The sequence below is a fragment of the Drosophila innubila genome, chromosome X (assembly GCF_004354385.1).
Source record: "Drosophila innubila isolate TH190305 chromosome X, UK_Dinn_1.0, whole genome shotgun sequence".
NCBI lineage: Eukaryota > Metazoa > Arthropoda > Insecta > Diptera > Drosophilidae > Drosophila > Drosophila innubila.
In genome coordinates, this window is record NC_047626.1 from 33,056,559 (window position 1) to 33,200,737 (window position 144,179).

The 144,179-nt window shown below is 35.5% G+C and overlaps 4 protein-coding genes across 5 annotated transcripts in view; 3 read left to right on the forward strand and 1 right to left on the reverse strand.

Annotated features, from left to right (window-relative positions):
- Positions 1 to 38,565: 38,565 nt before the first annotated feature.
- Positions 38,566 to 88,679, forward strand: LOC117793014 (serine-rich adhesin for platelets). The gene is made up of 12 exons (XM_034633384.1): positions 38,566 to 38,649; positions 38,774 to 39,288; positions 39,353 to 39,538; positions 39,597 to 39,862; positions 39,987 to 40,448; positions 40,511 to 41,506; positions 41,581 to 41,710; positions 48,325 to 50,966; positions 51,432 to 51,508; positions 66,575 to 67,072; positions 86,311 to 86,598; positions 86,887 to 88,679. The coding sequence occupies exons 1-12, from the start codon at positions 38,613 to 38,615 to the stop codon at positions 87,432 to 87,434; spliced, it is 6,645 nt and encodes a 2,214-aa protein (XP_034489275.1). The 5' UTR covers positions 38,566 to 38,612; the 3' UTR covers positions 87,435 to 88,679.
- Positions 88,680 to 93,265: 4,586 nt separating this feature from the next.
- On the reverse strand, positions 93,266 to 94,809 carry LOC117782740 (vitellogenin-2). The gene is made up of 2 exons (XM_034619774.1): positions 94,551 to 94,809; positions 93,266 to 94,467 (listed from the first exon to the last, which is right to left on the reverse strand). The coding sequence occupies exons 1-2, from the start codon at positions 94,777 to 94,779 to the stop codon at positions 93,386 to 93,388; spliced, it is 1,311 nt and encodes a 436-aa protein (XP_034475665.1). The 5' UTR covers positions 94,780 to 94,809; the 3' UTR covers positions 93,266 to 93,385.
- Positions 94,810 to 97,877: 3,068 nt separating this feature from the next.
- On the forward strand, positions 97,878 to 99,476 carry LOC117786032 (vitellogenin-1). Its single transcript, XM_034624304.1, has 3 exons — positions 97,878 to 98,131; positions 98,199 to 98,581; positions 98,646 to 99,476. The coding sequence occupies exons 1-3, from the start codon at positions 97,909 to 97,911 to the stop codon at positions 99,336 to 99,338; spliced, it is 1,299 nt and encodes a 432-aa protein (XP_034480195.1). The 5' UTR covers positions 97,878 to 97,908; the 3' UTR covers positions 99,339 to 99,476.
- A 31,457-nt stretch (positions 99,477 to 130,933) lies between these two features.
- LOC117793870 overlaps positions 130,934 to 144,179 on the forward strand; it is an 18,895-nt gene continuing 5,649 nt past the window's right edge. The window contains exons 1-4 of one of the 2 annotated variants that reach the window (XM_034634303.1): positions 130,934 to 131,023; positions 131,265 to 131,732; positions 135,700 to 135,857; positions 137,585 to 137,777. In XM_034634303.1, coding sequence (XP_034490194.1) covers positions 131,658 to 131,732; positions 135,700 to 135,857; positions 137,585 to 137,777 — 426 coding nt within the window. In that variant the 5' untranslated portion in view covers positions 130,934 to 131,023; positions 131,265 to 131,657. Of the gene's footprint in view, positions 131,024 to 131,212; positions 131,733 to 135,699; positions 135,858 to 137,584; positions 137,778 to 144,179 lie in introns of those variants that run through there. The other variant, XM_034634301.1, reaches the window with a different exon arrangement.

Sequence of the window (144,179 nt, forward strand, 5' to 3'; positions counted from 1 at the left end):
GCGGTAGGCTAGCATTTACATATATTTGTCAGGATATCACCACTCCTCAGAGCTAATCCCAATGAGGAAAGAGCTAAAGCACTGCATTATGGTAGGATGCAGAAGCTATTTATAGAAATCAGTTGCCTCCAAATATATGAGGAAAATTTTCTACTCAAGCTTTACGATCGTAGAGCAGCTAAAGCAAGCTGAGTTCCTTACAAAAATAGCAAAAAGACTTGTTTCCTTCAAGGAAATGGCATGAAATGACTAAGCCGGCTTAGCAATCACTGAAAGCGAGCTGTTCATTTGATACCAGATAAAGATATAAAAATGCAAATCATTTTCCAATTTGGTTGAACAAAAAGGAAAAAGATGCACATATTCAGTATTTTGGTAGAAGTGAATGCTTAATTTATACAAATCAGTCTCACAAAATTCTTTTTTGGGACTACCATCTAACTTAAAAAAAATACCTGTGAAAAGGATTTTCCACATATTACATAGTAACGTTCAACTCAATCAATTGTTCATTTAAAACTGCTTATAAATTGATATCTATCTATATAAAGTTGTTTGTCCTACTGACTGATTTAGCACTGTACAGGCCAAACGGTTTGACGTACGACCTTGAAACTTGGACACAATATTCTTAAGATAATTTCATCGGGAGATGAGGCTGCATTTTTTCAAAATTCCAAGTGCAAGTGCCTTAAATTAAAGTTCAAAGTTCCCATGTATTTTCTGTTTACATGTGTTTGGTCAGGCGGTGGTGTAGGGTATGGTGTGTTAGACTCAGAAGCAGGAGCTACGAGCTCGAATTTCGCTTAATCATGGTTTTTTTTTAAATCAATTTGACAAATAAAATACATACAATTTTTTTAGTTAACATATAGCAGTGTTTGGTCAGCTGGCGAGTTCAGTACCTAAGTAAGTAGTGCAGAGGATGGTGTGTTAGTAGACCCTGGTGCAGGGAGGCGCGGGTTCGTGTTCCACTCCAGGCAGGATTTTTATTTAATTTCTTTCTTTAAATTTAATTAAATTGAATCACATTTTTGCCGGGTTACTATATTATATAGCTGAATAATCGGGTTCATATTCAACTTTAGTATGGAGAACTTTTTTGTTTTTCAAGTTATCTTAACCAAACTCACAGATTATGTTTTTTTTTTTACAATATTTTACACCCTGACTAACTTTTGTCAAAATCGGATGACTTTATTAGATGACCATATCAAGCTCAAATTAACCTTTAGTATAAAAAATTTTTTTGTTTCTTAAGGCATGTCAACCAAACTCACAGATTGTGTTTTTAAAACTGCCTGTTACACCCTGCCTGTTGCAAATAACTGTTAGCTGATAATAATTGCATCGTACGAACGGTGAAAAACGTAGTAGTCTGATTTGTATATAAAAGGTATCAAGTCATTTAGCAGGTACTAACTACTGATCTATCAGAAGTAAAAAAATAGTAATAAACTGATAAAAACGACCCTTTGCTCTTAAATGGCAGAAACTGCAGTTTAAATGCCTTCATTTGCACATATTTTTGTAACTTATATTATTTTCTTACATACAAACACGGTAATGTTATTGGAATTCAGAATAAACAAATTTGTGTGGTGCCCGGTTACAGAATATTTTATAGATAAAAATTAAGTTTCCGAAATATTAGGTTTTCCGAATTAACAAGTGTCCGATTTATTGAAATAGTAAAGTAATTTAGTTTTGCGCTAAAGAAGTTTATTCAAGAAAATCTAAGAAGTGCTCCTCTTTTTCACGCATCCATTACGCGAGCGAAGCGAGCAGGCCAGCAGCCCCCTAGTATTTTATAAAAGTCGCTTTAATTTTAGTCAATTGCATATTATTATAGTTATATAAGTCATTATCAACTCAAAAAAACACTTTAGAAGCAAAATATATCAAAAGTCTAAGACGGTCTTCAGTATTTTGCACCTGACGGTCGTTCCAACCAACGGAGCATTATGAAATTTAAAACTTAAGCTTATTAAACCTATATCTACTTATAAAATAAATATCAACTTGATTAAATGTCTATTTCTATTTTTCTTTTTAGAGAGTTAAGAAAACCTGTACCCTGTTGGTACTAGCGTTACCATATGGTAACAGCCGAAAAGGTGGTGCTGTCTGTTATCCTGCAAGGACGAGCCAAAATAATGTTTTTTTGGGATTCAGCGACCTCAAATTTATCAGTCCCGAAAGTATCATGAAGAAACTCGAAAAAAAAGTTGCTCAGGGCTATACGGTTAAAATTGATTAGGTGTCATCTCGCTTGCTCGGGACAGTTTTATAATTAACAAGTGAATGACGTAATGCACTAGAGAATTTATAAAAATTTTGTATCCCACAAAAAAAACCTCTACACGAGGTAAAAGTCTAGTGACGAAAGATATTCCAGCCGCAAAATTTCTGATATTCAATTTTGTGACAAAAAATATAGTTTAATATAAAAATTTAAATAAAAATATAAATTAATAAAAAAAAAAAACACGAAAATAGGAATTTTGAGCTGTGGGCAAAAAGGGTAAGCTACCAAGAATTTCTTTTTGCGCAGTGCCGAATGTCAATTTTCGTGTTTTTTTTTTTATTAGACTTTTACCTCGTGTAGAGGTTTTTTTTGTAGGACATCAGAAATATTTGCAATAGCTTTTTTTTGACATTATGTTATCATTAATGCAGAAAGATAATAAAATATGTACATTTATTTGTTGAATTTCTTTCATATTTAAAAGTTGTTTTTTTTTTAAATAATAAAGAGAACAAGGAGGTTCTGCCCTGCTCGCTTTGCTCGCGGTGAGATGCGGCTACAGTCAGGCACGCTAATGGGACCGATTTAAATAAATTTCGGTCAGGATGTACAAACCTTAGTTATTCTATCAGTTTGGTGAAAATATCTCAAAGAACAAAAACTTTTTACACTAAGACTTAATTTTCGATTGAGTGTCTCTTTGCAGCTATACGAAATAGTTAACCGATTTGATCCTAATTTGGTCAGGATGTATAATACCAGCCCAGATGCATATTCTATAAGTTTAGTTCTGACATCCCAACAAACAAAAAAACTTGTTCATACTAAAACTTAAATTTCGATGTATCGTTCCTATGGCAGCTATATGATATAGTGGTCCGATTTAAAAATAAAAACAAAACTTGATCTGCCTTTGGTATCCAGGAAACTTCATAGCAAGTTTAAAGTCTCCAGCTCTTATGGCCTCTGAAGTCGATGCGTTCAAACAGACGGACGGACGGACGGACAGACAGACCGACATGACTCAATCGACTCGGCTGTTGATCCTGAAGAAGAATATATTTACTTTGGGGGGATCTACCACGCTCCCTTCTGCCTGGTACATACATTCTGCCAAACACATTATACCCTTTTTTGCCCATCTTCATGGGCTCAGGGTATAAAAAGAATAAATAATTTTCATATGCGTTGCAGAAAGAGAGAACAAGTTTAGGTCAATTAAACTAGTTTAAGCCCGAATTGTCAAAGAACAAAACTTAACTATCTAGCAACACTGGTTTTTTCTGCAACACAAAACAAAATTTTCTGGCAACACTGGTAATTTTTGTCGCGCAAAAGCTGTCTGCTACTTAGGTTTGCTGATATGCCACCTTATTGCTGCTGTCATTTTTGAACTCTTAGTTATATGTTTATTCCACAACAAAACCCCTATACGAGATAAAAGTCAAGTGACGAAAGCAATTTCTAGCCCCAAAATTTCTGATATCCAATTTTGTGACGATCAAAATTCAGTTTAATCTAAAAAAAAAGCGAAAATTAGAATTTTTAAAATATAAAAAATTTTACCAAAAGACCGCAACGGCTCCATTAGCTGCGGTCGTTTAAATTTTGTCATGACCCAGGTAAGCTAGAAAAAGTTTCAGTGTGCCATTTTGTAAGTTAGGACCAAACCTTTCGATCGGTACAAAACTCGATCTGATCGGACAGTTCTAGCAAATTTTCATATTAGGTGTATATATTGCTAGTTGCCTTTCGCACCCTTCGTGCTGCTTTCGTCACTAGCGCGAACTGCCGTCCTCAGTGATAATTAAAAATCATGAATTTAAACCTTTGTAATATTGAAATGTGTTAATACAGATAGTTATGAAATTGAATGAGTATTTGGCGTATTTTTTATTGTCTTTAGAACTATGGGTCTCGATTTGTAGAATTGGGGTCACTCGGGAGGTTTTTTAATCAGTAATTACTTCTGTACTCGTGATGTATCAGAACTCAGCAATCTGCTCATTGACATGATACCTTATCATCCAAATCAGCCTACTACGTTTTGAAGCATTCGCACGAAACAAATATTATCAGTCTTATACTATTTGATCAAAATTTGGAATTTTTTGTTGTTAGAAATTTCCTGCTGAATTCAAGAAAAAGTAACTAATTAATATGATATAACATTTTATGCCTGCGACTAACATAATGTGTTAACAGCAGCTTTAGCATCTATTGAACAAATTTTATGATGTAGCTCTGCTTTTAGCTTTCTTTGTAGCGATAAAATTAATAAAAGAAAATAAACAAAAAACACGAAGCATAACAAACAGAAACAAAATGCAGAATGCATCCAATTTTAATTTTGGATTTTAAAAAAAGGAGAAATAAAAAAATAAATAAACAACAATCAAAAACATGGCCAAATGTAATTTTCAGATTAAGCAAGTAGGTATGTGTCTTTGTTTTGTCAAAATGATTTAAAACTAGTTGGACGGAGCTACAGTAGAGCATTCTCGACTGTCGAAGACCCCGTACTTACTATGGAAAAAGCTAAGACTGCTAAAAATTCAAAAATATTCTGCTCACTTGACGCCCTTCCAAGCGCTGTATTACATTTTCGACTACTTGTTATAATGGCAGCTATATGGTATAGTAAACCGATTTGAACTGGTAAGGATGTATAAAACAAACTTTAAAGCATATTCTATTAGTTTGTTTACGATATCTCATAAAAGAAAAAGTTTTTCATACTAAGACTTGATTTTCGGCTGATCGGTCCTATGACAGCTATATGATATAGTGGTCCGATCGAAAAAAGAAACAAACTCGATCTGCCTGCAAATATAGAGGAATCTACATACAAAGTTTGGTGTCACTAGCTTTTAAATTGCTCTTATAATTTGGATATGAAATTGATCTGCTTGCAATATAGAGGAACCGACATACCAAGTTTGGTGTCTCTAGCTCTTATAGTCTCTGAGATCTAGGTGTTCATACAGACGGACGGACAGACGGACATTACAATATCGACTTGGCTATTGATGCTGATCAAGAATATATATATACTTTGTAGGGTCGGCTTATCTCACGATAAAATTATCTTATCGTGGCCAAGTGTTAAGGTCGCACGTCAAACCGTTTGGGCTGTACAATGCTTAGCCAGTCAGTCAGTTGGACAAACAACTTTATATGTATAATATATACATAATATATCATTTTGCGTAAAAAAGCAAAAATACGAAATTCACGCTGACCGCTGTTGTAAATGCTTCCCTGAAATTTGGAAAAAAAAACATCGATGCATCGCACATCGAATTTTATTTAACGATGTTTCGCGATGTTTTACGATGTAATATAGGAATCCGTTTTCAAACAAATTTAGTCAGGCTGTAACATATGATAAAAAAGATATACTTTGTGAGTTTGGTTGAGATAGCTTAAAAAACAAAAAAGTATGTATAACACATGGTTAATTTGCATCCGATTGTTCCTACGTCAGATATATGATATAGCTATCCGACTTTGACCAAGTTTGGCCAGGAAGACCCAAACACACAATCTGTGAGTTTGGTTGAGATATCTTAAGAAATAAAAAAGTTATTCATACTAAAGGTTGATTTGATCCCGATTGTTCCTATGGCATCTATATGATATAGTCATCCGATTGCAACTTATTTTGATCAGGGTGTTACAGGCAGTCCCATATACACCATTTGTGAGTTTGGTTGAAAAACCTCAACCCGAATCGTCCTGAGCAACTGTTTTTCGAGTTTCTTAATGAAACTTTCAGGACTGATAAATTTGAGGTCGCTGATTCCGAAAATGACATTCTTTTTATTCGTCCTTGTCAGGATAATCGACAGGACCATTTTTTCGGGTGTTTCCATATGGTAATGCTGGGAATAACAGGGTATAGGTTTTTTTAATACTACAAAATACGAATATTTGCGAAAAAGTCTAATAAGCACAGCTTTATCCAACAGGGGGGCTCCTGCTTGATATATATACATAAATTTGGTTAAAATTGGTGCACCATATCATAAGATATAGTGAACTGTCATAGGAACAATCGGGGTCAAATTCACCTTTAGTATAAAAAACTTGTTTGTTTTCTGCGATATCTCAACCAAACTCACAGAATATGAATTTAAGTTGGTTTTATACATCCTGACCAAATTTGGTTCAAATCGGCTTACTATATCATATAGCTTCCATAGGAACAATCATATTTTATGAACAAAACAGTACCGAAATGCGATTAAAATGTATGGAAAAAACCTGTACCCTATACTTCCCTTTTGACAAACTTACTATACCCCTTGTATTTTTTAAGTACAGTGACCAAAATTCAAAGTAAATCAAGTTTTAACGTCGATACCCAACATGAAAACACTTTTGTTTGTAAAAGATGCAACACCTATTTCTATTGCTAATATTTAACCATGCCATTTCCAGCCACGAAGTCATATACACAGTGGTGTCATTTCCGCTTTTTTCCCGTCAGATTTGGCTTTTTTTAAAGTGTGATTGAGGGTAAAATTTGAAAACAGCAGGCAGCGGGAATTCTAGTTTTTTTCTTTTTAGCAAATTTAGCAGCTTTTTTTTTATTTCACTTTTACTCAATTTTGAGAGTTGTTTTAATTGAGTTTGACGGTTGAAATGTTAAAAATGTATATCTATCGGCAAAGTATCGATATTTATTTTAATTTCCCTCAAAAGTTCGCCCCTAAATTGGCGCGACTTCCATCGCTAGCATTGTGTCCCAGCGTTTTGTGATATTCGTTTGCGAAAAAAGCAAACAAATTGTCCGAGATGTCTGGATGCAGAGCAAGGAGTTTAAGGGGTGGGTTAGGGAGGATCCCACAGATTTAACACGGGTGTTTTGCAGTTATTGTAAGTGCAGCAAAACTGCAAAATTGAGTAATTTGCGTACACATGGTGCTACAAAAAAGCACACCAGTGCAATAGAGGGCTTTGTTCAAAAAAATAAAATAAATTTTGTTCAATTGCCAACAAAAACAATTGAGCAGGAGACAGCGCTTTGCCTATTTGTTGCTCAGCATAGTGCAATCGCCCCTGTCAATCATTTAAGTGGCCTTTGTCAAAAGAAGATTGATGACATCCACACCGTGCCGAAAATTAAGATCCACCTCACAAAATGCACATATATAACAAAGAGCTACATAAGGACATTGAACAAACAAACAACACATTATTTTATAAAAATAAGCTTTTTCCTTAACTTTTTTTCGCTGGGATTCCGGTTTTTTAGCTTTTTTTTCGTTGATCCAGCTTGTTTTGCTCAGAGAAAAATGACATTACTGAATATACATATGTATGTACGTTTAACAGCGTCCCAACACAACGCATTTAGCTAACAGTGAAGCATTCGAGTTATGTCTTGTACTGATGTTATTAACAGCGCGTTAGCATCGTCGACACTGCTGTGCGGCTGCGCAATGAAAAGAAAACTTGAATTTGTTTTATTTGTCGTGCCCCTCTCAGCGACTGGACAACAACGGCTGTTAATGACTGGGCAACGGTTTTTGGCTGTAGATCGAATTCAGTGCAACGGCAACTCTCGAACGGTACTGTTAGTTTAACGAGATCGTTTCGCTTTCATGGTAGTTGATATTTTTTCGCCAAACCCAATCGAAAATAAATATGTTGTTTCATTATATATTTTTTTTAAATTTAAATTACATTTAATTTAATTTCTTGAATGATTTTTTTGATTGTTGAGTGAAATTAAAACTACAAAAACAAAAGCGAAAAATGTATTTGGAAAATTCAACGTGAAAAAAAGTGGTTAAAGCGCCACCTGCTAAAAGTGAAAAACTAAATGCGCAGACGTGTGAAACAGTTTTTATTTTCGATCTGGTTTTGGTAGTTGCTATTTCAGTTGTTGTTGCTGTATGCCGATCAGCAGAGCATAAAGCAACGAAGATTTGCCCAGGCATCGCAGATTGCATAAATTTTTTAAGCGGCCTCAAGTTATACACAACAACAACTACAAGTAAAATAGCAATATCAACAATGTGTGTGGTTCACTTTAAACATCCATTTTTATATTTTTTTTTTGTTACAAATTAAAAAAAAAATTGCTTTGTAGACCCCAAATACGATTGAAACCCGTTAGCTACGTTTAAAAGAATTACCAACACCATCAATAATAACTTCACCAACAACGAGACCGAAAATAAGCAACTTTATTTTCACATTTCGTATCTCGAAAAATCTTTGCCGCCAAAATGCTTCCGGTAAGTTTGCAAAGTGTTTGCCATTTGTAAATTTTATATATATTGTGTTATTTTTTTGAGCAATTTTTACCAAAAATTTTTTTGGGCTTAATTCCTGTAGTTGCATTTCTCACCTTTCGTGACTAGCGTGGACTGTCGTCCATAGCTATACCGATTTCAATATATATTAATTGTATCTAAAATCTTTAAGCAGCCTTTACTAACATTATATGTATCCGATCTTTATGCGACTAAGTGCAATAATTAACTATAATGAAAGGAAATATTTGCCAGCAAATTGAGTTTTTAATCCCAAAAACTATGGGTGTGGAGGGGCTTTACCCGGTGGAGGTGAAAATGGTCGGGTCGAATATTGGAAACAATTTTGATCTGTGTGGGGCAGGAATTAAATTTGTTACCCGAACCGTTACCTTTAACCGATACTACCCGATTGAAATTTATGGCCGTAACGGAAACAATACCTTTTAAAAATACCTAAGCCGAATAGCCGAAAGTATTTAAATGGGTAAAGTAACTGAATCCTATATTTGTTTGATACCCCGCTGGGGAGTTCAGAGGCGTCCGTATACCAAATTTTGTTACTATATCTGTTATAGTCTTCGAAATCCAGATATTTATACATACGGACGAAGGCACTGATTTGGCTATATCGTCTCATCTTTGTTATATATATTGCAACCAAAACAACATACGCTTGTACCCTTCGAGTAATGGGAATAAAAACCTTGAAGATGCGTGCGACGAAAGCTGTCGCGGCGACACATCAACCGGTCTAGAGTTAATCTCAAGGGCACTGCTGAAAATACTAATACCAACGACAGCCTCTAAGATTGAGCAGTTCAAGGAAGTAGTCGGCATTACCACTTGATATAATAGTCGGATACTTTCACATTTTGCAAAAAATAAAATCATTAAATTTAAAAGTCTTACAACAGGTTTTCTTTAGACCACATACTCATATGTGGTTAAATAGGTCTTTTGAATTTTTTTAAATATACTCAATACTTAAAAGGTAATGCAGCAGGAAGGGTGCGAAAGACGACTAGCAATATATACAGCTAATATGGAAAATTTGCTACGACTGTCCGATCGAGTTATATGCCGATCGAAAGGCTTAGTCTCAACTAACAAAATGGCATACTAAAACTTTTGCTATCTCACCTAGTTCATGAGATGTAAGTGGAAAGCCGTTGGGGCCTATTGATAAAATTTTTTAATTTTAAAAAATTCTTATCAAAAATACGCGTCGATTGATACCTCGATCCGACAACTAGTTCAAAAGATAGTCAAATTTGAAATTTTTAGTAAACTTCTCAAAATGAAATGAAAAGTCAGTTTGTCCATTTGTTTGCCTCTTTGCATGAAAGTGCTAAAGAAGTTTAAATTTAATGATGGGGACTTATTCCTTTTCGAAAATCTAGAAATGTTTGTTCTACGACTATAAAAAACTGCTAGCTTAACGGGAAAACGCTAAATCCCGCTAAAATTAAAGCCCCAACAGTTTCCAGACCATAGAAGCTACAAAATTTTAATATAAAAATCTTGAAAAAAAAATATAAATTAATAAAAGAAAACAAGAAAATTGGCGTTCGGCCCTGCGCAAAAAGAAATTTTTATGTTCGTTTGTTCGTATGTTTGCGCACAGTGCAGAATGCCAATTTTCGTGTTTATTTTGTATTAATTTATATTTTTATTAAAAATTTTTATATTAAAATTTATTTTGTTCGTCACAAAATTTGAAACAAGATATTTTGGGGCTGGAATATGCTTTCGTCACTTGTTTTGTTATGTTTAGCGAATATCATTAATCACAGATTAAATGACAAATATATATTTTATGCATTATTGTCAATCATCTCAGTTAATCCCATAAATATTGTACAAATATAATGATAATTATGGCTCTGTTAACCCAAAATATCAGCCGTTAATTATCTGATTTTCTGTTTAATTTCTCGTCAGTTTGAAGGGCTATAAAGATATCTAGTTCCGAGTCCAAAATAAATTTCAATACATGGTTTTTAACATTTAATATGAGCTATGAAAAATAATTTCGAAGGCTTAAGTCATCGCGCATTATAAGAATAGCATTAAATTTGTGCAGCTAAATAATTTTATACGTTCAGTTCATAATCCGGTTGAAGTAGTCCAAAACCCGGTTCTGCAAGGTTCGGGTAAGAACCGGTTTGCGGCCTTGATACAAGCTAGCATTTCAGTTATTGAGCTTCCTTTATAAAACTTCTCATTGGACCTGTCGGAAGTTATTTTTTTGTACAAATAACTTTTTCGTGATATCTTATCCCAAAAACCGTTTCATATTTTAACATTAGTTGCATTGGTTTAGGAATATCGAAAAATGCTATGGTATTGCTTTTGGGTATAAAGAGATTTGTAAAACCTACCAGTATACAAAATATATCTCAAGTTTATAATTTATTTTGGAAATAGATGGAAATAAATTTATGGTCGTTCACTTTTGTACGAAATAATGAAATCTCTGACATTTAAAAAGCACCCACGTTTTGAATGGTTATACTCAATAGGAGTTCGATTTTTAAAATTCTACAGATTATTAGAACATACCTGTATTAAGCCTTTTTTAAAATGTTGTAGAGTTAATACAGTGGTATATTCACATAAAATCGTATTTATATTTTACACATTTGTTTTTTAATTATTAAAAAATGTATGGATAAATATCGATTCGGCTGTGGATGCAAAACCAGAATATATGTACCTTATGCCACCCAGCTTCTGTATGTCACAAACTTTACTCAAGCTTAATATGCCCTCGACTAGGGTTTTTAATGTAAATGGCGCAGAAACAAAGAAAATTGAGAACTGCAAACAAAGATAAAGCTGTATTCAATTTTATAGAAGTTTTGAACCGTTGTGAAGATTATGTAACAATAATTAATTGGGAATTCAAACGAAAGTATTAAGCATCATGTTGTCACGAAATGCTATTGGGGAAATCATAAAAGGTGATAAATATTAACAGTAAATGTATACAATTGATTATATAACAAAAATACACTAACAAAAATGACGACACCGATGATGTTTATGATTATGATGGTGGTGATGACGACGAAGATGACGGTGACATATTTGAGGCTAATACAATATACACGTAGCATGTCCGAGTTGTGGGATTGAGATAGCCATAGACACAGCTGTCACTGCATTAAACACATATGGTATTACACAATTTAAGTCTAATATACACGTAGTTCAAGCAAGCAAGCATTTTTGCTAGCTACTTTTGTTATTTTCAAAGTCCAAGTTCTACAATATTTTATGTAAATTATCATCAATCAACTTCCGAGATTATTTGTGATGAAATTATAGGGAGATTGCTTTAAAATTACTCTTGCAATTTATTTTTTGATTTCAATTCTATAATAAACTTGATCTGCTTAGGATACAGAGGAATCTTAATGCTTTATAGTCTTTGATATTAAACACAACACACTATGCACTACAGCTCGTTTGGTAAAAGTAAAATTGCTTAAGCTTAATTCGTAAAAAACACAAGGGGTGCAGCTACAGTCGAGCACGCTTGACAGTACCCTGTGCCCAGCCACTCTGTACTAAAAGTTGATATTCGACAAATTGTTTCTATGGCAGCTATTTGATATGGTGAACCGATTTGAACCAAATTTGATTAGGGTGTACAAAACCAAATTATATGCATATTCTGTTAGATTGGTTGAGAATCAACTTGAGATATCTCAAAAACCAAAAAAACTACTAAAACTTGTTTTTCGACTTAGCGTCTCTATGGCAGCTATATGATATATGACCGATTTGAACCAAATATTGTCAGAACGTATATAACCAGCCCAGATACTTGTGTCATATTGGTTGAGATATCTCAAAAAACTAAGAAGTTTATCATACTTAAACTTCATTTTCGACCTATCATTCCTATGATAGCTCTCCGATATCCAGTCTCTAGCTCTTATAGTCTCGACACGTTCAAGCAGACGGACGGACAGACAGACGGACATGGCTAAATCGACTCGACTGTTGATACTGATGAATTATATATATACTTTATGGGGTCTGCACATCTATTTCTGCCTGTTACATACATTCTGCCAAACACATTATACCCTTTTTTGTCCATTTTTAATGGGCACAGGGTATAAGATTATAATTATTTAAATATAATATGAACCTCAAATTTTAAGTACTTTTTCAATTAAGACTTCAAAACAAAAGTAAGCGTGGCATGAGAAAGGGTTTAAATTAACGGCTACTCGCATAACAAAACAAAATTGGAAAAATAAAATTTTATTTTTTACATGTTGTTTACATGTTACAAATGTTGAACAACACAAAATAATGCCACGCCTTCTTTTAATTTGTTATCTAATTTGCCTTTAAAGTGCTTAGAATATACATATCAACCTCTTTTTGCGAAGTATCGTATGTTACAAAAAGTAAATTGTTTAGGAGACGTTTTTCTTAGATTTCTCTGGAAAGGGTGACACATTGCTTCCAAATTTGAAGTGCAAAATTAAGGTAAATTTCTCTAATGGATAAACTAAATTTTTTTTATATATATAATAAATAATTTTGTGCACTATGTTTTAATAACAATTCTACGATTAAAAAAAAATTACGCACTTATTTCAAGTAGTTTATGTTAGTATATTTTTTTTAAGTACAATGCGTAACTGAACTTCGACCGTTTTGGCCAAGTCACTTTAGATTTTGAAAACAATATTTCATCAAAATATATTTAAATTTTTAAGCCGCTATCTCATCGAGTTGAAAAATTATAGATTTTTGCCACCTAATTTTCTAAAATGAGCCACTGTGCAGTGCTTTGGACAAACTTAATAGACCCCTTGTACTTTTTTAGTACAGGGTCTAAATATAAGCTCACTTTTACTTTTGCTGTTCAAGTTCAGTGCCTTACTTTGAGATTAATTTCGTTTTCGTTGAAGACACGGGGATTATTTTTTATTTTTTTTTAGTTTATTTCACATTCGGATTTTGCCAATCGACTGTTCGTAAAATCCGGGCAGATGATATTGATGGTCTGCTCACCATTCACGCAATTTAACTGTCATGCTAATTTTTGGTTAATCATACACAATAAAAATTACAGCAACAACAATGTGTATGCTGACGTTGCGTAAGGGAACGAAAAACTTGTTTGCCTCATGCATATTTTTTTGGTAAAGACTTTTTAGGTCTCTTTTCGATAGTGTGCGCTGGCTCAAAAAAATATTTTGGACAGCATTCCAGCTATAGGGGCGGGGTCGAAACAAGTTTAGTGTGACAAGTGTAAAATACTTTTGATGTTAGCTCTTAAATATGCGATGTTACGTGTACACCGCCGCATGGTTATCTCACTAACGTTTCAATTGAGCAGGAAAGCCGTATGCGTGTGTGTGTGTGTGCGTACGCATCAAGCATATTCAAAAGGTAAGCGGAAGTGATGCACCCTCAACGCCTTTCCTAAGCGGCTAAATCTCTTTTACCTGCGGGCGTACTTAAAATTGCATGAACACCAAACTTGGCAACAACGCCAACATCGAAATTCAGCATTGTTTAATTCATAGCATGCCATCTGATATAACCCGGCATTGTGTTGGAAGATTAAATACATATATTGTTGAAAGTCTTGAAAATTTATTCCACTAAGAGAGGTACAAATAATTTTGGATTGATAACACTAGGCAAAAAATTTTGACTTTTTTCTTCTGAACTGAACCAATTCCACTTTTTTGGATCACTGCGGACGGCGGTTCGCGCTAGTGACGAAAGCAGCACGAAGGGTGAAAAAGGCGACTAGCAACATATACAGTTAATATGGAAAATTTGCTACGACTGTCCGATCAGATCGAGTTAAATACCGATCGAAAGGTTTGGTCCAAACTTACAAAATGGCATACTAAAACTTCTTCTAACTCACCTGGGTCATGAGATACACCCCCGTAGTGGGAGGGGAAAATTTTTAATGATTGCAGCTAATGGGGCCGTTGAGGCCTTTTGGTAAAATTTTTTATTTTCTAAAAATTCTTATCAAAAGTACGCGTCGATTGATACTCGATCACCCAAATCCGACCACTAGTTCAAAAGATAATTAAATTTGAAACTTTTAGTGGACTTCTCAAAATGAAAGTGAAAGTCAGTTTGTTTGTTTGTTTGTCTGTTTGCATCAAGGCGCTTAAATACCTTAGATATAATGATGGGAATTTATTTATTTTCGAAAATCTAGAAATGTTTGTTCTACGACTTTTTGAAAAAACCGCTAGTTTAGCGGGAAAATGCTAGAAGCTACAGACATGTCCTATATATCATTGGAAAGGTGAGTTTGATGGCTTTTAGGCGTACCTTTTACCCTCTAACAGGCAAAATCGAAATAGACATTCAATCAAGTTGATATTTATTTTAAAAGTAGACATAGGCTAACTATAATAATATGCAATTGACTTAAATTAAAGTGACTTTTAAAAAATATATCAATTTATAAGCAGTTTTAAATTAACAATTGCTTGAGTTGACTGTTATTTATATATTTTTGTATTTTTTTTTTGTAATGGTAGTCCCAAAAAGAAGTTGGGGATTTGTATAAATTGAGCATTCTCTTACCAAAATACTGACTATATGCATCTTTTTCCTTTTTTTACAACCAAATTGGAAAATTATTTTCATTTTCATATCTTGAGCTGATGTCAGATTTCAAGTTCAAGTATGGGCAACGAAGATCGAATGCTTTGGAAAGACTTGAAGCATGCAGTTGTTGATGAGGATAGTTCTTCTATATCGATGGATATAGTATGGGTCACTTTAGGTGAAACTGTTGCCTGAGTGTCTTGGGAAGAACTGAATGAGAGGCTTAAATCTTGAAGAAATGCATCGGAATTATCAGTAATTTTCTAATGGTTTTGGAATAGTATGGATTTCCAGATGCATGGGTCAAATGTTGTCGACAACATAATCGGAGTCCCGTCACTTTTATCACTGCTAAACTTATCATCGCTTCCACCGAATTCATCAACTCAAGCAATTGTTCATTTAAAATTGCTTATAAATTAATATTTTTTATAAATAATAATAGCTTTAATTTAAGAAAATTGTATTTTAATAGTTATATTAGTGATTATCAACTCAAAAAAAACTTTATTTATTTCGCTTTTTAAGAATACTTGCAGGTGAATTTTTGTATTTGTTTTTTTACAAAACAAGACAATAATATTACCTACCAGCAGTCTGATTCACAAATCGATAGACTTAGTCAATATATTTTTTTTGGCGATTGAAATTGCAATTTATTTGGTCATCATTAAATTTGGTATTTTTCACAATTTAAATGTTTATCAAACTCTGTAAAAAAACGGTTCATCGGAAATTAATCACATAAATTTTAAAACGTCAGAAAATCACATTATAAATAAACTCGAAAAGAAAAATTTATTAGTTTTCCATTTATAATCTTAAAACGGACGGTCTTATCTGTTAGAGGGTTAAACTTTTTATCGAAAGTACTCAGGTAACATTTTACAGGTAAAATAAAGTTTTTTAGCTTACCTTTGAGAGATTGTTGAAAAATTGACATATGACATCTTTATCAGCATGTTATAGTCAATAAAATTCCACGTTTTTTGGTATATCACACATATCTGTAAAAAATCTTTTTGGCAAGATATTACCAATTAAATAAAAAAAAAACACGCAAATTGACAGTCGGCACTTCACTTTATTTAGAATTTTTATATTTAGCTTTATTCTTTTCGTCACAAAATTATATATCAGAAATTTTGGGGCTGGAATATGCAGGATAGATATGAATATGTGGGATAGATATGACGCCCCATACGACAAACATTTTTTGAAATGTGGTTTGAACCTCTTATTGCATAGCTGCATTAATTGCGCGTCGCGACGCGTCGTTAAGATATGGATAGTAAAAATCTATGGAGAAACGGACCTCTATATCTATGGCAGCTCCATAGGAACGATAGATCGAAATGAAGTTTTAGTATGAAAACTTCTTGGTTTTGTGAGATATCTCGACCAATCTGACACAATATACATCTGGACTGGTATTATACATCCAGACCAAATTTGGTTCGAATGGGACCACTATATCATATAGCTGCCATAAAGACGTGCAGCTGAGATATCTTAACCAAACTGATAGAATATGCATTTAAGTTGGTGTTATTTATCCTGACCAAATTTGGTACAGATCGGTTTCCTATATCAAATAGCTGCTATAGGAACAATCTGTCGTACAGAGTACAGAGTACCTACAGGGTATCCTGTGTATGTACAAGAGTTTTACTTCTGAAAATCATCAAAAACTAAAAATTAACACATATGTAAATTAAGGTGGAGTGAATTTCACGTTTTTTTTTATACCCTGAGTCCATTGAAAATGGGCAAAAAAGGGTATGATGTGTTTGGCAGAATGTATGTATCAGGCAGAAGGAGGCGTGGCAGACCCCATAAAGTCTATATATTCTTGATCAGGATCAACAGCCGCGTTGAACGCGTCGATCTCAGAGACGATAAGAGCTGGAAGCTTCAAATTTCTTATGTAGGTTCCTGGAAACCATACGCAGGTCAAGTTTGTTTCCAATTTTAGATGCCACGCCGCTTTCACCCACAAATCACACAAAGTGATTTACAGGCTCAATTTTTAAGATATCACTCCTTAACTGAACAATCAGGTAGGAAGTAAGTCTATTAAACGACCCTGAAAATTTCAAAGCGATTGACCGATTTTGGGTATCGAATAAGAATCGAGCGATAAGCAAAAGTTTAATCGATATCATGTAATGAAATTGTTGATGTATAATTCATGTATATACAAATATACAATTCGATTAAAATATAATTGAGTTTATAATAAATATGTATTTTTGCATGGCAAAAGTCCTTATGACGTCACAATTTTCAATATAGTCGGGCAGAAGCTGATTGCTATGCATGAAATTGCATGAGAGGAAAAGCGATCATTTTGCAGCACTACTTTTGCATCTTTGCCGAGCACTGAAAGCTGCAAAATAATAATGTTAATTACTTATATTTCCGATTTCTCACACATATATATAATAAGTATCTGCCTGTTAACATTGAAATAAAAAAACTCAACGTTTTCCGCTTTAAAAACGCGTTTTTAACGCGCCGATTTCAGAGATCATAAGAGCTAGAGACTTCAAACTTGGTATGTAGGTTCCTGGATACCATAGGCAGATCAACTTTGTTTTTATACCCTGTGCCCATTAAAAATGGGCACAAAAAAGGGTATAAGGATTATTTGTGGATCGGACCAACATATCATATAGCTGCCATAGAAACAATACATCGAAAATGAAGTTTTTAGTGTGAAAAAGTTTTTTGTTTGTTAAGATATCAAAACTAAATTAATAGAATATGCATCTGGGCTGGTATTATACATTCTGACCAAATTTGGTTAAAATCGGTCTACTATATCATATAGCTGAAATAGGAGCGTTACATCGAAAATGAAGTTTTGGTATAGAAAAGTTTTTTATTTGTTGAGTTATCAGAACCAAACTAATAGAATATGCATCTGGGCTGGTATTATACATCCTGACCAAGTTTGGTTAAAATCCATCCACTACATTATATAGCTGCAATAGAAACGCTCAATCAAAAATGAAGTCTTAGTATGAGATATCTTAAACAAACTGATAGAATATGCATTTATCTTGGATTTGTCCATTCTGGTCGAAGTTCGTTAAAATCGGGCGACTATATCATATAGCTGTCATAGTACCGATCGGTCAAAAATCAACTCTTAGTATGAAAAAGTTTTTTGTTTTTTGAGATATTTTATGTAAACTGTTAGAATATGCATTTAAGTTGTGTTTTTACATTCTGAACAAATTTTGTTTAATTTGGTTCCATATATCATAAAATTGCCATAGGAACAATTGGTCCTACTGTCGAGCGTGCTCGACTGTAGCCGCACCTCACCGCGAGCGAAGCGAGCAGGGGCTGGAGCCCCCTTGTTTATTTTCGAAAACGCTGTATCATCAATAGATGATACAATATAAAAACAATATCTGTATAAAAAAATCAATTTTTTTGGAGGTCATTCTGAGGTGGCGCATCGACGATCAATTTTGAGAAATCAGTAAAAAACTCAAAATATACGACATAACTGTGATTTAACCCAAAAAGATAATGATTAAAAAATTAAATATTGTTTTTCTTAGTGAGCCCCAACTGTTTGCTTTCTAAGCATTGATGATACAGAGTTTTCGAAAATAAAAATTACGTGAAATTCACTCCACCTTAATGTACTTATAATATGTATAAGTAGGTATATGCTTTACAATCGGCTTTAAGAGTAATTAATATTCAGGCATAAGTAGGACTATTTGTTGGTTACTTAGATTTTTAAAGAGGCATGATAAACTGAGTACAGCTTCAAGTTTAGTTTCATTTGTTGCCCCATTTGAGTATTAGAGAGCAAAGCAGATAAATTTTTTTTGAATTCCGACTAGTTATTGAACTCCGACTAGTTATTGATGAAACACTTGGTCTTGAAGTTAATGTGGAACGAGACTGTTCTTTTTTGGACGCATCGTTGAAGGCTGTTATTGCTGACCCAATCCCCCAGGCAAAAGTTGTCTATAACACTAGGCAACAGTCAAAAAATTACTAGAACCAAACCCACTTTTTTTTGGATAGATTTGGGGCCCCATATGACGATAAACATTTTTTTTTTTTTTTAGAATTTAACTTTTTCTAAAAGCTCATGAATATATCTATATATCATACATTACAATACACAGTCTTAGATTTAAAAAAGTTGTTTTAGAGCTATCAATTTTTGAGTTTTTTTTTTCAGCTTTTCTTACTTTAAAATTCAAGGAAAACTCGAGAGAAATGTATAACATTTTCTTTCTTTATTTACGCGTTGTTTAAGATATGATTCATAAAAATCTATGGCGAAACGGCGATAAATTATTAGTTTATCTGTATGGATGTTTTTTTTTTCGATTTTTACGACTTCCATGTGGAGCAGCATGACCTTTAGTATGAAAATATTTGGTGATTTTTGAAATACCTTAACCAATCTCACAGAATATCATTCTGTTGTTGTCTTTCATATTGTGACCATATTTGGTTTAAATCGGATTGATATTTTATATAGCTGCCATAGGAGGGATTGATTCAGAATCAGCCTATGGTTTGAAAAACTTTTTTGTGTTTTGAGTTATGTTAACTTAACTGATAGACTTGTTTGAAATCGGACCAATATATCATATAGCTGCCATATATTTTTAACATAGGTGCATTACTTACGCGTCGTTTGAAATATGATTCATTTAAGTTTATGGAGAGACGGCTAAGTTATTAGCATATAAACAAAAAAACAAGTTTCACGCAAATGTTGATTTTTAATTGATTGGTCCCATGGCAGCTATATGTTATAGTGGTCCGATTCCAACAAAATTTGGACAGGTTGTATAAGATGATACTATTTGTAAGGTTTACTATTTGTAAGTTTGGTACAGGTAACTTAAAAAATAAAAAAGTTTTTAGTATTAAAGGTTGCTAATCGACCGTTCGTATCGTATGGTAGCTATATTATATAGTGGTCCGATTTCTACCAAATTTGTTTAGGATGTAATAGGCAATTAAAGATACCCAATTTATGAGTTTGATTGAGATATCTCTAAAAAAGTTTTTCATACTAAAACTTATTTTTCTACCGATCGGCCCTATGGTAGCTATATGATATAGTGGACCGATTTGAACCAACTTCGGTAAGGATGCATAAGGCCGACTTATATATTTTCACTTTAGTTAAGATATCTAAAAAAAAATAAAAAAGTTTTTCGTATTAAAACTTGATTTTAGGCCGATCGGTCCTATGGTAGCTATATGATATAGTGAACAGTTTTGAACCAAAATTAGTGAAGATGTGAAGGACAATATAGAATACACAGTTTGTAATTTTTTTGAAATACCTAAAAAAAATAAAAAATTTTTTAAAACTAAAGTGGGATTGTCGACTGATTGTTCCTATGGCAGCTATATTGAGAAGGCAACCGATTTGAACCAAATTCGATGGGGATAGATAAGACATTACCATATACACAGCCTGCGAGATTGGATGATATATCTTAAGATTCTGAACCGATCTCTCCTATGGCAGCTATATGATATAGCAGACCGATTTGAACTTAATATGTTCAAAATGTGTAAGACAACAATAGATTAATATTGTGTGAGATTGGTTAAGATATCTCAAAAATCAAAAAAGAATTTCATACTAATGGTTATGCCGCTTCACAATAAAGTCATCATAGTCGACAAATACATGCCTATACACAAAATAATATTATATTATAAATTTAAATGCAAATAAAATGGAAAAGAAAATGTAAATTTTTTTCGACTTTTCCTCGAATTTTAAAGTTAAAAATATATAAAAATAAACCTTTAAGAAAACCATAATTTTCTTGATTTAAAAATTTATTTCTCTTCTGCTACCGGTTTAAATCTTTAACTTTGTATTAATGAATTATAGATTTATTCATTAGCTTTCAGAAAAAGTAAAACTTTTGAAAATCGGCACCTTTGAAAAAAAGTATTAAAAAAAGCCTAATTTTAAAAAATTCAAAAAAAAAAATCTCACCATAGAAAAAAAAAATTGTTTTTCGTCGTTTGGGGCCCCATGTCTATCAAAAATAGTGGGTTTGGTTCTTGTAATAGCCAAAATGTTTAAATTTGTTGCCTAGTGTAATTTAACCTTGATCTAAACTGTGCAAGATTGTCGTTGTTCATAAATTTTGTAGACGGTATTAGCTTTTGCTGCTTTTGGCGAGCTGACACGCCAAAATGCGATTAAGAAAGTCAATGAGAGTAAAACTGGTTGCATCAAGTCAATTTCAATGACTGCACGCAACTGACATTAGCTCGGGTGCTTCTTTTTTGTTTTTGTATTTGTTGCCATCTGCAGTTGTTGCTAGCTTTTAATTGGCAGTTGAGCTGTCGCAGCTGTTTCCATTTGGTGAGCGTCTATAGAAGATAAGATGAACAGCATTTCACCAACAACCGATATAGCAAACCGGTGGCAAAGATTGTGATGAAAGTTCGTGTTCAGGATCCCAGGCGCGACAACTAACAGCTCGACAGTGGTCATAACTTGGCAAAGTCGGAGTCAATGACGTTATATCTCAGATATCTTGAAACTTTTCTCCATGCACTGATCATAATTCAGCTCATTGAGAAAGGGCAATGTATGTAGGAGACATAAGGAAGAATCTCCAACCTTCTAAGCAGGTTCTTGAGTCAACAACTGAGTCGCTATAGCTATTATTTGTTCATTATTAACTCAAAAAAAAAGCAGTCTTTAAAAATTATGTTGTTTATTAGCAATTAAATTAAATAACATAAAATTGTAAAAAAATTGTTATTTGAATTGTTAAAAACGAAACAAGTATTGTATCAATTTTTAGCTTTGCAACTGAATAAGTGCTGTTCATTTCGTTGATCTAGTAAACTCAAAAAAAAAAAACAATACTGCTAATGACCTCGAGTTTGGTTACAGATTTTTAATATGAGCGTCTCTATAGAAATCTTAAATAAAAAAAAATTGGTTCCAGAATAGTCTGTTTTTTTTATACATGAATTCATATATATTACCCACTGCACAAACGCAGTTTTTCTATATTATTACCTGGTTTTTCGTAATATTATCATCTTGTAAAAAATCTTCACTCGAGAGTGCTCGACAACGAGACACCCTGGATCAGTCCTATAGGCCGTGCTTAAAAACTTTCAATAAATTTTATATCATTTCCATTTTCTTTGACTTCCATAAAGCTTAAAGTCGAAAAAATCAAAAAGTTTTTGAGCAGTTTTTAGAAACTTAATACATACATAAACCTATCATTAGTTTTGCTTTCGCTTCGTCTGCTCCAATTCGAAGTCGTCTTCTGTATGTAAAATAAAAATGCTGGGATCGTTGCGATTATAATTTTTTTTACAAAAGAATTTGAAAATATATTATATCATCTTTTTTTATTAAAAAAAAAACTTTTTTAATTATTAAAATTAATTTAAATGAGAAAAATAAAAAATAATAATTGTATTTCAATTCAAAAACTAAACCATAACTTTTATTTTCAATTTTTGTTTTAAAAATTAATAGTATGAATAACTTGTTAAATTTTATAATAAAATTGAATTACAAAAATCTTTTGAGCATATTGAGCCCTATTTGCAAAAAAGTCGAAAGCGACAAAAATCGAATTGTACAGGAGTTTTTCTTTAATTATCGCGTGTCGTGTTTCGTATGCCTTCTCTCACTTACGTTATAATTGAAAGGCCCATATCTCCGCAAACATATAAACTAAAATTTAATATTTTGGGTGCAGATGCTTATTTGTTTTTTCTTATGCAAATGTGTTTAACAGCATCTGCACCCAAAATATTAAGTTATAATTGTTTAGATTTACGGAGACATTCGAAGCACGACAGCTCAAAAAATTCTCTTCAGTAATATTAGCTTTTTGTCGCTTGCGTCATTTTTGCAAATAGAGCTTGCTGAACAAGAAAAATTTAATAATTTGGGTGCAGAAGCTGTTGGTATTAATAAACGCATTTGCATAAAAAAAAAACAAATTTTGGAAAAATGTCGCTTGCGTAAGATATACCTGAGCTTTAAAGATATTTTAATTTAATTCACTTTTATAAAAGTTGATTTTCGACCAATTGTTCCTATGGCAATTATATGATATATGGAACCAAATTAAACCAAATTTGTTCAGAATGTCAAAACCCAACTTAAATGCATATTCTAACAGTTTACAAAAGATATCTCAAAAAACAAAAAACATATTCTATTAGTTTCGTTGAGATATCTCATACTAAGACTTAATTTTTGATTGAGCGTCTCTATTGCAGCTATATGACTTAGTGGATCGATTTTAACCAAACTTGGTTAGAATGTATAATACCAGCCCAGATGCATATTCTATTAGTTTATTTCTGATATCTCAACAAATAAAAAACTTTTCTACACTAAAACTTCATTTTCGATGTAACGCTCCTATGGCAGCTATATGATATAGTGGACCGATGTTAACCAAATTTAATCAGGATGTATAATACCAGCCCAGATGCATTTTTAATGGGCACAGGGTATAAAAACAAAGTTGATCTGCCTATGGTATCTAGGAACCTACATATCAAGTTTGAAGTCTCTAGCTCTTATTGTCTCTGAAATCGACGCGTTCAAACAGGCGAACAGACAGACGGACATGACTCAATCGACTCGGCTGTTGATCCTGATAAAGAATATATATACTTTGGGGGGTCTGCCACGCCCCCTTCTGCCTGTTACATACATTCTGCCAAACACATTATACCCTTTTTTGCCCATTTTCAATGGGCTCAGGGTATAAAAATTACACACGCGAAACTATGAACAACTTTCGGCTTTCTTAAGTCACTGTGTTTATCACTGCACGTTATTATTGCACCACTGAACTAATATATCACTCGGTATTATATTAAACGTATTTAAAATTAATTAGAAATTGATAAATTGATAAATCGCAAATCGAAATCGTAATCGCTCGGAATCGATGTAGAGTGTGTCAAGAGTAGCCACAAACTACAACTTTGCTCAGCCTACATTCTGGCAACACCCATTTTTCTCTCTCACGCAACAAATTCGAGCCTGCCAAAGGCTGCTGCAGTGCGCGCGAAATTTGAATTAAAAGACAATGTCTAATTTTATGAGATTTTAAAAGCGGAAAACGTTAAGTTTTTTTATTTCAATGTTAATAAGCAGATACTTATATATATGTGTGAGAAAACGGAAATATAAGTAATTAACATTATTATTTTGCAGCTTTCAGTGCTCGGCAAAGATGCAAAAATAGTGCTGCAAAATGATCGCTTTTCCTCTCATGCAATTTCATGCATAGCAATCAGCTTCTGCCCGACTATATTGAAAATTGTGACGTCATAAGGACTTTTGCCATGCAAAAATACATATTTATATACAAACTCAATTATATTTTAATCTAATTGTATATTTGTATATACATAAATTATACATCAACATTTTCATTACATGACATCGATATTATTTTTGCTTATCGCTTGATTCTTATTTGGTACCAAAAAAAAAATGGGTACTATTTCGTTATGTCTTTGTGCGCGCCTTGCATACAAACGTATGCTGTCTCGCTCGCACGCTCGATTTGCCATGCAAGTGTTATTATTGAATTAAATGTAATTCCGAAGTAACTTCTCTATTTATGGGTCAATCGCTTTGAAATTTTCAGAGTCGTTTAATAGACTTACTTCCCACCTGATTGTTCAGTTAAGGAGTGATATCTTAAAAATTGTGCGATTTGTGGGCGAAGGGGGCGTGGCATCCAAAATTGGAAACAAACTTGACCTGCGTATGGTATCCAGGAACCTACATAAAAAATTTGAAGTCTCTAGCTCTTCAAGTCTCTGAGATCTGTTACATACATTCTGCCAAACACATTATACCCTTTTTTGCCCATTTTCAATGGGCTCAGGGTATAAAAATAAAATAAAAAAATAAAAAATCTATTTAAAAAAGTGGGTTTCGTTCGTTTAATTTTTGGACTGTGGCCTAGTGTTATTGCCCACTCTTTTTGGAATCTTTTTGTGCTTATATTGTTTGCGGTCCCTGCTATATATCTTCAATGCTTTTATCCGATCTGCATACATCATAAAAATGTTAACCTATATGTATGCTGAATTTGAAGTCTGTACCTATTTAATGTATATTGGATGTTTAAGTTACATAGAAGCATTGTCACCAAATATAGAAGCTCTAACTCGTATACCAAAACAATCTCTTTACGCGGTAAAAGTGTAAAAGCAAAAAAAAAAAGCTTTAAAAATATCATAATTTTCTTAATTCAAAAATTGATAGCTCTAAAGCTACTAGTTTAAATCTCAGACTGTGTACAGATAAATCACAGATATATATATTAGCTTTCAGGAAAAGTAAAGCTTTTTAATATCGGTTTTAGCCTTCTCAAGTAATGGTGACAAAAGTGGGCGCACCTCTAAAAAACGGCAAGAAAAATAGCCAAATTTATAAAAAATGATACCTGAGTATTTTAGAAGAAAAGTTCAGAGGTAAGTTTCAAAGCCGTTCAAAATACCTTTCTAACGATATATAGGATATGTAGCTTCTATGGTTTGGAAACTGTTGGGGTTTCAATTTTAGCGTGATTTAGCGTTTTCACACTAAGCTAGCGGTTTTTTCAAAAAGACGTTGAACAAACATTTCTAGATTTTCGAAGAGGAATAAGTCTCCACCATTAAATTTAATGACTTTTAGCGCTTTGATACAAACACACAAACCGACAAACAAACAAACTGCCTTTTCATTTCATTTTGAGGAGTTCACTACAAATTTCAAATTTATTTATCTTTTGAACCAGTTGTCGGATTTTGATAATCGAGGTATCAATCGGCCAACCAACGTCCCCCCATGCAATCATTTTAATTTGGCCCCTTCCACTTAAACCCCCTTATCTTATGACCTAGGTGAGCAAGAAAAAGTTTAAGTATGCCATTTGTAAGTTAGGACTAAACCTTTCGATTGGTATATAACTCGAACTGATCGGATTGTCGTATCAAATTTTTAATATTAGCTGTATATATTGCTAGTCGCCTTTGCACCCTTCGTGCTGCTTTCGTCACAATATATCTCATTAAATATCTTCACTGTTTATAAACCGATCTTCAGCACACGTCAGGACTCATCTTCCCCGTAATTACAATTTCACGGCTGTAGCTTTAAATTCTTTTTTCATTTACGTGGGCGGACTTGGGCGTGGCTGATTTCTAAAACAAACTATATATGAGTCAACATCCTAGAAGTATTGTCACTAAAGTTGGTTACTCTAACTCTTATAGTCTCGGAGATAATGGTGTTCAAGGTGTTGACCTTGAATTGTCTCGAATCGAATAGCCCTTGAACCAATTTTTGGGTACCGAGCTAAAAGTAGAAAAAGTTAATTACCATATAAAAGAAAGTCTAATATCCGAATAACTGGGTGTGGTGATTTTTCGCGATGTCCGGACGGGGGGTGGCGAGGAAGTTGAAATTTACTTTATTTGCATGGGGTTAATAGGAGTCTGCGTAACAAATTTGCTCTAGTTCTTATTGTCTCTGAGATCTGTTCCTTTAAGTCCTTGCATGGAACTATGGTATCTTGGTGAAAACGTCTTAGAATTGACCGTCGATTTCTAATTTACCATTTTTTGTTTAAATCGATGCACCCTAATATATGTATATTAGAGTGGGTCAATTTTTTTTCGCGACAAAGCGGTTATCAAAATCGTAATCTACGATTAATTCTAAGAAGGCTAACCCAAGAAACCATGGGTCTAAATTCAAATTCGAGCTTCCCAATTTTAAGGTAATTGTCTGTTAGCGCAGGCCTACCTATAAAAAAAAAAAAAAACAAATAGAGGTCGATTTATGAAGAATTAAGAGATAAGAACTAGTTGGCGGTCTCTTTTTAATTGAATTATAAAATTAATACATAGCGAACTTTCTTATTGAATTTTTGAAAAAACTTGATAAAAGTAAAGATAAAGACCTATATCTAGTTTTGAATAGTCGGAAAGGCTATAGTCGTGATCCCGACGATACCCGTTACTTATTTCAAAATATTTAAAAGTACTTTAAAGAAATTACTTGTATTTCTTTGAAAACATTAGTTCGACATTACTGCCGTTCTAATTGTCCGATCTTGCTGCGATTTTGTGGGATAATAGATAATAATAACAGATTACGTTTATTACCACAAAAAACTAATCTTAAATACAGTGAGTGTGGTGTTTTTTCCTGATTGTCGGGGGCGGAAGTGGACGTGTTAATATTTTGAAACAAATATAATATGTGTTGGGACGAAATCTGTGTGCCAAATTTTATTGCTTTATATCACTTTTTAATTAGTTGTTGAGTTGTTGAGTTGAAAAGTTGTGCTAGTGAAAATTTTTTAATTAGTAATGAAATAACAATCAGTTAATTTTATTTTTGTTTTTGGCATTGCATATTTTAAATGAAATCGGATGTTAATAAGCATTAGCTTTGAATATTTTGAAGAATAAAATTTAAAAATTTGGCTCTTTAAAAAATTGTTATTAAATGTTAAAAAAAAATTTAAGACTTTAAAAAAAAGTTAAAAAAATTTTAACTATTAAAAAAAAAGTTTAAAAAATGCTCAAATTTTGGGATAATGTTAAAAATTTTAAAAAAATTTATTAAATTAAAATTATTTTTTAACATTATTCTAAAATTTTAGTAATTTTTTTAACATTTTTTTTTTAAATCTTTAACATATTTTTAATTTTAAAAAGTTTTTTGAACATTGTTTTTAAAACTGTAACATTTTTTTGACATTTATTAAAATTTTTTTAAATTTAATTAAAGATATTGTTAATTAGGCCGAACTCTGCTCTATATCTTATTGTCTCGGACATCTAGGCGCTCACAAGGACGTACATACCGACAGACGAAAAGGCGGACATGTCTATATTGACTCGGCTGTTGATGCTAATCAAGAATTTATATATACTTTACAGGGTCGGAGATGCCTCCTTCTCCCTGTTACATACATACCAACGAACACAATATTCCCTTTTACTAGTTTTTTAAGTAACGGGTATAAAAACATAAAACAAAGGCAATTTAATAGCTAAAGCCTTGGCACGCAAGATAAGAAGTAATCACGATGTGTTCTGAAAATTTCATTACGATCGGATAAGCAACAAAGAAAAAGAATAGGAGAATACTGATGCTTGCGGCGCACAGTGGAACATTCTCTGATTTTGCTGTACAAAACTCATGTCTTTTGAACCAATAAATTTATTTCAAAAATTTAAAAAGCACTTGATAAAAAACTTCTTGAGCTTTAAAATAAGTGCTTGCACTGATAGGCCCACTAGTTGATTCAGGGCTTTCGGTCAAAAAAAAAAAATATTGAAAAATATTTTCAGTGCATATTTTACATGTAAAATTAAAAAAAAAAAATCAATTTTTGTTTGCCTAAAATATACATTTCATTCTTTTTTCATCTTTTTAACAACATTTATCAGTATTTAAAATAGTATTCTAACTAAAAAAATAAAGAAAAAAATTTTTGTTTTAAATCTCTTATAATGCCTTGCATAGCGCGAACGTATGTAATTGCACTGCGTTCTTCCCCTTCTACTAGTATCACCATTTTTTTTAAGAGGTTGCATCAGTTTTTGCTCTATAACTTCCTTAGACGCAGCTGGACGCAAGAAAGACCGGGGTAATTAAGTTAGAGAATTGATTACCGAAGACTCCTGTAGTAGTGGGATGGAGTCCAAAGGAGTCCATCAAAAGTTCTATTCCATTAAAGTCAAAAAATAGCCTTATTTTAGTGCTTTTTTTTTAAACATTGCTGGGATAAAAAGTCAACAAGTGAAGAAACAAAATTCTACGGCATTTATTTAAAAATGAATAAGCTTTTCAGATGAAATCAAAAACATAAAGATCGGTCTTATAACTTGACAACAAAACAGTTTTAAAGTTCGCATTTTTAGTAAAATTTGCACATTTTTGCGCGCACTGAAATGCGGGTCAACTTTGAGAGGCTGTCACGTTCCCAATTTTAACCTGATTTCCAAAGTCTTTTGTATTTGTAATCTTTGAAGATTTCTCTATCGAATGCATTTATTACCTTTGAAATCGCTTCCATCGAAAAAATGATTTAAATACAGTCCCCACCCCTTTCTGTCCCACTGTGCGGGGTGATTGTTCGCTTGTGCACTTTTGTAAATATGTAAGTATGTATGATAGGTCTGCATGTATGCATGAAAAACAGAAAATGAGACATTAACTATATTGAGTGAATTTGATTTCGTCTTCTAATGAATTGAGTGAATGTTTGTGCGGTCCGAATACTTAAAACTACTCATTCAAACGAAGGGAGAGCGAATTCAATGAAAAAAAAATAGTTAGAATGGATATAGTCGAGATCCCACTATAGGATACCCTTTACTTACTTTAAAGATTTTAAATAGCTTTAAAAATGTAAAAAGCTATTTCAAGATACATAAAATTTAATATTTGCGATGTGCAGAATGACAATTAGGTACGCCTAAAAGCTTTAAAAAGAACGCACGCCCACGCAAAAAACCGAGACTATTAATAAAACTTGGTGGCGATATGTGAATACTGGCAAGTGTCTTCCTATGTCTTATACATCCTAAATAAATTTTAATAAAATCGGCCCACTATATCATATAGCTGCATATAGCTGTGTTCGCCTGGGTTCAACTACATCACCGCGATAGAATCGAGAAGGGGGCGGAGTTCCCTAATCAATAAAAAAAACTTCCCATATTTGCATTCTATAATAGTATTATTTAACTGTCAAAATTTAATATACCTTTCCAAGTGAGGGCATGTTTTAAATCACTTAAAATAAAATTCACAAAACATCACTCAAACTGCAGTGGTTTTATTATGGCTTATAGCAAGATGCATTTTGCCGCCCTCGAAATATGTTTGAATTTTGAATGAAGCCTTAGTAAAATAATTCCAAACAAACCCCTCAATTCACGTTGGGCAGGTTTGCAGATATACCAAGCCGATTATCCACCATAGATTTCAATGTATAATATATTATCGGAAGCTTAATTAATCCAATTATGTATTTATTTTCTATTTTAAAAATTTGTATTAGTATGTGAAAGTAAATTGCTCTCTTAGATCGGCTGAGTGACTTTTAAGTAATGTTGGTTGTAAAACGGGTCCCTCAATGTTGAATGAGTGATAGTTTAATTTTGTAAGATCTCTAGTCAGCTTAAATTCTCTTCATGACATTTAATCTATAGTTGCTAAAGAGATTGTGAGTAATCCACGGTCTTGATGGTATGTGTGTGGTAATTATTTTTTTGTGACTGTAAAATCAACACTGTGCTTATAGAGACCGCCAGACACAAACATGTTTAAAATTCTCAGAGCAATCACAACTCTATTGTCAACATTTTTCAACAACAAAAGCGACTACACGTAGAGCAAAAATTCTTGAATTTAAAGCACAACAAAGGCAACCGTCATACGATTATCTACAATCTCGAAATTAGTATTTTATTTTAGACCCTGTTCTTAAAAACGTACACCGACATTATGGACAACTAAACCTTAAAATCGAATTGGTATAACGAAGGATATTATAATTAATATTCACTGAGCTACTTAATTATTTAGGGGTGTACCAGAAGTCAAAAACAGCCGAAAACCAACCAACAAGCATACATTGATGAAGATAGAAAATATATACATAGTTGACACTTTTTATTAATTTGCAAATCTCTTTTCGATAATGTTTACATCAGCAATCCCAACAATACAAGCGTTAACTTTGTCTTTGTTAATAAAACTTATTTTTCAACTTTTCTATCCAGTTCTCTCTGTAAATGATCAATTGGATAGTGATCTGGTAATTTCGGCGGATGTGGCAAAATAGTTTTGGCATTCGAAATGCCGCAAAGTGTTATTTTCAATTCACAATTGAGTTGACCCGACTGTAGTTTCTATATCCAGTTCCATTTTCAAGGCTAATCTGGCGTATATATATGTAAAGCTAAGAACTCAAACAACAAAAGTGAAAACTTTAGATGAGAGATTGCCAACATGTAAATATGCAGGTATATATGTAAGTTTTAAGCATGTACAATGTACCTATGAATACAAAAGTATTATATACGCATTTTATTTGGAGGAGTACCGCAAACATGTGGCCGTCGTAGTTGTCGCTTACATAAGCAACGGGCTCCCAGCGGCAGTTGCAGTTGCCGCTTTGCGTAAAACTGGAAACAAACATAAAAAAAATGCCATAGTTGTTCGTCAGACCGTTTGTCAGTTTGCCCCAGTGTTGCAACTTGTCGACATCATCAGCAAACTTGCTGGTCATAAATTGGCTAGGCAACATTGGTAGCAGCAACTCAAGTACCGCAACAAGACTGCGACGAATCCAATCGTTTACTTTTGCAATCTCCGCAATTTAGACAAAATTCCTCATTTTAGTGATTCGCAAATTTGGTTGCAGCACTGTGGAAAATCAGGACAGTAGCAAAAATAGCATCAGTTAGTTATTACGAATTTTTCCAGCATTAGCTATTTCTTTGTAAATGAATTGTTTTTTTTTTTTTATAAAAGAAAATATATAAAAAAAACTGAAATGATAAAATTTTTTGGCCCAATCAAGAACCCTTAAAAGCAGTTAGAAATCGAAACGACATAATTTAAAACGCAACTGTGTGGATTTGCGATACCCTACACTGAAAAAAAAGACCAACTTCTTAAATCAAGAACATTCATCTTAAATCTTTTGTTCTTAAAATAAGATTATTTTAAGACCAAATTACTAAAACTAAGTTTATTAATCTAAAAAATCTTAATATAAGAATAAATATCTTAAATTGTTAGGAAAGTATAAATAGGTACTAATTCTAATCAAACAAATGGTGGCCCTGAGGCACTCTGGTAAGAGAAGCCGCTTCAGTTGAGAAGCAGTAGGTGGCGGTTCGAATTCCACTCGTAACAAATTAAAATAACATTTATAAAATTACTAAAATAGAATAAAATGTAAATAAATTAAAATTAAAATTTAAAAATTATATGTATGAAAAATAATTTTTATTTATTTTTTTCGATTTTAATTTTAAGAACATTTATTCTTAAAATAAGAACAAAGACCAAGTAGGAGTTGGTCTTTTTTTCAGTGTTTATTTTATTATGACTAAACTATTTGTCGGCAATATGGCCAGAGCAATAGAGAGTTATTTTTCTTAGCTTTTTCTGCTAACTTTTCGAAACAATTTTTGCAAATCCTAAAGTGGCTACAGGGCATAAATAACAAATCGCGTGGCATATCAGAACATATTATGAATGAAAAAACGTTCACCATTTGGCTAAATTCGAATTAAGGATCATAATTCTCTTCATCATCTTGACCAGACTCGGAATATCAAAAAAAATTTTTTTTTTTGATGAGACACTGTTTTGATCTAAAATTTCGTCGAAGATAAGTCCGTTTTTTAAAAGTTTTTGGAACTCATGGGCGTCATTGCACATCCAAAAGTGTAATAACGCTCACGGGTCTTAATTCAAACTTGTCGCTGGCGTTATTGCAATTTAAAAAGTGAAATAATGCCCGTGAGCATTATTCCATGCACCCATTTAGAATACTATACGTATCAGAGAAAAACGTTTATGCTTTACGTAATTGGTCTACTGGGTCACTTAAAAAGTTTTGAAAACGACATGTTTCTAGCACTTTAAGAACCAAATACTGTATGTCATTTGAAAGCTACATTCTTACAGTAAATATGCAGGAGCTTTCAAGTCGGTCTATCAAAAAACTTTTTTTAATCAGCTGTTTAAAGAGCACATGTTTTGGTATTATGTCAACCATGGAGAAATCTGAAATTTGTGCAGTGATAAAATTCTTTGTTTTGGATATTTTATCTGCAAGCGAAATTCATACCAAGTTAGTAAAAGTATTAAAGGACTCAATTAATAATCTTTTTTCATTTCCGCTTTCAAAACTTTTCAAGTGACCTAGTATATGCTTATTTGGTTTTGGGAAATTATGTTTTTTTTCGTATACTGTCTGCAAAATACTATGGGCTCATGGAGCCCATATCATAGCCTCGTCGTCAGCTCCAATTGGCTGCCTCAGCGAAAATGCTTCTAAAGGCCCCAAAAACACTAAATAAAAAACTGAACCACAATAATCAGGTGTGTTTCAGAAATGTTAAAATGTAGTTCTGGAACACCGCTGAATAAATGATATTATAATTTTGTTATTTTCCGAAGATAATAAACTATATAGGCGTTTCCATGCCGGACAAAACAGTTGACTTAATAATATGAATGATGTGTTGTGTAGAGTGCTGGATTCTTCAGAACCTCTTGCTTGCAGCATTTATATATGTATATATATATATATTTTTTTTTTCTTTGATAAAATAATAAGTTTATTTATTGGGTGAACACGACCGTGCTAATCAAAGAACTATCGCATCTTGAGCATGGTTAAAAACAAAGCAGGAAAAAATACCTTTATTACCATGTTTATACATTGCCTTAAGCTGCTTTAATTGAAAGCGAGTTACCTTAAACCGCCTTTATAAACACTTTTTAAATGCGCTTTAATGTTAACAGTGATTTCGCGAAGCTCGCTTTTAAGCCCGTCGCTAATATTTTACGCCGCTTTAAATATTCGTATAAACACCTTTCACTTTAAAAATGTACTACAAGACCAACTGTTTCTCATATACAACTACTAAGTGCCATTGAAAATGCAACGATATGCAAAATCACTGCGGACGGCAGCTCGCGCTTGTGACAAAAGCAGCACGAAAAGTGCGAAAGGCGACTAGCAATTTTGACTTATCAAAATTACGAGTCGATTGATACCTCGATCTTCCAAATCCGACAACTAGTTCAAAAGATTATTAAATTTGCAATTTTTAGTGGACTTCTTAAAATGAGATGAATAGTCAGTTTGTTTTTTGTCTGTTTGTATCAAGGCGCTAAAAAAAGCTTAGATGTAATGATGGGGACTTATTCCATTTTGAAAATCTAGAAATGTTTGCTCTACGACTTTTGGAATAAACCGCTTGTTTAGCGGGAAAACGCTAAGTCCCGCTACAGATATGTTCTATATATCATTGTAGCTGTTTTCCCACTGTACAGAAACAGTTGTTGTCGCAACCGATGTTGTTGTCTGTCAATCCGGTAAAAGGGCAACCCGTTGTGTCCAGAGATCCATCTTTCTTTAAGTCATGATTTTAATTTCAAACGAAAGCACACGAGACTATTGCTTTAACAAATGTTGCATTTGCTTTTTCGTACATGAGATTTTTTTCTCTTTTTTTGCGTTATGCATTTGGCGTCAAATGGACAAATTTGTCAACAGTCAGACCAATCAAATAGTCCAATCCAAATAGTTGGCATTTTGTTCAGATATTTTTGTTGCTTTTTGTGATTTGTTTTAGTACGCAATTTCTTGATATGTAAGCAATACTTGTTTGGTTTGTAGTGAACAAATGTTATGTAATGCGTCTGAAAACATGGCTATATACATATGTATATATGTATATGAATGACAAAGCAGAACTGGACCTCAAAGAAATATTGAATAAAAGTTGAGGAACATTTCCTGATCATTAAGGAAACACCGATCCGTTTGTATGAAAATAATTGAGGAATTTAACATTGGGAGTTCCTAGGAACGAGGAGTGAGAAAGTTTCCTTAAACATTTCTCAGCGTTTCCCTATCAAGAAACGTTGGTGACTCCTCGTGGAACACTGCCGAGAATCACCAGGCACTAAACCAAAAAAATAATTGTTTTAAACGTGCTGTTTTTAATTTTGAGTTTTTGGTAAAGGTGTATTTTGCTGGGCCAACTCCAAATCAAATAAAAAACCCCAAATAGAGGTCAATTTATCACGAATTTATCCACAAAACAACAACATAAATAGGCACTTTTGTATGGAAACTTCAAAGATTGAAAAAAAAAAAAAACAGTTCAGTCACCAATCAAATTTTTTTTTTTTTTTTGGCTAAATTCATGATAAATTGCCCTCTTTTTTTTTTTTTTTTGATTTGGAGTTGGCCCAGCAAAATAGACTATTTCCAGCTGCCATAGGAACGTTACATCGATAATGAAGTTGTAGTATGGAAAAGTTTTATATTTGTTGAGATATCAGAACCAAACTGATAGAAGTTGCATCTGTGCTGGTAATATACATCCTGAGCAAGTTTGGTTAAAATCGCTCCCATATATCATATAGCTGCAATAGAGACGCTCAATCAAAAATTATGTCTTAGTATGAAAAAGTTTTTTGTTTTTTAAATATTTTAAACAAACTGATAGAATATGCATTTAACTTGGTTTTGTCCATCCTGTCCGAGGTTCGTTTAAATCTGGCGAATATATCATACAGCTGTCATAGGATCGATCGGTCAAAAATCAACTTTTAGTATGAACAAGTTTTTTGTTTTATAAGATATCGTAACCAAACTGATGCAATATGTATCAAACTTGGTTTTATATCTCCTGACCAAAGTTGGTTCAAATCGGACCCCTATATCTTAACCAAACTGTTAGAATATGTCTTGAAGTTGGTTTTGTACATTCTAACCAAAGTTGGTTTAATTCGGTTCCATTTATCATATAGCTGACGTAGCAACAATCGGTCGAGAATCAACTTTCAGTACAGAGTACCTGGGCACAGGGTATCCTACTGTCGAGAGTGCTCGACTGTAACCGCCCACTAGTTTTTTCTCACATTCTCATTAAAAAAATTTTTTTTTAGCAATTCCTCAACTTTAAAAGCTTCACACGCCACAAAATGTTTACAAAGCATAAAAACCTTCTTAATACATTGCTAGAACCAATTCTTGATTAAACACATTAAAATCATTTTCAAACGGAACAACGCAAAAATTGATTTTTGCCACGTAGTTTTGCCAAATGAACCATTTCTTGTATGCCCATTTAGTTTTATGTCCGATAGGCTTTGTAATAATTTTCAAGGCTCTACATGACACTGTAAATAAACATTTTTAGACCATGTACTTAAAAAAAATACAGGGGTCTATGGGGTTTGTTTTAAGGAATATGTGCGTAGCAGGCAAAAGGAGGCGTGACAGACCCTATAAAGTATATATACTCTTGATCATCAATAGCCAAGTCGATATAGCAGTGTCCGTCTGTCTGTCTGACTGTCCGTCCGTCTGTATGAACACCTAGATCTCAGAGACTATAAGATCTAGAGACACAAAACTTGGTATGTAAGTTCCTCTATATTGCAAGCAGATCAAGTTTGTTTCAGAATTTGGCCACGCCCCCTTTACCGCCTAAAAATCGACATAGAAAGTTTCGCATCCAAATTATAAGAGCAATTTAAAAGCTAGTGACACCAAACTTTGTTTGTAGATTCATCTATATTGCAGGCAGATCAAGCTTGTTTCTTTTTTCGATTGGACCACTATATCATATAGCGCCCATTGGAATAATCGGTCGAAAATCAAGTTTTAGTATGAAAAACTTTTTTGTTTAATGAGATATCGTAAACAAACTGGCAGAATATGCATTTAGGCTGGTTTCATACATCCTTACCGAAGTTGGTTCTAATCGGACCACTATATCATATAGCTGTCATGGGACCGATCAGGCGAAAATCAAGTCTTAGTATGAAAAACTTTTTTGTTTTATGAGATATCATAAACAAACTGACAGAATATGCATTTAGGTTAGTCTTATACATTTCTACCAGCTAAATCGGTTTACTATGTCATATAGCTGCCAACATGTAGTCGAAAATGTAATACAGCGCTCTGTAAGGGCGTCAAGTGAGCAGAATATTTTTTAATTTTTAGCAGTCTTAGCTTTATCTATAGTAAGTACGGGGTCTCCGACAGTCGAAAATGCTCGACTGTACGTCCGTCCAACTAGTTTGTTTTTAATTAGATAAAACTTAAACAGATTTTCAGTGATCTGTGCAATATTCAATTTCAATCTAAAAATCTTTCTACAAAACTTGAAAACATAGCAAGACACGGGCAACGTTGGGTTTCACTAGGTAGTCTTTAGATTTTTTGGGAAACGTGCAAAACTATTTTGATTTCGATGAATAGAAGTCGAATATGTAAATGTGTATGTGGGAGCTTAAAACCTGCATGAATTTCAAATACAACTTTTTGTAGCTACGCTTTGGCTGTGTAACTCTTTTGTTAGCTGATGACCAAAGTCCGAGTATGTGTAAAGGAAATAATAATAGTGTGGGTCACTTACATACGCTGTTATTAGGGTCGGTTGATGATTCATTGTTCTAAGTAGAAAAACGTAACTTGTATACCCTGTGCGGGTATTTTAAGTTTTGTGCAAAGTATGTAATAGGTAGAAGGAGGCGTCGCAGACGCCAGCATCAACAGCCGAGTCAATATAGCCATGTGCGTCTGTATTAACAACTAGATCTCAGAGATGAATAGAGATAGGAGCTCCATATTTAGATTGTACACTCTTTATAAATTCAGACAGATCGAGCTTGATTTAAAATTTTGCATTCCCCTGTGAGGCGCGTAAGTCGATATGACCTACAACACCTTTTAGTCTTATAACGATAAAATCTGAAAACTTAATATTTTTTATTTAGGTTCCTGTATAGCATACGCAAATCAAGTTTGTTTTTGATTTGGTATCAAACTTATCATATGGCTGCCAAATGAACGATTGGTCTCCAGTTTTAAAACGAAAAACGTTTTTGAGTTTTAAAACGAGAAAAGTTTTTGAAATATCGTAAGCAAACTGACAGCTTATGGATCTGAGTTGATCGTTTATATCCTGACCAAGTTTTGGTCAAATCGTACTTAAGCTGATAGAATATGCCTTTAGCTTAATCTTATGCATCCTGACCAAAGTTGGTCCAAATCGGTCCACTATTTTACATAGCTGTTATAGGATTGATCGGGTGAAAATCAAGTTTCAGTATGAAAGTTTTTTATGTTTTATGAGATATCGTAACCAATCTGATAGAATATGCTTTTAAGTTGGTCTTATACAGCTAGAAAACCACCCTGTTTAACGTTTTTTAGCATCTCGCGAACCTAAAGTGTGTAGCGGGTCTCCTAAAGCCTATGTTGCATATCCCGATTGTTCTTTGCGTTAGTAAATAAAATTAAAATATTGGGGCATTTAATATCAAATAAATATGTTGTATTATTTCTAACTCACTTCTATAAATGGAATCTTATTTTTTTCAGTTTTGGCGTGGAGCCGCTTGGCTAGCGCTCTATTTACTCTGTGTAATCGCCTATTGTACAAATGGTAAGCTGATTGACCTATTCATTTGTGTCCTTAATCCTAAAGAGTTATACTTTTGATTTGATTTAGCTGTGAGCGGTGAAGGCCGGGTTGTTTGTTACTATACAAATTGGAGTGTCTATCGTCCGGGAACTGCCAAATTTAATCCGCAAAATATAAATCCATATTTGTGTACTCACTTGATCTATGCATTCGGTGGATTCACCAAGGACAATCAAATGAAGCCTTTCGACAAATATCAGGACATAGAGCAGGGTAAGCCAGACACGCCCATTCAATTAAAGAATAATAAAATCAACTCAACTCTATTACAATTTCCGCATTTTCGTTGCTTTCATTTCTCTTTCCGTCTCTGTCATCCTCATGTCGACTTTCTTAGGGGGCTATGCAAAGTTCACTGGACTCAAAACATACAACAAGCAATTGAAAACAATGATTGCCATTGGCGGCTGGAACGAGGGTTCTTTACGATTCTCTCCCCTGGTGGCAAGTGCCGAACGGCGTCAACAATTTATTAAGAACATATTGAAATTCTTGCGCCAGAATCATTTTGATGGCCTAGATCTGGATTGGGAATATCCAGCACATCGGGAAGGCGGCAAGTCGCGCGATCGTGATAATTATGCACAATTTGTGCAGGATTTAAGGGCGGAATTTGAGCGCGAGGCTGAAAAGACTGGACGTACAAGGTTGTTGCTGACAATGGCTGTGCCAGCCGGCATTGAGTACATTGACAAGGGATATGATGTGCCGAAACTGAATAAGTATCTTGATTGGTTTAACGTGTTGACATATGATTTCCATTCGTCACATGAACCGTCGGTTAATCATCATGCGCCACTTTACTCCATGGAAGATGATTCCGAATATAACTATGATGCTGAGTTAAACATTGTCAGTTTTTCATACTACATTTTAGTCACTTAATTATGAATAATGTTATGATTTCGACTTACAGGATTATTCCATAAAGTATTATTTAAAGGCTGGAGCTGACCGAGATAAGTTGGTTTTGGGCATTCCTACCTATGGACGATCTTACACACTTATAAACGAGGAAAGCACTGAACTCGGTGCACCTTCTGAGGGACCTGGTGAACAGGGAGATGCGACCAGAGAGAAGGGCTATTTGGCATACTATGAGGTATAGTGTCCACAGAGAACCCAACATGATTACTTATGACTAAAATGTTTTTCTTTAGATTTGTCAGTCCCTTAAAGAAGATTCAGAGTGGACTGTGGTACAGCCTAATGCCGATGTTATGGGCCCGTATGCTTATAGACGCAATCTGTGGGTCGGCTACGATGATGAAGCCATTGTTCGCAAAAAGGCAGAATATGTAGTAGCACATGGACTGGGTGGTATTATGTTCTGGGCAATAGACAACGATGATTTCCGTGGTACATGCAGCGGTAAACCGTATCCCTTAATTGAGGCTGCTAAAGAGGCAATGATTGAGGCGTTTGGGTGAGTATATCAGAGATGATCTACATAAAATTAATGTTGAGCAACTGCATATTACTAACGTTATCAATGATTATGGTTTCCAACTAAAATACCCAACTCAACACATATTAACACTCTGTTGTAGTCTGGGTATTAATGAGGTCGCAAAACCAAGCAGCCCACAGAAGCCGACGCGTTCAAGAAGTCGCGACAATGGCAGCAAAAAAAATCAAATAGCCTCCAAGTTAGAGGTAAGCACAAGACGGTCCGCCACTACACGGCGACCAGCCAGTACCACCACAATCGCGACGCCCAGCACTACAATTAGACTAACTGAAGCCAAAGGTTCATCGCTATATATTGGTGGATACGTTTCAACGACGCCAGCACCACCAACAACACCTGATCCCGGTTCTGACTTTAAATGCGAAGAGGAAGGCTTTTTTCAGCATCCTCGAGACTGCAAGAAATATTACTGGTGCTTGGACAGCGGTCCGTCTGGATTAGGTATTGTGGCACATCAATTCACTTGTCCTTCTGGATTGTACTTTAATCCTGCTGCCGATTCCTGCGACTTTGCGCGAAATGTACCTTGCAAAACAAAGAAGTAAGTAATTGCAGCACACTGCTATCAAACAGAGTATTCATTCATCAATTGTATTCTTACAGATCAACAACTTCGGCCCCAATGACAGCTCGTCCCACTAGCAGCAGTAATCGCGTTACTGCAGCGCCAGTTGCACGACCGGCATACCCACGTATCACCAGCACAACTAGTACTACCACAACGACTACTACCACCACTTCAGCTCCAGTGACAGTAGAAGAGGTGATTGAATATGATGAAGACAACAATGATGATCAATCACCTATCAAGTTTAGTGATGCTGAAGAGGATCCGCAGGTTATTAAGGAACTTATCGATCTTATACGAAAAGTTGGTGGTGTAGAACAATTAGAGAAGCATTTGTTGCAAAATAAGGATGGTTCGATAACACTGAAGGAGAACGCTTCTAGTGGTACACCTACAACACCCTCTACTATTAGCAAATCTCTATATGATCGCGTTTTGAATCGCCCTTTAACATTAAATTCCTTCACACGTAATCGCCCTAATGTGGCGAATTTAAGAACTACAGAAAGTACAGAGGCAACCAATGTTGCGGTCGTCGGTGATAATAATTCGCAAAACAACTTTTCAAAATACTCATCCGTTTTGCGAGGCAACAGCCGCCAAGGCCCACAAAACGAGGGCATTGAGAAGATTTCTGAATTTGATGGATTCTTAAAAGAGCGCAAACAATATGTGACCATCAATCGCAATCGCGGTAGCACACTTGGGGAACAGGCGACCGAAGTTGACTCGGAAAATGAGACCGATGAGGGTGTTGAGCCAGAGTCAAATCTAAAACAAGTTGATACTACTAAACGTCCTGAAAACGCTGCTACACAATCCTACACAAGCCCTCGACGTTCGCGGCCAAACACAACGACGCCACCGTCTATCGAGTACGAAGAGAAAGTGGCACAACCCGTTGCAATTAAGAAGCAGACTCAGACTAAGCAGTATGCCACACTGAGTCGAACTCGTGGACGCACTACGGAACGTTCGGAGATCTCATCTTCTGAAGAAGCTGGTGTATCAGTTAGCTCGACAACCAATCGGTAAATAAAAGCACATTAATATATTGCATTGGTACTTCTTACACGCTTTAAACTTACTTCATCCCTATACATAGCTATAAATACTTTGAACGGACGCGTCCCACGACGCGCAGAGGTTCGACTAATGTAAGTGTCGATGGAATTGACGATGATAATATCGATGAGGACGAGGAGGACTACGAAGATGATTCACAACTCAAAAATGTAAAGTTACAAAGAAATCAAAGCATGACAACTACAATACAAAATTCACGTAATTACGCGAGCATTGGCCGCAAAACCACAACCACTACAACAGCTACAACAACACCAGAAACATCAACAGACACAGTCACCGGCACTGAGACTGCCAAGGCCAGCACCGACACCGACACCAGCTCCAACAACAACAAAAAAATCAGCAGCAGCAATAATGTGAAAACTAACATCGTCGACTTTACTACACCAGCACCAATCTTTACACAACCTGAAACAACCACTATCAATAACGAAACCACTGAACCAATTGAAAGCACTATCATACCGCTCACAACGAGCTCTACTAATCCTCAATCCACAACCTCACCCATACCTGCACCTACTATAATATCCATTATTCAAGCACCAACCACAATCAATGACTCATTAGACCTGGCTGATGACGTTAACAATTTATTAGAGTCACAATTGACCACACTATCGCCAGTCAATGAGTCAAATGATGTATCAAATCCTCCTAACCTTGATATAACAACTAATAACCAAGTACAAGTTGCTTATACAACGACAACAACCACACTTACGTCGACAGAGTCGGAACAGGCAAGGACAAAAACTACAGCCAAAACTGAACACAGCAACAAGATTGACAGTAACGATGGCGACAACATTAATAAGAATTATACAAACAATGTTGATGGCAAGGTAACAACTAAGACACAAAATAGATATACATCCGTACGAAGACGCATAAATTTACAAAACAGCAACCAAATAAACATCAATGCAGATGTAGTCAACGATGCTAGTTCCAATGTTGATAATTCTAAGGGTTTGAGCAGCGTTAGTCCTAATGTAAATAGCATAAGAAACACCTACTTTGGTAGAAGGCAACCACAAAGAACACAACATAATGAACTTGAACTGACAACAACAACCGAGCTACCTGTTAGTATACCTAGACCCTTTGGTTATCCCAGACTTCGTGCACGTCCCGTAAGCATTAAAACTCAATCAACCACAACAACAACTGTTACCGCAAACGATAACAACAGTAATGTTGATGATGTTACAAACATAGCTAAATCTCGAATATCACAAGTGGATAGACCCAAGGTGAGTGCCAATAATATTCAAGAGTTGGAGTTGTTGAACCCTAGCACAAACGTCCAACAACCCACGTCACTGAAATCTAAAACAACAGTAGAAACACGCACCCACAACGAAGAAAATTTAAACGTAGCTGGTAATGGTAACAATATTTTAAGGCATGACTTAGTTATCCCCTCTAATTTAAGTACTAAAGATGACGATGCACACTTATCAAGGAAAAGTTCAAAGGGTACGGTCAAGCTGCACAATGCTCTCGACAACATCGTCAAAGACTCGCGTAGAAACGCTGGTAAGCGTTTGGAGGATACTGTTAACGAAACGCTTAATTCCAGTTATATGCAGTTCAATTCAACAGAGAACGAAAGTGACACATCTAATAATAAAATCCAAGGGAAAACATTAAATGTTACAACTTCCAGGAAAATAGCAAATATTAGCAATCAATTCATAGGTCGTGATTCCAGTCAGTTTGACGAGAAAATAAACACTAAAACTAATACTTCTGGTAACAAGAGTCAAAATTCTGGTGATGCTAAATCAAATGTTATTAAAAAGAAAAAAGTGGCAGATGTAGAAAATATTGAACGAACATCCAGTCAAACCGACAAAATAAACGACGATGATGTTAACACAGCTGGAAATCGTAATTACAAAATTATTAATCGAAATGTCAGCAGCAATAGTGTTGACGAACAGATACACTACAAAGCTGTTATTCACGATAGCAGCGGCACCCATCTGGGCGAGGGCGACAGCTCTAGCTTTGTGCGTAATTTGGACAAAGCAAACAAGCCGGACCACAACAATGCAAGGGGAGGTCATATTACTGACTCGATTATCGAGGATGACACTCTGGCGGCAGAGTTAATTGAAGATGAACAACCGATTTCAGTTTATGGCAGGACTATGGCACTTCCTTTAAATATTTCCATTAAAGATGCTAACAAAGTAACCACAGGAAAATTAATGAATGTCAGGGAAATCGTACGTCGAACAAATGACTTAGAAGCCTTAGAAGTCACGACGTTTCCAACAGTTGTTGACGTTGAAACTGATAATAATACTTATATTAAAAGTACCAGCGATGTACCAAGCATTGGACTCGAAGCTGAATCAAAGGTTCGTGAGACTTCTGGGAAAGAGACAGTTTTTGAGAGCACTACCAGAAAAATTAGTATCACTGAACATTCAACAACTACGGACAAAATCAGTGCATCCCCACCCAATACTGAGAAGGCCAAAACAGATTTGGGAGTTGATTATATGGAAAGTTTTATTGGTAAATCATCAAGTAGTACGGACCCAACGTCAACATTTACCGAAAAAATAACTACTACAAATACAATAACTACCAATATTCCTAAAACAACTAGCGAAAAGATAAATCATGAACTCAACAAAACCACACCGCTTCCTAAGCGACGCGTCATTGTTAGAGGAAGCTATCGACCACGCAAAGAGGGCGATTTATCTTCTCTTCTAGCAGCGGATGCAAATAAGCGTGGTAGGTCTAATAACCAGACAGGGTTCCAGCTATCGATGAAAATAGACCCCACGTCAACAGTACCACAGACTGAAAAAGTCAATAGAATAAAAGAAATAAAAGAAGATGATAAATCAACACGTGAGAATTTAAGTAGTCGATTCCCACTAGGAACTGTGCGAAATCGTACCTCCATACAGACCAAATCTTTGGGAAATGGGATTACACGCACTCGCAATACCTTCGTGAGCAAAGTTGATTCTGGAAATATCTTCAATCGGGTACTCACCAAGACCGTGCAAGAAAAGCCAACAGAGTATGAACATATTTACGACGAAGACAGCGAGACTGAGGTTACAACCACGCCACGAACTATATCTCGCAATCGGGGCTCCTTAAAGTTTGAGAGCAACGATCTTTCCTCATTATTGGCCCTAGATTTTTATTCTCGCGGTGAGCGCACTAAACAATCTCAGACAACTGTGAAAAAGTCTCAAAAACATGTATTGAAAAAGCCTAAAGAAACTATCGAGCACGAAGGGGTGGAGGAATTTGTGTATAAAAGTACTTACGAAGGGAATGGTGCAAATATTGAAACTACAAGACCGACTATAAGCAAATTGACTTCACAAGCTCCTATTCGTCGACGGTCAAGACCTACTACAACTACAACAACCGAAAAATCAATTAAACTTGATATCGAAGCAACCACTGTGCATGCAGGATTCATTAAACACCAACAAGCAATTGCTACCACAGCAACAACCGCAGAGCCATCTGAGACGAATACAGCCAACGGTAGAGAAGCAATCAGACGTGTCATCAGACGGAAGCGACCTTTAACAACAACTTATACAAGTACTACTCCAACTAAAATAGCCTCTGACGAGCCTTCCACTAACGCTAAATTAAAATCTTCAGAAAACTTTTTGTCCTATAGGAGTGGCAGTACTATAAGAACAACATTAAAGCCCGAAACCGCAGAAGCCAATGCTGACTTAACGCTAACTGCAATAGCTTCTAATGAACCTTTTACAACCGATAAGTTGAAATCTTCTAACAACTTTGTGAAACATAGGACCGGCAGTATTACGATAACAACATTAAAGCCCAAAACCACTGTAACCAGTGATGACTTGACGCTAACTACAATAGCTTCTGATAAACCATCTACTATCAATCAGTTAAAATCATCGAATTACATTTTGAAATATAGGACCGGCAGTACTACAACAACAACATTAAAGCCCGAAACCACTGAGACCAATGATGACTTAACGACAACTACAATATCTTCTGACGGATCATCTACGATCGATCAATTAAACTCATCCAAAAACATTTTGAAATATAGGACCGGAAGTACTAAAGCAACAACAACATTGACGCCTGAAGCCACTGTGCCCAATGATGACTCGACGCTAACTACAATATCCTCTGACGAATCATCCACGAGCGATCAGTTAAAATCTTCCAAAAACATTTTGACATATAAGACCGGAAGAACTACAACAACAAAATTAAAGTCCGAAGCCACAATATCCAATGATGACTTGACGAATCTTCAACGCAAGTTTACAAGTGCATTAAACAACCCTCATTCCTTAGAAGAAAGCAAGGTGAGCTATGACCTTAATGAGGAATCTAATAGTGACGTTAAGTTGTCGCTGCCAATCTATCATCGTCGCAAATACTATGAATACGTTAAAGACTCGCCCATAACATATATTTATAAAACGCCTGCGTCACCAGAGGGTGAAAGCGATACGGTCAACATACGCCAAAAGATCCATGATGTTTTTAATGTAAGTGATAACGCGACACCAAACAATTCAGTGGAAGAAGGCCAAGCTGAAAACACAGATCGTTTGATCATGGAGCAGGCTCAGGAAATCAATTCTGAATTGAGTCATTTTTTATTGAATTCCCCCGGGTCAGTGTAGGTCACTCGGGGGCTAAAGATTTTGTATCTAATGAAAAAAAAATAGAAAGCAAATTAAATCAACCAAGAAATGAAAACCAAAATACTACCGATTTTGATAGTAAGGTAACCTCGCAACGCCACGGTAAATCATTTAGAAAAAAACTGACAAATAATAATTCACTTGTAGATCAAATATCCACATCACCTAAAGCACAGCCAGCTGAAGAAAACTTGCGTGCTTTGCGAAATCATACTCAGTTAAATCACAACCCTGTAAGACAGAAAACTTATTCAAAGAATCAGAAACAAGAAAAGAAGCAACAATCAAGTCCAACCGCAAATGGTTACGACAGTATAGTCCAGTCTTTGCGTAGCAGAGTTATCACGACGGCAACTACATTAGACCCAGAGAACATAAATGATGATGGTGTGGAGAAAAATGACGAGCTTGAAGCTCAAATTGACAGTGAAAATCACATTCTTAACAACGAAGATGTCAGTATGGAATTCAAGCTTTACTCCACAAAAACAACTGCATTACCTACTGTCGATCAATCGACCCATCGTCAAATTGCATTGCGACGGATTTTCAAAGCATCAACTGATGAGGATAAGAAAACTGAAAAGAACGTAGGCATCTCAAGCACCAGTAACAGCTCTACTACTCAAGATTTTACTGCTACAACAAGAACATCAGCCACGGAGTCTTCTGACCTAAAAATAAGTTCTGAAATCACCAGGTCTACTACTTCAGCCACAAAGGACAATATCATGCGTACACCAACTCGACAGGCACTCATACGTCATCGCAACAATGCAACAACATTCCTTCCGACAACTAAACCAAGCGGTAACAACAAAATCGAAGAAGGAAATAATAGCTCAGGCGTAGAAAGTAGTCCCGAAGATATGGAGCTTATAGCTATCACCCAAGAAAAAGTGTCTGGTATAGACAAGGAAATCGAGGGGCAAGAGAATATCGTAGAACAAGCTTATGAGATTAAAACTTCAGCCACAGAAAGTAAGAGTAAACAACCTTTGGAGCGGCGTAAGATTTTGATTCGTCGTCCCTACAATGGTACAGCATCCTTTGAAACAACAACCCAACACAAAATCAATGAAATGAATGACGATGAGGAAAGCTCAAGCTCAAGCTCAAGTGGTAGTACCGAAAAAAGCGAGTCTACAAGTAAAGCAATGGACAGTGAGGCAAATGAATCTCACAATAGTTCTGGCAAAGATATTGAATCAACAACTTTAGCCACAAAAACTTTCACTGAGTCACGAACATTCAGACGGGGTTTCATTCACTATAATACTAATACAACTAGACAAAGCAAGGTAAAATATGGTAAAGCTAGCTCAGAAGTGAAAAGTAGTTCTCAAATTGACGATCTCACAACGCCGGCATCAACTAACGCTGATGAGATAAGCACACGTCGTTCGTATGCGGCCTTAAACCGCTCAAGTAATCGTGTCCCCTTACGAAAGGTTCCAACAAAAACAACCACAGAATCAGCGAATGTCAATATTGACAACGATGACGAGGAAAAGGACGAAGAAGAGTATGGCAAGGCGGATTCCTCAAACAGCATTAAGCCCGACTCGATTCTCAGTCAGCTATTTCGAACACCGACCCAGGTCGAAAGTTTATCTATCGACAATAACGATGATTACGACACTAAAGACTTTGTGAATGAGGACACTGTAGTAGAGGTATCCAAAAATAAGATAACAAAATCTAACATTAACAACATTACTAATCAGATCACTACTAATACCGTAGCTAGTCGTAATTTTGGCACACAACGTAGTAACCGCACCATAGCCAATTATTTAAATAATCGTTTTAAGTTTTCGAATTCTAACAAAAACAACAGCAATGATACCAGAAACTTTTACTCAGAAAACAACAACAAAGTCACAGTCAGAGTTAATTATAATTATAACAATACAAATAGAGATGATGATAGTCTAGAGTCAGAAGATGATATTGAGGAGTTGGATAAGAATAATAGTGATAATGAGAGTGGTAAACTGGAGCGTATGATTGCATTAAATAACTTAGGTAATGACGTTAATTCTAAACGACGTTTTCAGAATCGGTATCAATTGAACCGCACTAGAAGCAGCACGACAACATCGATTACAACAACAGCCAGCACACATACAACAGCGGCAACACCAATACGCCATTTTTTGCGAAGCCGTGCACCCGTAACCAAACTATCCATAGTCGATGAAAAGTCAACTACAGATTCAGAAGAGAGTGATGAAGATGAGGACGAATATGAAGATAACGATGACACTAAGATGACAGACGATAAAACAACAACCCCCCCTGCAGAAATAACAACAGCAAAACCAACACTGAAGCGCATACGGGTAATCAAATATCGACGACCACTTCACACTATTGATGGCAATACCACTAATAGCGTCACTACCACCGATACTGATAAAAACAACAATAATCAGACAAAATTAACAGCAACATCAACAGCAATCAAACCCACAAATCGCACCAGCGACACGAAAAAACTTTTGCGCAAAATTGTGCGCAAACTTAGGCCTGTTGACACAACAACTACGGAGTCCAACCAGGCATTTAATAATGATGATCAGCAAGCTATAACAAATGACACAACTTCAACCACCCGGAAGCCATTCCAGCCTAGTCGAGCACGTTTTGAAACTACTACACGAAATGAGCAGGATAATGATTTGGAAGCAGTTAATGTTCAACGACGACCGATTGACCTGCAAAGCCTGCGTAATCGACTCAAAGATCAGCAGGCGCACGACGACCCCGTAGATGGTGTCATCAACGACCGATTAAAAAATCTTCTAGTCGAGAAGGGCACCTCCAGTACTACTGCTCGAGCTACAGTCAGCGATTTTGTGAATGAGCCCCCAAGCACATCAGCTACAATTCCTGCATCTTCACCGCGTCCATTTTTCCGTCGCAAGCTAGTGGCCAAGCGACCCTATTCTCCTCTGACAGCCATTTCACCCACTAAATCGGCACTGGTCCTAAGCAGCACCCGACCCACAGTAAAGTTTGTTCGTCGCAAGAACGGACGCTTCGATCCATTCAACTCCAATGTGCGCAACAAAGGTGAGGGCTTTGTGCGTAGCGATCCTAGAGAACCACGACTGCAGAATACCAATCGCTTTAAGCAACAGCGGCAACATAAAGATGAAGATTATTACGACGATGAATACGAAGAGCAGCAAGAACATCCACAAGCACAACTAAACGCTCAAAAAGTGAGCATTCAAAATACTGTAAGAAGCCATTTTGTTCCTAAAAATAAACTACCTCAACAAATTCAGGAGCAGGAAAATAGCGAAGAAGTAGATGACTATGAAGAAGACGAAGACGAAGACGATAACGATAAACAGGATGAAAATGAAGAAGATAATCGCGCTAAGCAACTAACTCAAGCGCCGGAGTCAAGTCAGGAGGGTCAATTCGACAACAGCACCCCTCAACCTAAATTGAATGTACCACCCGCCTATCGATCCAAGGAAAATCGAGTGCTGCCTGGAAGTCGACCTAATTTTGTACCCACTGCAAGTGGTGCAACCGCAAGTAGTAGCAATGTGCCCTTCAATCAACGTAATCGGCAGGCGAATGCTTACATTAGCGGCAGCAATCGTCCCCGTGTAGTTAACCGTCCACTTGGCGTGGCGACGTCCACTTTGACGTTACGCCCTGTGTCTAACAACTATGAGCGCACTACACCATTGACACCCCTAAAACCAGCTCCATTTATTTCGAACAATACACGTAGCTATGAGCGTAAATACACAGGTCCATCAACAGGAGCACCAGAGACCGTCAGTGAAAATTCATTGATCGAAGATTTAAATATTGATGCACTTAATGCGCGCAACAAGAAGATCTTTGACACTCACAGCAAGAAGCATACAACGCTTAAACCAAAGGTAGCTATTAAGGCTGAGACAGAGTTAGAGACGGATACGGTCGACGTCCTGCTGCGACAGAGTGAGGGCTATGTGACTACCACACCAAGTACACCAACAACAAACCCAACAGTAACACAGTCAACAGACACTATAAACACTGTAACTGAAATCGAAACAGCCACCGCACAGCCACAAATCGTATTCAATGCTAATGCTAATGAAGCTACAAAAATCTCTTCACTCCCACAGGATAGAACATTGGCAACAGTTTCATCGACAACATCACCACCCCCACCAGCAACGACGTTACTACATGTGTTCACTCTACTTGATGGGGTGACCGATGAAGACCAGGGCACCACAGGACGACCTATGGGCAGTAAAATCACCGCTATGGAGCCCAAGCATAAGCTTATCGAAATCAATCGCATTGTAGAGATAAACTCAAAGCAAGCTAAGGCCGCTCAACGCAAGTCCAAGGCCAATCAGGACTTTGGTACCTTGCGCGTCGAGTCGCTGCCCCATGTGGAGCAGCTTGGCGAGATTAGTGTAGTCAAGTATGTGCATTTGGTAGATGGTAGCCATATTCAAATCAACGATGGCCACAGTACCGTAGCAGACTACACACCCACTGAACCCATAATTTCCAAGGGCTCAGCACCAGTTCGAAATAGTCTACCAGAGACTGTAGGTGATACCAATGTAGAGCGCGACGGAAAATCGCTTTTACCGGAGGTTATACGTGGTGCCTTCGAAACATCAACTATCTCGTTGGAGGGTTTGTTTGACTCGTCGCGCACGGTCAAGATGTTAAATGTGCAAAGCAACAGCAATAAAGATATAGAGACCGAATCCAGGCAGATGATCCAGCTAAAACAGGATACAATTAACACTGACTCGCCTGCCATGCCAGTCACACATGTAAGACCCATTGTACCCCTTCTTCGTCCCGAATCCAATGAATCCTCACCCCTGATCATCTCAATAGCTTATCTCGACAAGGTCATACTAAGCAAGGTGCCTGTGTCGCAGTCGGGCGAGTCAGCCGCCGATACCGATGCCGATGCCTATGAAGCAAACGACAATACACTATTACCCCCCGTCAAAACGAACCACTCCGACTCAAGTTCGGACTACTCTGTGCGCCATGCATCCGTGTTACAGGCGCCTAGCAATCAGCTGTTCAGCACCGACAATAATCTAACAAAATCAACATTAGATGGCGCTATTAGTGGCAAAGCTACCAAAAACGATAACAATAGTGACACAATGAGTGAAAACAACTACATCAATACCAACATTCAAGAAACACAAACAACAACCACACTTAATAGCAACAGTAGCAGCGTAAGTGAGAAAATGAGCTACAGCACCGAAACGCATGTTGTCCGACTCAAAAACAAGCGCCGAGGCCGGAGATTGCGTCAACGTCAGCGCAAAACCAATATCAATACACCAGATATCACAACCACAACATCAACATTTACAACAGTGGTGCCTTAAAATGAGACACCCCTCAGTGTAGTTAGATATTTCTAGTCTTATTTTATAAACAGAGACAAAAGCATTAAGTTATTGTGTAAATAATTGGCTGCGTTGCTTTGTCCATAAAAAAATTAGTTTTTTTAACATTAATATTTTTTTTATTTACATTTTCAAAATTTGACTCCATAAATATTAATCAAAAGGTCTACTGCCTATTGTCCAACTTTTTAAACTTATATTGTGTGTACATTTTCTTAAAATTCGTATTCTTCGAGCTGCCATACATAATTACAATATACAAACACACTCACGTAAACTACGACATTAACTATTCACACCGACTTTCATACGTACAAACATACATACATATTATACATACAATGCAAAAACTTCCAATTGGTTCACTCGAAACGGAAGAAATGTACAAATAATTTTTGTTTTATTCAAATCCCTTTAATTACAACTATTTCAATTTTCCAATTATAGCTTTTTATAATTCGCAGTTATAAATTTTGTATCTTATTTCAATTATATATCATTTAGTTTTAGTTGTAAAATATTTATGCACACAAATAAACCTAATAAAAAAATACATAATTATTTTGTATATATAAAAAAAAGCAACAAACATTTTTTGTAGATCACCACAGTCATAAATATCCAATACTTACATTACTTACATGCATTAGATTTCAGCTCCTCGTAGATTCCCGTAATCACCAATGAACACTAGGTTACCTCGAATGAATAAGGAAAATACATTAACTATGTACATATCGCTAATAGTACCTATACCTAAAGTCTGTAATTCTTTAGAAAATAAGACTTTGCACAAACACTCTTGAAGTTTGCCATTTAGCTCCACCTTGCGTTACGTTATAACGTTACGTTCTTACAATGTGACCCTATACTTAAAAATGTGAACAGTTGCTTCACGAATTACTTAAGAGTTTATTATTCGATGGTAATAAAATTTTCTGGACTGATCCGAATTCTCATAAAGCTTGATCAAGCAAATAATTATGCATCATAAGCTTAAAACTTTCCGATATTAAAGTGAATAAGCGATATGTGCAATAGATCTGCAAGTAATTAGCCCCTACGCATATGCTAGAATTTATTTTTACACTTTAATGTTTTAAACGAGTGTGCGAAAATGATAATATAACAATATAAGCGGGACTGCTACCAATTCCGAAAACGAGTGGAGTTGCCGCAAATCAAGTTGATTGCTGTTTCGATTTCCGCAAATCGACAAGAATTGTCGTTTTCAAAACGTGTGCTGTTGAGCGAGCGGAATCAAAAGTAAATGCTACATAAAGCATTAAAATAATTCCCTAAAACAATAAACTGAGAATTGAACATTTTCAGAATTATCTGTAATTATCTATAATACGGTCCTTATCTCAAAAAAAATATTTCTTTTTAAAATATATCATCTGCAGCTTCTGCGTCATCAGCGTCAAAATCGTCATCATCGTCTTCCCATGAGAATGTGAAATATATGGGCCGTAAGCAAAAATTAAAAAAAAAAATCGCGTGTTTTTTTTTTTTTAATTTTTCCCTGCGGCGTTTTTTCTCACCTTAACAACTCACCTCATCTAAATGGACGTATTCATTTATGACCAGCTCTTTGAAAGGGTTGTAAAGCCTTCCAATGGCCATAAACCCCTCATGGATCCTATCCGTGACATCTTTAAACTTCAACTTTTCACTGAGTATTACGTTGTGACTCCGCAAGGAGTCTAGCAACTCACTTCCACTGAGTCTAAGAAACTCTCTCACAGTAACATCGCAACCTGTGCACGACATTTAATAAAAATTAAAGCTTTCTGCACGATTCCGCTATATATAGTGTTGGAAAAGGACTAGAAATCGGGCGCGTCAAAATTAGGTACTTACCCAAATTCGCTTACAAAAGTAGTGTTGGTAAACGGGCAAAGTAGTGACAAATTGCACAATACAACCATGCAAACTTTAATTTTGTATGAAAATTTCAAAGATTTTTTAAAAATAAACCAAGTGAGTCCCCAATCTAATTATTACTGATAAATTCATCATAAATCACCCCCTATTTGTGTTTTTTTTTTTTTTTTTTTGAGATAAGAACCGTATTATAGATATTTACCAAAAAAATCGAGCGGCAATGACTAAGCCGAGCTGCTCTGAATTCCACTTTACTTTTTGTTATCGATACTAGCTCTTGCAATCGAAAGTTGCTAGAGTTACTTCAATTGATAAATAACATTCAAAAACGAAATTTTAGGCTAATTTAGCTTCTATGTGCTATATATAACATGAAATATTTAAAATTCATTTTCAAAAATAGTTTCAAGTAATTCTAATCAGATTTAAGAGAAAAATTGAAAATCGAATGTTTTTATTATGCAATTCATGGCAACTCTGCCTCATGTCGATATGCACAAGCCAGGCAATCAGCTGGTCACAAAAAAATTTAGTGCAAAAATGAAAGCAACCAATGTCCATAATTGCCGGCATTTTGCAGAATTAAATTAGCAATTTATATTATTATAGCAATTTCTACTTCTTCAATGGCTAAAACAGCTGATACGGTCGATGACTAACTGCTATCGAAACGTTTTCGAAACCGAGTTCGAAAAGTAAAAACCAAGTCCATTTCGGTCGGAATTGGGAACAGCAAATAATAAAACGTTCGTTTTTGTATCGTTTTTACTTTCTGAAAACGTTCGGAATTCGGAACAGGCCTGATTATACCCTTTTTTGCCCATTTTTATTGGGCACACGGTACAATACTATGTTACTATACTATGTATGTACAATAAATGAAAATGGCCAGTTTATATAGTTATAGAAGTTTTATTGTCTAGCGAAAGGCAATAAAGTTACAGTCAGTTTTTACGTACTACAACATACCTAATAAAAATATTTAATAAAAATCGTTAGAGCCGTTTTGTCAGAAATCGCCAAAATGTAAGCTAAAAAACCTTATTTCACCTGTAATATGTTACCTGAATACTTTAGCATATGGAAGTGTGCACAAGAAGCACATTATTAAGCTTCCAGTGCACATTGACAAATTACACTTACAATTTTTGACTTTTCGTTTTCCGTCCCTTTCGTTCCTTTTAAACTAAAAACAATTTTAAGAATTCGGTCTCATTCTTTTTATTTTCTGTCATGCCGATGAGCTCAGCAACAACAATTCGAATGTAATTTGTTGTTGCCTTACCGTTTCGTGAACACTGAAACACGATATATTTACATAAGTCCACTTATAATTTCATTTAAAATTTATTTATTCTTAAACCAGCTATCGGTTTTGGGTGATCGAGTTATTAATCGACTCGTATTTCTGATAAGAATTAAAAAATATAAAAAATTGATCCAAAAGGCCACAACGGCCTCATTAGCTGCAATCATTAAAATTTGTTCCCTCCCACTTACACCCCCTTGTCTCGTGAACCAGGTGAGTTTGCAAGTTTTAGTCCGCCATTTTGATAGTTAGGACTAAATCTTTCGATCGGTATATAACTCGATCTGATCGGACAGTCCAATTTTCCAAATTTGCTGTATATATTGCTAGTTGCCTTTCGCACCTTTCGTCTAGCGCGAACTGCCGTTCGCAGTGATTTGCAGACGTCAAGCATGTGACGTTTGCTGCTGACTCATTTTGCCTGGCATCAACAGCGACATTACAGCGTAACAGCCATATAACAGCTCCACGACATCGACTTAACAGCAAAATCTCGTTGCAGCGACCCCACAAGAGTCGCTGCGGCAGAGAAAATCCCTATACGGTGCACAGTGGGACAATCTCTGATTTTGCTGTACAAAAATAATATCTTTTGAACCAATAAAGATATTTTTAAAATGTAATAAGCATTTGATAGAAAACTTTATAAGCTTTAAAATGACGCATTACGCAGGGTGATGCACCGACTGGATGATTCAGGTTTGAAAAGTCAAGGTTGGTCAAAGTTTAAAATTTTTTGTGCATATTTTACATGTAAAATTAAAAATAATCTATTTTGTTTAGTCTGAAATATACATTTTAATCTCTTTCATCCTTAAAAATCATTGTTTAATATTTAAAAAAGTCTTATTACGCTAATTACAAAAAAAAAATATAATTTTTTTTTTTAAATCTCGAATGATGCCTGGCATAGCGAAATCGTATGAAATTGCACAGCGCTCTTCTTCTTTGACCATTTTTATGCGAGGTTGCGTCAGTTTTTGCACTTTAAAAAAAAATGGCACAAATTGGCACAATCAAAACTGGGATATATAGTTAGAGAATTGATTGAATTGAATAAGTAGTGGGATGCGGTCCAAAAGTGTCAAATTTTTGTAATCTTCCATCTAAGTAAGCTAAATTTTAGTGCTTTTCTTGAACATTGCTGGGATAAAAAGTAAACAAGTGAAGGGACTAATTTATCCGGCGTTTTAATAATAAATAATAAAAACATAAAGATCGGTCGTATAACTTGCCAAAAAAAACAATTTGCAGTTTAAGTAAAATTTGCACATTTGTGCGCGCACTAAATATTGGGTCAACTTTGCCCAACGCCCACAATTTTTACCTGATTTCAAAATTTTTTTTGGATTTGTAAGAGTTCTCTATGGAATGCATTTATTACTTATTCAATGGCTTTCATCGAAAACATTATTTTTGTGCCTCCTTCCCGCCCTAATGTCCCACTGTGCGACGTTTGCCGACCACTGATTTTAATTTTTTGGATATCCTTAATAGTTTACGCAGCTACCCGATCTTAAAGATATAATTAACCCTTGCAAGAAGTAAGTTGTGAGCAACTTTACATATGTAAAAAAAATGCCACAATCGATTTACTTTTAGAGTCAGCATTTTCTTCTTCTTCCTTGAATAACATCCCAGTCATATTACACTAGACAACAGCCCAATTCTGAATTTTACCAAACCGACTTTTTTGGATAGATATGGGGCCCCAAACGACGAAAAACATTATTATTTTTCTATGGCAGGGTTTTTTTTCAGAATTTTGGTTAAATTCAGAAGAAAAAAGTCAAAATTTGTTGCCTAGATATGTACACAGCTAAAAAAAATCATTCTGAAATACAAGCTTAAAAATCTTGATTTTAGCACGTATTTTTTAACTACTTATTCATAATATTATTCGTAGTTAAAATAGTTAAAATTAAAAATTCAACATTAAACGTCTATCGGAAAGCAAATCACTGCGGACGGCCGTTCGCGTTAGTGACGAAAGCAGCACGAAGGGTGCGAAAGGCGACTAACAATATATACAGCTAATTTGGAAAATTTGCTACGACTGTCCGATCAGATCCAGTTATATACCGATCGACAGGTTTAGTCCTAACTTACAAAATGGCATACTAAAACTTTTTCTTATTCACCTGGGTCTTGAGATACGGGGGTGTAAGTGGGAGGGGACCAATATATATGATCGCAGATTTTGGAGCCGTTGGGGCTTTTTGGTAATATTTTTTATTTTTCAAATTCAAATTCTTATCAAAAATACGCGTCGATTGATACCTTGGTGACCCAAATCCTACAACTGGTTCAAAGGATAACTAAATTTTAAATTTTTAGTGGACTTCTCAAAATGAAATGAAAAGTCAGTTTGTTTGTTTGTCTGTTTGTATCAAAGCGCTAAAAAAGATTAGATGTAGTGATGGGGATTTATTCCTTTTCGAAAAGCTAGAAATGTTTGTTCTACGACTTTTTAAAAAAACTGCTAGTTTACCGGGAAAACGCAAAGTCCCGATAAAACCTCAACAGTTTCCAAACCATTGGAGCTACAGATATGTTTTATATATAATTGGAGTTTGAGGGCTTTTATGCGGGCTTTTTTCTAAAGTACTTAGGTAACATTTTACAGGTGATGTTATTTTTTTTAAGCTTACATTTTGGCGATTTCTGACAAAACGGCTCTAACGATTTCTGTTAAATTTTAATATGTTGTAATACGTACAATTTGGAGGGATTTGGAAGATATTACCTGTTAAGTGAATAAATACATTTTTCTATCGGTCGAAAATCATGTTTTAGTACGAAAAACTTTTTGGTTTTATGAGATTTAACTTGGTTTTATATATCCTGACCAAAGTTGGTTCAAATCGGACTACTATATCATAAGCTGCCATAGTACCGATCGGTTCAAAATTAGGTTTTAGTATGAAAAACTTTCTTGTTTAGTGAGATATTTTAACCAAATTGATGGAATATGCATTTTAGTTTTAAAAATCCTGACCGAAGTTTGTTCTTATGAGACCACTATATCATATAGCTGTCATACGACCGATCGGTCCAATTTTAAGTCTGAGTATGAAAAACATTTTTGTTTTTTGAAATATCTTAATCAAACTGATATAATATGCATTCAGGTTAGACTTACCAAAGCTGGTTCTAATCGAACCACTATATCATATAGCTGTCATAGGACCGATCGGGCGAAATCCGAGTCTTAGTATGAAAAACTTTTTTTTTCCCATAGTAAGTACGGGGTCTCCGACAATAGAGTATGCTCGGCTGTAGCAACGCGAGCAAAGCGAGCAGGAGGCGGAGCACCCTTGTTTTTCTTTATAATTAAAGAAAAAATTTGTTTAAAAAGTAATTTTTATGTACAAAGAAGCTCACCCTTTTTGCTTACAGTGCACAATGCCAATTTTCGCTTTTTTTTTTTATTAATTTATATTTTTATTTAAAATTTGTAGATTAAATTGAATTTTGTTCGTCAAAAATTGGATAAAAGAAATTTTGGGGTTGAAATTGCTTTCGTCACTAGACTTTTACCTCGTGTAGAGGTCTTTTTTGTGGGATCTTATAAAACCCCGAAAAAAAATATTGTAAAAAAAAAATTTGCTTGATTAAGGTATTTTCTACTTGGCTTAAGAGAATTCGGGATTACTTCTGACACAGAATTTGATTAATTTTAGCGCGAAATCCGAGATTTTTATCTGTGCACCTTCTCCGTTATTGAGTGTTCTATTATAACCGTAGAACCGGTTCGGTTCGGGTACCCGGACCGGATAATGTACCGGACCTTTGAAATTATTTTCGTCACGAACCCACAAAAACACTTTTTCAAATTAAAAACAAGTGGGAAAGGCTATAGTCGAGATCCCGAAAATAGGATACCCGTTACTTAATTTAAATATATGTAAAAGTATTGTAAGCAAATTTTTTTTAGATAAAATGTTTTTGAGAACTAATTATTATTATTTAAATTTATTATTATAGGCCCTGAATCCCCAATTGGGGGGCATGGCTTGTTGCTCACTTTGCCTCCTCCTCCTAAATATGAGAGTCGGAAAGGAAGGCTTTTGTCCAAATTTGAAATTTAGCAGCTTCTTAAGGTTAAAAACTGATTTTGGCTATCAACTGTTTCATGTTCACAATTGTTTCAACATCCTCAGCTTATCAACTGCTATATATTAGCAACTGCTTCAGGTTTAATTAAAGTAGCAACTGCTTCAGGTCTAAGAAAAAAATTCTGCATAGTTTTAAATCAATTCAAACTTTTATGGTTTACAAAATATTGTATGAGATAAATAAGGCAAAAACAAAAAATTGTGTCTTTTGTTGGTTTGCTGTTAATATGACATCTTCAGCAAGCAACAACAACACTTGCATAACAGCAAGGAGCATGATTTCAAGAGATTTTAATTTTCCATCCTCAGTACCGTTTCTGCTAGTGGACCAGCAATTCAAACTTAATGCCATCTTTGAGAACCAGTTGACAATTCTAAGACGCAAGAATGATTAAAAGGTTTGAATGCCATATTGTGTTGCTGTTGTGACTTAGTTGAAACCTAATACATAAGATTTTAGGCCAACTTTTTAATCTCTTTGGTCACCGACCCCTCAACTGAGTAACAGACCACATGATACAACCAACAACACACAACACTTGCATAAAAGCCAATACCTATCATCAGTACCATTTGGGTGGCCTCGATTATCGATTCAAGCCGAATGTCATATTTGCTTTGTCAGAACCACTTGAGAATTATTTGATGCATTTTTGTTGTCTAATAATATTAAAACTATTGCATACTCTAAGGAGATTATTTGGCTTCAAAAACTTTGGCACGTTAATACTGCTGTTCTACTTGTCACATCTTGCTGCGATTTTATAGGATAATAGATAATAGCAACTTGCAGCTCTAATACCCACAAAAACGTATTATCTTAAAAACTGTGGGTGTGGTGGTTTTTCGCGATTTGCGAGGGCGGAGGGGAGGCGTGACAGAAATTTAAAACAAACTTGACCTGCGTGGGGTACATAGAAATCTGCGTGCCAAATTTGGTAACTTTATCTCTATTAGTCTCTGAGATCCTTTTGTTTGAAGAAATTACTTGTTTCACTTTGAAAGCATTAAATCGCCATAGCTGCCGTTCTACTTATCCGATCGTTTATTATCACAAAAAACGTATTATCTTAAAAACTGTGGGTGTGGTAGTTTTTCCCGATTTGTGGGGGCGGAAGGGGGCGTGGCTTAAATTTGAAACAAACTTGATTTGCGTGGGGTTTATAGAAATCTGTGTGTCAAATTTGGTTACTCTATCTCTTATAGTCTCTGAGATACTGTTGTTTATACAGACGAACGAACGGTTTTTCGCAAATTGCGATTATACTTTATAGGGTCGGAGATGCCTCCTTCTCCCTGCTATATACATTCCAACGAACACAATATACCCTTTTACTTATTTTTTAAGTAACGGGTATAATAAGCTGGAGTTTAAAATCTCAAGGAAAAATATGATGAAGTTTTATATCCCAAAAAATTAAATAGTGGATATTAATATCCCAATTGAAAATGTGCTGGTAGAAAAATCCCAAGTTAATTTTTAATGCTGTGAAAAAATGTCAAGTAAAATTGTACTGGTAGGGAAATAAATAAATAAAAATTTGGTTGGTGATGAAACATAAACCAGTGCCAGTAATAATTTACTGTAAGCTTGAATTTTCAAGCATTTTAAATGTCAACTGGAAAATTTCAACTAAAAGTACAATTTATACAAAAAGTAGTTGAGACAGAATTGAAGCATTTTCAAAGTAATTTACTGTAGACTTGAATACTCAACTAAATTTGTAAAAATAATTATTTTTCGCTTAAAAAACTCAAATATTTAAAAATTTATTTATTTATTAGTTAACACGTGCTGATTAAAATTTTTAATCAGTATTTCCAGCCCTGATTTCAATATATATAAAAGTACTTTAAAGAAATTACTTGTATTACTTTGAAAACATTAAATCGCCCTAACTGCCGTTCTACTTGTCCGATCTTGATGCGAGTCAGTTTCAGGGCCCGGGGCAGAAAAAATTTGGGGACCCTTTTTTCGAAATTTTTTTATTCCCTTTCTTAAGTTAATTACAAAACTTATCCTAGACCTTAATATATTTTTTATTTTTATAAATCTAATTTTCTGAAAGCCCTTTCTCTAAAAGCCACAGATAGAGACAGAACTTGCAAAAGTCTTAAGGTGATTCGTATCTGAGGTAACATAATGAATTCGCTTCAGAAGCTACAAGGTGTTGGTGTTCCATTTCTTTAATTGTTTATTTTCTTTAACAATCCAATTTTCTCGCATATTGAACTAAATTGTCTGTGTACGTTGTTTTTAAATCACGGGCTGCAGCTTTAATAGTGTTTCTTTCTCATTTGGTGGCATGAAAATTGACATAAACAGCTTTGATAGAGATAGTGAAGGTGGCATGACATTACGCCAAGACTTGTTTACAGGGACCGTAATCATTATAAGTTTTATTTTAAAAAATCACGCTTTAATGATTTTATAATGATTTTTACTATTTTCTTTACCGATAATCATTTTTTTCGATAAAAAACATTAAACTCAAATATAATGATTAAAAATGATTTTTATTTTTTTCGCTCAAAATAAAACTCAACAATAGTTTATGACTGTGTCATGTATCATATGAAAGGTATTAAATCATAGATCAAGAATATGTAATCATATCGACAGAAGCCATAAACTATTGTTGAGTTTTATTTTAAGCAAAAAAAATATTTTTTTTTTTAAATTCAGGAAATTGAAAGCACAAGAATTTACATACAAATCGATATTTTCTCTTTTAAAGTTCTTCCCATCGACTGCAACGCACTATGCCAGCGCTTGATCCAATCCTTGAAACATTTACTATATTGATTTTTTTCTTTGATTTTTTTCATTATCTTATCTCGGGAGGTAAGGCGCGTTTTTCGGAGTTTTTTTTTAGTTTCGTTTGAGTATGAACGGTATTCGTTTCGTTTTTGGCCAAATGTTCACGAATAACGATGGTATTGTGACGGTGCGTTGTTGTGATGCAAGATACAAAATCGAGACAGGCACAAAAGCAAATGTACTCAATACGGCGTAACTTTCTATCACACTGAAAACTATCACATTGAAAATTTTATGGAGTGTCCATAACAGATGTGACAACCTAAGAACAAAAAAATTAAATCTAGATGGTTGACTATGAGCGCCACACGGTGCTGATTTCGGGAACTTTTTGATCAAGGTAGTATGTCCGAAATGAAATAATATGACAATATGCAAGGCAAAAATTAAATAATTCTGGTGAGTTTTATGCCTTAACCCTCTAACAGGCAAAATCGAAATAGACATTCAATTAAGTTGATATTTAATTTATAAGTAGATATAGGTTAAATAAGCTTATGCTTTTAATTTCATAATTTTCAGTTGCTGGGAACGACCGTCAGTTGCAAAATACTGAAGAACGTCTGTAGATGGTTTTGTCGGTTTGAGCGGAAAAAAAATAGCCGTTCGCTTGCATCACAAGGGAATATCTCACGCGACTTTTAGCGATAACTTTTGCTATATTTTGCTTCTAAAGTGTTTTTTGAGTTGGTTATCACTTATATAACTATGATAATATTCAATTAATTTTAATTTGAGTGACTATTAAAAAATATATCAATTTACGAGCAGTTTTGAATGTACAATTGCTTAAGTTAACCGTTACTATGTAATATGTGGAAAATCCTTTTCACAGGTATTTTTTTTAACTAAGATGTCTTAAAATGTATTTATTTTTGTAATGGTAGTCCCAAAAAGAAGTTTGGGAGACTGATTTGTATATATTAAGCATTCACTTCTACCAAAATACTGACTTTATTCATCTTTTTCCTTTTTATCCAACCAAATTGGAAAATGATTTGCATTTTCATATCCTTACCTGATGTCAGACAAACAGATCGTTTCCAATGATTGCTAAGCCGGCTAAGTCATTTCATGTCATTTCCTTGAAAGACACAAGTCCTATTGCTGTTTTTGTAAGGAACTCAGCTTGCTTTAGCTGCTCTATGATCGTAAAGCTTGAGTAGAAAATTTTCGATGCAAGAACCCACATGTATAAAATATTTGCATTAGTGTCATTCATGTTCACGAAATTATAGAAAAGTCACTCGTCATATAGGAGAATAGCTTAATTAATCTTAAAAAAACAAAAAACTTTTTCATACTAAAACTTGATTTTCTACCAATCGGTTCTATGAAAGCTATATGGTATAGTCGACCGATTTGAACCAACTTCGGCCAGGATGGACAAACCAAAGTTAAATGCATATTCTATCAGTTGGATATACTTAATTTTCGATGTATCGTTCCTATGACAGCTGTATGATATAGTTAACCGATTTTACCCAAATTTGGTCGGGATGTATAATACCAGCCCAGATGCATATTCTATCAGTTTGATTTTGATATTTCAACAAACAAAAAACTTTTCCATACTAAAACTTCATTTTCGATGTATCGATCCCATGGCAGCTAACATATATGTTATAGTGATTCGATCCAAAAATAAAAACAAACTTGATCTGCGCCCGATATTCAGGAACCTACATATCAAGTTTGAAGTCTCTAGCTCTTATGGTTTCTGAGATCGACGCGTTCAAACAGACGAACGGACGGACGGACAGACAGACGGGCATGGCTCAATCGACATGGCTGTTGATCCTGATCAAGTATATATATACTTTGGGGGGTCTGCCACGCCCCCTTCTGCCTGTTACATACATTCTGCCAAACACATTATACCCTTTTTTGTCCATTTCTAACGGACTCAGGGTATAAAAAGTGTACATAAAATGCATTAAACTACTAAGAAAGCGTTTTTGAAAATGTAAGCTTTTGACATTTTTTTTTTATTTAAAGACGTACAAATGTGTCATCTTGGAAATACCCATATTACATTTTTATTTTTTGCTGTTCTTAGTTAATAAACTCACAACTTACATTAAATAGTGGTAGTGGGTGTATAGGCCACATCCTATTTTCATGTCGCTTTATAATCTAGAGACATTACGACCACTTTGAAGTTTATCTTTTAAATTCAAATTTTTGGAACGGAACCGTTGAAACCGAAACTGAACATTATTTGCCGAGACAGAATAATAGCCAAGGCCACAAACCTCCAATATTTTGTTAAAGGTTTCGTTTAAGGATTGGACCCATAGAGGAAGATTTCCGTTCGATTCGTGTAACCATTTAGGAAGTTTCTAATAGAAACCCTTGAACCAAAGTATTAGTATTAGTTAAGTTTAATACAAAAAAAATTATTCAGTTTTTCGTTGTTTTCCATATTTCTCGACTTTTAAAAAAAAACAAATTAACAAAAAAAGGTATTCAATTTAACTAGTATTTTTTGATTTTTAAAATAAAAATATTTTCATTCATTACTGTTTGTACATGGTATACTACCTCAAAAAAGTAATGTTTATTCTGAACAGTCTTCAAAATTTGCGAGTCACATTCCATCACTAAACCTTGGCCTCTGAAATGTGTCCCCATTTCCCATTCTTGACAGGGTTTCGCTCGAGCAACTGCCAGCAATTGGTATAGCCAATATATACTTATGTATACTCCTCATTTTTATTTATATTGAATTCTAAGTAATATATATTTTCGTTACGCTGCAGCTTTATGTACACATGCATTGCAGCTGGCGCAGATTTGTATGTCATGACACTTATTTTGCGCACGCGCAACAAGTTTCCCGTCTGCTGCAGATTACACACTTGCACACTATGCACGCTGTTGCAGGAGAATAACTGAAGACTCTTTTTCTCAATTGATTTCAAGTTTGACCTAACTAGTCTGACCGGATGGCAGTAACAGTAACTTCATCTCTTAAAAGCAACCAAGCTTTGGGCTTATGCAATCACATTAGCATGCAATCGGTACTTAATTCCATTTAAAGTCTTGACAGTATTCAAGTAAATGAGCGATTTGTACAATAATATTTACCCTTCTCTTGTTGGCACACATTCGTTGATCTAGCTCAAGGGCATTTAATGTAATCTCCTTTCCTCATAACTGTTTTTATTCATGTCTGAGTTAATGTTTATAAAACTACTCAAATAGATTCTGTTTACTATATTTTAAATCCAAGCTGCAAACTTAAAACAAAAATTAAATTTTCTACAGACAATTTTTTAAGATTATGGGTATTATTCTTTAACATATAAGAAAATCATGCTGAAATGAAATTATATAATACAAATAAATTATAATGTCTTCAACCTGTTGTAATTTAATTTCGCCAACATTTTTCGAATTAACTTTGATTGTAAATCCAAAAATCTTAAATTTCGAATAAGCTTTATATGTGTATGGTATACAGAAAAATTGGTGTCTCAAGCTCTTTAAACTGCTTAAGCCGACGCCGACAATCCGACATGGATCAAGAATATATTAAATTAAATATCTATATCTCTGGAACAGGGTAAAAAATTCATTTTAAAAATTTAAAAAAAAACCCCTGCCCAAAAAATTTGTTGATATTTATTTAACAAAGCATTGTTATTATTAAAAATAAAACTAGAATTAAAGATTTTAGATAAACAATTAATTGATTTAACACTTTAAATTTAATGCTGAAATATAAAAACAATGGTAGAAATCAGATCAATATTTAGATGTAATTGCAGCATATTACTCGAAAAAGAAAAAAAACTATCTAGTTGTCCTGAACGGAACATTTAAGGTTGAAACATCCTTAAACTAAAATAGAGCTGATATAACCGATGATCAGTTTATGGAGGAAAATAATTTAAAGAACTGTTGTACAGTGGGTAATCGACAGAAGTTTGAGAAGCCAAAATCTGTTAGAGTATGTTAGCAAACGGAGATTGGTACTCAAATTACTTCTTCCATTTTTCTGACCATTCTTGAAGATTTTTGTGCTGAGGATTCCAGACACATGTCTGTTTTTATCTGGTTTGTTATCTGGTAAAATCAATGGATTCTCTGGAGCAACGCTTAATGAATTCAAGAACGCCCTTAGGTCAGGTCAGGACAGGTATTAGCAATGGGCAAACATATTAACTATTAAAAAATATTTGAAAAATTAAAAAAAAAATTGCAAATGTTCATCTATTCAAATTTACTTATTACGTAAGAAGTTTATATTTAATTTGATTTCTCGTTTTGCTTAAACACATTTTAGTTAGAAAGTTTTGTTTTTACTTACTACTCAGTAGTAAAATAAGATAAAAATTAAATTTATAAAACTGCATTCCAATTACATTTTTTTTTTATTTTATGTAAATTATCTATCCACACATATACGTATTTCCCCGAGGTATAAAAAGTGTAGCTTTATTTATTATGTTAAACTATCATTACCAATGCTAATTATTGTATAATTTATAAATTTTAAAATCGTTGTTGACTACAACTGCAAGTCGTGGATCACAAAAACAGAATTTTTATCGCACAAAACACTTAAAAATCACACATAAGCAAGTTGAGAATCGATCAATGAAAGTTCAAGAGAAATTGTTTACAAGTTTGAATAATCATACAAATTAATTATTATATGCTTGCTTTATTTCATGTACCACCACAAAAATGTCTTACAACTGCGACTTGAACTATGGTCTTTCGACTGACAGATACGGTCACAAACAGCAGCAGCTTTGACTTCAACGTCAACGTCAACTCCAACTATCTCAGCCACAATCCCGGCAGCCAATGTGTCGCGTCGTCCGGTGTTAAGCGTTCGTAGGCGCAAAATAAATGCGCCAACGACAGTGTCTGATCCAACCACGCAAACAACAACAGAATTTACGTCGACAACCTTGAAATATAATCGATTGCGTAGTAAGTCAACCACAGCAGCAGCAACCAAATCAATTATGACAACAGCAGCAACAGCGACAAGCAGAAACAGCAACAACCAAATTTACCATAACAAATTGAAGTCGAAAAGCTCTTCGCCATCCGTAGAAACAGTCACTTTAACGCCAGCAACATTATCGACAGCAACAAGCAACAGTAATCTAAGCAACATCCCTGTTAATAACACACACGCGCATCATAAATTCCAAGCAGCCAGCTATGCGTTGCGTCGCCAGTTTCAAACGCGACGCTTGACAACAACAGAATCGATATCCAGCAGCGATGAACATTGTAAGTACGAAATGTTGTTAACAGCAATGAATGTGTGAATGTGTCTTTTGTTTCTAGATTATAAATGGAAAGCTAAGAAATTTTTCTATTCGATTTTATTTATTGTGTTTGGAATTGATTTTCTGACGTTTTAAGATTTTTATGATTTTTTTCCGATGAACCGTTTTTTTTTTTCAGAATTTTGTTAAGCATTGAAATTGTGAAAAATATCAAATTTAATTATGACCAAATTGCAATTCCAATTTCAATCGCCAAAAAAAAAAATATATATACTAAGTCTATCGACTTGTGAATTAGACTGCTAGTAGGTAATTTAATTCTCTTAAGTTTTGTAAAAAAATAAATACAAAAATGCAACTTGAAGTATTCTTAAAAAGCGAAAAACTGAAGACCGTCTATGGACGGTCTTGTCGCTTTGAGCGAAAAAATATGGCCGATCGCTTGCATCACAAGGGAATATCGAACGCGACTTTCGGCGATAACTTTTGCTTTTTTTTGCTTCTTAAGTTTTTTTTGTGTTGGTAATTATTAAAATAACTATTAATATGCCAATTTCTTAAATTTAAGTGTCTATTATTTATAAAATATATTAATTTATAAGCTATTTTAAATGAACAATTGCTTGAGTTGATAGATTCTGAAGAAGCGATGATAAGTTAAGCAGTTATCATAGTAATGGGACCCCGATTCTGTTGTCGACAACGTTCAATCTAGAAACCCAGACTATTCCGAAACCATTAGAAAATTGGAAAATTTTTGAAAATGATAATTTTGATGTATTTCTTCAAGATTTAAATCTCCTCTCCGCCTCTCATTCATGCATCCCAAGACACTCAGGCAACAGTTTTACCTAAAGTGCTGGTCCTATACCCATCGATATAGAAGAACTATCCTCATTAACAACAGCATGCTTCAAGCCATTCTGAAGCATTCGATCTTCATTGCCCATACTAGAACCAACTAGTCCTCAAATCCAGTTTACTTTCCGCCGAGTTCCGCTCCAAGATTCAAGGAGGATATCATAAATTCGCTATTGTGGAAAGATAACAAGTGCGGTAGGCTATAATCTATATATGTTAGGATATCACCACTCCTCTGATCCAATCCCAATGAGGAAAGAGCTAAAGCACTGCATTATGGCAGGATGCAGAACCTATATAGAAATCAGTTGCCTCCAAATAAATGAGGAATACAATAATCACATTGGAAGGAGTCCATTTGATGGACGGCCTTATGGGCAGTTACAATCCAAGGACGAAGAGCAGAAACATTAAGAATGCTATTCTTCTATATGATGAGTGACTTTTCTATAATTTCATACAATACAAGTGGGTTATATTACAAGTGGGTTCTTGCATAGAAAATTTCCAACTCAAGCTTTACGATCGCAGAGCAGCTGAAGCAAGCTGAGATCCCTACAAAAACAGGCAAAAGAACTTGTTTCCTTCAAGGAAATGGCATGAAATGACTTAGTCGGCTTAGCAATCACTGGAAACGAGCTGTTTATCTGACATCAGATAAGGATATGAAAATGCAAATCATTTTGCAATTTGGTTGAATTAAAAGGAAAAAGCTGCATATAGTCAGTATTTTGGTAAGTGAATGCTCAATTTATACAAATCAGTCTCCCAAACTTCTTTTTGGGACTACATTACAAAAATAAATATATTTTAAGACATTTAACTTAAAAAAAATACCTGTGAAAAGTATTTTCCACATATTTTATAGTAACGGCCAACGCAAGCAATTGTTCATAGACACTTAAATTTAAGAAAATTGCATATTAATTTATATATAAGTGGTTACCAACTCAATAAAATACTTTAGAAACAAAAAATAGTAAAAGTTATCGCCAAAAGTCGCGTGCGATATTCCCTTGTAATGCAAGCGAGCTGCCAAATTTTTTCACGCTAAAGCCGACAAGACCGTCTACAGACGGTCTTCAGTATTTTGCACCTGACGGTCGTTCCAACCAACGGAAAATTATGAAAATTAGAACTTAAGCTTATTTAACCTATATCTACTTATAAAATAAATATCAACCTGATTGAATGTCTATTTCGATTTTGCCTGTTAGAGGGTTAATTGATAATACTAGGCAACAGCCAAAATATTATATTATAATATTACTCTAACAAAAACCACTTTTTTTGATAGATCTGGGCAAGGGTGTACGCAGGCGTACGTATTTTAATACCCTGTGCGATACATATATATACGAGATATTCTTCATCAGCACCAATAGCCGAGTCGATATCACTGCGGACGGCAGCTCGCGTTAGTGACGAAAGCATCACGAAGGGTGCGAAAGGCGACTAACAATATATACAGCTAATTTCGAAAATTTGATACGACTGTGCGATCATATCGAGTTATATACCGATCGAAACATTTAGTCCTAACTTACAAAATGGCATACTTTTTCTTATTTTCTAATTCACCTGGGTCATGAGATACGGGGGTGTAAGTGGGAGGGGAAAAATAGATATGATCGCAGCTTATGGAGCCGTTGGGGCTTTTTGGTAAAATTTTTTATTTTTTAAAAATTTTAATCAAAAATACGCGTCGATTTATACCTCGATGACCCAAATCCGACAACTAGTTCAAAAGATAAGTAAATTTGAAATTTTTAGTGGACTTCTCAAAATGAGATGAATAGTCAGTTTGTTTTTTGTCTGCTTGTATTAAAGCGCTAAAAAAGCTCAGATGTAATGATGGGGATTTATTCCTTTTAGAAAATCTAGAAATGTTTGTTCAACGACTTTTTGAAAAACACGCTAGTTTAGCAGGAAAACGCTAAATCCCGGTAAAAAACCATAAAAGCTACAGATATGTTCTATATATCATTAGAAAGGTGTGTTTGAGGGCTTTTATGCGAACCCTAAATTACTCTAAATTACTCAGGTAACATTTTACAGGTGATGTAATGTTTTTAAGCTTACATTTCGGCGATTTCTGACAAAACGGCTCTAACGATTTATTAAATTTAAGTATGTTGTAGTACGTAAAATTTCTCGTTTTTGTGGTATATGAAACATAAACTTTGGCTGAGGGGTTTGGAAGATATTACCTGTTAAATGAATATATACATTTTTCTATCGGTCGAAATCACGTTTTAGTACGAAAAACTTTTTGGTTTTATGAGATATCTCAATTAAACTGATACAATATGGTTTTAACTTGGTTTTATATATCCTGTCCAAAGTTGGTTCAAATCTTACGACTATATCATATAGCTGTCATAGGACCGATCGGGCGAAATCCAAGTCTTAGTATGAACAACTTTTTTTTTCATAGTAAGTACGTGGTCTCCGACAGTAGGGTATGCTCGGCTGAAGCATCGCGAGCAAAGCGAGCAGGGGCGGAGCCCCCTGGTTTTTCCTTATAATTAAAGAAAAATTTTTTTTATGAAATACGTTCAATTTCTAAATTTATATATTTTTCTATTTTCCTGCATTAATGATAAAGTTACAATGTCAAAAGCAAAAGCAATTGCAAAACTCTTTGATATCCTACAAAAAAAACCTCTACACGAGGTAAAAGTCTAGTGACGAAAGCAATTTCTAGCCCCAAAATTTCTGATATCCAATTTTGTGAATAACAAAATTCAGTTTAATCAAAAAATTTTAAATAAAAATATAAATTAATTTAAAAAAAGCTAGACTTTTACCTCGTCTAGAGGTTTTTTTTGTACTTATGTACGTCAGTTCGTATGAACTAAAAGATCTTAAATCTTAGATCTTACATTTGGAATGTAGCCTTCCTATAATTTCAGGCAGATCCAGTAAATATTATATTTTTTTCACGCCCACTGTGGGGGCTTCCTTTGCAATAAACCGAGACTAATAATAAAACTTGGTGGTGATATGTGAATACTGGCAAGTTTCTGCCTATGGCTTTTACATCCTAAACAAATTTCATTCAAATCTGCCCACCATATCATATAGCTGCCATACGTAAAAAAAACTTATTTGTTCACGTGGTCTCAACTACATCACCGCGATCGAATCGGGCAGTGGGCTGAATTTCCTACTGGAAAAAACATCCCATATTTGCATTCTAATATAGTATTATTTAGCTGGCAAAATTTAATTTTGTTTTCCAAGTGAAGTCATGTCTTTAAATCACTTAAAATAAAATTCACAAAACATTACTCAAATTGTAGTGGTCTTATTATGGCTTATAGCAAGATGCATTTTGCCGTCCTAGAAATATTTTTGAATTTTAAATGAAGCCTTAGTAAAATAATTCCAAAAAAAACACCCAATTCACGTTGGAAAAGTTTTTAAATATGCCCAGCCGATTCTCCACCATAGATTTTAATGTCTAATATCTTATCGGAAGCTTATTATTTTAAAAATTTATATAAGTCTGCTGCCCATACCTGCGTGCGCGTACGAAAAATATATATATTTTTTTTAATTTGTAAAATTTTCCCTTTTTTCATAGAGGTTTTCAAAATGTGCGCCCACATTTGTCATTATTGCTGAAAAATGCCAAAACCAATTTTCAAAAGCTTTAATTTTTTTTGAAAGCTATTGAATATATTTGCAATTCAGTCATACACCGCTAGTATTGAAACCTGTAGTTTTAGAGCCTTCAAGATTTTAATAAAGAAAATTATTGCTTCTTAGCTTTTTTTTTTAATTTTTTTTATTTTAAAATTCTAGGAAAACTAGAAAAAAATAATTACGAGATGTTTAAACTGCTATTTGCTTGGCTGCAATATTTAGACGTCGTTTAAGATATGATATAAAAAATGTATGAAGGAATGGCTAAGTTATTAGCAGATAAGCAAACAACCTGCATTATATAGTGGTCCAATTTCAGGCAAACTTGGTTAGGATGTAAAGGGAAATTTAGACTACACAATTTATGAGTTAAATTGAGATATCTTAAAAAGCAACAAAAGTTTTAATACCAAACCCTGATTTTCTACCTTTGGCAGCCATACAATCCGGTGGTCCGATTTCAACCAACTTCAGTTAGGACGTATAAGACCAACTTAAATGAATTAGTTAGGATAAGATATCTTAAAAATTATATGAGTTTCTATAATTTATTTATTAAAACAAACAAGCACTATGGCTTCATACAACTGGAAGGCGCGGCACCTTATGAATGGGCCTCTTGAAAATTCCTCCATTGGACGTCCTAACGTCGAAGACTCGCACGACGCCGTCTTCTCCTCTGTAAACCGCCGTTTCTATGCCGACCAGCCAATTCTGGGGCGGCAGATTGTCCTCGGCGACGACCACCAGCTCTCCAAGTGCGGCGTTTCGCAGGTGGTGATGCCGAAGACTCCCGAAGTGCGGAGCTCTTGGCGGTATGAACGCAAATTCGCATTCGCTTTTTGATGCGAATTCGCGAATTGCGTCCGCCTCCTCCTCGACTCGAGTCCGCAAATCCTGAAAATGGCTACTTTTTCCGACGAAGCTCGTCGCGTTGTCGAATCGGACGGTCTTTGGGGTTTCTTGATGGCCGACGAACCTTTGGAAAGCCATTAAAAATATGTTAGTGGAAAAGTCGGAAACTAGCTCTAAGTGCACCGCTTTGGAGGCTAAGCAAACAAAAAGTGTGATATACGACTTATACGTGGGCTTTCCACGCGTTCGAAAGGTCGTACTAATTGGGCCGCAAAATTCAACACCACATATAGAGAATACGCGGAGTGTTCGGAGTCGGTCTGCTGACATATTATCCATTTTTTGGGGTAGCAGACGAGGCTTGCATTTACGCAAGGGAGACACCCCTCTTGAGCGTTAACGAGCCAAATTCGCTCTCGAAGAATACTCACGAGCGCTCTAGGGCCAGCATGACAATTCGTTAAATGCAGGTATCTAATATAGCATTTAGCAAATTGCGAGCTTTTAGGAAGTAGAATCGGAAACTTAGCATCATATGAAAGAGAAGCATTTGCAAGACGTCCCCCCACTCGCATCAACGTAAAGGAGCACCAAGATCCATTATACTCATGTATAAATGGATTAAGACGCTGCAGGCTGTGGCCCACACGCGTGCCCTTTCGATGGATGACTTCAACTATTTTATCAAAAGCTTCTTTTCTCTTAAATACATTAGGGATATATCTCTCGTTGACAAGTATTGAGAAATACTCGATCGAGGCCGCTCCTAATGTTCCCTGAGAGCTAGGCCGGAATTACCAGAGGTCGGGTTCAAGCACTGGCAATGAGTAATGAAAGAATTGCCGAGGGTCGGGCTCAGTTCAAGACTAGTTTCTTTAATGACTCACATCTGCTTATATAGCCGATATGAGAATCGTATTATTTTGTGACAACATTTTCAATACTTTAGTTGTCCTTTTTTATCTTAATGCTAAACAATGTTTTTGATTCTAGTGCAATATTATCCTCAGTTTTTGAGTAAAAATATTTGGGTTTTTTACAGTATGTTTTGTGTATTCGTTACCTACTCGAGTTATAGTTAAAAAAGGGCTAGCAACAAGACGTTCCCGACAATCGTATGTGTTGGCGTAGGATTCGCATCTCTTTTTACTTTTGTGGCTGACTCTTTTCTATATTTAGCTTATGTGTTATATGACCACATGCAAAGAATATTCTACTCATTTCTTAGTGAGGGTTGTTTCTCATATTCTGAGACCACTCGCAAGATAAGATTATATGTTTTTTTATAAACACTCGTTATATGAAACGGAAGACATAAGCAAACACCGAACACTCTAAGCAGTCGGGCATGCGGTAAGTAACTTTCGGTAGAGTCCAAGAGATCGGGTCGGTCTACCATAGCAGTCAGTCCAACAGCTGTTTTACGTACCTCCAAGGTACGCATCTCGTCTGGAATCAGATGGTGGCTTACCGTCCAGGAGTCTCTACACAACTCGACACAAATGTTGCCAAAGACGAAGGATTTGAATCAATTTGAAATCTTATGAGATGTCTGATTCGGTGGCATAGATCTGCGAGATGGTCAGCCGCGCACAACTCAAGTCTAGGAAGAGTCATTGTCTTGAGGGGGCTACTTTGGACTTAGATGTCAACGAGAAATAACCTTTGCAACATAAATGTGTATATAAACGCATGCGCAAATCGCTCGCATTGATGCGTCGGCAAAACCATGTATCTCAATCGGTGGAGTTGACTCTTTAATGCATATCGTGGTATATTAATTATTTGCAACTGAATCAAAATTGATTTCAGCTGCTGCCGCGAGTTTTTCTAGATCATAGAGACATATTCATCCCAATATAACCTTGTCAGCCAGAGTTCTTGGTGCAGCATCTTTGCCTTGATAATCAGATGGCTGTTAAGCGGATCAAATAACCGCGATGACACCGAGAAAATGTTCCGCTCTGTCGCTCGCAGACACATCAATGAATCTTATATCTTAAATTGAAAGACATCTTCATTTGGCAACCACAACATGACTAGTGTTTTGATTGTGTGAGATTCGTGATTACGAGACAAACGTCTTTTAAGCGACATAAAATGACGCTTAGCAACTTAGAAAGAGTTGCCAAGCGGTTTTGGAACCGACTTAAATGGTAGTCGTACTTCAAATCGGCCTGATGGTAATATTTTCAAGTGATCTAGAAAGTGGCTCTTACATAACTGGTGTTTAAGTGTTGAACTTTTTTAGGTGACGGCAATTCTTCCAATGACAAAAACTTCTGCAATGTTGTGTCTGTTGTGATTTCCTGACAAGTTAGGTGTACTACCTGAGCCGTCTTGGGACGTGTCGGCTTATAACGCCCTAAGACAATCCAACCACCAAGAGTTTTTTGCAGAATCGGACAATTTGGATCTTGTTTAATTTGACCGACTGAGAGAATTTCAAAGAAAGTCTCAGCTCCGATGAGCATGTCGATCTTCTGTGGCTTGTGGAAATTTGGATCAGCTAATTGCAGGTTTTCGGGGATATTCCATTCACTCACATTGACCGTGTGGTCAAGCTGATAGCCCGAAATGATTTTCAAGACCTACAGATCTAATGAGAACTCACTGCAATTGACTCGCGACTTCACCACTGTATGTATCTTGCTCTTTACTTGCGTATTGCATTGAGCAATTCCAAGTAAACTGATACTAGCCTCGTCTCGACGCAGTTGCAATCGTTGAGCTAGCTCGTCTGTTACGCAATTAATTTGCGATCCAGAATCAAGCAGAGCCCTGGCCAAAGCGAAGTCTCCACTTTTCGTTTTGACACTAACGATTGCTGTGGCTAGGATTACACTATCTGACACATTTACATGCATAGACGCATGTGAAGCCGATGGTTGATCCTGGGAGGAGTCAGAAGGTGATGGTAACGCTCGACTGTTAGAAGCAGCAGAGTATCTATGCAACAGTGTATTATGGGAACGACTGCATACTCTGCACCAAAGGCAATTGATGCATAGGTGAGCCGCCTTGTTGCCTTGACTGTTTCGCATAATTTCACAATGGAATGATTGCATAATCGAGTTGATCCTTTAATTTTTGTTTGGTCATTGGGTCAACTTTATTCATAACTAGGTGAATGAGAATTGCGTTGCAAATCTTTTTATCAGCACCTATCGAGAGCAGTGAGCCATATATGGCAGACACAGTGTCTATCATCGAACACAAAGCTACAGCAGAAGGCTGCTCAATCTTTGGCAAGTCAAAGAGAGCTAAACTGTTCTCATTGAATATAAGACATTCATTGTCATAAACCTTCTTTGGGCTTCGCAATGCCTTTATATAATTATCCTCGATGACTTGGAACGCTTTAATAGTGAACAGAGCTGCACCAGAGAGACTCGATATAAAATTATTATACTTTTTTTTCGTTTCAATCGTAAAGGGTGTTTTTTTTTAGAGGTATTGAACTTCCAGCTGAAATAAAACACAAGAAAATAGTTTTAATGTCCATCAATTTGTCTTTATTGGAAAGATAATTTTATGCCATTAATGCTTAAATATGATTTCCGGCATGTAGCCGCCGCGGCTGGCTCTAATATAGCCAAGTCTAGATGTCCGATTTTTTAGCACTTTCTTGAGCATTTGGGGCTTTAAGTTGGCAATAACGCGACGAATATTGGCTTCCAAGTCCCGAGCGACTTCACATATCCCCAAAGAAAATAATCCAATGGTGTCAAATCACACGATCTTGGTGGCCAATTCACAGGTCCATTCCGCGAAATTATTCGCTCATCGAATGTGTCCTTCAATAAATCGATTGTGACGTGCGCTGTGTGGCATGTAGCGCCGTCTTGTTGGAACCATATCTCATCCACATTCATACCATCCAATTCGGAAAAAAAATAGTCCGTTATCATGGCTCTATATCGGTTTCCATTAACGGAAACTGACTCTCCAGCAGCATTTCGGAAGAAGTATGGCCCAATGACTCCACCAGCCAATAGAGCACACCAAACAGTTAGTTTTTGTGGGTGTAATGGCGTCTCAAGGGTCTCATGTGGATTATCTTCACTCCAAATGCGGCAATTTGTTGCTTGTTGACGTAGCCATTCAACCAAAAATAAGCCTCACCACTGAACAAAATTTTGCGATGAAAATCAGCATCGAGATCGATCTCATTTTCGGCCCATCCACCAAAATCACCACGCGTTGAACAAGCTGGATCTTTTAAGGTCGTAAACCAAGATCTGTGCGCAAAATCTTCCATTAAGTTAATGGTCAAAGCTTCAATTGCTGTGCACGGTGGCGAATCGATTCATTCGGGTCCTCTCCAACACTTTGCTCTACAGCGGCAATTGTTTCTTCGGTGCGCACTGTTCGACGTCTCGGCGGATGCGTACTATCACAAAGAGTAAATGTAGTGCGAAAACGATCCATCAATAACAGAATTAACTGCTCTGATGGACGATTATGTCGACCATAAAATGGACGGAGCTTGTGGTAAACTTCGCGAACTGAACCATTATTTTCGAAATAAATTTGCACAGGTTTCAAGCGTTGTTCTTTTGTCAACCTGTTCATGATAAAATGGCAAACCAAACTGAACGTAAATGACAAATGAGCTGCCAGATTTAACAAAAAAGTGTCAGCTTCATCTCTACTCGAAAAACCAACCTCTAAAAAAAACACCCTTTATTATCATTATGAACCAGTATTTCAAATAAGCCTATAAAATTCTTAAACTGTTTTCCACTAAACTTGGGAAGTGCCAGATGCCGAAGACGTGTGCGTTGAGCCGCAACAGGAATGACCAAAGAGCGCCTGCGTTTCAGAACTGTGCCTCTTTATAACGGACCTGAAATGAGCTTTCGTCGTTATACAGAGCTCTTTTAACTCGCTCCTATTGCATCGTCTAGATCAAATGTTTCTCCTCGAGTTAGATATTCTAACGCGCTATCTACAGGGTGACCAGAAAAAACGAAGACAAACATTAATATGTCCCAAAACTAAAGTTTGGTACTAGATTTCATTACATGTAATTTAATCGTATTCCTTATCCTTTTTTATACTAGTGACAAAATTTTTGAGTTATTTTTCTCTAATTTTGATGTGGTTTTATAATTTCAAGTAATCGTGGTGCAATTTAAGAGCTTTTTCATGTAGAAAAACGTGAATATGAAATTGTTTGCTTGCTTATTGTGCCTAGGCAGACTGTTTCCCAGGCCATCCGCCGTTTCAATAAGCATATCCAAGAAGGCGATCGTCCGGGAACATGAAAAAAAAGTACCGTCAACACTTCTGCAAATCGTAAGATCATTGGAAAGCGGGTGAAGCGAAATTCGAGGATCTCCATGAGGAAAATCGCCCGTGAGACTGGAATGAAACGTGAATATTCGGAAAATAGCGAAGAAGAACCTTGGATTCAAGCCGTACAAGCAAAAAGTTCATCTTCTCAGGGACGAAAACAAGCGCGACGCGATGGGACCGCATCCTTTTTACGAATGCGAAGCTGTTCACCGTTCAGCTGGACCAAAACCATCAAAACGACTGGACCTGACTCCCGACACTTTTGCCATTGTCGAACATCGCCAAAATTTGAAGTCCGTCATGGTCTGTGGCGAAACTTGAGCCAGCGGCAAGACACCACTGGTTTTGGTGAGTCAAAGGGTTTAAATGTACCAAGAAGTCTACCACCACGACATTCACAGCGCCATGGTACTTCCTGGGCTCAATACTACTTCGGCGATGCGGACTGGACTTTCAACAGGACTCTGGCCCCTCCCACATAGCAAAAATGGTGCAAGACCCAATTTTCAGACTTTATCTCGACTGCTGAATGGTCGCCCTACTCGCCGGATCTCAACCCTATGGGACATTAAAAATCTTTCGCAATTCAGTTTGGGGGTTAGAGCGGGGTAATCTAGTAGAACAGAGGTGATTTTTGCGATTTCCAAACTTTAACTAGGAATGCAGCCTGCGGGGGGCTCTTTTACATACTCTACTAGCACTCACAACATTACAATTAAATTTATACATTAGTCGGGAAATCCATAAAGATGGAATAACAGCACGTCGCGTCACAACCCACCCTTCCTATGAGTCCTTATTGCGCGATAAATTTAATTAGACTCCCAAAAGTTCGGTTTACCTTATCATCGCCTTACAGAAAAATCGTGAAATTACTCCATGATACTAAAGAGAAGACACAATAGGAAAAATAAGGTTTCGGACATTTATTTCTAATTAGGATTTGCTCCTTCATCAACAACTCTATTAAAAATCCTCACTTCAGGACATAATATTCATATACGATCGTATGCAATATGAAAAAAAACATATAAGGTTTTACGAAATGACTTATATTTAACAATTTAAATCAGCGGTGGGCAAGCCCTTGCTCTCGCTGCTCCCAGTGCTCCGACTACAACAACAACTTTTGACGCTGCGCGCAAATCATTTATGACCCCCAATAAAACTAAACAACAAACACACAGCAAATGCTCGAGTTTCGGCTGCGACGCGTACGGTCATAAAAGTGATAATTTTGCTATGATTTACGACTTCAGCAGCGTCTTGTACACTGTGTGAAAAAGTAATGTTGGTTTTGATGCGTTTTGATGCGTTTTAATTTTTACCATATAATAAGCGTTCGACTTGCAAATAAATAAAATTGATAATTTTGCTATGATTTATGACTTCAGCAGCGTCTTGTACACTGTGTGAAAAAGTAATGTTGGTTTTGATGCGTTTTGATGCGTTTTAATTTTTACCATATAATAAGCGTTCGACTTGCAAATAAAATTAATTAGAACTTCTTTTAGCGTATAATTGTTTTGGTTTGTCAAAACCAACAACAACCACACAGATTTTTTGGCGCGACGCACAGAGTCATAAATGTGTTCATTTTGCTTTAATTTATGACTTCAGAAGTTTTGTTTGTTGTAGATGTTGTTGTAGTGCTCCCGAATCCCAATTTCGTGCCCACCGCTGATTTAAATGAACAATTTTCTTTACTTTCACCATTTTTAATCAAGTCGATTAGCCTGTTTCGATTTCATTTATAATTCTTCATTTGAATTGGATTTTTAGTTTTATGCACAATTTGAGTTCATTTTCTATGTTTCAATTAATGAAAAAATTTTTTTTTTGTTTGTTACTTCAAATAAATTTCATAATTTTTTTTATACAATTCTAAATTTTTATTATTAGTTTTCTTTTTTTAGGCGTTCTGCTTTTCTTTAATTTAAATTCATTTATTTGTTTGTGTGTGTTTTATTTGTACAAAATTGTTCTTTCTATTTCTGTTTAGTGTGTTTGTGCATTATTCTTTTTAATAACAATATTTATTCGGGCATTTTTTAATAATTATTTCTTGCAGTGTAAGAGGGAAAAAAACGTATGTATGCATATAAAATTTTCTTTTGTTTTTGTATCAGCTGTTAGCTGTATTTATATTTTGTCGATTATATTTAGAAAAATGTCAATCAAAATATTTACGTTACTTTATGCCGGCAAACTGATCATAAAGAATAGCTACACTTACGGACTCCTGATTTTTCTTCTTTACAATTCTCTTTTATTTTTTATTGGCCAACACTTATAGATATTCTCACTCACCCTTTAGAATTCCCGATGAAGCGCTACATAGGTATCCAGATGATGTTGACATGTGTTTGCTATTGCTGTTTTTTTTTTTCAGTGTTGACAGAAATGGGCAAATTAATTGAAATTTTATAGAAATATATTCGACTATAAAAAAATAATTATTTTTTTATTTTACCGTTTACGTTATTCACCGTTTTGTTTCCTCTTTTGTTTTAAAATCTTAAATTTTTCATGCTTTCATTTCCGAGATTTTCTTTATTGCATGTTTTCTTTAAATTTTCGCCCAGTTCGTACCTGCCCAACTGGCAGTAAGCTACAAAATCCTTGGCAGGCTACTTCGGCCTCGCCACTAAGACAACCGAGCAGAGTTTGGAGGAGGGGGGAACAAACACCTGTTAGAAAGAAATTCCTATAAATTACTGCCAACTATTGCAAAGAACATTTAGCTTAAGCAGCGTCGAAATCTGGACAAGAGAATATCCAGCGATGCAATGGGGGAGGGCTTCAATTGCCTCTTACAGATCAAAAATCTTTTTGCAGGTTAAAAAACTCTGCTTTATTTTATATATATATATCTGCCGCTTATCGGTCTTACATTTTGTAAGACGGTCTAAAAATTTTGTGCAAGGAATGACGTGCCATTTTCCTCTCTCTTTTATGCCCTTCTCACAGAGCTGCCAGATCTTTAAAACCCAAGGAAGATGTGCAGCTCCTTCAAATGTTATCTCACACACCCTGGAATGCTTTGACAGAATTAAGGTGACCATCCTTTTCTGTTATCTGATTTCGATAACAATCGTTTAATTTTATAGCAACTTTATAATTTAATTTAAATTCGCCCAAAGACCTGCTGCCCATCAGAGAACTGCAACGGGTATGAAATGTTCGATCATACTCGAACATTGACTCGAACCCGTTATGATTTTTTCGCTTTGGTTAAGCGACAGGAGCGGACCGTTCGAGCTGAGCGCTCGGATCGTACGCTCAGCTCGAACACATTGCCAGTTTGTGTTCATGACCGGTGTGTTCGTTGGTTTTTGTTCCGTCACGAGCATTGATCGAACCGGCAGGCTGACTTGATTTGATGCTTACTCATTTTGTTCAAGCGATCAGGTATGGGTATGGGTATGAGCATGGGTATCGGTTTTGGGTATCTAAATGGGTATGGGTATGCAATCAGGTATGGGTATGGGTACGAGCATGGGTATCGGTTTTGGGTATCTAAATGGGTATGGGTATGAGCTTGAGTGCCTGTGTTTAACAAAAGTGCGACAGAGCATACCCAAACCAAAACGTGGTTTTGATATCGTCACAAACAAACCTCAATCGAGTTTGAGTAGTAGATCGAACACGTTGCCTCCGAGCCGCTGAGTTGAATTGGTTGAACTTTTTGCACACATGACCGATCATACTCAAACATACCCAATGCAGCTCTCTGCTCCCCATCACCGGAAATTTTGTATCACGTGAAGACCTGTGCATCGTCGCTGGAGGGGGCCATTTTGAAACCGACTTAGAGTGTTATTACTAGTGGTCCATGTTATCGTTACTAATTGTTGTTTTACCTTATTCCTTTCGTTTAGTAAAATAATGATTAAAAATGTTTGTCTCCGTTATTTCTGGTAACCCTGTATATGTAGGGCCAACATTCTGTAGAATCAAGGTTTAATTTACCTTCATTAATTATCATGTCATATAAATGCAGTATGCTTTTAACGCGCACATTTCGTTTCTTTTTTGAACCATCAAAGGTCTCTTTAGTGTTTGCCATGTCGACAATTAGATTCGATTATTTTTTATTAAAATAGAACTAAAATCGAATTTAGTATTTGAGAAGCGAACACTATCACTTGAAATTGCACACGACACCAACTGCACAGCTGGCGCTAAGCAAAGAACGATAACGAAAATGTAGCGGGCTGCAGCTAGCTTCCCGGTAAAAATTTGCTCCTATCGAAAGCTACATCAAACTACATCGCAAGTAACGTGAGAGCAGTTGCTAAGCCTGACGTCTTCCATTCGCAATTATACAGGGGTGATACGCTGAAAGAAGGGGTGATACGCCCATTTTCAAGAGCAACTTTACAAAGGCCTTCTTGTAGAAGGCAGTAGAGCGAGCCTGCGGCGTTCGAAAAAAAAAATAACACATCCAGAAGACTTTGCCTTGCATTGAATTTGGAACGTACATTAATTTTTTTAACAAATGTGGTACATAAATAACACTAGGCAACAGCCCAAAAATTAAACGAACGAAACCCACTTTATTTTGACCGATTTGGGGCCACAAACGACGAAAAACAATTTTTTTTTTTTTAATTGCAGAGTTTTTTTTAGAATTTTTACAAAATCTGGCTTTTTTTCTTACTTTTTTTTTAGAGGTGCGCCCACTTTTGTCATCATTACTTGTGAATTCAAAAAATTTTCTTAAAGTTATTGAATATATCCATATTTCATTTATACACAGTCTTAGATTTAAACCAGTAGTTTTAGAACTATAAATTTTTGAATTAAGACAATTATGATTTTTTGCTTTTTATAAATTTTTTTTATTTAAAATTCTAGGATTAGTCGAAGAAAAATTTATTACATTTTATTTTCTATTTTATTGACATAGCTGCATTAAATAACGCGTCGTTTAAGATATGATTATTAAAAATCTATTGAGAGACTGCTAGGGAATTAGCATATAAGCAATGCAACAAGTTTTACGCAAAGGTTGATTTTCGACTGATCGGTCCCATGGAAGCTATATGTTATAGTGGTCCGATTCCAACCAAATTTGGACAGGTTGTAAAGGACAATAAGAGGTTTATAATATGGAACAGATAACTCAAAAAACAAACAAGTTTTTCATACTAAAACTTGATTTTAGACCGATCGGTCCTATGACAGCTAAATGATATAGTGGACAGATTTGAACCAAAATTGGTTAAGATGTAAGGACAATATAGAATACACAGTTTGTGAGTTTGGTTTAAATATCTTAAAAAAAATAAATGAAATGTCATACTAAAGTTGGATTTTCGACTGATCGTTCCTACGGCAACTATATTGAAAAGTCAACCAATTTAAACCAAATTCGGTAGGGATATATAACACATTACCAGATATACAACCTGTTAGATTGGATGATATATGTTAAGAAACAGCATAAGTTTTCATACTAAAGGCTGATTCTGAACCGATCTCACCTGTGGTAGCTGTATGATATTGTAGACCAATTTGAACCAAATATGGTCAATATGTTGAAAATAACAACAAATTGATATTGTGTGAGATTGGTTAAGATACCTCCAAAGTCACAAAAAATGTTCATACTAAAGTTCATGCCGCTCCACAAGGAAGTCATCAAAGTCGACAAAAACATGCCTAGACACAAAAAAATATTATATCGTCGTTTCTCTATAGATTTTAATGAATCTTATCCTAAACGACGTGTAATTAATGCAGCTATGCAAGTAAAATATAAAGGAAAATGTAATAAACTTATTTTCGATTTTTCCTCAAATTTTAAATTAAAAAAAAAAACAAAAAAATTAGCTTACAAAAATCATAATTTTCTTAAATCAAAAATTGACCTCTTAAACTACTGGTTAACACCTTTAACTTTCTATTAATGAATTATAGAAAAAGTTTAGCTTTTGTAAGTCGGTTTTGGCATTCTCGAGTAATGATGACAAATGAGGGCGCACCTCTGAAAAAAAGTAATAAAAACAAGTGCGGCTACAGTAGGATACCCTGAGCCCAGGTACTTTTTTATCAGCAGCTATATAATATTCGGAACCGATTTGAACCAAATCTGGTTAGAATGTACAAAACCAACATTAATGCATCTTCTATCAGTTTGGTTAGGATGTCTTAAAAAAATACCAGCCCAGATGCATATTCTATTAGTTTAGTTCTGATATCTCAGCAAACAAAAACTTTTTTCATACTAAAAACTCATTTTCGAAGTATTGTTTCTATGGCAGCTTATGATTTAAAGGTCCGATCCAAAAATAAACCTTATACCCTTTTTTTGGTATAAAGACAAAGTTGATCTGGCTATGGTATCCAGGAACCTACATACCAAGTTTGAAGTCTCTAGTTCTTATTGTCTCTGAAATCGACGCGTTCAAACAGGCGAACAGACAGATCCTGATAAAGAATATATATACTTTGGGGGGTCTGCCACGCACCCTTCTGCCTGTTACATACATTCTGCCAAATACATTATACCCTTTTTTTCCCATTTTCAATAGGCCCAGGGTATAAAAGTTACACACGCGAAACTATGAACAACTTTCGGCTTTCTTAAGTCACTGTGTTTATCACTGCAGACTACGTTATTAATGCACCACTGAACTAATGTATCACTCGGTATTATATTAAACGCATTTAAAATTAATGAGAAATTGATAAATTGATACATCGCAAATCGTAATCGCTTGGAATCGATGTAGAGTGTGTCAAGAGTAGCCACAAACCACAACTTTGCTCAGCCTGCATTCTGGCAGCCCCCATTTTCCTCTCCCACTCTCTCCCTCTCGCGCAACAAATTCGAGCCTGCCAAATGCTACTGCAGTGCGCTCGAAATTTTATGATATTTTAAAGCGGAAAATGTTAAGTTTTTTTTTTACAATGATAATAAGCAGGTACTTATTATATATATGTGTGAGGAATCGGAAATATAAATAATTAAAATTATTATTTTGCAGCTTTCAGTGCTCGGCAAAGATGCAAAAGTAGTGCTGCAAAATGATCGCTTTTCCTCTCATGCAATTTCATTCATAGCAATCAGCTTCTGCCCGACTATATTGAAAATTGTGACGTCATAAGGACTTTTGCCATGCAAAAATACATATTTATATATTAACACAATTATATTTTAATCTAATTGTATATTTGTATATACATAAATTATACATCAACAATTTCATTACTCGGTACCCAAAAAAAATGGGTACTATTTCGTACTGTCTTTGTATGCGCCTTGCATATAAACGCATCATGCTGTCTCGCTCGCACGTTCAACTTGCCATGCAAATGTAATTATTGAATTTAATGTAATTGTGAAATATCTTCTCTATTTATGGGTCAATCGCTTTGAAATTTTCAGGGTCGTTTAATAGACTTACTTCCCACCTGATTGTTCAGTTAAGGAGTGATATCTTAAAAATTGAGCATGTAAATCACTTTGTGCGATTTGTGGGCGAAGAGGGCGTGGCATCCAAAATCGGAAACAAACTTGACCTGCGTATGGTATCCAGGAACCTACATAAGTCTCTAGCTCTTAAAGTCTCTGAGATCGAAGAGTTCAAACAAACGGACAGACAGACGGACAGATGGACAGGGCTAGATCGACTCGGCTGTTGATCCTGATCAAGAATATATATACTTTATGGGGTCTGCAAAGCCTCTTTCTGCCTGCCAAACACATTATACCAACGGTGGGCACGGAATTTGCAATCGTGAGCACTACAACAACATCTACAACAAACACAACTTTTGCAGTCATAAATTAAAGCAAAATGAACACATTTATGACTCTGTGCGTCGCGGCGAAAAATCAGTGTGGTTGTTGTTGGTTTTGACAAACCAAAACAATTATACACTAAAAGAAGTTCTAATTAATTTTTTTTGCAAGTCGAACGCTTATTATGTGGTAAAAATCAAAACGCATCATAAACCAACTCTACTTTTTCACACAGTGTGCAAGACGCTGCTGAAGTCATAAATCATAGCAAAATGAACACTTTTATGACCGTACGCGTCGCAGCCGAAACTCGAGCATTTGCTGTGTGTTTGTTGTTTATTTTTATTGGGGGTCATAAATGAGTTGCGCGCGGCGTCAAAAGTTGTTGTTGTTGTCTGAGTGTTCTGAGTAGCGCGAGCAAGGGCTTGCCCATCGCTGCATTATACCCTTTTTTGACCATTTTTAATAGGCTTAGGGTATAAAAAAGGGACAATATACTCTAAAAGGGTGCAAAAATTTCATACCAAATCATCACTTTCAAAAGAGCGTTTCTATGGCAGCTATATGATAGTGGTTCGATTCAAAAATAAAACAAACTTGATCTGCGTACGGTATCCAGGAACCTTTGCACCCAGTTTGAAGTCTCTAGCTCTTATATTCTCTGAGATCGATTCGTTCAAACAGACGGACGGACGGACAAAGAGACGGCCATGACGGTCATGGCAGACCAAAAAAAATTCCAAAATTTCTTAATTTTATTGGCACTACCTTATCATATCTTATTCGATAATTTTTTGTTATATATTTTCATCAAATAGATACGGATGTACCGAGTACCCAAAACCCGCTCTTCAAGCGCCGACTAACGCTTATCTCAACGGCACCACAACCGCGCTCTAAAACCACCACCTCATTCTCTGAAACAACGACTACTTATTTTGGTATTGAGGACGATGGCGATCAGGTGGCCAAATCGAGTATGCACTCTAGTCACTTTAACCAAATTCCGGAACAGGTGCGTCCACAAGTAAGCTATGAGACACTTGTAAGCAGCAGCATCGCTACCACCAAGTCTACACCCCCACCTTTCATGGTCAAAACCACGCGTAAGTCCTATTTGTTTTTACAGGCATGCTCAAAAAATTGTTAACAGCAAAAATGCAATTAATGAATGAATTGAATAATTATTAATAATACCTAATGCATAAAATGGCTTGTAATTGAAAATATGGGTAAAGGTTCGAAAAATTCAATTCTTGACATTTAAGGAACACCGACATTTTGAACGGTTGTTTTCAATATCAATTCTTATCAAAATCTCTCTCTAGAGATTTATGGAACATGCCTGATATTCGTTGATTTGAAAAAGGAATTAACTATTAATCATTCAGCAGGTCGTCAGTTGATACCACGTCCACGTCGACCACAATCTGGCACACCTATTCACGATGCAACAACTGCTTCAGTGACATCAGCATTTTCGCCGCCTGCATCCCGTCGTCAGCAGAGCCGTCGACGACCGCACAAATATATCGAAGTATACAAACGGCCGCCAAGCCAGTCGGAACTTGCCACTGCCAGTCGTCGGTTAAGTTCCGTTGCCCATGATCACCATAATAAGGACGAAACGAGCGTTACTCCACAATTGCATGGCCTTAATGGAAGGCCTTATCTTAAGCATCAGTCACAGTCTCAGGCTCGGTCAAAGTCTCAGACGCAGCCCGCAGTGATTGTTCATGATCAAGGCGTTATCGAATGCTTGGAGTTAGGCAATTTTCCGCATCCGCTTAGTTATCGCAAGTTCATATCCTGTGCCAAGCTCGTAGAGACCGGAGGCATTGTTGGCTGGGAGTACACCTGTCCCAAAGAACATGAATATGATAGCGTGAGTGGTATATGCACCCGTACGGCATCCATTGCTGCTAAGGTCTTTCGTGATTAATGCATCTGGTAGGGGTCAATGACTGAATACATGACTTTGCGGCCCAAATGTACAGTCCAGGTCCCGGGAAGTTATTTTGCATTTTGCATCTTCGTAAAACAATATTGATATTGTTATAGTTTTATTTTAGCTTATCGATCATTTCTGTCATGGCTACTCCAAAACCCCTACAAGATTTTCTAAATGCATTTAGCCACTTATTTGATTTTAAAACTTAATACTTTTTTGAAACCGCAGAAAACTTTTCTTTAGAACTATGGAGAGCAGTGCGATGAAAAGAAACATAATTGTTATATTCCAGCAAAAGTACTCTAACCCCAAAATACGAATTTATCTTTTTTGTACTGGCAGATATTAATATATCACTCATTCAATGACAGACTGTCATTCCTTAAAATACATGATTTTTGATTAAAGGGTGCAGAAATAATCTTAGTGTCCTATGTTAACTGTGAAAAAATTTCAAATTCATATTTTAAATACTTTTCATGTGATGTGATAACTATAAACTGGTTTTGAATTGAAAACTTTAAATGCGTGGCAGTAAATGAGCGATGTGTATCTGATAACCAATTTGCATGTGAATTATGTTTTATATTATGGTGTTTCTTATTTTTCGATTTCAAAATGTCAATTTCCTCCCCTTCCCCCAAAAAAAAGTTGGCATTGGATATTAGAAAAGTGCACAAAAAATGTCAAGCTCCTGAGATAAGTCCTTCTCGTGCCTTCACGATTTGGGCTCCATAATGATCACTCAGTCAATCAGTACAATCAGGAGTTTTATATACATATATAGAAGAATCCATACATTAAAGCTAGGAAGAAAAATATAAAACTCGTGTCGTTATAATATTATAAAATCGTACACCAGTTTTTTCGTGAAGGAAGGTTGGCATATGATTACCAAACATTTAAATATTTAGAGCCTTCGTGGTAGGTAAAGGACCTATTTTAGAGACTTGAAATTTTTATTTTATTTTATAAAAACTAAAAGACCTTAGAAATAAAATTTAAAATATTTCTTCATATAAAGAAAAAACACCCTAATGTATATTATATATATATATATATACCCTAATGTTACACTTTTGCGGCTCTGTCAACTTAGAAAAATAGAAATTTAAAATTAATATACATACTCGTACATCTGTAAACAGTTTGGTATGCAATTAAAAAAACATTCGGAAATTCCACCTGTTGGGCCGTCAATAAAGGTTTACATGAATATACATATGAGTAAACATATATTGTATTTGCTTTTTAGGGAAAAGATTAGTAAGAATGGGAATGTCAACCCTCACTTACCAGGGTGGAACGTTACTGTTACAACTGTTACGATCGGGCACCTGTTTACCATAATAAGATCACAAATCAAGCAACAATTTTAAAATTTTTTTTTAAGAATTTTGGACTCTTATCTGTGTTTAAGATTACAATCGAACTTTTTTAATTCTAAGGTCCCCCCATTCAGCTCCGTTTCGAGTGTGGGGAAAGGTGGGCAACCGCCCCGGGCGCTAAGATATTAGGGGTGCCGAAAATATGAAATTTTGTAATATTTCAAAAAGAGTTTGAACTTGGAAAAAAGTTGAGGGGTTGAGCTTGAAATTAACCCTCTAACAGGCAAAATCAAAATGGACTTTCAATCAAGTTGATATTTATTTAATAAATAGGTTAAATAAGCATAAGTTTTAAATTTTATAATTTTCCGTTGGTTGGAACGACCGTCGGGTGCAAAATACTGAAGACCGTCTGTAGACGGTCTTGTCGGTTTGAGCGGAAAAAATATGGCCGTTTGCTTGCATCACAAGGAAATATCGCACGCGACTTTTGGCAATTGCTTTTGCTATTTTTTGTTTCTTAAGTGTTTTTTGAATTGGTAATCACTTATATTACCATAATATTATGCAATTGACTTAAATTAAAGTGACTTTTTAAAAATATATCAATTTATAAGCAGTTTTAAATTAACAATTGCACAGGTATTTTTTTGAGTTAGATGTCTTAAAATATATCTATTCTTGTAATGGTAGTCCCAAAAAGAAGTTTGGGAGACTAATTTGTATTAATTGAGCATTTACTTACCAAAATACTGACTATATTCATCTTTTTCCTTTTTATACAACCAAATTGTAAAATGATTTGCATTTCCATATCTTGATCTGATGTCAGATGAACAGCTCTTTTCTGTGATTGCTAAGCCGGTTAAGTACAATTGCCCAAAAGTCCCATAATGCAAGAGAAGGAGTGGATTCTATCCCACAATATTGATGATATGAAGGTAACGACTCAATCTCCGAGCCTTAATCCAATATATCATCAACGTATGGATGTTAAGCAAAATGTCAGAGATGGCATGGACAGAAAATACGGTCCAATTATGGCAAGAAGAAGAAAATACTTTGTAAAATATTATAATCTTCATATGCCACGCTTTTATAGGATCTACAGACTCCAGATGTATCAAAATGATCCGGAAAACCGGTGGATATCCTTCCTATTAAATCTACGGACCTAAGTGTATACCCATAATGTGTTAAAACTGATGTAGGAATCGGTAATTCATTAACATCTATCTTTGTTCTTATTTTTCGCACAGCTGAATTTCGACTTAACACAACAAAGTTGATATTATGATAGATAAGGACATAACAGGATATGCATTCTTTTTGGATATAAATAGCTTAATATATGTACAATTATCACTGCGGACGGCAGCACGTAGGGTGCGAAAGGCGACTAACAATATATACAGCTAAGTTGGAAAATTTGCTACGACTGTCCGATCAGATCAAGTTATATATTGATCGAAAGGTTTAGTCCTAACTTACAAAATGGCATACTAAAACATTTTCTAATTCACCTTGGTCATGAGATACGGGGGTGTAAGTGGGAGGGAAAAAATTTGTATGATCGCAGCTTGGGGAGCCGTTGGGGCTTTTTGGTAAAATTATTTATTTTTTTTAAATTCTTATCAAAAATACGCGTCGATTGATACCTCGATGACCCAAATCCGTTAACTGGTTCAAAAGATAAATAAATTTTAAATTTTTAGTGTACTTCTCAAAATGAAATAAAAAGTTAGTTTCTTTGTTTGTCTGTTTGTATCAAAGCGCTAGAAAAGCTTAGATGTAATGATGGGGATTTATTCCTCTTTGAAAATCTAGAAGTGTTTGTTCTACGACTTTTTCAATTTCCCGCTAGTTTAGCGGGAAAACGCTAAATCCCGCTAAAATTGAAACATCAACAGTTTCCAAACCATAGAAGCTACAGATATGTTCTACACATTATTGGAAAGGTGTGCTTGAGAGCTTTTATGCGTACTTTAAAACTTTTCTGACAAAACGGCTCTAACGATATCTGTTGTCGAATTTTAATATGTTGTAATACGTACAATTTCGTTTTTTGGTATATGTAGCATATATTTTGGTTGAAGGGTTTGGAAGATATAACCTGTTAAGTGAATAAATACATTTTTCTATCGGTCGAAAATCATTTTTTAGTACGAAAAACTTTTTGGTTTTATGAAATATCTCAACCCAACTGATACACTATGCATTTAACTTGGTTTTATATATCCTGACCAAAGTTGGTTCAAATCGGACTACTATAACATATAGCTGTCATAGGACCGATCGGGTCAAAATTAGGTTTTAGTATGAAAAACTTGTTTGTTTAGTGAGATATTTTAAACAAATTGATAGCATTTGCATTTAAGTCAGTTTTAAAAATCCTGTCCGAAGTTAGTTGTTATCGGACCACTATATCATATAGTCAATCGGTCCAATATTTCTTGGTATGAAAAACTTTATTGTTTTACGAGATATCGTCACCAAACTAAAAGAATATGCATTTAAATTAGACTTATATATTCTGACCAAAGTTGGTTCTAATCGAACCACTATATCATATAGCTGTCTTAGCACCGATCGGGCGAAATCCAATTAATTTAAATTTTTATTTAAAATTTTTAGATTAAACTGAATTTTGTTCGTCACAAAATTGGATATCAGAAATTTTGGGGCTAGAAATTGCTTTCGTCACTAGACTTTTACCTCGTGTAGAGGTTTTTTTTGTGGGATAATAGTATTAAGACTTATTATAAAAATGTTTTTATAGCAATTTTTTTTATCGAGCTAAGTTTTCACATATGCTGCTCTTATTATTTCGCACACGTCTGTACGTATTTAATCGACTGTGCACTTTGACTGAGCCCTGTTAAACCAAATCAGCCAAAATCTTTGCCCTGGGTTCAACTTTTCGTCGCAACGGCGCACACTGGGGCAGGAGGCCGAAAAGCGTGGCAAAAATAATTTTTTTGATGAAAGCGTTCGAAATAAGTAATAATAACATTCGAGAGAGAAAGCTTACGAATCCAAAAGATTTTTGAAATCAGGTAAAAATTGTGGGCGTGACATCCTCTCAAAGTTGACCCATTTTTCAGTGCGCGCAAAAATGTGAAAATTTTATAAAAAATGCAAACTTAAAAACGGATTTGATGCCAAGTTATATGACCGATCTTTATGTTTTAGTTTTCATATGAAAAGTACATTCATTTCTTATTAAATACCGTAGAATTCTGTTTCTTCACTTGTTGACTTTTTATCCCAGGGATGTTTAAAAAAAAGCACTAAAATTAGGTTTTTTTTTGACTTTGATGGAATAGAACTAAAATTGGACTCATTTGGACTCGATCCCACTACCACAGGAGTCTTTGTTAATCAATTCTTTAACGAAATAACCCCGGTCTTTCATTCATCTGGGTGCGCCTAAGCACACTTTTAGTCGAAAAACTGAAGCAACCTCGCAATTTAATAGTGTGAGAAGAAGAAGAACGCAGTGCAATTTCATACGTTTTCGCTATGCCAGGCATCATACAAGACTTATCAAAAAAACAAAAATTTTTTTATTTTGAAATAAGCGTAACAAAACTTTTTTATATATTAACCAATGCCGTTTAAAGAATAAAAAAGTTTGAAATTTATATTTCGAACAAAAAATAAATAATTTTTTTTTTAATTTTACATGTAAAATATGCACTGAAAATATTTTTCAGCTTTGACCGAAAGCCCTGAATCAACCAGTAGGCCTATTACGCAGTAAGGACATTTTATTTTAAAGCTTATGAAGTTTTCTATCAAATGCTTTTTAAATTTTTAAAATATTTTCACTGGTTCAAAAGATATGATTTTTGCAACGTAAAATGAGGATCTGCCCCACTGTGCGGCGCTGCCCCCATTTTTTTTGACAGGTACTCATATTCCTCAATTTTATGACTTTTACTTTACAATTTACTTGTACTTACTATAGTGCCAACCATTTCACAACCACATTACAAAATTAATCAACCTACAAAATTCATTCGAACATTTGCTAAAAAGAACGTGTCTTCTGCATGCACTGCATATATTAAAATAGAAAGAAATTTTGGTATTTTTAAAAAAATCTGTATATCCGATGTTTTCCCCCGATCTTAACAGTTGATATGGTTTTAGAAAGCATAGAGATAGGGCTAACTATCTTTTGGGATTATATTACAGATATGTCAGATTTTACAAGTTTTTGACCGATTCCTCAAAATAGATCGTCGATGCGCAACCTGAGGATAACCTAAAAAAAAATTATTTTTTTTTACAGATATTGCTACATTGATACAGCGTTTTCGAAAATAAGTAAAAAGCCCAATTCACTCCACCCTACTGTATATGACAGATTGTCTAGCATATGAAACATATGAAGAAAACATTGAAAACATCGGCCCATAAACATTTAACATCATACCTGTTGCTAGTTTTTACAAACATATTTAGTTTGAAAAGCAAAAGGCAAAACAGTTTTTAAAAAATGCAAAATTTTATTTGATAACCAAGCAGAAACTTGGCATTCAATACAGAAGGAAATGCGTTTTGTTGTTTGATTAATTTAGTTTCGTGAGTTTGGTCTGATCATTTTAATTATGCGAAGTTCTTCTGTTCCTGTTGCTTCCATGACTCATGCGCGGAATGGTAGCCGTTCTGTGTATGGGCAGGGGTATTGCGGCCAAAAGGACTCTTCGAGTTGACCTGCAACATGTAGTCGCCACGGATGTCGTAACTGGTGGCAATGCCCATATAGGCGCGCTTGCCATAGCCGTTGTTTTGCTTGTACTCCTTGTAGGAGCTGGCGGCGACCGCAGGGAAGTTGCGCTCGTTACCTGGGCGAACGGACTCAGCAAAGTAGCGGGTGGCGCGCAGAGATGCCTCTACAACGTTGTCAGCACCGGGAACACCAGCGGCTGGGCCATTTGGATAGAAGTCAACATCGGCAAGGCGTGCTGGGGTACCCATACCGTAGGCAGACGTATGAATAGCATCAACAAAATCAGCATCACCACGGGCCAGTCCGCTCAGTTTGTTATCAGTCTCGGCGTATAGCTTAGAGGGGTCCAATCCAGTGATGCGGCGCAGCTTGTGTCCGGTTTGGCGGGTGTACTGGCGACCAGCGACACCGGCAACGTGAGCAGCGGGTCCCTGACCAATCAAATGGATAATTTCCTGGGGAATATTTACCTCGTTGATCAGCTGCACAAGACGATCACCAACGATTTCACCAATGCGCTCCACATTCAATGTTGCGTATTGTTCAAAGTCTTCAATAAGATCGCCTAGTGTTATGACCACCATATTGCCGGTCTTGGTGTCGTCCTTGTCTAGATTCTGCTTGCGGCGTTGGTTTTCCTTTTCCTCGCTGCTGCTCTTTTGCTCGTTGCTGTCGGATTGATCTTGATCGGCGTAGGGCTGGAGATTGTAACGCTGTTCATAGGCCTGCACCAACTTTCGGTTGGCTTTGCTCACGTGGTTCCAGCTCTGTGGCAGACCCTGAATGAAAATGGTCACCTCGTCGTTGCCAAAGTTAGATTGACGTTTCACGGTCTGTACAAAGGTATTCAAGTTAAATTCAATTTTCTGGCCACGCTCGCCAACAATGTAGCCTTTAATCTGGCTGGGCTCTGGGACATATTCGGGTTTGAAGACGCGGTTGAACTGCGACAAGTGATCTGCAAAGAGCAGAAAGTAAATTTGATTGAAGTATTAGCCGTCTGTCTATCAAGCTTAGATTACCATAACTTGGCTTACTTACACAATTTTTCCAACAGCTTAGCTCCATCATCAACGGTCATTTCCTCGAGACGACGCAGGGTCACATCCTTGAGCATTGGCAGTTGCTCAATCTCGCTTGGACTTACCCAGTTGCTGGGATCCTCGTAGTTATTCAGCGAGTTAGAGCGCTTTTGGTTGCCATTGTGGGGTGTGGCCAAAGTCGCGGCCATCAGGCACGCCATAACACACAAAGTGCGCAGAGGATTCATTGTCAGACGAGCCTTTCCTATTGTCGAGACACCGTAGCAAGCTTAACTGCATGTTGTTAGCTGAGCAACCAGCTATTTTATAGCTCCAGCTTGGTAGTGATGTCAACGACGCGTTCGCGACGTCGTTCATTGACCCTCAGTACACACGTGCCAGCTACCGGACGTACTGAGAAGCTTTTGGGTGCACGGTGCATTGCATCTAGCTCAGCAAATTTCGAAAGAGCACTTGAAATTCTTGACAACAGTACCCTGTAGTGAATTAAAAATCGACATGATCGATGATGATTGTGCGACTCGGCATTTTCCATCTTGATATTTTTTCGCTTTATCAGGGATCGTTGATTAACAACTGCTATCAGGGCGAAGTCAGCAATTAATGCTGCCGATTTGACAACACTTATGTGCCGTTTGTTTCAACACAATGAATTTCAGCGGGACAATGTACATCTTGTGTAACTGCAATAAAAATAGACATAATCATTGAAGAATCTGTATGCACCAATGTTCAAATAAAGCGTATGCAATGCAGCTATGATTATAGGCTCTACTTATTTGAGTAAATATTTTTAGTTTATTGTTTTAATTCTTAAAACTGGATACTTTTTGAAACTGTTATTAGAGATGCGCATACAATTGTCATTCTTATTCAGAAATGTCAAGATTGATTAAATAAACTTAAGATTTAGTATGAAAAATGCTCTTATATTTAAATATATATCAACAAAACTCATAAATTGTGTGTTTTGTGTTAGCTTATACTTCCTAAGCTAGTACAAAGAAAATCTAACCAATGTATCAAATAATTGCTTCGCACGCGGTGTGGTGCTTTATGATATAGAAAACCGATGTGAACCAAATTTGTCCAGGATGTATAGCACCAACTTGAATTCATATTCTATCAGTTTAGTTAAGATATCTTAAAAAAAAAACAAAAAAAAACTATTTCATACTAAAACTTGATTTTCAAAAGGTCCAATCCAAAAATAAAAACAAAATTAATGAGGAACCTACATACCAAGCTTAAAGTCTCTAGCTCTTATAGTCTCTAAGAGCGACGCGTTCAAGCAGACGGACGGACGGACAGGACTAGATCGAAAAAATTAAATTTTGTCAACAAAGAGTTGCTAATGTTCACAAAAAAAATTGACTAAAATGTATTGTTATTTTTGTATTTGTTTTTAAAGTTGATCCCAAAGTGTTAGTATTATATTTGATAAGTGGGAAAATAACAATATTTTTGTGCTTTATCGCTTGTAAATTAAATACAAAAATATTCAGTTATTTTTCCCGCCAAAAAATGTAAGTTGTGTGACCCTGCGATCATGTCAGCTGCTTAGTCTCTTATTCGATTGCTTGTGAATGGCAAATTGGTTTGAATTCATTTGTAAAGTGCTTAAGTGAAGAAAGAAAATTCAAAAGATGCCCCTTGCAAGATTGCTGGCCAATGATTTCTTGCGGAGAGAACAGTTGGCCAAGGAAAGAATCGATCGCAGGTTTCTTTGAAGCTCATCGGATCCACTGGCGACTGCTGACAGCACGTATGCGTTTCTTATGTTGATTTTGTACAAAGACAGAAAAATAATAGCTATTCTTATTTTGAACAGATTTCGATCTAACTACCGTGTCGACAAGGAGACATTTAAGATGCTTTTTAATTTAATCGAAGACATGCCATCTCTTTCTCACTTTTTGTAAGCACCCCAGCTCTTCTTTTTACTAAAAACATTCACACATACCACAAACTCTGCAATAGTTGCCTCTTAATAAAAAATTGAAGTGCTGCATACCTTTTTTTAATTAACACCAACTCTTCACTGCTTAGAGCTGCAATTTAGTCAACTTAAACTAATATTTTTTATGTTCATTTAATATAAAAAAAATGCAATATTTTGATATTTAAGACTCTGAATAATTTTAAATTGATTCCAGAACTAAGTGGTGTCTCGCTTGCTCGGGGCAGTTTTGTACGTTACAAGTGATTGACATATTGCACTAGAGATTGTATAGACATTTTGTAGAATTAAATATCATGAATCAAAACCTTTGTAATATGAAATGTGTTAATACAGATATTGATAAAATTGAATGACCTTTCCAAAGCCGTAACACTTTTTATGCATAACAAGCTTCATATTAGTAAACTTGATCAAATCTCCGACCAAAATGATGGAGATATAAAAATCATCTTGAACTCGGGTCTGTGTCACCTAAAATCTGCTATTCATTTTTGGTTGGTTTTCGGTTGGTTTCGATTTCTGTGGCACTCATCATTAAAGCTTGATTTTCGACTGAACATTTCTATGGCATCTATATAATATAATGGTCCGATTTGAACAAATTTTGGTCAAGAAGTTTTTCATACTAAAACTTCGTTTTTAACCTATCGTTCCTATGGCCGCTATATGAAATAAATGGGCGACCCAAAAATAAAAACAAACTTGATCTCCACCGCCTTTGTGATCTGCGTGCCAAATTTGGTTGCTCTTACTCTTATAGTCTCTGAGATCTAGGCGCTCACAATGACGGACGGGAGGACAGTCGGACAGTCTGATCAAGAAGATATATATTTTGTAGGGTCAAAGATGCTTCATTCTCCCTGTTACACACATTCAAACGAACACAATATACCCTTTTACTTATTTTTTAAGTAACCATTTATCTTGCAACTGGGAGCTGTCTCAAAAATCAAAAAAATACCTAATGGGTAATGAATACACAAATCCTACGCAACAAATATGACGCGATTAAGATATATAATATATGTTCGATTATAGGCTTACATTGTAATCATAAGTTGTGCTGATACTATTCGATTCGAAATGTTATCAAATAATTTACTTTGTGGTCGGTGCTTGGGGCCAAACTTGACATGAAACTATGTTAGCTAGCTTATGTATGTGTGTTATTAAAATTAGCAAATGAATAGGTATTTGTATTTTAGTAAGTGCAACAAGTGCTGGTAAATTGCAACGCAGCAGAAATTGCACAAGTGCTTAATAGTCTGACTATGCAGAATATGAATGCGATGGGCACTATAAAAACTCAATCCCAAAACACTGAAAGACAGTTGAACTCACAACGACTACGAGAACGACTGTTTTCCTTGTTGTTTTCCTAGTCTAGAACACAATGAATCCAATGAGAGTGCTAAGCATCCTGGCCTGTCTGGCTGTGGCCGCAATGGCCTCACCTTCCAGTCGCATGAATGACAAATCTGTCAACCAGGCACTGAAGCCATCGCAGTGGCTGTCGTCACAGGAATTGGAAGCTATCCCTTCCGTTGATGATTTGACTCTAGAGCGTTTGGAGCGCATGCCCCTGGCGAAGGGCGCTGAGTTGTTGCAACAAGTCTGTAAGTATTCAACATTTCAATATAGAAATATACGGCCGATTATGATGTCCTTGTCCTTGTACAACAGATCATTTGTCGCAAATCAATCATGATGTTGAGCCCAACTTTGTGCCCAGCAACGTTCAGGTCTATGTGCCCAAGCCAAACGGCGACAAGATCGTGGCGCCAATCAATGAAATGATCCAGCGATTGAAGCAGAAGCAGAACTTTGGGCAGGATGAGGTGACCATCATAGTGACCGGATTGCCCCAGACCAGTGAAACTGTGAAGAAGGCCACACGCAAACTCGTCCAGGCTTACATGCAGCGCTACAATCTGCAACAGCAGCAACAGCAGGCTCAGAAATACAACAGCGACTCCAATGACGACAGTAAATATCAGCGCACTTCCAGCGAAGAGGACAATAATGTGCTGGCCAATAATGCTAACACAAACACCGGCGACATTATTGTAAGTATCTGTTTTCTTAGTTGGACGTTGTACATTTTATAATAATCATATTAATCATTTTCAGGTTATTGACTTGGGATCTTCGTTGACTAACTACAAGCGTTATGCTATGCTGGATATTCAAAAGACTGGCGAAAAGATTGGCAAGTGGATAGTTCAACTGACCAGTGAGCTGCAATTGCCCCATGAGACCATTCATATGATAGGCCAAAACGTTGGTGCCCACGTTGCTGGCGCTGCCGCCAATGAGTTCACTCGCTTGACTGGTCACAAGCTGCGCCGTGTCACCGGCTTGGACCCCTCCAATATTATCGCCAAGAACCTGTACACACTGGTGGGTCTTTCCCGAGGTGATGCTGAATTCGTTGATGTTATCCACACCTCAGCCTACGGCATGGGCACGACCATCCGCAGCGGCGATGTTGACTTCTACCCCAATGGACTGGGAGCTGGTGTGCCTGGTGCTGAAAACGTTGTTGAGGCCTCCATGCGAGCCACCCGCTACTTTGCCGAATCTGTTCGTCCAGGCAATGAGCGCAGCTTCCCCGCAGTACCTGCTAACTCGCTTAAGCAGTACAAGCAAAACGATGGCTTTGGCAAGCGCGCCTACATGGGCATTGATGCCTCCTACGACATCGAGGGTGACTACATCCTACAGGTCAACCCTCAGAGCCCTTTCGGTCGGAACGCACCCGCACAAAAGCAGAACAGCTACCACGGAGTCCACAATGGCTGGGAGAGCCAGAAGGACTTTTAAATAAGACGACAAATAACCCCAGACATCGCATAATGGACAACATCTAATTATTCTTATGTTGCACTTAAAGCTTAAGAAACAAACAATTGGATATTTCCCAAACTAAATATTTTTATTACAAAATTTATGGCAATTAAACGTACACTCTTTTTAAAAAAAAAATGTTTATGATTGAAAGTTAAAAACCCATTCGCCATTCTTATGGTTTTATGCAAATGCATATAGCTGCAAAGAAGCATCCCCGATCCCATAAAGTGTATGGGCAACTCCACAGCGACGATACATGGAAATCGTAAGATATCTGTACTCATTTTCACCGTCGCGACGGTAAATTTTGCCATTCACAATATTCGCATCGGTTTTCACACAGATTAATTTCACATTCGTTAATTTTTCATAAAATCTAACAACACTCTATTATTTCTGTATGCATTTCAGTGGCTTGAGTTGATCGAAGCAAAAAGCTTCATCAATTTTTAGCAGATTTTCAGTGGATTTTGTTCTCTGTGGCACCCCTGATTGTATTTTTATGACGAAACAGTCTTTTAGAAATTTCAATATTTTTGGATGCATTTTGCACATTTTAATAATTGAAAATGTACGCCAACATACATGTATTTTAACAAATACACCTGTTGACAATTATTTGCACCTAGTGTCCTGCTTGTGTATCGACTGTACTTGTTAAAAGCGCAACATTATCATAAGATTAGAAAAATTTTGATAAATGCGTCGCAAGCTCAGATTGATGAAGGACGGTAAATTATCGCCCAGTTAAACCTTGTGTAAGATCTGTAATATTTCATATAAATTTGGACAGACGTATAAGGCAATTGCAGACCAATTGGTCGCATTCACCAGAAAACATTCTCCATGTTTAAGTACCACAAAAATTGTGTACTACTGATACTTCCTAGTGAACGCTTTGATACATTTTTCTATCAACAGCTGATAATCGAATTATCGATAGTAAAAGTTGTAAGCAGTGCAGATAGGAAATTTAATAAAAATTATCTAATAATTTAAAATAAATTGTGTATAATTAAAAAACTGGTGCTGCAGTTGCACATTGATAACAAAGAAAACATTCGATAAACATTTCATGTACTTCGATAAAAATTTCTGACGAGAGCAGAAAAGTAGCACAAAGTAGCAGTATTTTTTATGATACATGCTCAGGTATCATGATACACAAAATTTGGTATCATGATACGGTATCAGTCCCGTTCACCAGAAGTATCATAGGTATCACAAAAATTATCAGGGAGCAAACGTGCCTGGTGAACGCGACCCTTGAAATGCTAAAAAAATGATATATATTGCAGTTAACTATTTTAAAACCAATAAGATCACTGAAAATGTTGTACGGCGTAAGAGACCGCATAAAACTTGTGAGAGCACTGACTGGCTGATTGTACGCAAGTCCAAATCAGACCCTCGAGGGAGTGCTGCCGCTATCCAGCGGAAAATAACACAGCCACACAAAAAAAAGCATTTTTTTTCTGATCTGGGGGTCTCCCATTTTTTTGAATTAATTAATAACTCGAGAACGAATGAAGTGTTTATTGGTTTAGTAGAAAAATGGCCAGGATGCCGCCTTTATTCTAAACTCTGCGATCTGCAAATTTGTTGTTCATTAAGCTATCAGCACCAAATTTGCAGATTTGGTTTGTTATTATATTACTAACTTTTTGGTTAAATTTGATTCCAATCGGACAACTTTATCATATAAAAATATAAATTATCGGTTGATGACAACATTTTTGTGAAAACATTATTATACCCATTACTTAAAAAATAAGTAAAAGGGTATATTGTATTAGTTGAAATGTATGTAACAGGGAGAAGGAGGCATCTCCGACCCCATAAAGTATATGTGACGTTCTTTGTCAAACGGAACAAGCCTCTGCCCCAAGTTGACGTGGATGGATTTTAATGATCTTGGACTTAAAATTTGGTCGTTATTTTGAAAGCCGATGGGCACTTTATGAAAATTCAAAATGGCTGCCCAAAATGGCGTCTCAAAAACACGAAAATCTGAGGTTCCCGTATTGTTAAAGCCAAAATAAAAGTCATATTCGACTAGTTTTGGGCTTAAGTTATGGGCAATGAATGTCACAAAAAATTTAGTATGATAGACTAGCGCGCCCGTCTGTATAAACACAAGCATCAGAGACAATAAGAGGTGGAGTAACCAAATTGGGCACACAGATTTCTTTATACCCCACGCAGATCAAGTTTATTTCAAATTTAAGCCACACCCCCCTCCGCCCCCGCAAATTGCGAAAAACTATCACACCCACAGTTTTTAAGATAATACATTTTTTGTGGTAATTAGCGCTATTTATTAGTATTATCTATTATCCCACTGAATCGCAAGAAGATAAAAAAATTAGAACGGCAGTTATGGTGATTTAATGTTTTCAAAGAAATACAAGTTATTTCTTTAAAGCAGCGGTGGGCACGAAATTTGCAATCGGGAGCACTACAACAACATCTACAACAAACACAACTTCTTAAGTCATAAGTTAAAGCAAAATGAACAAAATGTGTGGTTGTTGTTGATTTTAACAAACTAAAACAATTATACACTAAAAGAAGTTCTAATTAATTTTATTTTCAAGTCAAACGCTTATTATGTGGTAAAAATCAAAACGCATCAAAACCAACTTTACTTTTTCACACAGTGTACAAGACGACGGCGTCGCAGCCGAACCTCGAGCATTTGCTGTGTGTTTGTTGTTTAGTTTGGGGGTCATAAATGATTTGCGCGCAGCGTCAAAAGTTGTTGTAGCCGGAGCACTGGGAGCAGCGAGAGCAAGGGCTTGCCTACCGCTGTTGCAAAGTACTCTAATACATATTAAAATAAGTAACGGGTATCCTATGGTCGGGATCTCGGCTATAGCCTTTCCGATTAAGTTTTCAATATTTTCAGGCCAAACACCAGTTTAAAGTGATTGTAAGTTTTTGGCACTTTAACTCGTATATGTAAAAACTAAAGAAAACCTCCTACCTTTATCCCATAAAATTCGTGTAATAGTCTTAAAATAAATTCTGACAGTTATCGCGTTTAAGTAGTTCAAAAAAGCATCCCCATTCTTGCTTTTAACCTTCGTTAAGTTTTATGAAAAAATAAACCCTGTATTTTAAAATCTGTGGTTACTTGCTAAAAAGAAAATCTTAATAAAAAGTGCGGAACTATCTCAAAATATAACAAGAACATATTAGGTGTGCAACTTTGTTCGTGCCGTTTTTTTAAAGATGTCTACAGGGGTAAATGTTGGTTGATATGAATCGATTAAAAACAAAATACAATTAGCTTCGACATTTGTCATCATAAGCACATTAAAAATTTTTAATAATTGCACTATGGACGATTTTTCGGCTTAGGCGGATAAAGTCCAAGATTTCATTGCAGCATAATCATAAAATGGCTTCATTTATTAAAAATAGATACTTCAGTTAGATTAAAAAATATTTTTTTTTTTGGTTGGGTGGTAGCCCTTTTTTTGTGGCAGCTCTGCAAAGTCAGCTTATTTTTCATAAAACGTGCTTGTGAAATTTGGCGCCCAATGTATAGTGACTTTTAAAAGCTAATAAATAAGCAAAGCTGTTATGAGTAAAATAAGTTTGATACGGATAAATATTTTTGAGGTATTTAAAATATATATCTGCTATCATAATTAAATTTATGTGTGGTGTGTTGTTGTTGTTCGCTGTTATTGTTATTATAATATCAAAAATCTAACCAAAGAAGTAGTATTCCGTGGACTATTTCTTTTGTGGCGCACGTCGGTGCAAGCAACTATAGATGACAAGTTTGTTGTTAAGGTCTATTTTCTATAATGTGATTATCCTTTTTTCCTCCTTTTTGCTCCCTTTCGAATAAATCACATTAAAAAAAATGTAAATTTGCTTTGACAAATTCAGGGGCGGGAAGTAAAGGCGTGGCTCAATTGACAATTTTTTTTTTATTCAAAAAATCTTGTTTAATTTAGGTAATATCTGTACAAAATTTCAAGTGCATAACTTCACTTTTACAGTTTTTGTCGCATTTTTTGCCCAGTGCCGATTAGGGAGGGGGTGGTCCAATTTCCAAAAAAAAAAATAGTTTTTATTTTAATTTTGTCGAACTAACGTACACAAAAAATTTTAAGCCTCTAGCTTTATATTTACAGTTTATGCCGCCTAAATCGAAAAATCAGCCATTGTGCCTTTGTGAGCCAAAATCTCGTCATTTGCGAGAAGTTTTTCTTTTCTTTTTCAATTAAAACTAGTCGGCCGGTGCTACAGTCGAGCATACTCGACTGTCGGAGACCCCGTACTTACTATGGCAAAAACTAATAGTGCAAAATATTAAAAAATATTTAGTTAACTTAAATGCATATTCTATCATATTGGTTACAATGTCTCATAAAAACATAAAAGATTTTCAAACTAAGCTTGATATTCGACCGACAGGATATATAAAACCAATTGCTATGCATATTTAATTAGTTTGGTTACGATATCTCATAAAACAAAAAAGTTTTTCATACTTAGACTTAATTTTCACCCGATCGGTCCTATGACAGCTATATGATATACTAGTTCGATTAGAACCGACTTGGGTCGGGTTTTAAATTCTAACTTAAATGCATATTCTATTAGTTCGCTTACGATATCTCGTAAAACAAAAAAGTTGTTCACACTCAGACTTAATATTGGACCGATCGGTCTCATGACAGCTATATGATATAGTGGTCCGATTTGAACCAACTTTGGTCAAGATATATAAAACCAAGCTAAATGCATTTTGTATATGTTTGGTTAAGATTTCTCATAAAACAAACAAGTTTTTCACCGTAATACTTGGTTTTCGCCCGATTGGGCCTATGACAGCTATATGATGTACTGGTCCGATTTGAACCAACTTCGGTCAGGATGTATAAAACTAAGTTTAATGCATATTGTATCAGTTTGGTTGAGATATCTCATAAAACCAAAAAGTATTTTGTACTAAAACGTGATTTTCGACCAATAGAAAAATGTGTTTTTTCAGTAAACAGGTAATATCTTCCCCTCAGCCAAACTTTATGAGTCATATACCAAAAATTGCAAAATTTTACGTACTACAACATACTCAAATCGAAAACGTTAGTGCCGTTTTGTCAGAAATCCCCAAAATCTAAGCTAAATAACCTTATTTCACCTGTAAAATGCTACCTGAGTACGTAAGAAAAAAAACTTAAAGGTACGAATAAAAGCCCTTAAACACACCTCTTTAATGATAAATACAACATGTCTGTAGCTTCCATGGTTTGGAAACTGTTCATTTTTAGCGGGATTTAGCGTTTTCCCGCTAAACTAGCGGTTTTTTTTTAAAAAGTCGTATAACAAACATTTCTAGATTTTCGAAACGGAATAAATCCCCATCATTACATCTTAGCGCTTTGATACAAACAGACAAACAAACAAACTGACTTTTCATCTCATTTTGAGAAGTCCACTAAAAATTTAAATTTAATTATCCTTTGAACTAGTTGTCGAATAATGGGTGATTGAGGTATCAATCGACGCGTATTTTTGATAAGAAAATATAAAATATTACCAAAAGGCCCCAAATGTCCCAATAGCTGCAATCATTAAAATTTTTCGCCTTCCACTCATCTTATAAACCAGGTAAGTTAGAAAAAGTTTTAGTATGCCATTTTATAAGTTTGGACTAAACCTTTCGATCAGTATATAACTCGATCATAGTCATAGCAAATTTTCCATATTATCTGTGTTAATTACTAGTCGCCTTTCGCACCCTTCGTGCTGCTTTCGTCACTAGCGCGAACTGCCGTCCGCAGTGATCTGAGTGCCAAATTTGGTTACGCTATCTCGTATAGTCTTTGAGATCCTTGTGTTTATACAGACAGACGACCGGGTTTTCGCAATTTGCGGGCGCGGAATGGGGCGTGTCAAAAATTTAAAACAAACTTGACCTGCTCAAACGCCTTTGGAGTCTGTGAGTGGGCTTGTGGTATCTTTATCTCCTATAGTCTCTGAGATCGTGGCGCTCACACGGACGGACAGACACACATGGCTATATCGACTCGGCTGTTGATACTGATCAAGAATATATATACTTTATGGGGTCGGAGATGCCTCCTTCTCCCTGTTATATACATTCTAACGAACACAATATACCCTTTCATTATTTTTTAAGTAACGGGTATAAAAATTTAATCCAGAAGCTAAAAATACAGACACAAAAGCAAAGGTTAATTAGCAAACAAAATTTTAAAAATATACAGGGGTGCTACAGAAATCTCTGGAGATTTTGGCTCGAGCTGATTTGCAATCTCTCAAACCAAACCGTAGGTGACACAGAATTTTGAGAGATTTCATTTTTCGGAGTATTTAGTCCGAGTAAACGCGGAATACTAGAACGGCAACAAAGAGTTGCTACCGAACCAAAAAAATTTACTAAAATGTTTTGTTATTTTTGTATTTGTTTTTTAAGTTGATCCCAAAGTGTTAGTATTATATTTGATAAGTGGGAAAATTACAATATTTTTGTGTTTTATCGCTTGTAAATTAAATACAAAAATATTCAATTATTTTGCCCGCCAAAAAACATAAGATGTGTGACAACCCTGCGATCATGTCCGCTGCTTAGTCTCTTATTCGATTGCTTGTGAATGGTAAATTGGTCGATTATGTACAAACACAAAAAAATTATAGCTATTTTTATTTTAGACAGGTTTCGATATAACTACCGTGTCGACAGAAGACTTGCCATCTCTTTCTCACTTTGTGTAAACAACCCAGCTCTTCTTCTTAAGACATTAACACATACCACAAACACTGCAAAAGTTGCCACTTAATGAAAAAGAGAAGTGCTGCATTAACTTATTTTAATTCAACTCTTCACTGCTTAGAGCTTTAATTTTGTTAACTTAAACTAATATTTTTTTATGTTCATTTAATCAATCAAAATAACACATTCAAGACTCCGAATAATTTTTAATTGATCCGAAAACTAGGTGGCATCTCACTTGCTCGGGACGGTTTTGTGCCTTATAAGTGAATGACATAACGCACTAGAGATGTTACTTATATTTTTTGAAAATTGTTAAAAATTACTATTTTAGCCACTTTTTCCTCCTTTTCATACAACATTTTTTTGAGATCAGCCCATTCAAAAAATGATAAAAAATATAAGCAAAGAGATTTTTGAAAAATTATTTTTGCAGTCACTTTTAGAATTGTCTGAAGAAACTATTTGCATTAAAACATTTTTTGTTCAATCCCGAGAAAATTTTTTTTTGAAATATGACTCAATTCTACGTCGACATAAATTCAAAATTTTCAATAGGTACTTAATGGGTTAAGGAAAATTTTGTATCATTCAAACAGGATTTAAATGACCTTTTCATTGATACTTGAATCTTCATTAAGTTAGTTTAAATTATGAGTATATTTAACTTTACGTTTTGTCAAAATAAATATGCCGACCACTATATATAATATATGGAACCGATTTGAACCAAATCTGGTCAGAACGTAAAAAACCAACATAAATGCTTCTATCAACTTTTTTATAGTAAAACTTGATTTTTTACCGATCGGTCCTATGACAGCTATATCATGTAGTGGACCGATTTAAACGAACTTCGGAAAGGATGTACAAAACTAAGTTAAATGCATATTCTATAAAAAAAAACAATGGGATCAGGGTTTAATTAAATTCAAATTGATAAGTCGCAAATCGTTATCGTAATCGCTCGGAATCGATGTTGACTCTACATGTCAAGAGTAGCCACAAACTAAAATTTTAGTCTGTCTAATTTCTAGCAGCACAAGTTTTCCTCTCTCAATCTCTCTCTCGAAACAAATTAGAGTCTGCCAGAGGCTGCTGCATTGCGCGCGCAATAAAAAATAAAATGCAAAGTCTAGTCTCATGCGATTTTACAAGCGGAAAATGTTAAGTATCTTCTTACAACGATAAGCGAAAACTTAACCCTCTAACGGGTAAGACCGTCTGTAGACGGTCTTCCGTTTTTAGATTATAAATGGAAAACTAATAAATTTTTCTTTTCAAGTTTATTTCTTGTGTATTTAGAATTGATTTTCTGACGTTTTAAAATTAATATTATTATTTTCCGATGAACCGTTTTTTTTTACAGAATTTTGTTAAAAATTGAAATTGTGAAAAATATCAGATTTCATTATGACCAAATATATTGCAATTTCAATCGCCAAAAAAAAAATAAAAATTGACTAAGTCTATCGATTTGTGATTTAAACTGCCAGTAGGTAATATTATTCTCCCTTGTTTTGTATAAAAACAAATACAAAAATTCACCTGACAGTCTGTAGACGGTCTTGTCGGTTTGAGCGGAAAAGAATATGACCGTTCGCTTGCATCACAAGGGAATATCACACGCAACTTTTGGTGATGTCTTTTGCTATTTTTTTCTTTTAAAGTTTTTTTTGAGTTAATAATCACTAATATAACTATTAAAATATAATTTTCTTAAATTTAAGTGTATATTATTTATAAAATATATTAATTTATAAGCAATTTTAAATGAACAATTGCTTTAGTTGATGGATTCGGTGGAAGCGATGATAAGTTTAGCAGTGATAAAAGTTATGGGACTCCGATTATGTTGTCGACAACATTTGATCTAGAAACCCAGACTATTCCAAAACCATTAGAAAATTGGAAAATAATTAAAAATGATAATTCCGAAGCATTTCTTCAAGATTTAAGCCTCTCATTCAATTCTTCCCAAGACCATCAGGCAACAGTTTCACCTAAAGTGTTGGTCCTATATCCATCGATATAGAAGAACTATCCTCATTAACAACAGCATGCTTCAAGCCATTCTGAAGCATTCGATCTTCCTTGCCCATACTAGAACCAACTAGTCCTCAAATCCAGTCTACTTCCCGCAGAGTTCTGCTCCAAGATTCAAGGAGTTTTCATATATTCGGTATTGTGAAAAGATAACAAGTGCGGTAGGTTGTCATCTATAAATATAAGTTAAGTATTTCCATTATCCAATGACAACGAACTGCTGCATTACCTAGACGTTGTATGCAGCTGAATAGTCCAAGTCCAAGGTTGTCGCAGGAGAAAATACGCAGCCAAGTTAAAGCCAAGTTAAGTCAAATCGTATTCAATAATAAGCAATCCAAGTTATACCACTGTTCCCAATAGTGGCCAGGTTATCTCTGCCCGTTGCCGGCTAGCTCATTTTTTGGCAACCCTCGTTCTTGCCGTTGATGTTGGCGTCAAAGTTGGCGTCGGGGCCCGTATTGCAGACAGTGCAATTTGACCGTCACACGTTGTTGTTGTTTTGTAGTGCACACGATTGCTGATCACAAGCGTTGGGCCGTTGTTGGCCCAGAACTTGCTGATGTTGTGCAACAGCGAATATGGTGACCGCTGCCTCAGCGTAGTCGCTGCTTCAGTGAGTCAAGGACACTTAGAATGACTTGGCGCAGGGGGCGACGAGGGAAGTAGAACGTTGGGCTCTAAGCGGATATTGCGACATTGCTTGGCATGTGCAGCTCATCGCGAGTGGTGACGATGTTAGGATATCACCACTCCTCAGAGCCAATCCCAATGAGGAAAGAGCTTAAGCACTGCATTATGGTAGGACGCAGAAGCTATATACAAAAAATCAGTTGCCTCCAAATAAATATGGAATACAATAATCACATTGGAAGGAGTCCCTTGAATGGACGGCCTAATGGGCAGTTACACGGACGAAGAGCAGAAACATTAAGAAAGCTATTCTACTATATAATGAGTGTCTTTTCTATTATTTCGTGAGTATGAATGCCACTAATGCAAATATATAATACAAGTGGGTTCTTGCCAGTGATGTGCCGCGTAGACTACACCATGTAGATTAAACGATTGTCTACGTGTAAACAATTGAGTGTCAACTGTAAATTGTAATCGTGTTAGCAATGTAAACAATGTCAACAATGTAGACAATGCCGACAATGTGAGAAGAGGGAGCTGGCGCACTCAAGGGAAAAAATGTATATAAAATTGTTGAGCATAAATGAATTATATTCAATTAAAGTTGGGTAGTTATCCAACTTTATTGTTCATTATTATAATATTATGGTTCACCATAATGCAGTTGTATTAAATGGTTTGTAATTAGTTCGATTTGTCGAATGACAGAAGTGATCGAGAGAGGTAAGTCCGTGATTATGAGTAATTTAGTTCGTTAATTTGATTTTTCTGCTCGGTTGTTCAGATGGAGATCTATGGAGTTTTAGGAGATTTTCGGGATGTTTTGCTTTCTGTGTCACCCCTGATTAGAGTTCATTTGAAACACATTGTCGAGCTCTATAAGAATTTTAAATACAGGATCAATTTACATTATTAAAGGCGACAGAAATATTAACTAAGAATTCCAAAATTACTAAGAAATATATAATTTTATATAAATATAAGTTATATCTAACGTGTAAATTAATAAAATATAAATATTATAGATAATTGCATTTGGGTGACACATTGCATTTCACTTTTTGTTTTTAATTTTTTTAGCAAGGGTTTCAGGCCATTTAAAAAAAAGATAACAACAGCAAAAATCAACCAGCAGCGTAGCCAAACCTATGAAGGATACTAATGTAGACATTGTTTGCATTGTTTACGGATTGTTTACATTTTTAACGGATTGTCTACATTGTTTACGCATTGTCGTCACCAATGTGTAGACATTCAAAAATTACGTGTAATGGCACAACACTGGTTCTTGCATAGAAAATTTCCAACTCAAGCTTTACGATCGCAGAGCAGCTGAAGCAAGCTGAGATCCCTACAAAAACAGGCAAAAGAACTTGTTTCCTTCAAGGAAGTGGCATGAAATGACTTGACCGGCTTAGCAATCACAGGAAACGAGCTGTTCATCTGACATCAGCTCAAGATATGAAAACGCAAATCATTTTCCAATTTGGTTGTATAAAAAGGAAAAAGATGCATATAGTCAGTATTTTGGTAAGTGAAGGTCCAATTTATTCAAATCCCAAACTTCTTTTTGGACTACCATTACAAAAATATATATTTTATAAGACATCTAACTCAAAAAAATACCCGTGAGAAGGATTTTCCACATATTACACAGTAACGGTCAACGCAAGCAATTGTTAATTTAAAACTGCTTATAAATTGATATATTTTATAAAAGTCACTTTAATTTAAGTCAATTGCATATTATTATAGTTATATAAGAAACAAAAAATAGCAAAAGTAATCGCCAAAAGTCGCTTTCGATATTCTTCAGATTTTGTAAATATAAATATTTCGATTTTGCCTGTTAGAGGGTTAATGAATACATGTGTAAGGAATCGGAAATATTAATAATTAAAATTATTGTTTTGCAGGTTTTAGTGCTCGGCAACGATGTAAAAGTAGTGCTGCAAAATTATCGCTCTTCCTCTCATGCATAGCAATCAGCTTCTGTCCGACTTTATTGAAAAATGTGAGTCATATCGAATTTTGCCATGCAAAAATACATAATTTTATAACAATACAATTATATTTTAATCGAATTGTAAATTTTTATGTACACAAATTATACATCAACATTTTCATTACATGATAACGATAACATTTTTGTTCATCGCTCGATTTTTAGTAGATACCCAACAAAATGGGTACTTATTAATGCTGGGTAACTAAAAAAAATAATTGGTACTAGTTCGTTTTCTCTTTGTGTGCTTACTGTTTAATCTATAGTCTGTACTTCAATTCGCCGCGCCGATACTTTACTTCGTATTTTCACTTACTTTGCGCGCGGCTTGCATATAAACGTATATATGATGTCTCGCTGGCACGCTCAATTTGCAATACAGATGTAATTATTGAATTAAAACTAATCCCGAAATATCTTCTCTATTTATGGGTCAATCGCTTTGAAATTTTCAGGGTCGTTTAATAGGCTAACTTCTCAACTGATTGTTTGGTTAGAGAGTGCTACCTTACAAATTGCGCCTGTAAATCCTGTTAGGCGATTTGTGTGCGAAGGGGGCGTGGCATCCACTATTGGTAACAAACTTGATCTGCGTATGGTATCCAGGAACCTACATACTAAGTTTGAAGTCTCTAGCTCTTATGGTCTCTGAAATCGACGAGTTCAAACAGACGGAAAGACAGACGCACATGGCTCAATCGCCTCGGCTGTTGATCCTGATCAAGAATATATATACCTTGTGGGGTACTTCAGGGTATAAAAAGAATTTTGTTTATTGAGATATCTTAACCAAACTGATAGATTATGCATTTAAGTTGGTGTTATATATCCTGGGCAAATTTGGTTCAGATCAATTCAATGTCAAATAGCTCCCATAGAAAGAATCGGTCGAAAATCAACTTTCAGTACAGAGTACCTGGGCACAGGGTATCCTGCTGTCGTGCTCGACTGTATTTCTTTTTTCTTTCCTAGTGCTACAAGTATTAAGATTACTTATAAATTATCACACTAGTCACTGAAAGTAGTGACAATTTGTATTAGTGATGTAAAAATATATCGAAATATCGAGAACTCGATAATAAACAACCTACCAAATTGCCAAAGTTTGAATAAAACATGAAAACGATGCAAGAAAAATAAGATTTCTAATAAAAGTAAGTGTGTATTTTGTGATTACAATTGAGAAGATAGTTAAAACGGGAAGGTCCGAGCCCTGACCAAAATTATGAAAAAAAAATAAATTTGTAAGTGATTTTTATAAATTCTTTTATTTTTTCTAAGTTCTTAAAAATAATTAATTTACTTATTTTTCTGTAAAAAAAAATTTTGATATTTTTTCCTCGTAATAGGTATTTCAAATTAAGCTTGCTAAACATATCGATGCGTGTAGATAAAATAAATGCGTAAATGATATTAACAATGAATTATAACAGAAATATTTTTTTCAATCCATGAAAAAATTAAACGTGAAATCGTGATATTTGCAGAGGCTAGGGACCGCACGATTTTCAGGCCCGAAGCGTAGATTTAGCCATCTTTTCGGTGGCATGAAAATCGGCATAAACAAATTTGGACCAAATTTGACCATTAAAACTGCCATAAATAAAACAAAAATTTAATACAATATAAATTAAAAGAAAAAAAAACAAAGCAAAAAAAAATAATAAAAAAAAACAATTAACAAAAAACAAAACAAAAAAAAAACTTAAAATGAAAAACAATACGTTTGAAATAATTTTTTTTTTAGTTTAGTGCCTGGGGATTCTTTGGCAGAATTCCACGAGGAGTAACCAACGTTTCTTGTTAGGGAAACATTGAGAAATGTATAGGGAAGCTTCCTCATTTCTCGTTCCTAGGAACTCCCAATGTTAAATTCCTCAATCATTTTAATACAAACGGATTGATGTTTCCTCAATGTCCAGGGAATGTTCCTCAATATTTCTTTGAGGTCCAGTTCTGCTGGGTAGTGACAAATTGCACAATACAACCATGCAAAATTTAATTTTGTATGAAAATTTGAGAGATTTTTTAAAAATAAACCAAGTGAGCCCCCAATCTAATTTTTACATATAAATTCATCATAAATCACCCCCTATTTGCGGCTTTTTTTTTTTGTTGAGATAAGAACCGTATTTACCTGCTTATGGACCCAACTCTGAGTTGTACTTACATTTCCAGTTGCACATATGCAACTTCTTATTCCACTAATTTGAACTTATGATCCGGTTAAAAGGATTTAAAATACTACAACAAAGTTAATGCAAGCTATTTAAATTTACAATCAAATACATATGTACATATACATTGAGTGTTGTCTTTTTTCACTAGTAACACTTAGATGTACCATATGTATGCATACACTTGTTCCCTAACTTGTAATAACGCACAAATAATCTATAATACAAAATAGAGCCCTGCACGAATCCATTTGAAGCAGCATACGAGACACTCATACAACATACCGTTTAAGCAAGCATAAGAAAGCAAGCATCATTTTCATATTTGCGAGAACAAAATACTTGCGAAGGCTTGAAATTACGGAACTACAATTACAATTACGGAATTACAACTTGGTGCTTGCGATACCGTGTACCATTCGAATGGACTTGTTCGCTGAACACAAATATCAGAATGAAAGACGCAGTCTCTTGAGCCCGACTAAGAGATTCCCTGCACTTGCATATCACAAGTGTATATTTAAAATTAAATAAATAAATCATAACAAAAATAAACAAATTTTATTTTAAAACAAAACAAATGGTTGTTAATTCAAGGAACTTCATATAAATTCTTTCATAATTTAAATCAAAAATTAACTTAAATTATTTCTTTTTTAAATTAAAATTTAGAAACATTAATTCGTTTATCATATTGCCGTTTGTGGCAATGTTGCTTCTCTTCTCGGAAATTAAAATTCTGGCTTGAGAGAAAGCCCTCTCGGAAGAGGCACTACTGGCTGGAATGCTTAAAATTCTGCAGCTAACTTTGAACAGTAGTGGAAAATGATCTTTATTTGTGTTCCACCACTGCAAAGCCCTAAACTCTTCCGTTACTGGAATTTAAAGGGAGATGTACGACTGAATTTCAGATTCTATTGACTGATTTAGGTTGTCTTCACTTGAGTTTTTAGTCAGGTTTTCCATTTTACACACGTGCGTCTGAGCGCTTCAATTGTTTTTGGCAAATGAAGCAGAAACAATAGAAACAAGATTCGCAAGACGCGCTCATGCTTGGAAGAGCCAAGACAACCCGCAAGAACTACTGTATTTTGTTTATTCCTTTGCTCTTGTTCCTATTTCTTCGTGCCCGATCGATTTTCGTTTTCACTCGCTGAAGCTTGCTGCGCAACACAAAGCAAGAACCGATTCCCTTTGTGCTTGTATTTGGTTTTGTTCGTTTGAAACTTATTTTACGGTATCGAGCAAAAACAGAGTATAGAGTATTTTGGAAGTAGATAACAACGAGTGCATTCGTGCAGGGCTCTAATACAAAACACACACAAAGAGAACAAACACAAAGAGATTAAATAAATTTTCAATTACCGGCCATATAAACATTAACATACATAATAGCACAAAGTTAAGAAAGTGATGTGCATTCCGTTGCAGTAACGAGTCGAGTACCAACTAAATATATTCCAAGTACTCTACTATTCATCGACAAAAATAAAATCCAATTTTCAATTTATTCAATTCAATTTAGTGTTTAATTTCTGTGTTAATTGGTGGGATTCCTGAAAAAGATTCGGGCTGTAGGGCTGCCATGCAAACTAAAAAAATAATACGGAAAGTGTGGTAACCCTAGGAGACTTTACGAAATCAGGTCTGAGGCTTATTTCGTTTTGATTTCATTTCGATAATATGTGACACCGTGCATTTCCATAACATTATTTGGCCACACTTGGTGTTTGCTTACATTTTGTGATGATTTTAATTTGGAGAATGTTAAAAGTTTCTTGCATTTCAAGAATGCATAATTTAATAACTATAAATTTAATGCAGAATAATTACCACAGATGTCCCAGATGGATTTTACAGCTAAGGGCTGTGAGAATTGAAGCTAATGCACAAAAATAGCTTAAAGAGACGCAGATAAAACGGAGCTGTTACTGTGTACAGTTGCTGATTAAGCATTATAAACATACAGTATTATTCTAATTATACTATTCTGCAACCAAACTATTAATAAAAAGTCCTAGAAAAACAGATTTCACACTTTTATTTGTCAATTTGTGTTTTCCCGCTATTTTTTTAAATTCTCGAAATCAAAATCAAATCAGTTTGCAAAGGGGGCGTTCCTGAAACTGATTCAGATTTGCTTAAAAAAAATCGAAATCATATCCGAATCTGTTTAAGGAATCCCACTATTGTTTATAATATATACTAACATTGTTTACACATATATATTGATTCACAAGTATCGGTAAACTATTGCAATCGTTCTTTTTCACTGAGTTATCCACTGATCTTAAAAATTTTCCGTTTTTACTATCGCATCGTCCGCGTTAACTCAAGTGAAACGTTAGCATTTATTTTTCACCGTCCATCTGTTGACAAAGGTTAGTTGTGTCTAACTATCGAAGCGGACATTGATTTATATTTAATTTTTTTGCAAATTATCGAATCGTATAGATATTTTCCTTTTGTAAAAAAAAAAATTTTCACGAATAATTTATCAAAAAAAAAAAAACAAGTGGGAAAGGTTATAGTCGAGATCCCGACTATAGGATACCCGTTACTTAACTTAAATATGTATAAAAGTATTTTTTTAAGAATTTTTTTTTTTTAAGAAGAAAGGATTTTGTTATTATTAATTTTTGTTATTTTATATTGCCTGAATCCAGTTGAGAATTCTTAGGCACAAGAATGACAGAAAAGTTTGCTTGGCATATTGTGTTGCTGTTGTTACTTAGTTGTCGATTCAAAAAATTTTAAATTTTCAACTTCTTCAGGTTTATAATTTTGCTAAATGTCAATCCCCTTGGTTAGCGACCTCTCTATATAATAACCGGTGACTTGACACGCTCAACAACATACTACACTTGCATAAATGCAAGTAGTATGCTCAATACGATTCGATAGATGCCAGTTGCATCAACATTGAAGATTCATCGGTACCATTTGGGTTGAGTCGAGTAGCGATTCAAGCCGAATGTCATATTTGCGGCGTCAGAACCAGTTGAGAATTATTTGATGCATTTTTGTTAAGTCTAATAATATTAAAACTATTGCATACTCTAAGGAGCTAATTTTGCTTCAAGAGCTTCGGCATGTTAATACTGCTGTTCTACTTGTCCGATCTGGCTGTGATTTTATAGGATAATAGATAATAGCAACTTGCAACTCTAATACCCACAAAAACGTATTATCTTAAATACTGTGGGTGTGGTGGTTTTTCGCGATTTGCGAGGGCGGAGGGGGGCGTGATAAAAATGCAAGACAAACTTGACCTTCGTGGTGTGTAGAGAAATCTGCGAGCCAAATTTGGTTGTTCTATCTCTTTTAGACTCTGAGATCCTTTTGTTTAAAGAAATTACTTTGAAAACATTAAATCGCCATAACTGCCGTTCTACTTGTCCGATCTTGATGCAATTCAGTGGGATAATAGATAATACTAATAGATAACGTTTATTTTCACAAAAAACGTATTATCATAAGAACTGTGGGTGTGGTGGTTTTTCGCGATTTTCGGGGGCGGAGGGGGGCGTGGCTTAAACTTGAAACAAACTTGATCTGCGCAAGGTATATAGAAATCTGTCTGTCAAATTTGGCTACGCTATCTCTTATAGTCTCTGAGATCCCTTTGTTCAAACAGACGAGCAAAAGGTTTTTCGCTATTTGCGGGGGCGGAGGGGGGCGTAGCTTCAATTTGAAACAAACTTGATCTGCGTGGGGTATATAGAAGTCTGTGAGTGAAAGTTTGGTATCTCTTTCTCTTATAGTCTCTGAGATCCTTTTGTTCATACGGACGGACGGACGGACGGACGGACGGACGGACGGACGGACGGACGGACGGACAGACGGACGGACCCACATGGCTATATCGACTCGGCTATTGATGCTGATCGAGAATATATATACTTTATAGTGTCGGAGATGCCTCCTTCTCCCTGTTACATACATTCCAACGAACACAATATACCCTTTTACTTATTTTTTAAGTAACGGGTATAATTAAGGGCATTTAGTTCCAAAATTTTTTTTTTTGCATTTGATCAAGTTGTAATCCGTGAGTTTCAAATAGTTTATTAATAAAAAAGGGTTTTCTTTATTTTTATTTTGTTCAAATAACGATAATTGCGATTATAAGGGTGTTTTTTTATAGTTTGGTTTTTCGAGTAGATGTAAAGCTGACATTTTTTTGTTAAATCTAGCTTGCCATTTTAACATGAACAGGTTGTCAAAAGAACAACGCTTGCAAATTGTGCAAATTTATTTTGAAAATAATGGCTCAGCTCGCGAAGTTTACCGCAAGCTCCGTCCATTTTATGGTCGACATAATCGCCCATCAGAGCAATTAATTCGGTTTACCATGGATCGTTTTCGCACTAAGTTTACTCTATGTCATAATACGCATCCGCAGAGACGTCGAACAGAGTTGAATGTTGAAGGGGACCCGATTGAATCGATTCGCCACCGTGCACAGCAATTGGAGCTTTGCCCATCAACTTTATGGAAGATTTTGCGCAAAGATCTTGGCTAACGACCTCACAAGATCCAGCTTGTTCAAGAATTACAGCGGTGAGACCATACAATGTGTCGTGATTTTGGTGTATGGTTCGAAAATGAGATTGATCTCGATGCTGATTTTTATCGCAATGAGGCTCATTTTTGGTTTAATGGCTACGTCAAGAAACAAAATTGCAGCATTTGGAGTGAAGATAATCCACATGAGACACTTGAGACGCCCTTATATCCACAAAAACTGACTGTTTGGTGTGCTCTATGGGCTGGAGGAGTCATTGGGCCATACTTCTTCCGAAATGATACTGGAGAGTCAGTTACCGTTAATGGAAACCGGTATAGAGCCTTGATAACCGACTATTTTGTTTCCGAATTGGATGGCATGAATGTGGATGAGATATGGTTCCAACAAGACGGCGCTACATGCCACACAGCGCACGTCACAATCGATTTATTTAAGGAAACATTCTATGAGCTCATAATTTCGCGGAGTGGATCAAGATCGTGTGATCTGACACCATTGGATTATTTTCGTTGGGGATATGTGAATTTGATCGTCTACGCCAACAAACCAAAAGCGTTAGGGGACTTGGAAGCCAACATTCGTCGCGTTTTTGGCGAGATACGGCCCCAAATGCTCGAAAAAATGCTTGAATATTGGACCTCTAGACTGGCTTTATTCGAGCCAGCGGCGGCAGCCACATGCCGGAAATCATATTTAAACATTAATGGCATAAAATTGTCCTTCCAATAAAACCAAATTGATGGACATTAAAACGATTTTCTTGTGTTTTATTTCAATTCTAAGTTTTATACCTCTTAAAAGAACCCTTTACTTCCCCAATATTTATCAACCTTTTTTAATTAAAATATAAGGAACGAGGAGGAGATCAAGCATAAACTATCATTTTCTTCCGCTAGCACCTCGAAAGCTTCGCCTCCCCAATTTTCCACCCCGAAGTTTATAAGGAAAGCAACACCTAATTTTAAGAGCGCGTCTACTGCACCCTTGTCAGTTTATACTGCTAACACCTGCAAAGCTTCGCCTTCCAAATCTTCCATCCCGAAGTTTAAAAGGCAAGCAACACCTCAGTATAAGAACTTGTCTACTACGAAAGCTTCGCCTTCCCAACTCTCCGTCCCGAATTTCAAGAAGGAAGCAACACCTTAGTTTAAAAGCGCAAGTAAAGCGCCCTTGTCAGTCTCTTCCGCTAACACCTCCAAGGCTTCGCCATCTTTCGGTTCCGAAGCTTAAGAAGGGAGCAACGCCTCAGTCAAAGAGCGTTTCTACAGCACATAAAGATTTTTTCCCCAAGTCAAAGACAAAGTCCGATAACCACACGCTTCCAAAGCAAAATGGTCGATGAAAGAGAACCAGAAAGGACTCTTTCCGAACGGGCCTTAATAAAATTCCTCACAGTCACTGATGGGCTCAGCCATTTCGAGGCAAAGTTAAATAAATGTTTGAGCAATTTAGACATTTTTTATTTGGCTCTTAAATTTTCATCCTTTTCTGTGAATTATAATACATTTTACGTTTTTATATTTTTAGATCTTAAATTGTGCATAAGTGTACAAGCTATCGACTTGCTGTGTAAGTTGTAATCATTTGTGCATTGTGGTCCTAATATATAGCATTTTATTTTTGCTAAACTTAGTTTTGCAGTTTCCCTTAAATAATTACATTATTGTACGTGTGTTTGTTTGTGTTTTTCGGCTTTTGCTTTACACCTCGCTCACACAAGTTTGTTGTTATTGTAAGCACATCGATTGTTTTTGTTTGTGTTTACATCTCCTTATCTCAGTTTCGGCGCTTCGCACATCTTAATACATTTGTTTGTGTGTGTGTTCGCTGTTGCACTTCGTTGTTGTTTAGCAGCGCGCTCTCACAAGCAAATTGTTTTTGTGTTTTGCTCTCTTGTTCAGAGCATCAATTGAGTACCTCCCACTCTATTTACGTGCACAATTCTGCCTATTGTGCCTATTTATTTATCTGTTTAACGCCTATTGGAAATATTTCGTGCTGCAAGAAAAACTTCACAATCAAGTGTGCTGATGACTCTGAGCAACCGAGATTTATTTATTGTTGGTTGTGTGAGAATATCATGCATGCAAAGTGTGCTGGTCATTCAGGTCGAGATTGTGATAAGATCATTGCCGTTTCTAAAAAGGAATGTGGTGCAGTGAAATGGTCTTGTGCATTATGCATACGTACAAATTGATTTCTCTGTGAAAAACCAAGTCTCAAAACTTAATAAAATAGCTAAGCTTCTTTCGAGTGATTTTGACTCTAGTCTGGAGTTGCTTAGCCAATATAAATTTAACTCACCACCTGATTCTCAATTTTTAGCAGTTCCCCCTAATATACCGGTTACTCAGCCTCCCAGCCACTACTTGTGATAATGTAGAGGCACACATTTCTAGCAAAGTCTCTGCTAATGTCTCAATCACTAAATTTAATTTTGCTTCGGCCCGTGAAATACCATCTTTTAAAATAAGTGTCCCTTACGACTCATTTACTGTCATTTGTGATCCAAAATTTTGGCCACCACATATGATTGTTCATGAGTTGTAATTTTTTTTTATATAGAAATGATCGACCGACTCGAAGTGGTGGCGTACTTGTTGCCACTAAATCGGCACTTCAGTCAGAACGCATTACTTTTAATGTGACTACTGATATTGAAATTGTTGCTGTCAAAGTGACTTTTTCAACTCGATCAATTTTTATCACCTGCACTTATATCCCTTCAAAAGCTTCTCCGGCAGTTAACTTGCAACATTTTGCCTGTATTGAAGAAATTAATCTTCAAGTCCAAGACAACGACTTATCTATTGTGCTGGGTGATTTTAATGTGCCTAAAGTTTCTTGGTAATTTTTCAGTAGCACAAATTACCTTGTTCCCTTTAACCAAGATAGTTTTTTAGATAACTTGCTTAATCTCTCATTGTTTCAAACGAATTCAATAAGAAATCGTAATGATCGTTTTCTTGATCTGGCTTTTATTAAGGACCTCACAAATACTGAAGTCTCTAGGGCATCCCCATTAAGTATCCCTGAACATTTACATCATCCTACTATAGAGATTTCTATATCAATCTCTTAACCTATAAGTCCACCTCTTTTATGTCAGCAATCACCTCGTCGTTGTTTTCGCAAGGGAAATTATTCATTGCTTAACGAACTTATCCTTGCTACCGACTGGTGCTTTTTAAAAAAGCGACTGACATCGATATTGCCCTTAGTTCTTTCTATGAGACCCTAAATGCACTCTTAGATGTGTGCATTCCAAATTATGTTCCACCGTCTGGTTCTATAAAGCCTCCTTGGTTTACACCTAGACTTTCTTATTTAAAGAATATTAAATCTAAATATTTTAAAAAATATAAGAAGTCTGGTTCGAGTCTTGACTGGTATAAGTACACAGTAGCCAAGTCGGACTTCGCCAATTTAAACTTGCTATGCTACGAGAATTATCTAACGCGATGCAAAAGACAGTTTTCCCGTGACCCAAAACAATTCTACAAATTTGTTAACTCGAAGCGTAAATCCCCCAGTTTTTTTATGGGATAGAAAATGCCAGCAACGACCCTGCAGCCGCTGAACTATTTGCTAACTTTTTTCAATCCACTTATTCTCCAATCTCCACTTCCAACTCATCTTGTCCTTATTCTATTTTTCAATCAAACACTATGTTTGTTCCCTCTATTTCTTATAACACTATAATCTCTTCTATTTGATCTTTAAAATCTTCTTTCATTCCTGGGCCAGACAACATTCCTAGTTGTCTCTTTAACGAATGCTGTTCTTCTCTAGCTGCTCCGTTGCATAAGTTTTTTATTCTATCCCTTGAATCTTCAATCTTTCCATATCTTTGGAAAGAATCTTATATCATACCCCTCCATAAAAAAGGTGGTTAGTCGGATATTTCGAGCTACAGAGGCATTGCAAAGCTATCAGCCATTCCTAAATTATTTAAAAAATCCTTGTTTCTTCTTTGCAGCATCTCTGTAAATCGATCATTTCCCCTGCACAACACGGATCTATTAAGGGTCGGTCCACTACGACCAACTTGCTTGAATTTACCTCTCTGGTAAATGATGCATTTTCAGAGAAAAAGCAAGCTGATGTCATATACACTGACTTCAGTAAAGCCTTTGACTCTGTGAACCATGACCTCTTACTTTACAAACTTAATTGCATAGGTTTCCCTCCCGCCTTTGTACATTGGGTTTCCACCTACTTAAGAGGTAGGACCCAAAAAGTGCTTCTTAGGTCAACCATTTCGAGTTCGGTTCACGTTATCTCTGGTGTACCTCAAGGTAGTCACATGGAGTCTTTATTCTTTACTCTGTTCATTAACGATCTACCCAATATTCTGTCCCATTCATATATATTAATGTATGCGGATGATGTAAAGCTTATCTTTTCATACACTGATACCCTTCCTCATAATCGTCTGCAAGACGATTTGAACGCTATGCAACTATGGTGCTCGGCCAATAAGTTGTATCTCAATTGTTCAAAGTGTATGTTCATGACATTTGGTCGTACTAGGCCCCATTTAGGTTCTTATACCATTGACAATACCCCGTTGCAACGTATAAAATCTGTAAAGGATCTTGGAGCTTTATTTGATTGCAAATTATGCTTCAATTTGCACATCTCCACTATAGTTAATGACGCCAAAGGAGTACTTGGTTTTATTAAACGTTGCTCGAAAGAATTTAATGATACTTTCACCACTAAACTCCTTTACGTCTCTTTAGTTCGTCCCATCCTGGAATACTGTTCATGCATTTGGAGCCCGCAGTATCAAATAAACCAGAATCGAATTGAATCAGTTCAAAAGCAATTTTTGCTTTTCGCCTTACGTGGTTTTAACTGCGATCCCAACCTTTGTTTACACCGTACTCCCATAGGCTTCGTCTTCTCAATATTCCGTCTTTAAATAATTGTAGGAAAACTCTTGGTGTTTTTTTTTTCTTCACAAATTGATTATTGGTGAGATCGATTCTAGTTCCCTTCTGGCCCGTCTCACCTTTTCGGTCCCCAGCAGGTCTACTAGGAATTACAAGCCTTTATCTTTATATACATGCACAACTGATTACGCTTCACACAGTTCGTTTCGTGTTTTATCAACTATAATAGCCTCTTTCACGTTTTCTCCTCACGTCTCTCTCTCCCTCTCCCTTCCCTTAAAACCGCACTTTTCCAATACCTATCGTTAAATCACTGACCTTACATATACTAATAACTTGTAATGTTACATAATAATAGTCTAACATTCATTATATTACTATTAACAACACTAATCTTTATTGATCTGATTAGGTTTTTCTGTGTTTTTCCCAATACTTGCAACAAATGTTGGATCATTTATAATTTTTGCTTACCCCAGATCTAACTTTAATTTTTTTCTTTACAGTTCATAATTTATATTTAATTTTATTTGTATTTGTAATCTTTAACTTAATTTTTATACTTGGTAATTTTTTCTTTGCCGACTGCTTTTAGTCGTGCAAAAATATATAAATAAATGAATAAATATACCAAAAACGTGTAAGATAAAAACCTTATTTCACCTGTAAAATGTAACCTGAGTACTTTAGAAAAAAGTTAAAAGCCCTCAAACACACCTTTCTAATGATATATAAAACATATCTGTAGCTTCTATGGTTTTGAAACTGTTAAGGTTTCAATGTTAGCGGGATTTAGCGTTTTTTCGCTTAACTAGCGGTTTTTTCAAAAAAAACGTAGAACTAACATTTCTTGTCGGATTTGGGTGATCGAGGTATCAATCGAGGTCAATCAACAAAAAATTAACCAAAATTCCAAAACGGCCCCATTAACTGCAATCATTAAAACATGAACCAGGTGAGTTAGCAAAAGTACGCCAATTTGTTAGTTAGGACTAAACCTTTCGATCGGTAAATAACTCGATCTGATCGGACAGTCGTAACAAATTTTCCATATTAGCTGTATATATTGCTAGTCGCCTTTCGCACCCTTCGTGCTGCTTTCGTCACTAGTGCGAAATGACGTCCGCAGTGATATGACAACAGGGCAAAAATTAAGAAGTGAACAAAAATGAACAAACTTAAAAGAACATGTTCACTCACTCATTTCAATAAGCAATCTGTAAACAAGGTTATAAAGAATGACTGTTAATTGGATGAAATCGTTTATTAAATTTAAAAATATATCACTAGGGTATAAAAAGAAAAAGTTTCTTTTCTAACTGCTTAGTCGCCTCCGCCGCCGGTTATTTCTGACCTCTACGCCGCCGCCGGTTAACAGTATCATATAGCTGTAATTTGCACAATTAGTTGAAGATTTAATACAGCGCTCGGCAAAGGCATCATATCTTCCAAAAATAAATACCTCCTTACAAAGTAAAAGTCTAGTGACGAAATTACGTGTTTGATAATTACGTGACAAGCGATATTGAATTAAATTATTCTTTAAAAATATTCGGACAAAAATTTTTGGCAATCGGTAATGCGTATTAAAGTTATGTACAGACATATTTGCGCAATGTGTCAAACGCCAAACTTTTTTTCTTAAGACTTTTATTTTGGTATTTGATACACTGGTATTTGGTAATAGATACACTGACTCTTTGGTATTTGGTAATAGATACACTGATAGACAAAAAGCATAGTAATAACAAACATAACCGTATTTGATTTTATTATGTTGGATTTTACTAAAAAACGTATTAAAATTTAATATAATAAACTTTAATTTAACATAAAACCTACTTAAATGTCAAAGTAAATATGAATATAGTCAAACCACAGAAAATACTTAAAATTAAAAATACCATATTTAATTTAAACGTTAATCATATTTATTGTAAATAAACGGAAAAGTAAAAAAAAAATCGTAATGGTTAAATGGTTACAGTTGCCAACCCGCTGCAGACAGAACTTTTCCCATCCGAAGGCCTGGGTTCGTATTGTACTCTGTACCATGCTAAGGTCAGGTTTAAAATAAAGTTAAATAAAATGGCTTAAGTTCATTAAAATAAAGAACAAAGAAGAAGAAGAAGAAAGAATTTATATTCAATAAATTAGTTTGTTTGAGATATCACTGCGGACGGCAGTTCGCGTTAGTGACGAAAGCAGCACGAAGGGTGCGAAAGGCGACTAACTATATATACAGCTAAGTTGGAAAATTTGCTACGACATTCCGATCAGATCGAAATATATACCAATCGAAAGGTTTAGTCCTAACTTACAAAATGGCATACTAAAACTTTTTCTAATTCACCTGGGTCATGAGATACGGGGGTGTAAGTGGGAGGGGAAAAATTTGCATGATCGCAGCTTGTGGAGCCGTTGGTGCATTTTGGTAAAATTATTTATTTTTTAAAAATTTTTATCAAAAATACGCGTCGATTGATGTCTCGATGACCCAAATCCGTTAACTGGTTCAAAAGATAAATAAATTTGAAATTTTTAGTGGACTTTTCAAAATGAAATGAAAAGTTAGTTTCTTTGTTTGTCTGTTTGTATCAAAGCGCTAAAAAAAGCTAAGATGTAATGATGGGGATTTATTCCTCTTTGAAAATCTAGAAATGTTTGTTTTACGACTTTTTCAATTTCCCGATAGTTTAGCGGGAAAACGCTAAGTCCCGCTAAAATTGAAACTCCAACAGTTTCCAAACCATAGAAGCTATATATGTTCTATATATCATTGGAAAGGTATGTTTGAGGGCTTTTATGCGTACTTTTTTTCTAAAGTATTCAGGTAACATTTTACAGTGTGTTTTTTGTTTTTAAGCTAAAACGATTTGGTTAAATTTTATTATGTTGTAAAACGTTCAATTTCGATTTTCGGTATATGTTGTAAAACGTTCAATTTAAATTTTCGGAATATGAAACATAAATTTTGGTCGAGGGGTTTGGAAGATATTACCTGTTAAGTGAATAAATACATTTTTCGGTCGAAAATCATGTTTTAGTACGAAAAACTTTTTGGTTTTATGAGATATTTCAACCAAACTGATACAATATACATTTAACTTGGTTTTATATATCCTGACCAAAGTTGGTTCAAATCGGACTACTATATCATATAGCTGTCATAGGACCGATCGGGTCAAAATAAAGTTTTAGTATGAAAAACTTGTTTGTTTAGTGAGATACTTTAACCAAATTGATAGCATTTGCATTTAAGTCAGTTTTAAAAATCCTGACCGAAGTAAGTTGTTATCGGACCACTATATCATATAGCCAATCGGTCCAATATTAAGTCCTGGTATGAAAAACTTTTTTGTTTTATGAGATATCGTAACCAAACTAATAGAATATGCATTTAAATTAGACTTATATGTTCTGACCAAAATTGGCAAAGCGAGCAGGGGGCGGAGCCCGCTAGTTTTTTTTTATAATTAAAGAACAATTTTTTTTTAAATATGAAATACGTTGAAAAACTAAATTTATATATTTTACTATTTGCCTACTTTAATGATAAAGTTACAATGTCAAAAGCAAAAGCAATTGCAAAAATTTCTGATATCCCTCAAAAAAAACCTCTACACGAGGTAAAAGTCTGGTGACGAAAGCAATTTCTAGCCCCAAAATTTCTGATATCCAATTTTGTGACGAACAAAATTCAGTTTAATTATAAAATTTTAAATAAAAATATAAGTTAATAAAAAAAAAGCGAAAATTGGCATTCGGCACTGCGCAAAAAGTAATTTTTATGTACAAAGAAGCTCACCCTTTTTGCTCACAGTGCACAATGCCAATTTTCGCTTTTTTTTTTATTAACTTATATTTTTATTTAAAATTTTATAATTAAACTGAATTTTGTTCGTCACAAAAAAAGTCAGTTTGTTTGTCTGTTTGTATTAAAGCGCTAAAAAAGCTAAGATGTAATGGTGGGGACTTATTCCATTTCGAAAATCTAGAAGTGTTTGTTTTACGACTTTTTGAAAAAACCGCTAGTTTAGCGGAAAACGCTAAGTCCCGCTAAAATTTAAACCTCAACAGTTTCCAAACCATAAAACCTGCAGATATGTTCTATATATCATTGGAAAGGTGTTTGAGGACTTTTAGGAGTACCTTTAAACTTTTTTTCTAAAGTACTCAGGTAACATTTTACAGGTGAAATAAAGTTTTTAGCTTACATTTATGCGATTTCTGACAAAACGGCTCTAACGATTTTTATTAAAATTGAGTATGTTGTAGTACGTAAAGCTTTGTTTTTTTTAAGTATATGAAATGAAATTTTGGCTGAGGGGTTTGTAAGATATTACCTGTTAACTAAATATATACATTTTTCTATCGGTCGAAAATCACGTTTTAGTACGAAAATGAAATATTTTAACTAAATTGATAGAATATGTATTTAAGCTAGTTTTATATATCCTGACCAAAGTTGGTTCAAACTGTTTAAGTGTTTAAAAATTTACGAGTTATATGTGGTATATTAGGTATGTTTTATGATATTAATAAATTAATTCAAAATACATTTCATTCCAAAAATATTTTTGTTATTTGAAAGCATTGGTTGCATACTTTCAGAAACACCACCTTTTGGGTTACTTTTAGAGATTTTTAGAGCACGCATTCCTATGAGCAATATACCTTCGTATTTTAATTAGTCTTTGTAGTCATTTTAAGCTTTATATAAGTTAAAATTATTTCAAAAACTAGCCTTTCTTGCGCACTCAGCATACAAGAGCAAAAAAAAAAAAGAATTTACAGTAGAGTGTGTCATTTTTTTTTTGCGACTAAAATTAAAGATAACTCATCTTTGTGAACCCGCAAATTGGTGTGAAAATTACAGCTCGACACTTCATATACCACTGTTGGAATTCATACTTGACAACTTTCAATCAATGAAAGATTCACAGTGTCAATTTTATTTTGCTATTTTATGTGGTGTGATACCAATCTGAATGGATTTTGGAAGTTAAAATTTTGTTAGCCAGAGTGTAGGGGCAAGTGCCCCCCTGCACCCCCACCTGCCTACGCCCTTTGCTGCCATAGAAACGGTCGATCGAAAATCACGTTTTAGTACGAAAAACTTTATTGTTTTTTTTTTGTTAAATATCTCCACCAATCTGACAGATAATGCATTTAAGTTATTCCTAAGCAACCTGACCAAATTTGGCAAGCTGGCATGGAAACGATTGGTCGAAAACCAAGTTTAAGTTCGACAAACTTTTTTATTTTTTGTGATATCTCAATCTGACAGAATATGCATAAAAGTTGGTCTTTTGCATTCCGACCAAACTTTATGCAAATCGACTAACTATAATATACAGCTGTCATTGGAACAATCAGTCAAAATTAATGCCTCAAATCTTCGGAGTGCCGAACGGCTTCTAACTGCTGAACACAGGGTATCCTGCTTTGATGTTATTGTGAATTGATTTTTTAATTTGGAGTAAGCAGAACCTCGGTTCAATTTAATGCAATAAAAAATTTTTATTGCTTGAACTTTTTCTTGACTATTTAAACCACTTAAATTTTGAATTAAAAAAGTTATAATTTTAATAACAATCTAAATTTATATAAAGATTTTGATATTATCTTTTCTTATCTTTATACGTAGTCTCAAATACCAGAGTAATATTAGAAAAGAATAAAATTATTGTAATTATAATTTTTTTTCGAACCGAACCTTTTATTAAGGAAAGTGGTTTGGTTCAGGTTCGGAATTCGGAACAACAACTACATACTAGCATACTTCAACTTATTCTAACTTACCTGGGTCATGTGATACGGGGGTGTAAGTGGGAGGGGAAAAGTTTTAATGATTGCAGCTAATAGGGCTGTTGGGGCCTTTTGGTAAAATTAAATTTTTATTTTTTTTAATTTTAATAAAAAATACGCGTCGGTTGATACTTCGATGACCCAAATCTGATAGCTAGTTCAAAAGATAATTAAATTTGAAATTTTTAGTGGACTTCTCAACATGAAATGAAAAGTCGGTTTGTTTGTTTGTCTGTTTGTTTGTTTGTCTGTCTGTTTGTATCAAAGCGCTAAAAAAGCTTAGATAAAATAATGGGGATTTATTTCATTTAAAAAATCTAGAAATGTTTGTTTAACGACTTTTGAAAAAACCACTAGTTTAGCGGTAAACTTTAAATCTCGCTAAAATTGACAGTTTCCAAACCATAGAAGCTACAGATATGATCCATATATCATTGGAAAAGTGTGTTTAAGGGCTTTTAGGCGTACCTTTAATCTTTTTTCTAAAGTACTCAGGTAACATTTTACAGGTGAAATAAAGTTTTTTAGCTTACACTTATGCGATTTCTGACAAAACGGCTCTAACGATTATTATTAAATTTGAGTATGTTTTGGCTGAGAGGTTCGTAAGATATTACCTGTTAACTAAATATATACATTTTTCTATCGGTCGAAAATCACGTTTAAGTACGAAAAACTTTTTGGTTTTATGGGCTATCTCAACCAAACTAATACAATATGCATTTGACTTGGCTTTATATATCCTGACCAAAGTTGGTTCAAATCGGACTACTATATCATATAGCTTTCATAGGAACGATCGGTTCAATATTAATATTAAGTCTTAGTATATCAAATTTTTTTGTTTTACGAGATATCGTAACGAAACTAATAGAATATGCATTTAAGTTAGACTTATAGATCCTGACCAAAGTTGGTTCTAATCGAACCACTATATCATATAGCTAGGCGAAATCCATGTCTTATTATTAACAACTTTTTTATTCATAGTAAGTACGGGGTCTCCGAGAGTAGAGTATGCTCTACTGTAGCAAAGCGAGCGAAGCGAGCAGGGTGCGGAGCCCCCTAGTTTTCTTTATAATTAAGAAAAATATTTTTTTTAAATATGAAAGAAATTCAACAGCTAAATTTATATATTTTACTATCTGCCTGAAATGATAAATTTACAATGTCAAAAGCAAACGCAATTGCAAAAATTTCTGATATCCCACAAAAAAAAACCTCTACACGAGGTGGAAGTCTAGTGACAAAAGCCATTTCTAGCCCCAAAATTTCTGATATCCAATTTTGTGACGACCAAAATACAGTTTAAATAAAAATTTTAAATAAAAATATAAACTAATAAAAAAATAACGGAAATTGGCATTCGGCACTGCGCAAAAAGTAATTTTTATGTGCAAAGAAGCTCACTTTTTTTGCGCACAGTGAAGAATGGCACTTTTTGATTATTTTAATAATTTATATTTTTCTTTAAAAATTTTATTTTAAACTGAATTTTGTTCGTCACAAAATTGGATATCAGAAATTGCTTTTGTCGCTAGACTTTTACCTCGTGTAGAGGTTTTTTTGTGGGATTTATATTAATTTGGCTATTTCTACTTCTTTATTGGCTAAAACAGCTGATACGGTCGATGACTTACTGCTATCGAAACGTTTTCGAAACCGGGAACAGCAAATAGTAAAACGTTGTTTTCGTTTCGTTTTTATTTTTTGAAAACGTTCGGAATTCGAGACAAGTTTGTGTGTTTTTCGGGTTACAGAATTTTTATAGAACAAAATTGAGTGTCCGAAATATCAGGTTGTCCGAATTAACAAGTCCGAAATATTTAAATTGTCAAGCTATTTATTTTTGCAATAAACAAAAAGTTTATTTAAGATAAATATTAGAAGAGCTCCTCCTTCACGCTACAATTTCGCGAGCGAAGCGAGCTGGGAGTTATCGAGCGGAGCCCCCTAGTACTTGATATATTATCACAAAATTCGCAAAATTTTAGAAAGGTTTTATTTTAGTTAATATCATTGTTTATTTCACCCAAATTTTTTTTTTTTTTAAATGCTACCGACTGTTAACAGCGGACTTACAGAATTTTTGGAATGCTAATGGGTTAAAATCAGTGAGCCAGCCTGTCGCTGGCATACACTCATTTGAATATATTGGTCTTAATCGATTTACTATTTTTTAAAACTGTGTAAGTTTTGATCCACCCTTATATACGTAATAATAAAAACGAACTTCTGGTAATGCTTGTTTTCGATTTCAAGGGTTGCAAAATTTAAATCTTTTTTTTTTCATTGTAACAGATATTGGATCAAGATTTGAAAGCTTGACTGTGTTCACATGTAAACAAATCGATGGATTCATTTACTGATAGCTTTAAAAGCTCAACGAAAGCTTTTGTCAGCTGTAAGGGTTGTTCCTTGGTAATTTGAAGGAAAGCTTGCCAGCAGGCGTAAAGCTATTTTGACATTCACTACTTCAATTTTTTTTTATTTTGCAATTTTCAGTTGTTGCTGGGGGCCTTCCACGCTTGACGTTTGATTGTTGACAGTGAATTCTCGATTTTGAAAAAAAAAGTCGGACTACAATTACAAATCGCACTTCGTCTGCGACTCCGTTGTCGCTTTCAATAATTACATTGTTGTTGTAGCCGTGTTTGAATCCATGCTTCTGCGTGATATCAACTCGTTACCTTGTACTTTCTGAATTATAAAGCAACAATTTTTTTTTTGCATTTTCTGGTTATCTGGCTGACTAAAGAAAAAGCTGAAATAAGCTGTGTAACAAAAATAGCAAGTAAACCAATTCGCTCAACATACAACGGTGTCTCTGTGTGTTGGTGCTTAAGGAGTAGCAATTGGCTAAAAAAAAGAGCTAAGAATAAAAAAGTTTTTATGTAATGCTTGCTTTTATTTTAAGTATGTGTGCCATTATGTTGTCATATACATGTTTACTCACAAACACACACAGGGACACATAAACAAAAGTTGCTGTTTAAATTTACAAATGATAATGCTCGTACAATTATTCAATTTAGTTGACATAATAGGAACAGAAGCGACTACAACAAGAAAAAAACAAACAAAAATAAAGAGGCAATTCGTCCGATGACACATTTTACGCTGGAAAAAATTGCATTTACTCTTAAGGACAGAATAAAACGAATTGCCATGTAGCAGTGTGTGAGCGTTATCCTGTCTGCTTGTGCGTGTGGGTGTGTGTTGCGCGTGTGTGTTACGAGACAGCAACAACATCATCAAGTCAAGAAACAGCACAAACAACGCAGGAAAAATACACAAAAAAGAAAGGAAAATCGAAACAGAAGATTAAATCAGACAACAAACGACAAAGGCTGCAGAATTTGACTTAACACCCCCAAGGACAGCAAAGCACCCCAAGGAGACCATTTGAGAAAAACATTACTACCACCATGCGGCTGCTTACTTCGACGATGCCACAGTTATTTCCTTTACTTCTCCATCTGCTGCTGTTAATGCCCGTTCATGTAAGTACGATTACCTGACTTACACTAAACAATAAGGGTTAGCAACTACATATTGATTATCTTTTTTAAAAAAAAAACCCCTTTACGAGGTAAAAGTTAAGTGACGGAAGCATTTCCATGCCCCAAAATTTCTGATATCCAATTTTGTGACAATATTTAATGTAATCTATACATATAAAATTCTTTGTCCAGTACACTCATTCACTCATCCATATATCATCGTACAGGCAAAAAAGGTTCAAGATACGAGTTTGAAATTCGTTTTGTCAAATTCGACCTGTAAGTGCGTCAAAATGAAGTTCAAAGTTCGCATGTATTTTAAGTTTTTATGTAGTATAGTTTGGTCAAGCGGGGTATTCAGTGGCAAAGTAGTGCAGAGGATGGTCTGTTAGACTCAAGCGCAAGGCTTCACGGGTTCAAGATCTGCCGGTTCAGCCTAGGCAAATATTCCTTTTTTTTTAATTTTACTGTTATTCGTATTTTTTAAAATCATATCTAATCTGTTGCTACATTCTGCATTTTTATTGTTGTTTGCAGCGGGCTAAGTACTTAGGTAGTGAAGAGGATGGTGTCGTTCGAGCTCAGACCGAGAAAGATATTATTTTTATTTATTAATTTCATTTTATTTACATTCTTATAAATTTTACGATATTTAACAATTTGGTCTAAATATCATATTAAGCTTTGGTATGAAAAACTGTTCTGTTTTTAAGCTATCTCAACCAAACTCGCGGATTCGCTTTTGGAAGCCAAGTCTCAAATTTTTCTGCCCAATCTGAATATAATTATTCTTTTCTCTTTCACGAAATATTATATTATATAAATTTGTTGCTACTTATTACATTCAGCAGGATATTTTCCACAACTCAAAATTTTAAATTCTTCTCAAATAACTGATAAGTGATAATAATTGTGATAATGTTCCGATTATTGAAGTAGAACAGTAATTTATATTTGCGTCTTTTACGCGCTCATTCAAGAAACTTATAAGAACTGCTCCACTTTATCACGTTTCAATTTCGAGAGCGAAGCGAGCAGGTGGCGGAGCCTCCTAGTTATATATGTATATAGATTACACAAGGGATAAAATTAAATATTTTTTTTTTGAATGGAATGTTATGCCAGTTGTTTACTAATTTGAGGTCGCTGATTTCAAATCTACCATTTTAAAGCTCTAGTTTTTCAAATACAGCTGTACATTCAAAAACGGTTTATTAATGGTGGGCTTATATTGAGCCACATTGCGGCATCATAGTCCTAGCAGTTTCTGTCAGCTTGGGACACCAGTCAAAATGTTCACATTGGCGTCATGTAAAGTGTGCTCTACAGCGCTGTGTCAAACCCAAATGGCTGCCTTCAATGTGAAATGTGTGAAAATTGAACAAGATCGTGCGCAATAAGAAAGTTCACCAAAATAATAAAAGCAAACAATTGGCGCTTTTTCTTTCATATAATGAATATTTTCTAGATAATGGTTTCTCAGCTTTCCACTTAACTTCGCTAGTATCTCTTCTTTCATGTGAGTCTAATTAATATTGGCAATTATGAAATATTCATCCAATATCACCTTTTTAGATCTCTAGGGAATCAATTTCAAGATCACATTAGCTTAAAAGTTATCAATGAAGACGACAGTCCGCGATAGTGACGAAAGCAGCACGAAGGGTGCACTAGCAATATATACAGGAAGAACCCAAAATTTTCTACGACTGTCCGATTATATGGAGTTATATGCTGTTCGAAAGGTATTGGGGGCATTTAGCAGATTTTTCGATCAGTAATCGCACCTTTACTTGTGATGGATCAGTAATCAGTAACGGCTAAATAGCATGATACCATTTTATTAAATCAGCCTAATATGTTTGTGAAAATCTCCTTTCATCGTTCGTAATAAACGTTCAGTATCAGGTCTCACACTATTTGTGATGAACATAAGAGACCGTTTTATTGGCATTTTACATCACTCTTGCCAGAACATCGGGCGACAGGTTCTCGCATTCCTCCATAAGGGATTCAAGAGTCTGAGGTAAAGCCGCGACTTTAAAAGAAAACCCATAAAAAGAAGTCTGGAACGGTTAAATTCGGTGATCTGCCCGGCCAGTGCAAGTCACCAAAACGAGAGATTAAGCGACCTGGGAATGGTTCCATTAGAATTTCGGGTGTGGCTAAAGCGTTCTTGTAGAGTGAACCGTTTCATGGCTTGTCTATTTGTGTTCTGCGTTTGTTTGCTTCACAAATGTCAAGACCGAATAAACATTTGGCACCAATTGCAAAAGTTATATCGATTTCCAAAAGAGTAATTACTTTTGCCGCACCTTGTAGAACACAATTTAGTGACAATTTGGGTTAAATAAGGATAAAATTAGGTATATCTAGGGCAGAGCTCGCAAATAGCAACTGACCATTCTTTGTTGTCCGTAAATAAGTCTTTGAGCAAAAAGATAGAAAGGAACCGTTCACTTCGTCTCTTAAGCTAAACGGTTTGCACTCAACGAATAACCGAAATTGTTGTTTCTCCTTTATGCGGGGAATTTGCTGACCGTTTCGATGCGAGCGAAGAAAATAAAAGTCTTTTGCGTTTGTATGCGTTTTTGTGAGTGAGATGTCTTTTTTTGCTTGTGACTTGGCTTTCTGATTTAAAAGCGTTCGGTAATTCGGGAAATATGGGCCGTGAACAAAATAAAAATGTGCATCAATTTTTTTAATTTGATGCACATTTTAATTTGAAAATAATTTTCAGGTTAACAATTTTTCCCAAGAGTTTCACGCAAACGTTAAAAATAAGGCAGAGTGAACAAAAAAAATTAAAGTTTGCGCTGAGCATTTAATTTTTTCGATCATCTTCTGACTCTCAATGTGCGAGCGATCAACAGAGTCTCTCTCTCTAAGTTGTTATTGAAAGAGTGAAACACGCATAGCTCACCCGAGAACCCTCAACCGAAAACCGAAACAAAAACAAACGAAGTGTTCTGTTTAGAGAGAGCGAGTGTGTATGCATTTTTCGGTTATGTTAGTGAACAGACCGCAAAGAGAACAAGGGGGCTCCGTCCCCTGCTCGCTTCGCTCGCGGTGAGGTGCGGCTACAGTTGAGCACGCTCGACAGTAGGACCGATTTCGACCAATTGTTCCATTAATGCATATTCTATCAGTTAGGATATCTTAAAAAACAAAAAACTTTTTCATACTAAAACTTGATTTTCGATGTATCGTTCCTGTGGCAGATATATGATAATGTTGACCGATTTCAACCAAATTTTGTCAGGATGTATAATACCAGCCCAGATGCATGTTCTATTAGTTTGGTTCTGATATCTCAACAAACAAAAAAATTGTTCATACTAAAAACTTAATTTTCGATGTATTGTTCCTATGGCAGCTATATGATATAGTGGTCCGATCAAAAAAAGTTCGGCTTAATGTCTTTTAAACCAATTGGTGTGTTTATAAAAATGTAAAAATATTCTATATATTCTGGGCTTCAGCATAAAGCACCAAGTCCGATTGGCACAAATATAATGAGAATATCTTTAAATTTTTGTAACCCACCAATTGGCTCAAAAGACATTCAACTGAACTTTTTTTTTGATTTATACTTAAAAGTTATTGAATAACTCTTATTTGTGACATTTAAAATACAAATCAAAAAATAACACTTATTTTAATTTTTATTGAAAAAATGAAGAATAAGTGTTATTTTTCAACTTTTAAATAAAATTTGTTATTTAATTATTATTTTTTACTTTTTTAATAAAAATTAAAAATAAGTGTTATATCGTAACTTTTAAATAAAAGCTTAGAAATAATTTCGTAAGTTGCAATTTTTTTTTTTTAAAACTTATAAGAGTTATGGTCCCTGATTGATATCCATTAGAATTCATAGAATAAACTTAACTAATGGCTTGGCCTGAAAAAAGGCTAAGTAATACGTTTACATTTTCTGCTCTTTCTTCACTTACTTATTTTGCAGGTAACGGCGCGATTCTGTGAGGGTGGACACATCTGTTCTCTGCCACGTGAATGTTGCACCCAGGGCTGCTGTCCACCGTATCAAGGCGGGCCACGGGAGCTAACTCCGCCATCAGAGCATGTACTAAACTTGTTCTTCATCAGCCACTGGTTCTTTTGGTAAGTCTGCCTATATTTTCTATAAGATTTCGTTAGCGACAGCGTTATCATGGTTGTACTCATACTCAGAGTCCGCAATGACAATTGGCTCTGCAGGGAGCTCAAGGTTGTCCAGCCTGGACTGATTGACACTAAATGGCATAGTAGACACTAAAGTATGAGTACGAATATGATTATTATTATTGGCAGCAAAGGTGGTCCCTGACAGAGTTGCGTCAACTTAAGCCGTGACCTTATGCAAGTTTGCCCGTTGTCCCCAGACAGACACAGAGAGAACCAAATGACATTGCCAACTAATGAGATAGTGTCAAGAGCGTAGACAGCTTTGTGCTTACGGGGGGCCAAAAAAAAATTTTTTCATTGTATATCCACATACCAAAAATCTCTAGAGATTTTTTTTTAAGAATTTGAAAATTTCGGAGCTTACAAAATGTCAGTGATTTCATATTTTTGATATACAATATGTATTTCCAAAGTCACCGAAGTCGACTGCCATAAAATAATTTAAAATTTCAACCATCATTAGTTATTAGTAGTCGTGAATTTTTCGCAAAACTATATAAGTTAAGACTTTTTCGGAGAGTAGTTTTATGTGCGCACTCACCATACATAATCTTAAAAGAGCATTCAGGCATGTTATAAAAATGTTCTATAAAAAAGCATAGAAACAACTATATTCTATGCCCCAAAATTATTGAAAAAAATAAAATTGATTTTTAAATAAAACAAAATTGCCTATCAGGTGTGTTCTACAAATTTATAAGAGCGAAAAGCAATTGTTGGTGTTCCTGAAAATAAGAAATCATTGCTTTCAATTGTCTAAAATAAATTTGAGAGAATTGACAAAATTAAATATTTATTAAATGGAACTAAAATATCTTTAAATTGAATAAGAATGCAAAAAAAATATGTTCGAAAATACTAAATCTCCAACATTTTAGGAACACCAACATTTCATACGGTTGTTTTCAAAAACATTTTCCTTCAAAATCTCTACAGCTTTCTGGAACACACCTGTAAAGCAAATTTAAAACTTTTTCTTTACCAAATACTTCAATAATTAAAAGTGCTTTTAATATTTTCTGTATCTTTTATGAATAGTACCACAGCTGATATATATACTCAAAATTTTTCAAGCACTAAGTTTGAAATTTTTTTTGTTTTTTTTGTTATCTGATGTGAAGCTAAACACCTTTGATGGCCGGTATTCAATGTCTAGTTAAGAGGTTTGATAACTATATCATAGATATTTTGACGTAAAATGTATAGAAATTAATGTAAAATTTAAATTGATCTCTTTGATAAAATGTAAGGAAACATTAAAAACCAGCCCTGAGTGGATTTAGGAAGTTAAAAGTTTGTTAGGCATGAGTATAGGAGGGCAAATTTCCCCCTGCCCCCCTCCCCCCCTCCCTGCCTCCGCCCTTGGATAGTGTCAGTTGTTACCCAACTACCATTCTCCTTTGACTTGCCGGGCGCACAATCAAAAGTCATGTCGCCAAAAAGCCAAGCAACCAACCAAACAACCATTTCATTTAGTTGGCATTCGATTTTTAACGCAGCAAGGCGTAACTGTAAATACTGTGTCTTTGTCTTCTCCAGTTCGTTTCATGGGCTTTTTTATACAGACGCGACAGCTGCAAACAGAACAGTTAACGAAAGAAATACCGCTTCTTAGATCATACTACCACCTCAATCAACATTGTGATATATTTCTTCCTACTTAGGTGCGTGGTAGTGGCCGTTATCTTAGCCATACTCTGTGCTTACTCGCTGTGGAAGAAGCGACGCACACTATGTGGATGGGGCTTTACGGAACATCATACACAGTCCGAGGGAGATTCGGCAGGCTCGTGCTATGCCCCACCGCAATACAGTCGCTGCAACTCGTTTCATCATCCGCCGCCACCCTACACGGAGGTGAGTTTTCAAAGGCAATTTTGTCATTCAATAGTCCGACTTCTGACAATATAAGCCAGAAAGAAAACTTATCATAACTTAACTTTTTTAAATTAATTTTATAGTTTATTTTTTCTGTTAGCAACATATTGTCTAATCATATGTACGAACGAAGCTTGAGTCGGAAATTTTGTATGCAAGAACCCACTTGTATTATATGTTTTCATTAGTGGCATTCATATTCACGAAATTATAGAAAAGACACTCATCATATAGTAGAATTACTTTCTTTATGTTTCTGCTCTTCGTCCTTGGATTGTAACTGCCCATTAGGCCGTCCATCCAAGGGACTCCTTCCAATGTGAATATTGTATTCCTCATTTATTTTGAGGCAACTGATTTTTATATATAGCTTCTGCATTATAGTATAGTTAAGCTCTTTCCTCATAATGATTGGCTCTGAGAAGTGGTGATATCCTGACATATATATTTAGATGCCAGCCTAACGGACTTGTTATCTTTCCACAATACCGAATTTATGAAAACTCCTTGAATCTTGGAGCAGAACTCTGCGGGAAGTAGACTGGATTTGAGGACTAGTTGGTATAAGTATGGCCAACGAAGACCAAATGCTTTGGAAAGACTTGAAGCATGCAGTTGTTGATGAGGATAGTTATTCTATATCGATGGATATAGGACCAACACTTTAAGTGAAACTGTTGCCTGAGTGTCTTGGGAAGAATTGAATGAGAGGCTTAAATCTCCAAGAAATGCATCGGAATTATCATTTTCAATAATTTTCCAATTTTCTAATGGTTTCGGAATAGTCTGGGTTTCTAGATTGAATGTTGTCGACAACATAATTGGAGTCCTATCACTATTATAACTGCTAAACTTATCATCGCTTCTACAGAATCTATCAACTCAAACAATTGTTCATTTAAAATTGCTTATAAATAAATATATTTTATAAATAATAGACACTTAAGTTTAAGAAAATTGCATTTTTATAGTTATATTAGTGATTATCGACTCAAAAAATCTTTAGAAGCAAAAATAGCAAAAGACATCACCAAAAATTGCGTGCGATATTCCCTTGTGATGCAAGCGAACGGCCATTTTTTTCCGCTCAAACCGACAAGACCGTCTACAGAAGGTCTTCAGTTTTTCGCTTTTTAAGAATACTTTCAGGAGAATTTTTGTATTTGTTTTTTTAAAAAAACATAAGAGAATAATATTACCTAGTAGCAGTCTAATTCACAAATCGCTAGACTTAGTCAATATTTTTTTTTTTTTTGGCGATTGAAATTCCAATTTATTTGTTCATAATAAAATTTGGTATTTTTCACAATTTCAATGTTTAACAAAACTCTGTAAAAAAACAGTTCATCGGAAAATAATCATATATTCTTAGCACATAGTAAATAAACCCGAAAAGAAAAATTTATTAGTTTTCCATTTATAATCTAAAAACGGAAGACCGTCAGACGGACGGTCTTAACCGTTAGAGGGTTAATAATGATAGCAATAAAAATCCAGTCAGGACTTTGGATGAATTACGGATTATTCTAAGCGATTATTTGATTTGAAAGATGTTTAATGAAGCTTTCTATTGAGTATTTACACAATAAATTAACTCTATTGCTTTTTTGATAATGGCTTAAGTACCGGTCACGAAGGTACAGTTAGCGAACGTATTATTTTGTATATGTGCAGTGATGTGCGCGTAGACTACACCGTGTAGATTACGCGATTGTCCACGTGTCAACAATTGAGTGTCAACTATAAAGATTGCACGTAAACAATGTCAACAATGCCAAAAATGTAAGAATAGTAAACTGGCGAACTTAAGGGAAAAAATATAAAATTTTACAACGTAAATCAATTATATTCAATAAAATATAATAATTCTGCAGTATTCTGCAGTGTAAAAAAACGGCATTTGGCGATTCGTCGCAAGTAAATTTAAATCGTTTTAATACTGAACTATATGCAATGCACACATCATCAGAAAGGTAAAAGAGTGCTCTTTTTAATTAAAACAAAGGGGTCAGCCCCCTGCTCGCATCGCTCGCCTACCCCGGCTCGCTTCGCTCGCGGTAAGGTGCGGCTACAGTCGAGCACGCTCGACAGTAGGATAACCTGAGCCCATGTACTCTTTTATAAAAGTTGATTTTCGACCAATTGTTCCTATGGCAATTATATGACATATGGAACCAAATTAAACCAAATTTGGTCAGAATGTAAAAACCCAACTTAAATGCATATTCTAACAGTTTACAAAAGATATCTCAAAAAACAAAAAACTTGTTCATACTAAAAGTTGTTTTTTGACCGATCGGTCCTATGACAGCTATATGATATAGTCGCCCGATTTGAACGAACTTCGACCAGAATGGACAAATCGAAGTTAAATGCATATTCTTTGGTCAGTTTGGTTTAGATATCTCATACTAAGACTTCATTTTGGATTGACCGTCTCTATTGCAGCTATATTATATAGTGGACCGATTTTAACCAAACTTAGTCAGGATGTATAATACCAGCCTAGATGCATATTCTACTAGTTTGGTTCTGATATCTCAACAAATAAAAAACTTTTCTATACTAAAACTACATTTTCGATGTAACGCTCCTATGTCAGCTATATGATATAGTGGACCGATTTTAACCAAATTTGGCAGGATGTATAATACAAGCCCAGATGCATATTCTATCAGTTTGGTTCTGATATCTCAACAAACAAAGAACTTTTTCATACAAAAACTTCATTTTCGTTGTATCGTTCCTATGGCAGCTATATGATATAGTGGTCCGATCCAAAAATAAAAACAAACTTGATCTGCCTATAGTATCTAGGAACGTTCAGTCTACAACGTACATATTATTTATTTTATTTAATTATATAGTTTTAATTTAATTTCCTATCTGCGCTGTTCATAACTTTTATTATCGATAATTCGACTATCAGGTGTTGGCAGAAAAATGTATCAAAGCGTTCACCAGAAAGTATCAGTAGCATATATTTTTGGTGATACTTGATCAGAAAGCATGTTTTCTGGTGAATGCGATTAATGATAACGAGAATTTTATTTTGTATCAAATTCAATGTAAACTATCAAAAAATTAAATTAGTTTATTTAATTTATTTTCAAAAACCGAATCGATTTGGTGGCGGTTTAAGTTTATTTATCTACGAAAATTGAAATGCAGGAGCGATTCGTGCTTGTACGTATATAATAATTCCACAACTAAAACTTCAAATGTTCTTAAGCCTAGCTCTAACTATGGTGGCGAAGCGAGGCGAATTCGCTCTCAGAGCGACCAACGAAAGCTTTATTGTGCTCTCGCTTCGCCCTAAACCTAAATTACACTAGACTTCATGATTTAACTACAACTGCAAAAAAAAAGCGTTGCACTGCGCTGTAGCCTCATCCCACTGGCAGTGGCACTAGCTTATGGCCTTAGGGCCTTTTAAACACCTCTCCAGCGCTCGTCCTAATTTCGGCGACGCGAACGACGCCGTCCTCCCCTTTCTAAGCCGCCGTTACTCTGCCGACCAGCCAGTTCTGAGGCGGCAGATTGTCCTCGGCGACGACCAGCAGCTCTCTAACTCTTAGGTCTGGCAGGCGATGATGCCACTTGGCCCTCGTTTGGAGCCCCAGGACATACTCCTTGGACCATCGCCGCCAGAACTGTTGCTTGAGCAACGAGACAGCTCGCCATCGATCTAAGCAGGTCAGGTCCTGCTGGTCCGGGGCCCGCTCTGCTGGCATTGCTGCTAGTGGTCCTCCCACTAGCAGGTGGCCCGGAGTTAACGCCTCGCCGTCGCTGGGGTCGTCGCTGAGCGCTCCGATTGCCCTGGAATTTAACACGGCCTACACCGCGACCAGCGCCGTCTGCAGTTCTTCTGCCGTCAACAGCAGGCTGCCTACCGTCCGTAGGAGTAGGTCCTTTGCAGACTTCACACCTGCCTCCCACAGACTCCCGAAATGCGGAGCTTTTGGCGGTATGAACGCAAATTCGCATTCGCTTTTTGATGCGAATTCGCGAATTGCGTCCGCCTCCTCCCCGATTTGGGTCCGCAACTCCCGAAACTGGCGACTTGCTCCTACGAAGGTCGTCGCGTTGTCGCAATGGACGGTCTGCGGAACTCCTCGAAGGCCGACGAACCTCTGAAAAGCCATTAAAAATGTTTTAGTGGATAAGTCGAAAACTAGTACTAAGTGCACCGCTTTGGAGGCGAAGTAAACAAAAAGTGCGATATACGAATTATACGAATTAAGGCGCTGCAGGCTGTGGCCCACACGCGTGCCCTTTCGAACCCTACTTATGTCATCTTTAAACTCAAACTTTTGGATGCTTTCAACTATCTTCTCAAAAGCTTCTTTTCTCTCTACTGCCGTTGGGATATTTTCAAATATATGTCGTTTATTTCTACATATTTTCATAAAACGGAAGACATAAGCGAACACTCTAAGCAGTCTAGCATGCGATGAATAACTATCGATAGTTTCCAAGAGATCCGGTCGGTCTACCATAGCTGCCAGTCCGACAGCTGTTTTACGTACTTCCAAAGTACGCATCTCGTCTGTAATCAGATGCTGGTTAACCGGCCAGGAATCTCTTGTTTCTTTCAAAAATAAAGGCATTTCGAACCAAATAGACGATAGCAATTCTTCAACATCGCAGCCTCTCGAAACGATATCTGCTGGGTTCTGCTTTGTCGGTACATGGCGCCATTCAGCGTTCTCTGTCCACTCTTGGATTTCAGCCACACGATTCGACACAAATGTTGCCAAGGACGAAGGATGTGACTTGGTCCAATGAAGTGTAACTTCAGAATCAGACTAAAGAACAGCCCGATCAATTGGTAACCGTATGAGATTTCTGATTCGTTGACAGAGATCTGCGAGAAGGTGAGCCGCGCACAACTCAAGTCTAGGAAGAGTTTTAGTCTTGAGGGGGGCTACTTTGGACTTGGATGTCAACGAGGTGACACGATACCTTCTGCAGTATGAATGCGTATATATACACATGCGCCAACGAAACGACGCTCGCATTAATGCGTCGGCAAAGCCATGTATCTCATTCGGTGAAGTTGGCTCTGTAAAGACATATCGTGGTATTTTGATTCTTTGCAACTGGATCAAAGTTGATTTCAATGGCTGCCACGAGTTATCCAAGCTCATAGGAATTGATTCATCCCAATCTAGCTTTTGCAGCCAGAGTTCTTGAAGCAATATCTTTGCCTTGACAATCAGAGGGCTTAACAGGCCAAGCGGATCAAATAACCGCGATGACACCGAGAGAATATTCCGTTTTGTCTCTCTAAGTCCCATGAATTAATCGTTTATCTTAAATTGAAAAACATCTTCATTTGGCAACCACAGAACGCCAGCTTTGTTAAACACCGTATTGCCAAAAATGGGGCTGGCGCAGTGCCATATGTCACAGTGTTTAACCTGAAGAGCCTCAAAGAGTCTGATGGGTTCTTTCGCCACACTATGAGCGAAAAATTTCGATCTGCTTCATGCATCATGACTTGCCTGTACATCTTTTTGATGTCAGCTGTCAGAGCATACTTGTGTAGTCGAAATCGAAGCAGAGTCGAATACAACTCCTCTTGAATGGTCGGTCCAACCATCAGAAGATCATTCAACGCAACTTGAGATGAAGTCCGACAAGATGCGTCAAAAACAACGCGTTACTTTGTCGACGTGCTCTGTGGTCTTAGGACACACTGGTACGGAATAAAATAGTGTGGAGTACTTGGAATTTGAGTGGCTATTTCAGACATATGGCCAAGGGAAACATATTCTTCCATAAATTCCGAGTACATACGCTTAAGCTCAGGATCACGAGACAAGCGTCTTTTGAGGAAAGAGAACTTCGATTGTTGTTTTTAGAAACAGCCTTTGACTCTGTCTTAGAGTTATCAGACGATAATTTGGCTGATGCTTCAGCGGACAGATTCTGGAATCTAAGATTCAAGGCTGTTTCGCAATCACTCCACATTGGAATGGTTGCATAATCGAGTTGATCCTTCCATTTTTGTCTAGTCATTGGATCAACTTTATTCATAACAAGATGAATTAGAATTGCATTGCAAATCTTTTTATCATCACCTATCGAGAGAAGTGAGCCATATATGGCAGACACAGTGTCAATCATCGAACGTAACGCACGATATTAGATGATTGCACTTCTCAATCGTTTCTATTGTCTTATCATTATGAACCAGTTTTTCGAACAAGCCTATAAAATTCTTAAACTCAGAGTATTTTCCACTAAACTTGGGAAGTGCCAGATGCGGAAGACGTGTGCGTATAGTCGCAACAGGAATGACTGCCTGCATATCAGGACTGAGTCTCTTTATAACGGACCGTAAACGAGCTTTAGTCGTTATGCAGAGCTCTTCCA

Bases quoted from the DNA above. Each gene is read 5' to 3' on its own strand.
- LOC117786032 (XM_034624304.1), top strand. From the start codon at position 97,909: ATGAATCCAATGAGAGTGCTAAGCATCCTGGCCTGTCTGGCTGTGGCC. The intron at 98,132-98,198 runs GTAAGTATTCAA...CTTGTACAACAG, and splicing joins TGAGTTGTTGCAACAAGTCT to ATCATTTGTCGCAAATCAAT. The intron at 98,582-98,645 runs GTAAGTATCTGT...AATCATTTTCAG, and splicing joins CAAACACCGGCGACATTATT to GTTATTGACTTGGGATCTTC.
- LOC117782740 (XM_034619774.1), bottom strand. From the start codon at position 94,779: ATGAATCCTCTGCGCACTTTGTGTGTTATGGCGTGCCTGATGGCCGCG. The intron at 94,468-94,550 runs GTAAGTAAGCCA...TGCTCTTTGCAG, and splicing joins TAAGCTGTTGGAAAAATTGT to ATCACTTGTCGCAGTTCAAC.
- LOC117793014 (XM_034633384.1), top strand. From the start codon at position 38,613: ATGAAGCCTTTCGACAAATATCAGGACATAGAGCAGG. The intron at 41,711-48,324 runs GTAAAGTTACAA...CGACGTTTTCAG, and splicing joins ATGATTCACAACTCAAAAAT to AATCGGTATCAATTGAACCG. The intron at 86,599-86,886 runs GTAAGTCCTATT...ATCATTCAGCAG, and splicing joins TTTCATGGTCAAAACCACGC to GTCGTCAGTTGATACCACGT.